General features: G+C 36.7%; 1 protein-coding gene across 3 annotated transcripts; it reads right to left on the bottom strand.

Moving 5' to 3' along the window:
* Positions 1-61,125: 61,125 nt before the first annotated feature.
* On the bottom strand, positions 61,126-123,255 carry LOC145690975 (uncharacterized). 3 transcript variants are annotated; one of them, XR_014132310.1, is made up of 3 exons: positions 122,731-123,255; positions 62,911-63,015; positions 61,126-61,213 (listed from the first exon to the last, which is right to left on the bottom strand). XR_014132310.1 is itself a non-coding variant. In XM_081766447.1 (2 exons), exons 1-2 carry the CDS (start codon positions 123,093-123,095, stop codon positions 92,095-92,097), a joined length of 948 nt encoding a protein of 315 aa, XP_081622573.1. In that variant the 5' UTR covers positions 123,096-123,255; the 3' UTR covers positions 90,983-92,094. The 3 variants fall into 3 exon arrangements, 2 of the variants coding, with proteins under 2 accessions (XP_081622573.1, XP_081622574.1); XM_081766447.1 differs by lacking the exons at positions 61,126-61,213; positions 62,911-63,015 and adding an exon at positions 90,983-92,677; XM_081766448.1 differs by lacking the exons at positions 61,126-61,213; positions 62,911-63,015 and adding an exon at positions 101,551-103,412.
* Between the last annotated feature and the right edge of the window lie 20,924 nt (positions 123,256-144,179).

The following is a 144,179-nucleotide window of genomic DNA, read 5'->3' as shown; positions in this document are numbered from 1 at the left end:
CATGTGGTGGAAGTTGTATATGTGTGAAATTTTAACACAAGTTAAGAAATACCTGTATTTTGTGTGAACCAAATTTGGTTTTAGGTATTTGAAATAAGCCCCTCCAAAAATCTCAATGTGTCTTTTGCCTTTTAACGAGCTTCTGAAATAATGATATAGGCTATTTGATACGGTATAACTTCTATTACAATTATTCCATACAGTAGCCTAAAATCGTGGTCACCCGAAGGGCGGCAGGCCCCCCTGGCTCATAAAAATGTATATGTAATTAGCAAACCACGTATATTAAATACCAGACTAATATAGCAACCACGGAATGGTCCCCCCTAGAAAATTTTCTTTGGCCACCCCTGCCTACAATTATAGCAAAAAATATCAGTCGCCTTATCTACTAATCATCAGTATTGTACAATATATCAATGTTTACTGAAATTCTTGGATAAGTCGTTAATTTTATTAACAATCTCATGTGACACACAACGTGATCTTCCACTAGCTATGATAGAAATATGATCTGTATCGTCAATAAGAATGTGATCGGCTGGCACCCATATGATATCGTCGGTTCCAGGCCAGTGGAAGTGGGCCCTGCAGGGTGCAAGAACTTTGTGTTGTAGTCCTGATATTCCTCAGAATGTTCCAGCACCATTCCAATCCACTATTTGCAGTGATAGACACACGCTACAAATTTTCCTGGATCCAAGACTTTTAATTCGGATGTCTTCTGTTTTTGTTTTTTGTCTACCCAAACTGTGTGTAGATGTTCCATTGATATAGAGGAAATTCGTCCAATTTTTAAATTTATTTCACTATTAGGAATGAAAGCATGATTATTTCTTGTTTCAGGTATTGTTTTCACAGATAAACCATTTTTTCTTTTAGTCCGGCGATGCTGCTGAATATTTTCAGTTGATAAAAAAAAATATCTAATGAATATGATATTGTCCATGGCCAATATCCTGTCATGAGGGAGGTGACTGGGGCGACGGTCCTGGGCTCCGAAGTAAGACGGCGCAAAATTTGGGAGGAAAATAGAAAATATATATATAAAATGGAAGGAAAAAGTAAAAAAGGAAGCGCTCAAAATCAAGGAAAAGCAGGATTTATTTTTGAAAATTTTCTGCCGCTTCGTGTCAACCATGGCACTTTGTAGCTGGTCTGCCGACCATATTCATATGTACAGGTGGGGACGCCGTCGTATACTCTCACCCCGGGCGCTGATTTTCCACAGGACGGCATTGTCAACAGCCCATTTACAAAACTGCTGTACATTTAATATTTGTTTCGCAGTTGTCTTCTGTAAACTCGCACGAGTAACTATTCGCTTGTTCCACCTACGCCATCGCAAACATTTTTACCATGTGAAGTACCAAAGAAATGCCATTCACATGTAAGACCAAAATCTGATTTGTGCATTCAAATGTTCTTGAAATTTTTACATTTTTTATATTGAGCCGCAGAGATGGAGTGCGTCAGTGGGTCAAGTTTTCTGAGTGGGTCGTGGGTCAATAGCATGTGACCCACAACGACCCACCACCCACCATAACCCACTGACTCACTCTGACCTACCGACCCACTCTACTCACTCCATTATAGGCAGCATCTTCTCAACACTGGTGAATTTGTCTACGTTTTACTTTCAAGGCCTCCATTTCCTTTCCTTTTTCATTTGTTTCTGTTTAATTACCTGAGATGAGTGTATGTAAGTGAGAAAAGAACTTCAGGCATTTATGGACATTGATATTTGTAATGTAATAATAGGAATAGGACTTATACTACTACTTGGCTTTCGAGCACACAGTCTGAGTTTTCAGAGGAGCTCACTACTGGACAAAATACGTTTTTGAATCACTGTAATGGGTCGTTCAAGGTTGATCGTGATTTTCGTACGTAAATAATCGATGAATAGCTCGATCATGATGAAACTTACGGGTGACGTAATGTATTTCTTCTCGAGTAACTAGCGCAGTTACAGCGAACATGACGGCAAGCAGTGTGTCTGTGGTTGTGGAGCAGCGTTGTCTAATCAAATTTCTTGTGAAGGAGAAAGTTAAACCAGTTGAGATTTTCAGAAGATTGCAAGCACAGTAATGGTGAACAAACGATGTCACGGACATGAGTATACGAATGGTGTGAACACTTTCGCGAAGGACGGGAGCTGCAAAATCATGTGGACATGAAAGGTGTTATGCATGTGGATTTTCTGGACAAAGGGAGCACAATCAATGCCTAGTATTACTCCATATTGTTGAGTTGCGCTGTACGAAAGTCCATTGACATCATTTCTACAATACGCCACCATCTCCTGCAGATCGTACTCCTCGCCAGCTGCAGCACGTTCTTGGTATCAGGCGATAGGCTACTGTCTGTCTTCCGTGCTTCGCGAGTCGGTCAAGATATTTAAAATCGGGAACCGGACCTACATAATTTTGATTTTCTAAAGTGTTAAATAAATATGGGAAATCTCCCTTCTTCAAATTTCCAGACAGGCCTAAAGTCCTGTGGAGTTTTGACATCCTAACTCCATATAAATACGTGTTACGGAAGTAAATCTTTTGTCTTAAACGCAGTTCGACAATTTTTGCCTTGACACTATTACTTCAGGTGTATGATGATGGGTCATTATCAAAGTTTTAGCACAGATCTGTATATCATAATTACTCCCATTATGTGAAAGTACATGATGTTTTTAAACATTGGTCAACTTATTAATTCATGATTAGCAAATCCATCAATGTTTTGGAAATCAAACGAACGGAACCCATTTTTATCTCCGCATACAATGCAAGGATCATGTATCTTCGTGTTCTTAAACTTGTAGCAGGCATGAATACAATTCACGAAATTCACGTGATGTTGTTCTCCCCGTTCATTTTTAGGGACCAACATCGCTTCTACATCAAAGATGATGTACAAAAAAGTACCTACATGCTGCACCGTAGCAGCCTGGAAAAATCAAATGTGGCCATCGTTCACATGAATATAACACGTTTTACAATAAGATTCACCACATTCGTGTTCACACTTACGGCCACGCATGTCAACAATATCACCACATTAGACACAGATTCTTCTTGTTTCGCATAAACCCTTCCCGCGAACAATCACCGTTTTATGATTGGCAAAATATTCCTCTGAAGAAAACAATCTGTGACAATCACCGCACTCGTGTTTAGTACCATCATCATCAGAAACCTCGTGATAGTTCTCGCATATCGCGCATTTGAAGTTGCTTTTACGGTTTTCTATATGACAATACCATTCCAAACAATACTGACAATACCCATGTTTGTTAAATAGTTCTAATGTTTGTAATTAATTCGTAGTGTCCTTTAGTATACAAAATCAAAATTTTCTTTGATGCATGTATTCCCGGATATATTACATTGTAGTCTCAAATCAATCGGTTCTTCTCGTAGATAATAATTTGGTAATGAGGCGTTAGCTTATTCTGGAGCTTTATCGTAACCTCATTAGTACACTTATCAAAGATTTCAATGTCAAATTTAGCCCTGACACACTAATCATTTGCTTGTTTTAACAATCGTTTAGGATGATTTTTCAATTCGTACATTTGCGCACGTCGGCGATCAGCTCTAGCCTTCCCAAGGACAATACTCTTGAGAAGACAATACACATCCATTTCCACTGGAATAGTAAAGTGTTCCATGTGTGTCACAAGACTGCTATATTTTGCTGAGCCAATGGTTCGTCCCTTATATTTACGTGAATCGGCAATGTGAATTTTGAAAGTTACACTGTCCCCAAAAAATAATTTTTATTACTATTTAAAACATTTTCAATATTTGAAACCGAACCTTGGGGCTCAATTGTGACTGGTTTCTTAATCGTGGATACAAAACTTTCCATTTTGATGCTAACATACATGTGATTGTCGACGTCGTTTAACGTATGCTCCCTTACAAATTCAAATAAGGAATAAATATATTGTCCGGGTTATCAACTCCATTTGCGGGAATACGTTCAATGGTAACATTTTTCCAGTTAGTCCAAAATAAGTATAATGGTAGGTTGTACTATTAACATTACGAAAATATCATCTGTTCCAGTACCATACATGACAGGTTCTGGTGCAGAACAAGTGCTAGGCTCCGGAAGAATACCAACGAACTCATTCGACTCATCTGCAGTTAAACCGGCAGTTTTCTCTGCAGACACAAGTTTCATAAACTTTGCACAGACTAAATTTCTCATATTCTCTTTTTTCAAAAGAAGCCTACATGATATAAATTAGTAATATCTTTTGCAGACTTACAATTCTTCAAAACATGAGAATTACAACCAAAATGCAAGAACACCGCATGTAATAGCTTGAAATAAGCTTCATTGCTTACCTTCACATTTGTAGCATTACATTGCGTCAGCACTTCCCATGTAAATAAAACTTCATTAGGATTACCGTATCCGCGGGCTTTGTGAGCAGCCAGCACGGTACAAATCACCGTACGTCCTTCCATTGTATCAAATAAATTAAACGAATAAAAATGTCAGCAAATAAAAAAGCATACATAATTAAAATATAAAAACAAGGAAAATACTGTACACGGAAAAAACTTATCTAAGCAAAATAACAGCAGAAAATAAAAGAAAGAAAATAGCAAAGCGTACCAAGAACATATAAAAAGAAAGAAGTTTAAACAAAAAAATAAAGAAAGAAAACGGTTAACTTAGCTTCGATGGTTTAGAACAGAGAAATTCAACACAAAAAAAATAACAAATAAATAAAAAAATTAGCTTAAGTTCGTTAGTTTAGAACAGAAATTTGACATAAAAATATCAAATGAGTTAAAAGGGGTTAGCTTAGGCTCGTTAGTTTCCAACAGAGAAATTAAGCACAGAAAAATTAAAGAAAGAAAATAGAATAACTTTGTTTATTTAGTTAAAATATAAAATGCAAGAAAAGATTTAACATACGAAGTAGTATACAAAGCATTAAATAATAAACAAATTAATGTGCCCGGTTTAAAATACCATTATAAAGGAACTGATTTTTTTCCTAATTGTTAATGCATAATTTATTTATTACTAATTTTTTTCATTTTTAATGCTAGTTTCTCTTCATTCAGTAACAGTTAAAGATATTTTATTTTAATAACAATAAATTTGTTTCTAGTTAAATACATTTGATTGTCATTTATGGTTTGACTCTTAAAGTTTATTACTGCAAAATACTAAAGTAATGTGCTACTAAAAAGTTTAAGTGTCATGTATTACTAAAAACCCTTCTCATATTTGTAATTTTCTTATAACAGTACTTTGAAATTTGAACTCGAATTTTGGCTCGACTCGTGCTCATCCCTATTCGTATTTGTATTTTGTTTCCACTTTAACAATTTCTACTCTTTTTTCTCCGTTTACCTGCTGTTTCTGGATTTCTCTTTCGGTGTCGAATTTTTCCAAATTCCGGAATGTTAACGAAATCAGAAATTTCTGATTCCGAATTCCGGATTGGACGAATTCCGGAATTATTCCAAAATCGGTATTTTCCGAATTCCGGAATTTGTCCGGTTTTACTTTCGGGAGTACGGAAAGTAATAATTCCGGAATTGGCTATCCCTAGTTTATACACAATCTTTCAGAACACTAAGCTAGTAGCTGTCTACAAACAAACAAGTAATGCAAAGCATTTTGTATCCTGCAATACGTCATGTATTAAAATCCGACAGGAGTTTCAGTATCTAACCAGAAATTGCATGTATCTAGCTACTGGAAGCTAAAGTATGAAGAATTGTATTGTGTCTCATCATTTTGTGTCTTATACAACCCTGAAAACCACTGAATATCTAAACGGCTTTCGTTAAATCCAAGTTGTAGTACTCACAACTACATCCATTTGTGTCTATGTGATCGTGTTAATAAAGCTTACTATATGATAGCGTTAGTTAGTAAGTCTTTCTCTGCTATCCCGTAAAGTTGTGATACAATCTACTACAGGAAAACAGAACCAATTATCAATTTAACCAAGTAGTTGTATTACTACACATCTGCTTCCGCCTCTGTCAACTCTGGTCTATCTCGTTGACGCGACATATTTGCTTTTTTATACCCCTTTCTTCGTTTACTGAACTAAACAGTAACTATTCTGAAATATACTACTACGCATGCCCCGTAGATAAATATTTCTGATGCCAATAGTTTCCGTTTTGTCCAAGGAATGTTCTTTTTCTTATTCCCAGCATGGCCCTTTTATTACATTATATGAAGAGCATGTAGGTCTAAATACCTCATGTATTACATAGAATGTAGGTTTAACTCTTCCAGCAAAGAAGGAACATGTGATCATAGTATACAACCCACAGAAGTGATAGCTGGTAATACAGTGGCCGTAATCCCTAACAACAGAGGTGGTGAGCGTTGCCCTCCCCGCTGGTCTAGTGGCTAGCACGTGCGAATTTGGTGTATGGTGTCCCGGGTTCGATTCTCGGCGGGAAAGTATTTATGATTTTTAACTGTCCTTGATGTTTCTGTGTTCGTGTCCCGTTCGTTATAAGTTATTAGAAAAAGCAAGTTAAAGCACAAGCAAGTAAAATTAGCAATAAGTAAGTTACTGAAACACGTTTGGTGAGTCAGTTAAAAAAAAATAGTGGACAAAGCACTGGCTTTTCGCGCCGTCCATGCGAGTTTGAATCTATCTCGCCTTGATTTTTTATCCATTTGAAAGAAAGTATTGTTTCTTTTCGCTACAGGTCTTTTCGCTACACTCTTTTCGTATTTTTCGCCGTCCTTCACAGTTAAAGTAACTGGCTATTCTTATTCTTTTTACGAATGATGGATCTTCTCTTTGGTTTCATGTCAAACATGCACACGTAATGAAAAGACGCTGTTGATAATAATAATAATAATAATAATAATAATAATAATAATAATAATAATAATAATAATAATAATAATATGAAATATTACTAGCTAACTCGCGTGTGTATTTGGACAATATAATTTTATATTATTATGTAAAAATAAGTCAGGCTGGCTGGCACCCCCCCCCTAATATTTTCGATGCGCCTTATGAATGCACGGTGTCCAACGTTGGTCCCATCCTACGATCACCTCCTGTTCTCTCGATATAAGTTATCGACATTTTTCCTAAGGAGGGCTCTGCCGTGACCCCATGACTCCCCTTGACAATGACTCTTCGTCCATTTTGCATTGAAATCGATTATTTTTCTGAGTACTATGAGTGCATACTGTCCAACGTTGCTCCCATCACTCCACAATTTCCCGTTCTCTCGATATAAATTGCTAATATTTTGTTTGTAAGGGAGACATGGCGTTACAATCATTACGTTTGAAGAAGAATTGAGGAAGATATTGCCTTGCCACAAACAGCGCCTATTATTATTATTATTATTATTATTATTATTATTATTATTATTATTATTATTATTATTATTATTATTATTGTTTTACTTACCATTAATGTTGCTTACCTTTATTTGCAATGCTATGTGTTACTAAAAAGCAAATCAAATAACACTCCTCGCCATTCACGCTCCCGAACGCGAAATACATGATTTACAGTTCTCTGTGTTAGGGGAAAGCACATTTATTATATTATTCTTTCAAATAACACGTTTCACTAGCTACTTCACTTTCAATGTGTAATTTCATATCATCACTAACAATCATCTTCTTCCGATACGAAAATAATCCTCCTCCTGCAAAAAAAAAAAAAGCCTGACCGTAGCGAAAGGGCGTGAACCTTTTTTAGGCGATTAGTCAGGTCCAATATTTCAATGAAAGAGGATAAGTCCCTGCAGACAAATATTTCAGTAAAAGAGGAAAAGTTACTCAAACTTTCTGAATACCTATTTATGGGCGAAATTTGGTTCCCTTGGAACTTTTCAAGAGTTTGAAGTGCCGCCATTTTGAACATTTTCATCTGATTATTCTGGTTAACAAATTCATCAACATATTTCAACAATAATGTTTGTGCCAAGTTTCGTCTCAATCCGCTGAAAATTAGGGTGGTTATGGCATTCACAAATAGCGTTATATATACAGATAGATAGATAAATAGACACACAGAGGGAGAGAGAGAAGGTGTTTTGCTGCCTTCTCGCACCTGTGCTGCGTCAGAACTAAACCGGGCCTCTTTGCAAAATGTATTGACCAGCCTAACCTAAACACAAGCCTTTTACTTGCTAACGTAGAAACGTGGTCGAGAAGTGTAAGACATGTAGAAATTGTATTTTAATAACCATGAGTATGGATTCGAACCCCTCCAGTTCCATGTTTTTTCTTTTTACTTTTTACAGCTACGTTGAAACGTTCAATTTTTATTCTTCACTAATTGCAAATGGCGTTTACATTCAAAATAAGAGGACTTTTGGTGGCATTTGTTCGGATATTCTTCTCTTTGGAAATGAAGAAAAGAATAAAAGCAATACGCAAAGACAAAAAATATTATCAGTACTAAACATTACCAATAATAATTTCCACGAAAGACTAAATACAAGCTCTTTTACTACCTCTCATGAGCTGTATGTATTATTGAGAAAAAAAAAATTAGAAACTACCTTGCCGGAGATTTGAACTGGCGTCGTTTGCATTTGTGAGCCAGAACCTTAACCACCAAGATCAGGACGTGGTGAAATTTTAGTTGCCGGCGTATTTATTGTATTTGTGTTTTATGTTCCCACTTCGACAATTCTTTCTCTTTTTTCTGCGTTAAACAGCTGATTCTGGCTTTCTCTTTCGGTGTCGTACTTTATTTACACTATGCACTATTCGTATTCACAGCTTGTGACTCTGCAATGTCTTATTCAGATTAAACTTTTCTCTTTGCCCCTCTGTAAACATTTGATTGATTTAATTCTCATACTCTCCACGGATGAAGCGCAGGAATGCCAGAATCGAAAAATAGGTGTACATTTACTTTCCTGACAGATAATACATTTCAGCCAGAAGCAGATGCTGCAGGACAAGCTGTCAGAAAAATTGTACCTAATTTGCTAATAAAATAATAAATTAGTATAAACACTTTTCCTTCTTAAATGAATAAATAAGGCACTGGATCGTCATTACTGTGGTGAAATGTCACCCATTTTATTTATGTATAATTTTAGTTGTTTCTCTCTTTTTCTTTCTTTTCTTCCTTTCTTCTTTATTTTGCAATTAGGGGATTAAGATTTTCATTTTATTTCTTTCTTCAGTACACAGAGTTATAAAATAAAGATGTTTTGATTATTTCTAACAAAAATAATATGACTACTTTTATAACTTCGCTGATACAAATAAATATTAGAATGTGGTAATTAGAAAAATTAAATGTACTGATGCTTAAACACAAATATTATGTCATGTGAAAAACAAGAACATATTAACCATTGGAAAATATATCAAGCAAACATAATATGTTTCATACATATAAAATATATTCACATTCATTTATAAAAACATAAGTTTCTGGAGCACATTGCCTGAAGAACCGGAACCTGAAGTCTGTTCCATTTCGTTCTTTAATTCGTTCTTACTCATAACTTCCATTTTAAGGTTATGGTCTTGCACGATTTCTCTTTGTCTTTCAATTAACAACATTTTTGTATTATATTCCGCTCGTATTAAACACATTTTTAACGAATGAAGCTCGTCTGCTTTTTCCAACAACTTGCTGTTCTTCACTACAACCGCATGTTCTCTGCCTTTTTTCATGGGTACTTCTGATAATCTTCAGCTCCCAATAGGAAACGAAATGCACGTGTCAGCAGTGGGCAGAAATGGCTTACTTCTTTAGTAAAAAGGCGTTACTACTTTAGTTAGAACTGAAGAAGTAAATAGAAATTGAGCTCGCCAACAGTTACTAAAATAGTATATTACTTCGGAAGTAATTTAATAAAGTAGTCCAGACTAAAGAAGTAAGAGTTACTACAAGAGTAATTTACACTAGTTTGGTGCTCGCCACCCTAAGAATGCCAAGTGTTCTAAATAAAAGAAAAAAATGAAACGAAATATTTGAGTTTTTAACGTCCCACGGTTATGCCGGTTAGGCTAAAGGAGATGGTGATGATGAGTAATGAATGAAATGGTGGAATGAAGAAAGTGTGATGAAACGGGAGAACCCCGAGAAAACCCACACACACGGTGTTTGTCCACCACAAAGTTCACTTGGCGGGGGCTGGGATCGAACCCGGGACCCCAAGCACCAGAGGTGAACGCGCTCTACCACTGAGCCACCACGGCAGTGTAAATAAAAGAAGTGTTCACCCATAATAATGATATACATCTTTACACAAACTAAAAAAAATCATATTTTTATGTCCAGGGGTGTGTGTAAGGAAATTTGGGGGAGTATTGGGTGTGTTGGATGTGTGCAAAATACTCCCCCGACATAATAGGCCTATCTATTTTTACAACAGAAGTTGTAGACGTATAAAAATTAAAAAAAATCTACTGCAGCATTAAATTCAGAAAATATTTACTTATTCCCGGGACCTTAATACAAACTATTCATTTACTTGTTAGGGGGAGCCCATACCCTCCCTTGTGGAGTCCATGGATGTACCTGTATTGCAACACGTTGTTGTGTGTACTTGACAACCGAGAGTAGCAGAGTCATCTTAACGGTACCATAGCCACTTGGTCGAGAACCATACGAGCAGAATGGCATGTATTAATTACATGTTTTAGGAGCAAAATTTAGTCATAGAGACCACAACACACTTGTTTGCTCTGGAGTTAATATACTGTTGAAACGGCACTATAGAAGATTATACTGGATAGCAGAGTAGACAGCATTAGCGCGGGGCCCCCTTAGGCACGGGGCCCGACTGAGAGCAATCGGTCCAATCGTCTTAAGGCCGGCCTTGCCGCCGTGACTGTTCATAAGAATATTAGTTGTCGCACACCTTTCCCACATTTTTCTGTTCCTCCTGGCCTTTCTGTTTACTAAAATTTTCATTTGGCACCCTTTTTAATTGGCCCCTGTCTGATCTGCGATCGCCGCCTAGCCACCTGGGCCAGTCCGGGCCTGAGAGGTACGTGTTCTTCCGACTTTGTCATGGAGGCGATACAGAGTACCTAGCTTGTAGAGCAGAATTGGCGTGGGTCAATGAAATCTTGACCCACGACCCACTGACCCACAACCCACCGTGACCCACCACCAACCGTGACTCACTCTGACCCACCACCCACAATGATCCAATGTGACAAACCATGACCCACTGTGACCCACCACCCACCTTGAACCACTCTCATCCACTGTGACCTATTCTGACTCACCAAAATCCATCGTTATCAACTCTGAACACGGTCCACGACCCCTTCTGTACTGACTAAAGAGTTTACACTTGTAATATAACAAGACTGTGTAATTGTCACTAATCGGAGTTTGAATTTCTAGGCAATCGCTCAAGCACCAACCACTCTGTTACAATAACAGTGGATCTGACCTTTACAATATCAAATGGTAAAGTTTTTATCAGTGAAGAAATTACAGGACTTCGAGGCGGGGCAAATTAGTGTGTGCCTAAAATATACTTGTACTAAGAGAGTATTTTTGCAAGTGCTCATTTCTAAACGCATTCCAAAAGAAACTTCTATTTGCAGGAAAATACCACTGTACAATATGGAAAAGATTATGGTTTCTTAAATTTAATTTTTGTAATTTCACATGAAGGTTTGATGTCATTACCAAGTTCCCTCCGCCGTCTAGAAAGCGAAAGGGAACGAGGTTCCTGGAAAGTGTTCAGAGATGAATGGGAATTTCCCTCCTTCTTCCCCTTCAATTACCACACTGCTGTTTGCCATGGGCCACATTACGATGAATTTAAATTAAATTATCATAGTATAATTATTTCCTTGTTGAATTATCAATACTTTTCAGTGGAAGAAGGATGAAATTTAAAAGTTCCAAATCAAGGTAAGTAGACCAATGTAAAGGGGAAAAAAGTGTAAAATTTTCCACGTAATTATGCGTACAATCCAAATTTAAAATTTTCGTGTAATTAAGCTTACAGTACAAATTTGATGCCTATTTTAGTCACAAGTTTTTGGGTTGATTGCCCTGTGCTGTATGCGCTCCATATAATAAACATAAGATTCAGCAATTATTATAGTAGAAAGCAATGGATATATATAGCCAAGCATTGTATTTTTTGTTTCTGATTTTTTTTCTTAAATAACATCGATCGTTTTCGATCATTTTTACAAACCAACTAACTACCAATTTTCCATATATAGAAAGTGCACCCCCCCCCACACACATAAAGGAGTATTATAAAAAAATGCTAGGACACATTCTGTTTATTTTCAATAAAGAGTTAATACACTTAATTTCACTGCCATAAGTTTAACAGCTTGCGAGATAATATTTTGTTTTTGCAAATATTCGGATCCTCACTACCTCCTTAGGATATTATGCATTATAATAAAAGCAATATAACATCCCAGTTTGGATAAAAGCCTAACTATATACCAAACGTCATTTCATTTGGCTTTGCAATTTGACCGTGATTATCAGGTACACATAGTTACATCCAACTTTTTATATAATAATTTATATATTACAGTGATTCATCTTTCAGGTCGATAGTAATATCGACATCATCAGCTGTGACGTACCAAACGTCAGAACGGCTGTTTTTTGTATTCCTGTCCTCGATCCTGGGACTTGCTCGACAGATATTCGCTGAGCAACAGCTATCAGACTTATCTCAGCCAAGGGTAGCTCGTTGCGACACGTTTAGACTGGGGCATTTCCTCACCTAGACCACTATCCCAATGGGTGGTCTTCAACCTACAACCTGATACCCATATTAGTTGTATCATCTTTGTGTTTTCACTAGCATTCGCTATGTCTTCCACAGGACGAACCTCTGTTGATGCAGACAATTCTGTTGTATCCACTAAGGTGGATAAACGAAAAGAACGTCGTTCTAAACCAAGTCCTGAACGCTCACGATCGCCTCATTCTAAAGAGGACCCCCAGTCGCATTCACCACGAGCTAAACGACATCACACACTCAGTGAATCATCTTCATCAACTACTTCTGGTCATTTCAACATGGATACAGACTTCCCATCACTACCTGTTCCGCAAAATCGACCTCCAGTCACAAATCTACAGGCTTCAGCAACTACTTCATTCTTACTCACAAATTACGACCCAAAATATCAAGATCTTAAGCAGCTCTACTTTCGCCTTACCAAGTACGTTCCTCGCTCACAGATCACCCAAATCGTCTCGACTCGTCAGGGTATCATCATTAAGTCTTCTGATTCCAATCTGGCTTCTTCACTTCTTAACACCCACTCATATGAGGTTTTTGGCAGAAACGCAAATCTTTCTAAGCTGGCTCCCTCTCGCACGAAACAACCACCACCACCTCGACGTTCACCAGCACTCTCTGTCGTTATTAGAGGAGTTCCCCCTGACTACACAGATGACGAGATTACAGAAGAACTCAAACTCGACGGGCACTCTATTCTTAAATGCATCCGCATCAAAAACGCTTCTGGTAACACCTACATGGTCCGTGTGCTTACTAACTCATCAACAACTATCGACAATCTTCTCTCGCACGGAGCCTATATTTATCGCAAAAGACACAGAGTTGAACCATCTAAATCTCCGGCGCCACTCCCTGTCAGATGCGAAACCTGTCAAACGTACAACTCGCACCATACTTCTCAATGCCCGAACACACCTAAGTGCGGTTTCTGCTCCGGACCTCATACTACCAAAACCTGCACGAATCTTCAGCAACCTCCGCTCTGTAGTACCTGTGGTTCTCATGAACATCCCACATACAGCTACAAATGCAAAGCCAGACCCACAGCCGAACCTTTCATGCCAGAACTCGTTGTCCCTCTATGACCTCACGGGACTCAGGATACTACTGTTCCTCCGCCATCATCTGTATACCAACCGATCACTATTAATCAATTCCTGTCTTTCATTACAGTTACTCTTCAGAATATCCACCCTTTCCTTCGACATCACATCTTACAACAGGTTCAACAAACAGCTAAAGCCATCCTTAACGTCGACTTCCAAGCAACCTATTCCGGTCCAACTGTATATTTTCATTCTGATGTGCTCCAGACAGCAGTGTAACCATTTTACGTATCCCCACCAGAAATTCAAATTTCTCATTGCCTTTATCATGGAATTGAACTTTCTATTTTTGAATATTCGTCCCTTGTGCCAACACCAACCTCTCTTTGAACAACTGCTCAGAGAAGAACATGTTAGTACGTTTCTCCTCAACGAAACTTATCTGACTCCACGTCTCCATCCCCTCATCTCTGGCTATCAGATAGTTCGCCATGATAATGCACTCCCGGCACGCCGTGCAAATGGTGGGGTTGCCATTGGCTTTCCTCCCAGCATTCCTTTCCGACAACATACTTGTGCTGTTGCCAATCTCCCTGAGCATCTCATTCTCACTCTCTATTTTAGAAATATATCTGTCACTGTTGCTACTCTCTATGTTCGCCCTGGCCATCCCATTCCGCACGACTTTTTTCACTTCATCTCTGGAAATTTCCGCTCTTTCATAATTATGGCCGATATCAACTTTCATAGCCGCTCAGCCCAACAACAGCAGGATTTTCGAACTTATATTACCACTCATACTACTGGGTTTATTCATACTCTTCCGAAACCAACTCGCCCTGTCAGTAATACCACACCTGACGTGGTGATCACATCATCCAATCTCTCTCACCGTTGTACGATCTCAGTCTTAGATCCGCTTGGAAGCGATCATGTTCCCATTAAACTGTCTCTGCTCCTGCAACGCACTCCTGTCAATTATCAATCTCTTCCCGCTCGCACCACCCGTCGTTTCGACAAGGCCGATTGGGTTAGTTACCGCTCCCACATTGATATAGCTCTCGAACCTCTTCTGCCCCCGACAACCAAAACTGAACTTTATACAACTCTTGACACTATCACCGACACCATTCATCTTGCATCTACGAAATACATACCTCAGTCTACCATTCATCCACACAAACCGCCCCTCCCGCCTCAATACCTTCCTTTAATCAGGCGTTCTAGACAACTCTATCGTGATTTCACCCGTACCTTCAATCCCGAATCCCTTAGGCTCCATCGTCAATACCAACGTACTGTCCATAATTACCTAGTAGCTTACAAACGCCGAAATTGGATCAAAACTTGCAATTCTCTCTCTGATAACTCCCACCCCACCAAATTCTGGAAGCGTTTTCATAAGCTTACCGGCAAATCCACACGTACTTCCTATCCACTCCTAGATGATGCACTACCTCTTCCCGACGATACTGCTAAAGCCAACGCTTTTGCCACCTACCTCCAGGATATATTCACTCCTTCTGCACCAGATCCAGTATTTCGCCGACATCCCACAGACACTTTAGATCTTTCGTCACCCAACCTTCAACCTTACCCCGATCATCCATTACCTCTCCACAATCCACTTACAGCTCCTATTACTGTTTCTGATATCCAGCAGACCATCTCCCGAAAGAAGAACACTGCTCCTGGCATAGACAAAATCACCTACCGCCACATCAAGGAAGGTCCATATGTCTTGCTTTACCTTCTCTCTATCATTTTTACTTTCATTCTTCGCACTGGCTTCTATCCTCTACCTTGGAAAACTTCTACTACCTTAATGTTTCTCAAACCTGGCAAACCCCCACAATCTGTCTCTTCATACCGCCCTATCCAACTCACCCTTGTGTTTAGCAAGATTCTCGAACGTATCCTCGTCACTCGCCTTCACACCCATCTTTCAGCATATAATTTACTCCCTCTCCATCAAGCAGGTTTTCGTCCTTCATTTAGCATTTCCGATCAACTCCTCCGCCTTACTACTTTCATCACTAATCAGTTTAACACATCCAAACCTTCCTGCCTCATCTTATTTGACCTCGAGAAAGCTTTTGATAAAGTCTGGCATCTTGGCCTCCTCTATAAACTTTTCTCCTTTCACCTGCCCTACTGTTATATTCGCCTCATCTATCAATTTCTCTCCTGCAGACTTAGCTATATATCAATTAATAATCACCTTTCCTATCCTATCTTCCTTCATTCCGGAGTCCCCCAAGGATCAGCCCTATCCCCCCTGCTCTACCTTCTATATGTCGCAGACTTTCCCACACTCCCCCCGAACGTTACCCTCTTTCAATATGCAGACGACACTGCCTTTTTAGCCACAGGGAATACGATTCAACGCATTAATTCTTCTCTCCAACCTGCCATAGATTCATTTCTTTCTTGGTGTCAGCAGTGGCGTCTTACCATCAATGCCGCTAAAACGCAAGCGATTATTTTCTTACCACCTGGAAAGCGCTCCCGTGTTCATCGCAATCCTACCAATCTCCATCTCCGTATATCCCATACTCCTGTCACTATCAGCAAAACAGTCACGTATTTAGGCATTATTTTCGACCAACTTCTTAAATGGACTCCATACCTCAAGTACATCTGTACCAAGGCTTGCTCACGCCTTAACCTTCTTCGCCGCCTTACGGGCACTACTTGGGGTCTTTCTGCTGTCACTCTTCTTAATACTTATAAATCCTTCCTCCGACCAGTCCTTACCTACGGCTTTACAGCTTGGATCGACGCTCCCTCTTCTTTCTATAAACGCCTTCAAATTCTAGAACGCCACGCAGTCCGACTTGCCTTTCGTATCCGTCTTCCCAGCCCTACTCGAGATCTGTATGACCGTACTCCATTTCCACATATTCTCTACCACCTTGAAACACTCCGCCTACGCTATATTTCTCAACGCTTCCAGAACCACCACCCCTTACTTTTTGACACCATGCACGCCGACGCCACTTTCCCAAAACGAGAACTCCTTCGTCATACACCGTTGTCTCTGCTTTTCTCACTGTATCATTATCCACTGCCACCTGACAGCATTGATCTTCCTCTCGTTTCCGATTTCATCACTAATCTCGACTCACCTTACATTTTCCCATCTACTGCACAGTAGTCCTACTGTCTCAACAGGCCTCCCACTGTCTTCATCACGATCCAGAGTAGCCCTGGATCAGAAGATAATCAGCATTTGTCCAACTAACCAAATACCTTGTGTTGTGACGTCTTCTGCACTTCATCCTCATCTCATCATCACCTAATAGTATGATCATGGTTAAAGGCCATGATGTCCTGCAGCTCCTCCAGTCAGTAGCAGAGCTGAAAATTGATGCTTCCCCCCTAATGTTATTATGATTTTGAAATAAAATAAAGATTTAATAAATAAATTAAACCTCACTTAACCAATCCATCTTTCTCCTCACCCGAGATTTCCTTAATTCCTCATCCCCTAATAAAGGGTATGACCCTTTGGGCGGGGCTAGTCGTGCGCGTCTAGCAAAAAAAAAGGGATTCAAAAATGTATTTTTTCCACTAATTAGCTTCTCTAAAAACTCACAGGTCTCGAAAGCCAAATAGTAGTAAAAGTACTATTGCTATTACTACAATTGAAAATATCAATAACCAAAAGGGCCTGAAGTTCTTTTTTCACTTGGTTAGATATACTTACCTCAGGTAAGTAGACAGAAACAAGTGGAAAAGAAAGGGAAATGAAGGACTTGGAAGTAAAACGAAGACAAATTTACCAGTCTTCAGAAGATACTGTCTACAATGCAGTGAGCAGAGAGGATCGGTAGATCATACTGAGTCAGTGGGTCGCAGTGTGTCACGGTGGGTGGTGGGTCACAGTGGGTCACATGCTGTTGATCCACGACCCACTGACCCACTCAGAAAACTTGACCCACTTGACCCACCGACCCACTGACCCACTCCATCTCTGTTGTAGAGGAATAAATCCTTGAGGTCTTTTTAATTTGACTATAAGAGTGCTTCTTTAACTGTGTATATTCAGTGATAAGGGCTTGGGATCAGATAAAATGCGTTCCCTATGTAATCTATTACAAAATGACGCGCGTCTATTTACTTTATTTCATAGTTCACCCATATTCACTTTCTAATGATCGACGACAGTTGCCATCTAAATTCTTACAATTATACGCACTCATCTCAAGATTTTTCACTTCATGATGTAGAGGCAGGGGTTACTCTTGACTCCCGCAGGTCACTTTAAGAACAATTCGTCAGGAAAACATAATATATAATAATAACCACATGCACATGACTGGTGATAATTCGTGTTGGTGTGTTCGCGATTCGCCGCGACGAATCGAAGGAGCGCGGACCAAAATAGTCCTCGCTGCTACGCGCTGGTAACTTCAACACCTCGTCTCTAGATATCCGTTTCGACTCGACAAAATCCTGCTACCAGTGGCACACTAACGGCAATCTTTCTACGCGTCGCTATATTGATGATCGACATTTACCACCAAGTGGGCCATTAGGTGTTGGCGACGTTTACGGTATAGGGAGTACTCAAAATGATGTCAGCAAATTCGATTCCCGCTAGACTTTCCGCTAGAAACTACATGCATACTTAAAAGTTTTTTTTCCGGATATATATGGTTAGGAAATGCTCTTCAAAGATCGATTTCCGGCATAAGAACGTTCGATTGAGATTCTACTTTGAAAAATGGGTCTAAGTTTCGTTGCTAAAAGCAATAAGCCAATGAATTACATATATATAAATATATATATATATATATATATATATATATATATATATATATATATATATATATATATATATATATTTTAGAAGTAGGAAATCGAACGAATGCATGCTTAAATTTTAATATATCATGAAAACATTATCATATCCCTATTTTACTTCTCAATATGTAATATACATATACAAGACAAGCCATTCAGCATGATTTAGTTTCTTTTTAATCAAAAGATCCAATATAACCTATTTCAACCAAAAATTTTCTTGTAGCTCTTATATTTGGAGAATAGCCAAACACAAATTATCATTTAGGCTTAACTCAGTATGATGTGCTTGTTCTATAAAAGAAAAAAAAAACAAACACGAAAACTAGATTGAGGGGTCGTTCCAAAATTTTATGGCCCCTGATCCTAAAGCTAATTATTAGCCAAGATCGCAACTTTTCATGCATTTTTAGATCACTCCTAAAGTTCTTGTTATCTATTTGAAATCCCATTTTTAATAAATATATGGGTTATGTTCAGTTACGTATTTAGGGAGGGGCTTCCGGGCTTAAGCTCGCCTCCCGAAATCTTACTTACTATAGTAAAGTATATGAAATATCTTGCAGAATTTTCACATTTTCAGGCAAAGCCCCCGAAAGTTAGCAAAGCCTCCCGAAACAAAATCGTAAATACGCCACTGGTTAAAGCGTATGATAACGAAGAATTGTAATGTGTATATACGAAAGTTTAGTGCTTTAGCTGTACCACTTAAGTGTACAAGGAAAGGAGGGACTAATCAACTTTTTCAATCCTTTCAGGGGAAGCAATTGAAAATGTTGATGTTCCCTGCCTTTCTATGTATGGCTTCTTTTCTCTGCAACGAGTCTTGTTTTTTTCTTCACAATATTCATAGTGCGTTTAGAAGTACAAACTAGCGTCAACAGGTGGTGCGAAATCGGCTTTTTCGCAGAAATTAATATAGACCTCTTTTTTTTCGTATAGGCGTAGCCTTCGTTTAATATACGATTAGTCCTGCGTATCACCTAAAATTATCAAACAACTATCGAATATGGGGTTGTATAAATTAAAGCTACATTTAAAAACTGCCGAGCGTATATCTAACAAATTTTTAGCTTTTCATCAATGTGTGTATCCCAACAATGGAGAAATTCAAATTACACAAGATGTTAAACAGTTTACGTAATATCAATTATTTTCCACTTCTGGAATACAGTAAGTTAACAAGTTTTTAAAATGAAATTCAATTATTCCGTATGTAAGACGAGTAGTAGATAAATGGAATTGAATTATTATGTAAGACAAATAGTAGATATAATATTGTTATATAGAATGCATTGTGATGAAAAGGGCCATAGGGCCGCAAGGAGGGGCCCAAATCCTCTGCTGCTGGTGGTGTCTTCCTTTCCTTTTGCAATAGAGCTCTGCATTTGACACTGGTCTCACAAGATGCACAACAAATTCGAAGAGGAAAGATGCCACAAAATGATGACAAATACAATAGTATAGATAACAATGACAGATGGCAGCACATACACACAGACATTGCTTGGAAAGATTTATCAGTGATTGTAAAACAGTTTATATATAAGTGAAGCAAATAGTTTACAGCTAATATTAATTCCGGGACCTGTCAAAAAATATTAAGTGTTTACACCTATTTCATTGTAAGAAATTGAATAATGACAATAGTCAATGGTTCTACCTTTCCTTTCAGGTACATGTACGTGCGTGAGAGGAACACAGCGCATATCTTACCAAGAAACCTAGCCTATCTTGTGTTTGTTATTGTGTCAGCGAGGACCAGGTATTGCATCACGTACCTGTGAGCACAACACAAATACTACACTTAGAGGATTGACGGAAGTTATCACTTTCGAAGGGTTCCTTGTTTTTTGAATCTCATCTAATCATCTTTTCATCTCCTTTCATATTCGTTTGGGCTTTGGCCCTGGTACTCTTCATCTTTATGGCGGACTCAGGCAATGATCACGGACAATCGAGTCTTGTTCATACATCTCCGTTAAATATTGGTCCACATGGTCGGCAAAAAACACAACCACGAATTGTTACTGGTACTACACGTCTAGTACAAGCTACCACAACTGTTCCTACAAGTTTTGCATCATGTGTAACTAACGGACAACGAATTCGTTCTAGATCTCTTTCCGATGGTGAGCAAACATTAGACCCTAAGAAACAACGCCTTACACCCATCACAGATCCTATTGCTGCTAATAGTGTCATCACTAATATGGATTGGGCATGCACCTCGGCTGACTATCAATCAAAGTCACATCAAGAAACAGTTTATAACTTCTTGTTAACCGATTATGATACAAAATACGACTCAGTACGTGCTCATCAAGACACGTCGAGGCATCATCCTGAAATCGACCAATCCAAACTTCGCCACACACGTCCGGAACAAAGCCACTTACGAAATTTTTGGAGTAAAAGCAAAAATATCAAATTTAAGTTCGAGCGGACGGAAAACTCCACCTCCACCACGGCGTCCTAGAATATTATCTGTCGTCATTCGTGGCGTGGAACCTGACTTCACCGATGAAGAAATTTACTCGGAATTGCATCAAGAAGGACTACCTGTCAAAGTTGTATACGTATTAAGAACAACCAGGGTCCAACATACTTAGTCCGTGTTCTTACTGATCAACAACAGTTGATCGACCAACTTCTTCTCAACGGTGCATATCTATACCGGCGTCGTTACAAGGTCGAACCATCTCGCACACCAGCACCTTTACCTGTTAGATGCGAGAAATGTCAGCAATACAATTCTCATCCGACATCTGAGTGTCCAAATACCATCAAATGTGGCTACTGTTCACTTGAAAATTCTACAAAAAGTTGTCCAAATCTTAAGGAACCACCACATTGTGACCGATGTTCTGAAAGACATCCTACTTATAGTTACAAGTGTAAAGCTAAGCCTAAACCCGACCCCGCTAAGCCAGAGCTTGTTGTACCGATACGTTCCGTTGACACACCAACCCCGTCAGCAAATTCTTTACGCCATCCAATAACCGTTGAAGACTTATTACGCTTCCTTACTATTTCTTTACAAAATATTCATCCTTTTGATCTCAACCACATCCTGAACCAGATCATATACGCAGCCAAATTACTGTTTAACTTACAACTTCATGCTACCTATTCCGGACCTACAGTTCACTTTCAAATTCAACCAATAGAAGTCTACGTTTAACATGGGTATTGCTACAAACACTTATATACTACATATAATTATGGCTTATAGCTTACTTTTTCTTAACATTCGATCAGTCTTAACACACCACGTGCTCTTTACACAGCTTCTTCAAGAAGAACAAATTGCAGCCTTTGCACTTAACGAAACGTACCTCGCACCAAATCTCAACTGTTACTTTCCGAAATATCACTTACTCCGACATGATGCTACATCTGGTCCACGAATCTATGGAGGAACAGCTATAGGTGTTAGCCAACGCCTTCCTTATCGGGAAGTCACGGTTCCATTAACGCTCACACTGCACCTACCTGAGCATAATGTCACGACTATTTATTTTCGAGGACGCACTGTCACCTTTGTTACCATATATTTTCGTCCAGGTAAAGCACTCAACTACGACTTCTTTCGATATATCGATTCTACCTTTAGGCACTATCTTATCATGGCAGATCTAAATTTTCATAGCCGGTCACAGCGTGACAAAAATAACTTTCTCGACCTTCTGCAAACTGAAACAGTTGCTGAGTTCCATGTTCTACCGAAGCCTACACGCCCCGTCAGCAATACTACTCCTGATGTTGTCATCACATCAACATCTCTCTCACAGAGTATTCATATCGATGTGCTTGATTCAATTGGTAGTGATCATGTGCCTATCAAACTTACACTTCACTGCTCTCCTCGCTCTCAATCTCAACTACCTCCTCAGAAGGTATTCTGCTACAAACGCGCTAATTGGGAACAATATCGCTCCGATCTGGACACTGCTGTTAATAAATTGCTCATGCCTACAACACAATACGATCTTGATCACACAATTGCTAATCTTACTGAATCTATTCAAGAAGCAGCACAACGCTCTATTCCTACAACAGAAATACAATTGCATAAACCAAAATTGCCTCCTCATTATTTACCTTTCATATCCGCTTCTCGTAGAGGACATCGCGAGTATCTCACTACAGGAAATCTTGAAGCGCTTCGGCTTCATCGCCAATATCTTCGGATTACACATAACTATATTGTTGCATATAAGAAGCGCCACTGGATTCAAACTTGTAACACACTTGCAAGTGAATCACACCCTAGTAAATATTGGCGCAAATTCCATCAACTCACAGAGACAGTTTCCCGCACACCATACCCCATTGTTCAAAATAATCAGGCAGTCACCACTGATATGGATAAAGCTAATACGTTTGCTTCATTCTTTCAAGATATTTTTACACCTCTCTCAGGTTGGCATACACCGCAACGCCTACAAAAGTCAATAAACCGACTTACAGATCCATCTTCTGCTTTTCTGCGCCCATCTATCAACCACTCTTTGGAACCCAATAATCCACTTACCACTCCGATTCAACCAGACGATATTCGCCAAACATTATTCCGTAAACGCAACACTGCCCCAGGATTTGATTCTGTTACGTATGTTCTCATCAGGCAAGCTTCACCTTCTTTTCTTCTGTTTCTCAGCACCATATATACCTTCATCCTCCGAACTGGATTTTTTCCAATCGACTGGAAATACTCAAAATTTCTTCTGTTTCCGAAACCTAAGAAACCTCCGTCAGACGTCCAGTCTTATCGCCCTATTCACCTCACCAGTTGCCTCTGTAAAATTTTGGAGCGAATTCTAGTCCGCCGCATGCACGCTTACCTTGCAACTCATAACCTACTTCCTATTCACCAAGCCGGTTTTCGACCTCATTTTAGTACCCTGGATCAACTATTAAGACTATCCACGGCTATTTATAATCAATACAACACAGGTTTTCCTTCTTGTCTGGTAGCCTTTGATCTAGAGAAAGCTTTCGACAAAGTTTGGCATCCTGGTTTACTTTACAAACTCCATAACTATCTACTACCATCTTCATATATCAGGTTCATACATTCCTTCTTATTAGGGAGGCTAGCATATATCTCTATTAACGGAACACTTTCTCATCCGATTTTTCTACAATCTGGTGTTCCTCAAGGTTTGTCACTGTCTCCTCTCTTATACTTACTGTATGTTGCCGACCTTGTTGTCCCACAGAACATAAGCATATACCAGTTTGCTGATGACACCGCCTTTTTCACGACGGCCCGCACAGTGCAATCAATCAGTAAAAACATGCAAACGGCAATTGACGCATTCGTTCACTGGTGTAATATATGGCGATTAAGTATTAATTCTACGAAAACTCAGGCTATTGTTTTCCTGCCACGTAGACGCCGTTCACGAATATACCGAAATCCAAGTCGATTAAACATTCAAGTAGATCATACACCTGTCGTGGCGTCAAATACACTGACTTATCTTGGTGTCATATTTGACTCCAAACTTACCTGGAATCCACACCTCACCAAGATCGTACGCCAAGCACAAAATCGGCTCAACCTACTCAAGCGCTTAGTCGGTACAACCTGGGGGCTAAAACCATTAACAGTACTTAATACCTACAAAGCCTTTATGCGCAGTACATTAACATATGGACACACTGCCTGGACATCCGCACCGCCAAAATTCTATCAGAAATTGGCTATCCTAGAGCGTCATGCTCTACGTCTAGCACATCGAATCAGCTTACCGCATCCGACACGGTTACTTTACGAGATGATTGATTTTCCACCTTTATTGCATCATCTCGAACAGCTTCGTACTCGGTACGTTTGCAAGCGAATTGACCAGCAGCATCCCATGTTACTTGATATCCTACGGTACGATCGGGATCACGACGCACCTTCAACTTACGTCGATACTCCTCTCCAGCACTTCATGACCTTCTATCATTTACAACTAGATGATGCTGTAGTGGATCCCGAAATCTTTCACATCTATGAACCACGTGAACTTTCATCATTCATCTACCCATCATATGCACCGTAACTACCTATTAACATGGGCTTCCTCTGTCTTCATCAGTTCCTGAATCGCCCCAGGAACAGAAGATAACTTGCATTTGTCAGTACTAACAAAACCCTGTGATGTGGCGTCCAGAGCACTGCATTCCATCTTCATCTACTTCTCCGCCCACTGCACCCTGCACTACAATTATTCAGTTTCGCATTCACCATCATTCATCACGTCATGCTAATACTGTATTTTTTTAAATATTATTGTGGCACCCTTGGCCTCCCATCATATTATGTTTGATCCTCATTATATATTTTTCACCTTTCAATAACCTCTCTGTGTGTATGTGTACTCAATAAATGAATAAATATTAAATATGTATACCTCTTAGACCATCCACATTAAAGTGCAATCAACTCTTCTATATATGCAGCACTTACCCGAAGAAAGGGCAAAACCCTTTAAACGGGACGACGGACAAAAAAAAAAAAAACACAGCGCTCCCTAGCTTTCACCATATCACTTATAAATTCATAAAGGCCTCTCCTCCCGTCTTATATACACTTCTTGCAGCCATATACAACTTCATTCTCCGCACCTGCTTTTATCCATCGCAATGGAAAATCTCAAAAACTCTGCTTTTAGCCAAAACCAATAAATCACCTACAGAACTCTCATCATACCGTCCTATACAATTGACATCAGTACTCAGCAAAATCTTTGAACGCATTCTTGTCACTCGCCTTCATACCCATCTTTCTGAACGAAACTTCATTCCTCTTCATCAAGCTGGTTTTCGCCCAAACATCAGTATTTCGGATCAACTCTTACGCCTCACGACCGCCATAACTAATCATTACAATACCTCCAAACCTTCTGCCTGTTATTGTTTGATCTAGAAAAGGCTTTTGACAAAATTTGACATGCCGGCCTCATAGCAAAACTTCACTCTTTTCATCTCCCTTTCTCCTACATTAGATGTATCCATTCTTTCCTGTCAAATCGTATGACTTACATTACCATCAACCACTCACTTTCACATCCGATCATTCTTCACTGTGGTGTTTCTCAAGGCTCTGTTCTTTCACGTCTTCTTTATATATTATACGTAACAGACATGCCCCCTCTACCACAAAAAGTCTCATTATATCAATATACCGACGACACAGCTTTTTCACGACAGCCAACCCTGTTCAACACATAAATCGAACACTCCAACAAGCAGTTGATGCCTTCACTTCTTGGTGTGACAAGTGGCGCCTAACCATAAATCCCCTTAAAACACAGGCTATCATTTTTCTTCCACCTCGCTGCCGATCACGAATTTATCGAAACCCTGCTCTTCTTCATATTCACGTCAATGGCACTTTCATACGTCCATCATCACAAGTAACATACCTCGGAATCATCTTTGACTCAAGACTCAGCTGGAAACCTCACTTACAGAAATTCCGATCACAGGCTATAAATCGATTAAACCTTCTCCGGCGGCTAGTGGGCACCACTTGGGGCTTACATGCTGACACTGTTATTAAGACTTCTAAGGTTTTCCTTCGACTTGCTCTCACTCATGGCCATATATGCTGGATCTCCGCCCCTGACGCACTATATACTAGACTTGCAATATCCGAACGTCATGCTCTCCGCCGTGCTTATCGCATAACACTACCAGCACCAACTGCCGATCTCTATCGCCGTATCAACTTTCCCACCATCTTACAACACTTGGAAACACTCCGCACAAAATACATAACAAAAGTCACTGTCGAAGGTAATCCGCTCTTCCGCGTTTCCACCTTTCACCAGGACATCATTCATGATACCCCTCCTCAACATCAAGCCACACCTCTTCAACATATTCTTACTCTTTACCATACCACTTTAGACGATAATGACCCCCATAAGGCCGATTTTGCTATATACCGTCCACCTCACCTTAGTCCATGCATTTATCCATCTCTGCACCAGTGTTTCATCAATGTTGTTAGCAGCGGGCTTCATCTGTCATCATCAGCCCTGTGACGCCCCAGGGCAGAAGATAACCATTCATTTGTCTACACTAACCATATCCCTGTGTTTGTTGTGGCGTCTATCAGCACTTCACCTCATCTCTCATTTCCCAACCATAGTCCGGCCTCCTTAATGCAATAGTGAATAATAAACGTACTCTACGTATACTGATGCCTTTTCTTATAGGACTGATGCCTCCAAAGCCATATTGAAGAAAGAAAAAAAATGATGACCACATAAAGAATAAAATAAATTAATGTTCCTCAAACTCTCAATGCCCAACTATCAATAAAAGTAAAACCCTATACCTAGATTTCCTCCTACCGAAGAAAGGGCGTAACCCTTTGATCGGGTTAACCAAAAAAAAAGCGCTCGATCGGCTTTGCATACGGCAAAAATATTTTTTTTTGGAGCAGCACAATTTTTTTTTATGCCCGTGCTGTATACCTACTTTTGATTATTATGAGATTGTGAAACAAGTTCCGTGATTTTAAAGGAACAGTGAAGCCATTTGGTGCTACATGTGGCATAATGCACACACATAACGATTTCATCATTTTCTTTGGATAACAAAAAGAAAAATCCAACATTTGCATGATAGTGATGGTTGGAGTAATAAATCCAATCCATATTTCCACTATGTTGTGTTGTTGAATTCACAGAAATGTTTTGAAATAAATTCAAGTAGAAATGAGCTTAGAAATAATATGCACTAACCCACTATTTTTATCATAATCAATCAGGGGTAAAAGTGAGGGGACATCGTCCTCTCGCTTCCAAAAAAAATCTTTGGCGTACCTCCATTTCCTAAAAAAAAAAAAAAAACACACAATGGGGAAAGATATGCACGGAGAACAGTATTGTATTGTATTGTATTTATTTCTTTTGTATGAACTTACAAGTACGAGGAATGTCCTCAAGTAAGTGTAACATGACAGTGTGACATCATGCGTCCCCCTACCTTTTCAGATGCACTTTTAACACTGTCATCAGTTGAATCCTGTGTGTGTGGTTAAGTTAAATGTGACTGTCCCTTTCCTCTTTATAACCGGAGTTGCAGTGGCGCAACCAGCTATGAGTTCAGGGGGACCAGGCCCTACCCGAAACTAACATGGTCTATTTTATACAGCAGCGCTGAAGAGAAATTTTCCTGAAATTTCCAAAAAAAAAAAATCATTACTGCATGTCATTTGTCCAGTATCTTAAAAATATGTAAACTGACACACACAGACAATGCACCGTGCGTGGAAAGTGCATTTATATCTGGATAGAGGCATGAGATATCACGTTCGAAATATTGTCTTGAGATTGTTTAATGCTGTCCTTGAGATTTTTTCGAATAATTGCTTCACCTCTCTAGCCAACAACTCTCCACAGACAAAAGACAATGTTTTCTTGTTTCTGACTTTCTGAATATTTTTCTGAATGGCAACTGGTTTTGTGCCATGATCCGTCCTTGCACTCTAGGTGTAGTTAGGCAAGTTGTAGGCAGTCAGGGACAAAAGTTCTTTTCGTTTGGTTAAATTTAGTTTCGGAACAACGGTGGTATGGTTGGAACGTACAGAGAATTACATAATTAATCTTTCTCACATAATTTTGTGAAGTTTTGTACAAGAACAGTAATTAAAATGGATAGCCTATACGTTGTTCATAATGTCGCAGCATTTAGGGTCTAACTGTATTTTCATAGCTATTTAAGTGTTTGACCTTGGAAAACACCTGCACCTGTATCATAGGGTTTCAAAATGTCAATTAGTTCACGACTACATTTATAAGTCCCTCGTTATAAATTATAAACTATATGTCTTGTACATTTTACTCAATAGTATTGCAATGCTTGTAATATAACAATAAATAATGCAGATCAATGTATAAGTCAAAGCACTGTACAAAAGAAAAAAAAACAAGTGAAAATCCTAAATTAACTTCTTAGAGTAATAAACGTTAGGAAAGAGTGCGTAATTATATGTAAAACTAAAGATGTAGGAAAAAAAATAACTTTATTTTCAGTTTCAAAACTTGTAATCGTTAATAGTAGGGAATTTGTTAATTCGAATTTTTATTTTAAGGTCTTTTAACCTGTTAATAGTGGCTATAATTAATTTTTTTTTAATGGGCACAATGCAAACTTTCAATTTTGTCAATATCAGATGGTGCAGCACGTCGTTTGCATACTAGTGTACTAAGTAGTATTGGCCCCTTCCGAAATATAAACCTGGCTGCGCCACTGCGGACGTGCGAGGAAGAGACGGAAGGTCAGACCAGAATTTAAAACCCTAGTAGCAGAGACAGCTTGCAAACTGCTTAATGTAAGCTTGAATTGCAAGTCGGCCAAGCTTGCATCCAGCTTGATTGGAAAACGTGCAACTATGCAGCAAGCGAGATTCCAGTAACAAAGTTACATGGGGGCAACCTTACATTTAGTGTTCCATTCAAACTTGACGCAAGCGTTTTACAAGTTAAGTGAACTGAATAGCCAATGAACGGCAAGTGGTGCTATGATGCTCTGCAAAGGGTCTGGAGCATTGCTTGAAAATACAACAAAAGGCAGACTGTATGAAAGCATGCGTTTCAAGTTCAAGCGTAGAAAGCCAAAAGCCAAGCCTAAACCAAACAGCCGAAAGCTTTTTTGCTATTAGAGAATATACTGCTAAAAGAAATTCTTAAATGCTGTTCAACTATTATAGACCTAAGCCTACGTATTGCTTACAATGCTATCTATTCATAAACTATGTATCCCCTCCTTTGTTTCCTTTTTTCAGTACAGAGAAACAACCCTTTTGCTCAAGGAAGACCCTGAAAGAGAAGTAAAACATTTGTGTCTTAAATTTTCTCTGAAGCTGAGTATTTAATATTTGTAGTCACTCCCAAGTCAGTCCTTATATCAATATGAAGAGAACGCAAGCTCAAACACACACACACACACACTCAAAAATATGCGGGAAATCGGGGCTGAAACCAGCTACATCTCCTCTAACACCATTACACATACATGGATACTCACAGAGTGGTTCTGGCCTGTTAAAGATAGTTTTATAAAAGCACACTGCTTTGTGTGAAGCAAGGAGTGAATGCTAAACGAAGTGGGAGCGACAAACGTAGTGAAACTGAAAGACACAAAATAATCCTCGATCTTCCAGAAGAAGCTAAGGATGGCCACAAAGTTCCGGTTCCGACGGAGGAACCGGTTCTTGGATATCCGGGTTACAGAACCGGTTCTAGATCTGGATCCGAAAACCCGGTTTCAGAAACGGATCTTAGGAACCGGTACCAGACCTGGATCCGAAAAACCGGTCGGTTCCAGAACCAGATTTTAGCAACTAGTTCCAGACCTAGATAAAAAAAGACCCGTAAAAGAGGCACAAAGTACACCTTCAAAACACTGAAAAGAGAACCACGCGCTTGTGTACTCCCCACCCAGACCCGCTTGTGCACCCCAGAAAAAGATTTGTAGTCCACCAGTGGATGTTTAACCAAATGAGTTTGCCAGTTACCCAGTTTATTTAGCCAAATGAGACAAGCGGCCGCTGCCTGGGCGCCTGTGTATCGCTTCCACCATTTGATTTAGAAACTGAAAGACACAAAATAATCCTCGATCTTCCAGAATAAGCTAATGATAGCCACAAAGTTCCGGTTCCGGCGGAAGAACCGGTTCTTGGATATCCGGGTTCTAGAACCGGTTCCAGACCTGGATCCGAGAAATCTGGTTCCTGAACCGAATCTTCTAGAACCGGATCCGTGCAGAGCCGAAAACCGGTTCCAAAAGGAACAGGTTCCGGCCATCCATAGAAGAAGCTCAATGGACTTTGAAAGTCATATGCAGTGGTGCTATTCAGCATATTCCTATCAGTTCCGTAGAACCGATTGTTAAAACATTTCCCAGAACTTTTGTTATACTCAGACGTAAACACACGTACGCATACGCATGACCTAGCCAAAGTGAAAGAAAGAAGCCAAACAAACTTGTGAAAGCACCTTTGAACTTTTCCTCGCTCGCTTGTATTGTGAAAACAAGCAACTTTCAATTGTTTCAATTCAATGGGAAGACAGAAATCTGACTGAGCAAATATAAATTTGAACATGAATTCCAGAATACTGGAATCTGTGAGTTTAATGTGGTACATATCTAATGCCTATTACGTGTGCTAGCTACTGTTTTTGAATGACTGCGATGTCTTCTTTAGTTTTGGAGATATGTGCCCTCCAAGCAATGTGTACATAATAAAGTAGCCTTTTCATCTATATCTCGACCACTTGCTTCTCATGATTCATACTATCATTCCAAAAAATATGGCACTTTCCTGATGGAATCATAGATGTTCATTTTACTCCGACCTCACTCACCCTCGCCCTCACAGTGGCAGTTGGCCCTCGCCCTCTTTCAGGAAACTTGTCCTCGCCCTCGCGAAGGGAGTTGTCCGTCACCCTCTCGAAGGGAGTTGTCCATCACCCTTGCGCACCCTCGTCCTTGCAGTGAAAGTTGGCCCTCGCCTTAGTTCACCCTCGCCCACGTGATACGAGTTGTCCATCGTCCTCGTTTGCCCTCGGACTCGTCCTGGAAACTTTTCTCGCCCTCATTCACCCTCACTCTCAGGAAGGGAGTTGTCCATCGCCTTCGCAAGCCCTCGCCCTTACACCATTGAGGGTAAGGAAGCCCTCGCGAAAGCCCCCTTGCGAGGATCAGATCCTCAATTTTATAGCCTATTTGCGGAATTATTTCCTTAACGTTAGTGATGAGCGCAAGGGTCTTGGTCTTGCAGTTTGTGCAAGAGTCTTGCATGCAAGACCAAGACCAAGGGGTGCAAGACCAAGATTCTTGCGCAAGATTCTTGCACAAAGAGCAACACAGTGGAATAGCGTTCACTTATGGTGCATGGGGTCCCTGGTTCGATCCCAGGTTGCGAGATGTCAGATTTTTGGTGGACAAACACCCTGTGAGTGGGCTTTCTCGGGGTTTTCCCGTTACCTCCTACTTTCTATTCAACCCAGCTAATTTTCTCCTTTTCTCTCCATGCCAACGTTTCGAAAGCCCACGTCCACAGCAATTTTTCCCACGCAATTTGTTTCATTGCTTTTGCGTACTGTCCATGTTTCTGGCCCATAGAGTACATATTGGAATCAGTAAAAGAAAATCTAAATATTTAGACTTAATTGAAAGTTTGTTCAATACAAAGATTAGCTAGTCGTGGTTGAAAAGGAAAAATCTGACGCCTTTAGATTGTAAAAATAATTTTGCAATTTATGGTATTTCAGTAATCTGTGCCGCCATGACTTTATTTCATGCGTCTCAGGAGTAGCCTCCCCAGTTTGGAAATCTGTGGAGTATCGGATCAGTTGTATATATATATATATATATATATATATATATATATATATATATATATATATATATATATATACTGTGGCGGATCCAGGATATGATCAAGGGAGGGGCTAAACCATAGTTTGCAGTTCTATCCAGTGTAAAGCAGGACTGAAGCCCATTTTATCCAGTGTAAACTTGAACGTCAAGGGGGTGGCTACAGCCTCTATAGCCCTCCCCTTGGATCCGCCACTGTATATATATATTAGGGTAGTCCTTATTTATATGGGCATAAATAAATTTAATAATTTCCTTGGACTCACCCCCTAAAATGGTTCCATGTGGGACAAAATTAAGCCAGGAGAAAAATTAGATCCATTGAATAATTTTAAATGGTGCTCCAAACGACCTAAAATTTTGAATGCGTTTACAATACATAGTATATGGGGAAAAGCTGGAATAAACTCTTGTAATTTACAAACGGCTTAAGGGAATGGAAAGATATCTTGGATAATGGAACTAGAGGTAAGGACCAACCTAATTTTGTATAGCATTATTATGGCGACCATCTTGAAGTCCGCCATCTTGAATTCAGGTCAAAATTTTCAAATAGGAAGCGGGGTCATGTTACATATCATTTTGAGGTAGCGTTTTCCCAGAAGCACAAATCTCGAATTATTTTCAAGCTACCAATAATCTTGTAAGAAATAGTACGTTTGAAAAACGAAATGCTTCGATGTAATGTTATTTTATTGTAGTTATGGACCACAGATTTGTATGAATTTTGGAAGTATTTTACATAAACTGGAAACAAACTGCTAGAGAAAGTTAAATCTGTGTTTCCCCATGAACTACCAATGAGTTTTTCCATCAAGATGATTCATAAACCATTATGAGGAAAAAGAAAAAATATAACATGAAAGAAATTGAAATATCCCTTATTTATATAGTACTGTAGCTTTGGGGTAAGTTTTCAATAGGTTTTTAATCTTATATACTACACAGTTCACTTTTGTCACATCTAGGAAAAGATTATCTATGAGAATTCACTATGTGCAAAATAAACTTTTTCTGATACTCATTTTTCGTAAAAACGATGATGTAATCTTCTGTTAGTTTCACTCCCCTTTCTGCTGCATCGTTTATTACGGAGATGAATTTAACTATTGTCTTTCCTTGAAGATAGTCATTGTTATTTGACCACCAAATCGGATCACACTCAGGAAACCCTTTGGGTATTCTAAATCTCACGAGAAAAAAATTGTTTGTTGTATTAAAATCACTGTTTCTCTTTTCGCAAGAATTTTTATGATATTATCTTTGCGTCAAGCCTCTTTGCTGCTTCACGGTCTCTCCTTAAAGTTTTAATTCTTTCAACCAATTTTTGTTTTTCCACTAAGTTAACTTCATCATCGAAAAACTCGAATGCTACGTATTCCTCCTCCAAGTACCAGAGATGCCGAGAAAATTTAGAAAGAGTCACTTCAGATAATTCATTGTCTATTTGCCTATAACTGTACAAAGCTTTCAAAAATTGCAGGTCTTGTAATGATGAATGGGATACTTGATCACATTTAAATGAAGCTTGGACATATAGTCGTATCAGAAAAATTCATGCTCTCCGAAGACCCGTTTCTATTTGATTCGTTAAACGAAAATGTTGGCGAAAGAGAAATATTTTTAAACAGTATATTGCTTTTCCCATCTACCTTGCATGATGAATTGCTCCAGGCAAACGAAAGAAAACTCTTCGAGGAGGTATGCCATCCAAGAATGTCAGTTCTAAAATTTTACTGTCATCTTCTCTGCGGTGTCCTGCTTCTACAAGTTTGATAGCAAAATTCAATACTTTATTTCTTACATCTGAAATGTTGTTCCTTACGTCATTATCATCATCAATTCTGGAATAAAGTTAGTACAATCTATTTTAGACCAATCGTTCTGAAAATGCTTAAATAGGGGAACGTCCGGTCCAGATGCAAACGAAACACAACACTTGTCAAATAGACATTTTAAAATCAATTCATAAATGTAGAGTCTACAAGGAAGGTATAGAAAATAATTTTGGAGCATCTGCTCTAGCAGAATGAAAGCACCGTTCACATGACACATATTGCAGGAAATAATGTGACAACAAACTGCCTGCACGAACTTTACCAAGTTCCATTCTTCAACCTAATGAACTGTAGTAGAAATAATTTGTTCGTTCTCCTCTTCATGATGACAAACTGAGAACACCAATAAGCCTTTCATAAGCATCTCCTGTAATAAATATTGATAACCCGTCGATAGTCTCTCTACCAGTCAAATTCGGCAGTAGTTTTCCGTCTCATTGCACAACTAACGCACTTGATGTACTCCAAAATGGTTTTTGTGGTCTTATGCAACTTCGCTACGGATTTTCTGTCAGCATCGATGCATATTTATTACTAGTTCCTTTATATTATGGCCTAATGTTTCTGCCGTCGCTGTCAGAATGTGTATTCTCGTTCTATCAGTGGACTTGTATCGATCAAGAGCAGCAACCTGTCTTGGAGTTTTAAAACTAGTTTTTCCCCTTTTACATCTCTTGCAGGATCCGGACGCACACAGGCACATATTTACATTTTATCTTACATACTCAACTGGGTTTTCCTCTTCATTTCTTGAAATGCTTACCTACGTGTATTTTTGTGTAAAATTCACACAAATCATTTTCAGAAGTGCATTTTTCTTTCGCGTTCCTCTTTCTAATGAAGCCGCGCATATCCCTCTTGTTCTTTTCGAGCCAAACTCATGTCTTTACATTTAGATGTGTAAGAGTTATTACTTGTAAAAGAGAAATAATTTCACAGGTAATAATTCTTAGACGACTAAAGCTATCTTTAAAATAGTGTCAGACTCGTGTTTGTGGTGAAACGCCACCTCAAAACGATATGTCACGTGACCCTCTTCCTATTTGAAAATTTTTATCTGAATCCAAGATGGCGGACTTCAAGGTGGCTGCTGTGACAATACCGTACATTAGGTGTGTTTCTTCCTCTAGTTCCATTATCCAGGATATTTTTGCGTTCCCTTAAGCCGTTTCTTAATTACAAGATTTTATTCCAGATTTTTCAAATATATTATATACTGTAATCGGATTCAAAATTTTAGGTCGCTTGGAGCACCATTTAATATTATTCAATAAAGTTAATATTTCTCCTTCCTTAATTTAGTCCCATATGGAACCATTTTAGGGGGTGAGTCCAAAGAAATTAGGAAATCAAAAATTAAGGACCACCCTAATATATATATATATATATATATATATATATATATATATATATATATATATGTGTGTGTGTGTGTGTGTAAAAATTACGAAACGTTGTGATTTATCTCATAAGTAGTGAAGCTTGCGCACCCATTGAAAACATAAAAAAAAGTCATCGCCTATGTTTTACACTATCATCATACTTAAGCGAAGATAAACTATATTACATTTAGAAATATACATTAAATTTCCATTACTATTGACACATTGTAGATTTTGTTATCCCTTATATCGAAAGTAAATTTTACCTATGAAAAGCATAAAATTTTTTAAAAGCAAAACTTGCAAGACTCTTGCAAGCAAGACCAAGACCAAGACAAAGACCAAGGGTTTCAGTGAAAGACCAAGACCAAGAGCACCCGGGTGTTGGTCTTGCATTTGCTCATCACTACTTAACATACGTCTTAAACAAGGAAAACTAAACATACCATGGTATAACTTACTTCGGATCACCTAAAATGGACGAGACGAGATGAGACGAGCAATAAGGTTTATGATATCGTCTCCTACGTCTCGTCTCAATTTTCGGAAACTTCTTTATTGTCTCGATTCTCGAGGACTCACTTCTCGTCACTTTCTGTAAATTTACGTACAAAATGTATTTCTTTATCTAGAAGTTCTCAGAATCCTTCTGTGTCACGAGAGGTGTAAGAAGGGTATAATCTAAGAACATTTAAACCATATTTATTATTGGAATATATTGTGATTTGAGTATCTTTTAACGTTCATAAATGCTCTTCATTATGAGGTTTTTCAAACGGATCATTTAGAGCTAAAATAGAGTTTGAGACATAAGATTTGGGTGAACTAGTGTAGCCCACAAGACTCGAAAAAATTCTCGTCTTGTCTCGTAGTGTAAATTATAAGAGTGATAACGGTGATGAGATTTAAAAAGTGTTGTTTTCAATATATAGTTTCTCTAATTACACTATGCAACACTTTTAAAAAAAGTTTTGTCCTTAGGTTGCTATTGTTGATTCCTTAGTCATATTCATAAAACATTTACGAAAATGTGCATAATTCTCATGAAACTTCGATTTTGTAAGTTGAACATCGATTTGTTAAAAAAAACTCTATGAAATATATTAGACATTGCATTTAAATTGATTAAAGAAGTTTGGTAGTAAGTTTCTCTACACCCCTATTATAACATCAAAAGAATAGGCTACTTAAACTATAACTTGGGTACACAGATATCAGGGGCACCCGAAGAATTTTTTTAATGGAGCGATCTCCATGGCTGTTATATTACATTTGATATTTCTGGTATATAATATGCAAGGTTTGCTATATTACGTATACATTGTCGTGAGTCAGGAGGACCCTGTCTGCCCCCTTCATGCAACCACGATAGATATCCATGTGTACCTGTGTATACCTTAGAAATGTCTTTTTCCTACATTTTCGTTTATGCGTATCATGATTTTCATGAATTAGCCCGCAGATGTAGTTCCTCATCATGTTCTCGTTATATTGTCCTTGGTAACCGCGTTCGAAAGTCATAATGTCTTGGCAAAATCGCTCACCGTTTCCCCTGTATCCATATTTTCCTCAAAACTATCCAATGAGAGGCAAGAACATGTAACTTAAGTGACATCCTATAACCCGTTTCGCCATAGTATGTCACAATGTTATTAAGTTCCACATAATTTTCAGCTCTGTAATTTCCTAAGAAACACTGAACGACTGCCGCACAGTTGCTCCAGGCTTCTTTTTCAGTCTCAGTTAGCAACATGGAGACCTCAGTGGACTGGATTACTATCATTACTTGCGGTCCTACAAACACTCCAGCCTCCATCTTGGCACGAGATAGCTGCAGAAACATGTCTTGTAAAAACTGGAATGTGTTAGAATCTCTATCCAAAGCTTTCAGAAATTGCTTGATAATGAAATTGAAGTTTTATGTGTAAAGGTGGTAACAATACCATTTTAGGGTCGTATTTTACATTATGTATCCTCACAGTGTATTCCTCCCGTTGTGGCCAGTACTTCCTCCGGCAGTGGGCCTCGGCGTCACTACTGTCTCACAAACAAAGGTAAGACGAGAATTTGGTGAAACCGCCTTGCAAACCCATGAGTAAGGCAATAATTTCCAAGTTCCCTATTACTTACAACCCATATTTTGTATATTCTAAATTGTCCAATAAGGTCTTCAGCTGTTAGTCTTCCTTTGTAGAGACGGAAAGAATCACAGGAATAGACAGGTGCTTATTCCCATTGTGCAGATACACACCCTTGAGACTTCTAAATGAGTTGTCTATAAACAAACGCCACTCTTTCAGAATGCAGGGTATCTGTAAAGCATAAACACTTATAAGCACAATCCAGCTTTCATACAAAAAATTTGGAAAACTGTTCGTGGCGTCTCCTTTGAGCAGTTGCGTTTACTGATTTATCAACTATGTTCTATTATTTTACCTATCATATTTCCTCAGACTTAGATTTCGAATAAGATAATTCAAAACATTTTGGTTGGGATGGTAGGGTTGTCTATTAGTAGTTCATATCTGCAATGTTTAATAAGAAAGGTATGCTGTGACACAATTGTAGTATAACAGGATATTCTAGGGTTATAAATACACAAGGTGGCTCAAAAGTAGGTATATAGTACCGTAGTGATCAGCTCTTGCATTTTATATAATTTCTTATTGTTATCCATCAGGTAGACTTAGTTTCTTTATTGTTCTTAATTTGCTTTTACTTACATCTTAAGCTCGGAACAGCCTAAGAAAATACACCCATAAACTAGAATGTTATACTTGATCAGTGCAATACATATTTTTGGGCATAATGTATATATACATACCTTTAAATCCTTACAAATAGCCTTTAAAAAAAACTGCCCAATGCATGTTGATTCTATCCCGAATCTCTTAATGTTGCCAGGTTCTTCAATCGAATTTAAATGCAACTTAACGCATCAAACATTTTAGGATGTGCATATAAATTAATTAATATAGCACAAATTCCATATATAACATCCTTTGTAATATGTGGTATATATTTCTTATGCCCAAAAAGCATTGATCCATTTTTTAACGTTACTTTGGGGTGTGTAGAAGTTAGTTTCTATTTTTACTAAGGTGATGAGGAAGACACCTCTACTAAATTCAAAGAAATCTCTGCATCAGTACAGCACGAAGTGATGTTTGCACCTCCCCCCAGCGGCAGTTTCAGATCACCAGAGAAATCTTTCACTGTCCCTCTCTCCACTCCTAGAAGCCCCGTCGTGAATCCAGGCCCGGATTCCAGTCCTAGATTACCTGTAGGCGTTATAGCTGCAGATAAAGTTTTCTTCTGGTACCGTATATTGAAGGTTCGTTTTGACGACTTTTCCAAGAAATGCATACTGATTCGTGAGTACATAATATTGTCTATTGTCTAATAATAATAGGAAAGATAAAAATAATGTGTCCGACCAAAATTTATTATTACTGCATAAGAACTAGTTAAGAAACTATCATAATTAATGTATTTTTAGCAGGGCGATATGTCTTCAAACGCATAATTAAAAGTAGTGGCAGTTCCTGAGGGAAGTCATATAGTTAAAAAAATTAAAGCTTTTTCTCTTCAAAGTAAAGGATAAAAAGATACGGAAATCTAATAATTAGAAGGTTCAGGGCCCGATTGGGAACACTATTCATATAGATATTGCATATACTATATTGCCCCAAGACACACACACACACACACAAACACACACACACACACACACACATATATATATATATATATATATATATATATATACAGTGGCGGATCCAGGATATGATCAAGGTAAGGGCTAAACCATAGTTTGCAACTTTATTCAGTGTAAAACAGGATTTTAGTCCATTTTATCCAGTGTATACCTGAGGGTTAAGGGGGGCTATAGCCCCTATAGCCCCACCTTGGATCTGACTTTGTATATATATATATATATATATTTGTGTGTGTGTGTGTGTGTGTGTCTGTCTGTCTGTTTTTGAGCAAATAAAACTTGGTTTTTGGTGGGAGAAGAGAACAAACATACAAATAAATCTCACGGGTTATACCATTCGGGTGTTCATGGACGTAAGTAGGGAGGGGACATTATGGGGTGTTTTTTGCGCAAAGAAGCCACGCACCATTCACGCTGATTGGCTGGCACCGGTCACGTGACCCCGCCCACTGGTCACGCCTACTTGGCTCCGCCCGCGTTTTGCCACGCCCCCAGGACTCACGTACTCCTTCTCTTTTATGACCTACAGCGCAAAGGCTCTTCCTATATGGGGGTTTTCGAACGTGCCACACTTATTTTACCTCGGTCTTATATATGACACTTAAAACCCGATCACTCGTCAACGAAGCCGCATATTGAGGTGGTGTTTCCACACACACCAACAACTACATGTTCCAAAAATACCGACCATCGATGTTAAAGGTCAAAATACTTAAAACTCAATAACTCGAAAACGGAGCCACATATTGAGGTGATGTTTTGATCATCAACCACCACATGGCCCAAAGGTCAAAGGTCAAAATACTTAAAACCTAATAACTCGAAAACGGAGTTACATATTGAGCATACGCGGTGAGAAAGGGCGGGATCCACATGTCTGTGGGGAAGTATTCTGCACAGGGTGTAATAATATGACGCCGTCAGGGCATTTATGTTACATTCAACCGTGCTGAACTGGCTATTAGTGTTTTATGACATTGAGTGCCGCCAGGATAAAGAAGTAGCCGGTGGTATTCTTGAGCATGAGCCCAACCTGTTAGTAAACCAACAGATATGTTATTATTGTAGAAACAGTGCGAGTGAACGGTGTGGTGTATGCGGTATTAGAAAACGTGTATTTTATGGGGACAAATGCATTGTAGAGTTTCTAGATTATTTAGCACAAAGGCGTTCTGGAATAAACAAAATAGTCGCTGTAGTTCATAACGGAAAGGGGTATGACGCCCATTTTGTTTTACTCGCGATGATGATTGATAAAGAGTGGACGCCGCGAATAATTATGCGTGGGTGCAAAATTTTAGCGATGGAATATTTATATTTAAAATTTATTGATAGTATAAATTTCTTACCAATGCCATTGTCCAAATTAAGCGAGGCGTTCGATTTGTCCGTCTCGAAGGGTCATTTCCCTCATTTATTCAACACAAAGGCTAATCAGGAGTATAGGGATCCTTTACCAAGCATTGAGTATTACGATGTGGAGGCTTAAAAAAGAAACAGAAAGAGAAGTTTTGGCGTTGGTATAATGACCAAAAAGAAATACTTGGAGATACGGGCTTCATTTTAAAAGAACAGCTAATTAAATACTGTGTAAACGATGTGAACGTGCTGCGCAATGCGCGCATAAAATTTATGAACGAATTTGAAGTTATATTGGGTGTCAACCCGTTCCTAGAAATTATAAGCATTGCCAGCGCGTGCAATTTAATGTATAGAAAAAAGTTCTTGCGAACAGACACCATTGGTATTATCCCACATAGTGGGTACAGATGGCGTGATAATCAAGCTGTCGGTGCCGTGCAGTGGCTCGTGTACGAGGCCGACCGATTAAAAACACAAATCCAACATTCTGGTAACGGACGAGAGGTTGTGGTGCGTGGTGGGTATAAAGTGGATGGTTATGCGCGATATAATGGCGCAGAACATGTTTGGAAGTATCAGGGTTGTCTATTCCACGGGTGTCAGGCGTGTTACCCCAAGGTCGTGATAACACCATATATAACGATGCATACACTACTTTTAATATGCATTATGAGAAAACTGTAAACAAAATTAATAGATTAAAAGAACTGGGGTATATAGTGCATGAAATGTGGGAATGCCAGTGGCGCGAGTTTCTGAAAGAACACCCGACAGTGAATATATTTGTAAAAAACCACCGCATGGCTAAGAAATGCCCAATTCATCCGCGGGATGCCCTGTATGGTGGCAGGGTCGACGCCATGAAACTTTACAAAAAGGTGAAAGAGGGAGAACGTATCATTTACACCGATATAGTTTCCCTTTATCCTTATTGTTGTAAGGTGAAACAATATCCTGTGGGTCACCCGAAAACTTATGTGGGAAATGACGAGTGTCCTGATATTTCGGAGGGAATAATAAAGTGCACGGTATTAGCCCCGGACAATCTCTACCAGCCAATGCTACCAGTTATTATTCCCCTTATGCCGAATATGCGCGGACACCCTAATGAAGAAGAATGCACGCATTCGGATGAGGAGAGAGCTTTGACTGGAATATGGGTTGTAGACGAAATGCGGGTAGCTGTTGAGAAAGGATACAGAGTGCTCGAAAAACATAAGATATGGAGCTATGAGGTTGTAATGTATGACGCTGAAAAGAAAGAGGGCGGTATTTTCAAGGACTACATTAACCTGTTTATGAGGATCAAGACTGAATGTAACGGTTGGCCAGCAGGATGCGTCACTGAACAACCAAAAGACCAGTTCATACACGAGTATTATGAGAAAGAGGGTATCCAATTAGACCGAGAAAAGATTATGCGCAACAAACCTAAGAAACGAATTTCAAAGCTAGGGGTAAACAGCCTGTGGGGTAAGTTTGCACAAAGAGAAAACATGGAGCAAATCGCTATCATTAAAACTCCCGAGGAGTATTTCGATAAATTAACAAATCTGTATATTGAAGTTAAATCATTTATTCTAATCGGCGACAAAATCCGTGTGCTCAACTGGAGTGTTAATGAGAGCGTTATTGCTCCTGCTGTGATAATGGCCGCATACACCACAACACACGCACGCCTCGAGTTATTTCGTTATTTGGATTTACTTGGCGAGCGTGTGTTATATTATGATACCGACAGTGTTATTTAAACCCAATTGTCTGGTGAGCTACAGTTAAAAATGGGAGTGTATTTAGGGGAATAGAAGAATGAGTTAGCAGAATATGGTCCGGATGCATATATCGAAGAATTTTGTGCTGGTGGTCCCAAATATTACGGCTATACCGTTGTTAACACTCTTAATGGTAAAACAAAGACAATATATAAAATCAAGGGAATCACACTGAATAATAAAACATTAAAATATGTTAACTTTGAACAGATGAAAGATATGATTTTAAATAATTCACCATCTATTAGCGTTCCTCTCGGTCAACAAATTGTACGTACTAAGGATTATAAATTGATTACTAAGCCGGAGGCGCAGGTTACTGCTAGTTACTGCTAAAATCTATCAGGTCACTGCTAATAAAAGAAAACGAATAGAAAATTTTGACACACTTCCATACGGGTATAAAAGAAAACGAATAGGGTAAATACAGTATTAGTAGAAACGAAAGTTTTTTAATTAAGTAGAGAGAGAGGGTGGTGACTAAAAAAATGGATAATCAAATTTTAAAATCATTATTATTATTTTAATGAAATCGAGGTATGTGTTGGTCTAGCATACGATGATGGAAGAGAATTTCCTGTTATTATACTTTACATAATTACTATGATCGTTATCCACCTGATTTACAAAAATCGCTACCTACACTTATGTATATTTACAGTGATATTATAGAACCACAAATGTTAGGCGATACTATAGCTCCATTGTTACGTATTATATATACAAATATTACAGAGTATGGTATTAACAATGTACATATTCTTGACAATCCTCATTATGTCCCCGTGGAATGTAAACAATTTGATCAAATTATTATTGATTTAAGAGATAGTACAGGTAATCCACTACCTTTCCAATATGGCAGTGTATGTGTAAAATTACATTTTCTCAAACGTAATACGGTATTGTAAATTTTAACTTGTGTGAATATTAATAGTAAGGAAAAGAGAAAAAAATAAAAAATGCAGTGTGAGTGTATGAAATCAGAATTAGATTTATTTGCTGGTTTACCTACTCAAACTAGTATTATAAGTAATAAAATAGTTCCATATAAGCCTGTGGCTTCAATATCTGATAATGCACCAATAGAGTTTGTTGTCTCCGGTCATGGGGATGACTATATGGACTTACCGCACACAATGTTATATAATAAAGGTAAAATTAGTAAATCAGATGGTTCTAATTTAACTTCTGCCGATAAGAAAATTGGTCCTGTAAATGATTTTCTCAATGCAATGTTCAGTGTAGTGCAATTATATTTGAATAATCAACTTATTTCCTACTCTTCACATACATATCCATATCGATCGTATATTGAAAAACTACTCAATTACAATGCTAATGCTAAATCAACGCATCTTCAAACATCAATGTGGTTTAAAGATACTGCAGGGCATATGGACAGTGTGGCCGATGCTAATGTAGGATTTAAACAACGTTTTCTTCTCACTGCTTTAAGTCAGTCATTTGAATTATTGGGTTATATTCATGCTGATATTGTCAATCAGGAGAAATTTTTACTGAATGGTGTACAACTGCGTATTAAACTAATTCCAGCTAAACCTGCATTTTGTTTAATGGGAGACACAAATGCTCATGGAAAAGTTGTAATTACAGATGCAACATTGCTTGTGAAAAAGGTTGATGTATCACCAGCACTTAAAATAGCAAAAAATAAAGTATTACAAAATCCTAAATTTAGAATAAAATATCATATAACAAGAGCGCAAGTGAAGACAGAAACTCTGCCACAAGGAATTATTGATAGTACACTTCCAGATCTGTTTTCCGGCATAGTGCCTAAACGTATTATTATTGGGTTTGTTACTAATACTGCTTTCAATGGTACTTTTCAGACAAATCCGTTCAATTTTCAACATTTTAGTATGTCATTGTTTACCTTGTATGTTGATGGAACGCATGTACCATTAAAACCACTACAACCTGATTTTGATAATAAGCTATATATACAGGCATATTCCACGTTATTTACAGGTTCAGGTGTTTATTATTCTAATCAAGGTAATGATATTCTACTTGCCGAATATCCTAATGGTTATACTCTACTGGTGTTCGATTTAAACCCCGATTCTAGTGCTAGTGCTGCATTTCATACTAGTCCACAACGGCAAGTAAGTGTACATTTAGAGGTTCATTTTAAAGAAGCGCTGCCATCTCCTGTAACAGCAATTATTTATGGTGAATTCTCCTCAGAATTAGAAATTGATTTCCAGATAAAAATATATATTAATTAATTAAAAAATGTTAAATACAATTGAACTTTATGAGGCACTACAACAAAATCTGCCTAAAAATCATTTTATTGGTGTATATGCTGCATATGGGTTACCTCTGTTTATTCATACATTTTGAGCAGCCATAATAAATACTGATTCTAGTGATAAGCCTGGTGAACATTGGGTTGCTGTTTATATATCTAATATACGTGTGGGAGAGTATTTCGTTAGCTATGGTATACCTCCCTATATACAACATCATATAAGGTTTTTAAAACGAAACTGTCTGTATTATACATGGAATAATAGACGTATTCAAGGTGATTTATCTCAATTTTGTGGACACTACTGTTTTCTATATCTAGCATGTCGTGCATCTGGGTATTCACTGCACGATTTCTTAAACAAATTCTCACTCACCACTACTGATGCTAACGATATTATGCTTTATTCATTTATGAGAGTATGGTGATGATAATGGTCACTGGCGCGAGATTAAGTTCTCCGTAAACCATGTATGTGTGTGTGTGTATAACCAGACATGTTAAATGGTGTTTTATTTTTTAAAAAACTCTGCTAAAAAGGCTAATATTTAACTGCGCCATTGCCGAACCAAGAGTGTTGGGGTAGCTACCACCGTAAAAGAAAATAATATCTATTGTGTGTGTGTGTGTGTGTGTGTATTCTATGCTATGTTAAAATAGGAGTAGAAAAAGAGAACGACTGTGCTATGTTAAATAGTCCATACTCTTTACTAAATGTGGAAACAGCACCGTAGAAACAGCACCTCAATACGTGGCTCCGTTTTCGAGAAATTTTTCACCTTTGGCCTCGATGATCAAATACTTAAAACCCAATCACTCGTAAATGGAGCAACATATTGAGGTGAAGTTTCCACATTTAGTCAGTAGTTGATGACCAATGACTAAATGTGGAAACAACACCTCAATACGTGGCTCCGTTTTCGAGTTATTAGGTTTTAAGTATCTTGACCTTTGACCTCGATGGTCAGTAATTGATGAGCAATTACTAAATGTGGAAATGGCACCTCAATATGTGGCTGCGCTTCGAGTTATTAGGTTTTAAGTATTTTGTCCTTTGACCTTGATGGTCAGTAGTTGATGGTCAAAACACCACCTCAATACGTGGCTCCGTTTTCGAGTTATTAGGTTTTAAGTATTTTGACCTTTGACCTTTGGGACATGTGGTAGTTGATGATCAAAACACCACCTCAATATGTGGCTCCGTTTTCGAGTTATTGGGTTTTAAGTATTTTGACATTTGACCTCGATGGTCGGTATTTTTGGAACATGTAGTTGTTGGTGTGTGTGGAAACACCACCTCAATATGCGGCTTCGTTGACGAGTGATTGGGTTTTAAGTGTCATATATAAGACCGAGGTAAAATAAGTGTGGCATGTTCGAAAACCCCCATATAGGAAGGGCCTTTGCGCAGTAGATAATAAAAGAGAACGATTACGTGAGTCCAGTGGGCGTGGCCAAACGTGGGTGGGGCCAAGTGGGCGTGGTCAGGAGGCGAGGTCAAGTGACCGGTGCCAGCCAATCAGCGTGGAGGGGGCGTGGCTTGTTTGCGCATGCGCAGTAGGAAAAAACACCCCAAGGTGTCCCCTCCCTACTGACGTATCATATTACTTAATATTTATTTTTCAACAGAATTGGAAACAAAGAAATAAACTACTGCTCAATCAACTTCAGAACATTTTGGTTGTTTCCAGAAACTTAATACACACTATTCAATTAACAATTAAGCACAAGCGAGCGTGAACCGAACTGAGACCGAGCGCGAGCCCAGTTGAGAAAAGTTAACGCGAACCCGAGCGAGCCCAGTGCAAAATAGTCATACGTCATTCCATCAAGTGTTTTTCCATGTGATCTTGTCCATTCTGTTGGTTCTCTCAACGTCATTCCATCAAGTGTTTTTCCATCTGATCTTGTGCATTCTGTTGGTTCTCTCAACGTCATTCCATCAAGTGTTTTTTCATCTGATCTTGTGCATTCTGTTGGTTCTCTCAACGTCATTCCATCAAGTGTTTTTCCATCTGATCTTGTGCATTCTGTTGGTTCTCTCAACGTCATTCCCTTAAGTGTTTTTCCATCTGATCTTGTGCATTCTGTTGGTTCTCTCAACGTTATTCCATCAAGTGTTTTTCCATCTGATCTTGTGCATTCTGTTGGTTCTCTCAACGTCATTCCATCAAGTGTTTTTCCATTTGATCTTGTGCATTCTGTTGGTTCTCTCAACGTCATTCCATCAAGTGTTGTTCCATGTGATCTTGTGCATTCTGTTGGTTCTCTCAACGTCATTCCATCAAGTGTTCTTCAATCTGATCTTGTGTATTCTGTTGGTTCTCTCAACGTCATTCCATCAAGTGTTTTTCCATCTGATCTTGTGCATTCTGTTGGTTCTCTTAACGTCATTCCATTAAGTGTTTTTCCATCTGATCTTGTGCATTCTGTTGGTTCTCTCAACGTCATTCCATCAAGTGTTTTTCCATTTGATCTTGTGCATTCTGTTGGTTCTCTCAACGTCATTCCATCAAGTGTTTTTCCATGTGATCTTGTGCATTCTGTTGGTTCTCTCAACGTCATTCCATCAAGTGTTCTTCAATCTGAACTTGTGTATTCTGTTGGTTCTCTCAACGTCATTCCATCAAGTGTTTTTCCATCTGATCTTGTGCATTCTGTTGGTTCTCTTAACGTCATTCCATTAAGTGTTTTTCCATCTGATCTTGTGCATTCTGTTGGTTCTCTCAACGTCATTCCATCAAGTGTTTTTCCATCTGATCTTGTGCATTCTGTTGGTTCTCTCAGCGTCACTCCATCAAGTGTTTTTCCATCTGATCTTGTGCATTCTGTTGGTTCTCTCAACGTCATTCCATCAAGTGTTTTTCCATCTGATCTTGTATATTCTGTTGGTTCTCTCAACGTCTATCCATCAAGTGTTTTTTCATCTGATCTTGTGCATTCTGTTGGTTCTCTTAACGTAATTCCATCAAGTGTTTTTCCATCTGATCTTGTGCATTCTGTTGGTTCTCTCAACGTCATTCCATCAAGTGTTTTTCCATCTGATCTTGTGCATTCTGTTGGTTCTCTCAACGCCATTCCATCAAGTGTTTTTCCATCTGACCTTGTGCATTCTGTTGGTTCTGTCAACGTCATTTCATCAAGTGTTCTTCAATCTGATCTTGTGTATTCTGTTGGTTCTCTCAACGTCATTCCATCAAGTGTTTTTCCATCTGATCTTGTGCATTCTGTTGGTTCTCTCAACGTCATTCCATCAAGTGTTTTTCCATCTGATCTTGTGCATTCTGTTGGTACTCTCAACGTCATTTTATCAAGTGTTTTTCCATCTGATCTTGTGCATTCTGTTGGTTCTCTCAACGTCATTCCATCAAGTGTTTTTCCATCTGATCTTGTGCATTCTGTTGGTTCTCCCAACGTTATTCCATCAAGTGTTTTTCCATCTGATCTTGTGCATTCTGTTGGTTCTCTCAACGTCATTCCATCAAGTGTTTTTCCATCTGATCTTGTGCATTCTGTTGGTTCTCTCAACGTCATTCTGGGGTGAGGGTGAACATCTCTGGATGTGATACACCCTATACACATGGGTGCCCGAAGGCAAGGGCAGGATGGGGCCCGAGCTTCCCCCTGCTTCACGAAAACTTATTAATTTCTGAAAATTTTCTTAATACAAATAAAAAATACTAAACTAGTATAGCAATCAGGGATTTGAGGCCCACACCCTAGAAAATTTTCTTCGGTCGCCCATTCCAACACCTATATATAGAACCGGTTGTTAAAAAATTAGGATAGCACCACTGTCTATATCAATGTGTAATCTTAATTTATCTTAGCTCAGGGGTGTCGATTGAGAAGTGAGGGGGAATTCCTTGAAGAAACACTGTTAGAAAACAAATGGAAACATTAAACGAATTTGGTGGATAAATTCAAAACGTAATCTTGGTAAGTCATTATTTTTAATAACAGTAATTATAGTATTCAATTAGAGTTTAGTGTGCCTCTCAGCAGCAAAGCTATATGATACATGGATCTTCAGCTTAACATGAGTTATACCACATTAGCTTCCACCGGGAATCAAATCCGGCTCTTCTGAATCAAAGAAGCGTACATAACCATATAGCCATAAGAGACAAGGGCGCCCATCAGGGGGGAGAGGTGGGGCGCTCGTCCCCCCTAGAGGAAATTGTACTTGGGAATATCGAAAACCCAATCTATTTTTTACATTAATTACAGCAAAATTTGAAACTATGTTTGAAACGTCGCTTATACTTGCCCACCCTTGGGAACCACAGCATGGCCGCCCTTGATAAGAGAGCTCAATATTTAGTAATAGGGCTATTCTATCTCAAATCAACCAAAGATAAAAGCTTTTTAAAAATTTGTGGTCTCAGATTTTGATAATATTTTGTACATTGAAAGACATGTTTGAGAATAGTTATTTCCCAAAATAAAACTTTCCAGCCCTTATAAATTAGTAATTAATTACGCAATCAGCATCAAGGTAACGACTCAAAAACGTTTCACTTGCATTTTATTGTTTAGGTATTTCAATAACCATAATAGCTATGAAGCTAAAAATTTGCATGCGCTGTAATTTTAAATCTGCAATCAAGCTAATGAATATTGTATAGGTGTAGAGTTATAGCAGCATTTATGGACCAAAGTTTAGGCCACGGAATGAGCATGTGGTGGAAGTTGTACATGTGTGAAATTTTAACACAAGTTAAGAAATACCTATATTTTGTGTGAACCAAATTTGGTTTTGAGTATTTGAAATAAGCCCCTGCAAAAATCTGAATGTGTCTTTTGCCTCTTAACGAGCTTCTGAAATAATGATATAGGCTATTTGATACGGTATAACTTTTATTACAACTATTCCACACAGTAGCCTAAAATCGTGGTAACCCGAAGGGGGGCAGGCCCCCCTGGCTCATAAAAATGTATATGTAATTAGCAAACCACGTATATTAAATACCAGACTAATATAGCAACCATGGAACGGTCCCCCCTAGAAAATATTCTTTGGGCACCCCTGCCTACAATTATAGCAAAAAAAAAAAAAACAGTCGCCTTATCTACTAATCATCAGTATTGTACAATGTATCAATGTTTACTGAAATTCTTGGATAAGTCGTTAATTTTATTAACAATCTCATGTGACACACAACGTGATCTTCCACTAGCTATGATAGAAATGTGATCTGTTTCGTCAATAAGAATGCGATCGGCTGGCACCCATATGATATCGTCGGTTCCAGGCCAGTGGAAGTGGGCCCTGCAGGGTGTAAGAACTTTGTGTTGTAATCCTGATATTCCTCAGAATGTTCCAGCACCATCCCAATCCACTATTTGCAGTGATAGACACACGCTACAAATTTTCCTGGATCCAAGACTTTTAATTCGGATGTCTTCCATTTTTGCTTTTTATCTATCCAAACTGTGTCTAGATGTTCCATTGATATAGAGGAAATTCGTCCGATTTTTAAACTTATTTCACTATCAGGAATGAAAGCATGATTACTTCTTGTTCCAGGTGTTGTTTTCACAGAGATAAACCTATTTCTTTGAGTCGTGCGATGCTGCTGAACATTTTCAGTTGATACCAAAAATATCTAATGAATATGATATTGTCCACAGCCAATATCGTGCCATGAAGGGGGTGACTGGAGTGACGGTCCCGGACTCCGAAATAAGACGGCACAAAATTCGCGAGGAAAATAGAAAAGATATATATAAAATGGAAGAAAAAAGTAATAAAAAGTGATTTTCCACAGGACGGCACTGTCAACAGCCCATTTATAAAATTGCTGTACATTTAATATTTGTTTCGAAGTTGTCTTCTGTAAACTCGCACGAGTAACTATTCTTGTTCCACCTACGCCTTCGCAAACATTTTTACCATGTGAAGTACCAAAGAAATGCCATTCACACGTAAGACCAAAATCTGATTTGTGCATACATATGTTCTTGAATTTTTTACATTTTTTATATTGAGCCGCATAGATGGAGTGGGTCAAGTTTCTGAGTGGGTCGTGAGTCAATAGCATGTGACCCACTACGACCCACCACCCACCATAACCCACTGACTCACTCTGACCTACCGACCCACTCTACTCACTCCATTATAGGCAGCATCTTCTCAACACTGGTGAATTTGTCTACGTTTTACTTTCAAGGCCTCCAATTCCTTTCCTTTTTCATTTGTTTCTGTTTACTTACCTGAGATGAGTGTATGTAAGTGAAAAAAGAACTTCAGGCATTTTTGGACATTGATATTTGTAATGTAATAATAGGAATAGGACTTATACTACTACTTGGCTTTCGAGCACACAGTCTGTGAGTTTTCAGAGGAGCTCACTACTGGACAAAATACGTTTTTGAATCACTGTAATGAGTCGTTCAAGGTTGATCGTGATTTTCGTACGTAAATAATCGATGAATAGCTCGATCATGATGAAACTTACGGGTGACGTAATGTATTCCTTCTCGAGTAACTAGCGCAGTTACAGCGAACATGGCGGCAAGCAGTGTGTCTGTGGTTGTGGAGCAGCGTTGTGTAATCAAATTTCTTGTGAAGGAGAAAGTTAAACCAGTTGAGATTTTCAGAAGATTGCAAGCACAGTAATGGTGAACAAACGAGGTCACGGACAAGAGTATACGAATGGTGTGAACACTTTCGCGAAGAACGGGAGCTGCAAAAATCATGTTATGCATGTGGATTTTCTGGACAAAGGAAGCACAATCAATGCCTAGTATTACTCCATATTGTTGAGTTGCGCTGTACGAAAGTCCATTCGTAAGAAAAGACCTGGGATGTTGTCTGGAATGTTATTCTTTTCCATGACAAATCTCGCCCTCACACGGCCAATGTGACAACAACTCTGGCCGAAATGCGCTGGGAAGTTGTCTCATCCCCCCTACAGTCCAAATTTAGCCCCAGTGATTATGCATCCCTTAAAGACCATCTGGGAGAGAATAAATTCACGACAGATGAAGCGCTGCTGAACGATGTCCTCCAGTGGCTACGACAACAACCAAGTTCTTTTTACGCCAATGGAATCAGGGAGCTGCCACAACGATGGCAACGGTGCCTCGACGCGCACGGAGAATATTTTGAAAAGCTAAAATAGTTTGGTGCTTCTTGTGCTATCTTCGTCCTCTGAAGAAATAAAATTCCCGGTCAATTTTGAACGACCCTTGTATAAATTATTTCATAAAAAGTTGAATGTAACTATGTGTGCCTGGTCATCACGGCCAAATTGCAAAGTCAAATGAAAAGACCTTTGGTATATAGTTAAGCTTTAATCCAAACTGGGATGTTATCATTATCGCTTTCATTATGATACATATCCTAAGGGGGTAGCGGAGATCCAAGTTTTTGCGAAAAAAATTGAATATCTCGCAAGCCGTTAAACTTACGGAGCTGAAGTTCAGTATATTAACTCTATTGAAAATGAACAGAACGTGTCCTATCCTTTTTATATGCCTACCGTCCTTTTAGAAGCACACTCTGCAATACTGAATTTAAGGGGCTTTCGTCTATGCTCTATCAATTCAATGTGCTTTCTACTGGCTTTTATGTATACGAGAATGCTCAAGTAATCACTTGCGCGCTGTTGTTTTGTTTTGTTTTAAATATAGGTGTCGTGGTGGTCACGTATTCTCACATGTGGTTACAAAAATGGCAAGGAAGGACAGATGTCTTTCTGAAAGGTAAGATTTTATAAATACTATTGAATTTATTTCATTGTTGAGGGCTTGCGCTGCTTGAATAAAGATGAGGTATAATGTCCGTAGTGATATTTATTTACTTTTGCTTTTAACGTTCTTGTATTTCAATTAGAATTGTCAGTGTCCTTTAAAAAGGACAGTAGGAACATAGTCAATAAATTACGAAAATCAAATGTATTATGCTTCTTGTTTTCATACAATTTTCATTTCAGCTACTATATTTACATAACATTTAACTGCATAATGTGCAATATGAAATAAATTTTTATCAAAATAAGTGGATTAGTGTTCTCTTCAGCAGTCATGATCATATTTTGAAGTACAAGGGCTGAATATTATTCAATTATATTCCTCAAAAAATAATTCACTCTTTATCAGCTTTATTCTTTAGCAAACTATCACAACTTTTCCTAAGAAATTTTAATTGTGAATAGGGATGGTACAGGGACCGAGACTAGTCTCGGTCTCGGCCTCGTCTCGAATTACCGAGACGAACTTTTATATACCGAGACGGACATTTAAATGCCGAGACGAGACCGAGGCCGAGCTCTATAAATCGAGACAAGACTTAGGTCAGTCTCGAAAGTCTCGAATATTGATATTGATATATACCAAAATTACCTTCACTCAAAATTTGTTTCGTTGCTGTGTTAGGTAATACGAGAACTTTTGACTGATGTACAGTGGCGCATTTAGGGGTTAATTATCAGGCTCAAACCCCTCCCGAAATAAATTTGTGATCATTTTTTGCATTGCACGTATAACGCAAATGTTTCTTACTCGTTCCTCAAGCCTCTTCCGAAACAAAATCCACTGCTGATGCAAATAGAATCCTCTATCTATCTATCTATCTATCTATCTATCTATCTATCTATATATATATATATATATATATATATATATATATATATATATATATATATATATATATATATTGTATGATCCGTAAACACACGACGCAGTATATGTATTCTTCCTTATTCTTATACAAAATACACACACTTAATATGATACCCAATAATTGTTGTATACAGATATAGGAATAAAACATCTAATTGAAATTTATCTTAATTGTTTATTAGCATTAATTCTTGTTCTATGATTTTACAATATTTACATTATTTACAATATCTACAATAACACTATTTAGAATATACTACTTACATATCTATAATATGTAGTTGATATTTACAATATTTACATATTTACATTATATACACGTCGGGGAAGTGCCAACCTACGGATGTGAAAGATCGTGAAAATATTTATGAAATTCGCCAGTGTAATGTATCCGAGAACACCAGTATGTTAGGACCCCCGAGGAATGATTGCAACAATGTTTCCTTCCACATTCACACCTTCGTTATTTACATAATATAAACAAATATTTACAACACACTCATACAAGTAATGCCAATCATTCAGCAAACTTAATATTTTGAGAGCCGTATGGCAATGTCCTAAAGTCAATCAAATTGTCAGGATCAAGTCGTCATCTTTTATTGGCAACCTTTTGGTATGTCTTAGTTTCGAGCCTAGACACAATGACAAACTCCAGCTGTCGAACAATCCACCCTGGGTTGTTCAACTGTTTTTGTGAACTTTATCCCGAACTAGATGATAAAAATGATCAAAATTAATTTCCTGGCACGTCCATGATTTAAAGTTGTTCCCCTAATTTTAAACACATAATCTTCTTTCTCTGTTTCAATTTCTTTCAAACAGGATGCATAATTCTTCGGTCTAATCCCATAAATGAATTAATTTCCCACCCTCCGGAACTTCGTTAGTTAGTTCACCCAGGTAGGAACCCAAAGAATGCGCAGGTTCCTCATTACGCGGCTGTATAAACATAATACTATCAGTGTCGCAGTACAGCACGCGGTCAGGGCCTACTCTTTTCAATAATTCTTAAAATTGTAGATGTGCCCACGAAGTGATGGATTCGGCAAAGACAATATTCGAGAACTTCTACGGGTTGTTTTTGTTCTCGATGATTTTATACGTTACAACGAGATGCCTCTCTCCCATGGGCAATTTGCATCTCGTATTGCGATGCCCAGATATCCGTTCGCTATCCCTATTTTCCATACAACGAATTGAGGAATATTTTAGAAATATAGCTCAATCCCCGGTTCAATTCAATGTTTTCTTCTGTTAACTGTATGATTTGATGGGCATAATAATCTTCACTGTACGTTTTTCTGTCTTCTTCGCTTTTGCAAAAAGCAGGTACTCCTGAAGATTCCTGCTTCAATTGTAGAAAGAAATTCACATAGTCTTTAAACAGACCATCTGGATCCCCTTCTTTAGGATCCACAAGTTCAAATTCCCAAATCTCAATCACTTGCAGAATTTTATATCCATGCTATAAAGCCACATCAAGTTCAATAGTACAGTACGTGTCCGTTAAGACACGCTCAAAATTGTCAATACTTCCCTATATACACGTACGACACAACCCAAACATAGGTCGGCCATTGCATGTATACGGTAAGACCAGAAAATAAAGATATTTCGGGGGCAAAATAGTACAGTTTACTAACCCTTCAATACTTTCCACTTCTGGAAAGTCCGGCCCTTATATAATTTTGGCTTACGTACAGGCATAAGTTTACGTGCCATCACCCAAGCATATGACGATGTTACATCATAATATGCCACGGTCTCTTCGCCGGTACATTAGTACAAAGCATTAAAACATTCGGTACGTCCATCATGAAAACTATCCTTGGGTCAATGGTCAACAAGATCCATACACAGAGTTTCAGTAAACTTCTGCGAAGTCTTATCAGACTGTACCCAATGGTCCCATTCGCATTCCCACATCTCAATGACATTAAGATTTAATTTTTTCAGGAATTTTATTTTCGTGGTGGTTCTTTCATACCGGTCTTATAGGGATGTACCGTAGAGATGGAATTCAATTACAAGGGTCGAAGTGCAGGATAGCAGTTCAGGCTTCCGTGGAAATAACACCTATGAAATTCGAAAACTGTATCCGTTCGGGGTTGAAACCCATCGACCGTATACCTCCTAAATAGTTCTTCAAATCTATTCCCGGAATGGCGAATTCTATTACCCCTGGTACGTTCTAAATACCGTAAGCAGTACAATGCCTTCAGGTTTTCTTGATTACGGTGGTCAAACCAATAGGGTGGAATAATTGGAGTAATTTCTTTGGGTAAATGTAGGGTACGATAGATCAGTATAACCAAACTAGAAATATTGGGCGCGACGATAAAACATTAGGGACCATTCGTTTTTCCTTCAATTAAGTTTGAAAAGTTAATTACAGCTTCTGCCAAAATTTTGACATCATTTCTACAATACGACACCATCTCCTGCAGATCGTACTCCTCGCCAGCTGCAGCACGTTCTTGATATCAGGCGATAGGCTACTGTCTGTCTTCCGTGCTTCGCGAGTCGGTCAAGATATTTAAAATCGGGAACCGGACCTACATGATTTTGATTTTCTAAAGTGTTAAATAAATATGGGAAATCTCCCTTCTTCAAATTTCCAGACAGGCCTAAAGTCCTCTGGAGTTTTGACAGCCTAACTCCATATAAATACGTGTTACGGAAGTAAATATTTTGTCTTAAACGCAGTTCGACAATTTTTTGTCTTGATATTATTAATTGAGGTGTATGAAGATGGGTCATTATCAAAGTTTTAGCACAGAACTGTATATAATTACTCCCATTATGGGAAAGTACATGATGTTTTTAAACATTGGTCAACTTATTAATTCATGATTAACAAATCCATCAATGTCTTGGAAATCAAACGAACGGAACCCATTTTTATCTCCGCATACAAAGCAAGGATCATCCATCTTCGTGTTCTTAAACTTGTAGCAGGCATGAATACAATTCACGAAATTCACGCGATGTTGTTCTCCCCGTTCACTTTTAGGGACCAACATCGCTTCTACATCAAAGATAATGTACAAAAAAGTATCAACATGCTGCACCGTAGCAGCCTGATAAAAACAAATGTGGTCATCGTTCACATGAATATAACACGTTTTACAATAAGATTCACCACCTTCGTGTTTACACTTACGGCCACGCTTGTCAACAATATCACCACATTAGACACAGATTCTTCTTGTTTCGCATAAACTCTTCCCGCGAACAATCACCGTTTTATGATTGGCAAAACATTCCTCTGAAGAAAACAATCTGTGACAATCACCGCACTCGTGTTTAGTATCATGATCATCAGAAACCTCGTGATAGTTCTCGCATATCGCGCATTTGAAGTTGCTTTTAGGTTTTCTACATGACAATACCATTCCAAACAATACTGACAATACCCATGTTTGTTAAATAGTTCTAATTTTGGTAATTAATTCGTAGTGTCCTTTAGTATACAAAATCAAAATTTTCTTTGATGCATGTATTCCCCGATATATTACATTGTAGTCTCAAATCAATCGGTTCTTCTCGTAGATAATAATTTGGTAATGAGGCGTTAGCTTATTCTGGAGCTTTTTCGTATCCTCATTAGTACACTCATCCAGATTTCAATGTCAAATTTAGCCCTGACACACTAATCCTTTGCTTGTTTTAACAATCGTTTAGGATGATTTTTCAATTCGTACACTTGCGCACGTCGGCGATCAGCTCTAGCCTCCCCAAGGACAATACTCTTGAGAAGACAATACACATCCATTTCCACTGGGATAGTACAGTGTTCCATGTGTGTCACAAGACTGCTATATTTTGCTGAGCCAATGGTTCGTCCCTTATATTTACGTGAATCGGCAATGTGAATTTTGAAAGTTACACTGTCCCCAAATAAATAATTTTTATTACTATTTAAAACATTTTCAATACTTTGAAACCGAACCTTGGGGCTCAATTGTGACTTTGGTTTCTTAATCGTGGATACAAAACTTTCCATTTTGATGCTAACATGCATGTGATTGTCGACGTCGTTTAACGTATGCTGCCTTACAAATTCAAATAAGGAATAAATATATTGTCCGGGTTATCAATTCCATTTGCGGGAATACGTTCAATGGTAACTTTTTTCCAGTTAGTCCAAAATAAGTATAATGGTAGGTTGTACTATTAACACTACGAAAATATCATCTGTTCCAGTACCATACATGACACGTTCTGGTGCAGAACAAATGCTAGGCTCCGGAAGAATACCAACGAACTCATTCGACTCATCTGCAGTTAAACCGGCAGTTTTCTCTGCAGACACAAGTTTCATAAACTTTGCACAGACTAAATTTCTCATATTCTCTTTGCAAAAGAAGCCTACATGATATAAATTAGTAATATCTTTTGCAGACTTCCAATTCTTCAAAACATGAGAATTACAACCAAAATGCAAGAACACCGCATGTAATAGCTTGAAATAAGCTTCATTGCTTACCTTCACATTTGTAGCATTACATTGCGTCAGCACTTCCCATGTAAATAAAACTTCATTAGGATTACCGTATCCGCGGGCTTTGTGAGCAGCCAGCACGGTACAAATCACCGTACGTCCTTCCATTGTATCAAATAAATTAAACGAATAAAAATGTCAGCAAATAAAAAAGCATACATAATTAAAATATAAAAACAAGGAAAATACTGTACACGGAAAAAAACTTATCAAAGCAAAATAACAACAGAAAATAAAAGAAAGAAAATAGCAAAGCGTAGCAAGAACATATAAAAAGAAAGAAGTTTAAACAAAAAAATAAAGAAAGAAAACGGTTAACTTAGCTTCGATGGTTTAGAACAGAGAAATTCAACACAAAAAATAACAAATAAACAAAAAAGATTAGCTTAAGTTCGTTAGTTTAGAACAGAAATTTGACATAAAAATATCAAATGAATTAAAAGGGGTTAGCTTAGGCTCGTTAGTTTCCAACAGAGAAATTAAGCACAGAAAAATTAAAGAAAGAAAATAGAATAACTTTGTTTATTTAGTTAAAATATAAAATGCAAGAAAAGATTTAACATACGAAGTAGTATACAAAGCATTAAATAATAAACAAATTAATGTGCCCGGTTTAAAATACCATTATAAAGGAACTGATTTTTTTCCTAATTGTTAATGCATAATTTATTTATTACTATTTCTTTCATTTTTAATGCTAGTTTCTCTTCATTCAGTAACAGTTAAAGATATTTTATTTTAATAACAATAAATTTGTTTCTAGTTAAATACATTTGATTGTCATTTAGGGTTTGACTCTTAAAGTTTATTACTGCAAAATACTAAAGTAATGTGCTACTAAAAAGTTTAAGTGTCATCTATTACTAAAAACCCTTCTCATATTTGTAATTTTCTTATAACAGTACTTTGAAATTTTTATGTTATACAAAAACTAAAATGTAAGTTGCAATTTTTTTGTATGAATTTTCCAAAACATGAAAATCATTTATTTGAAATGTAAAATGAAATATGCAAGTTTCAAAATTAAAAATGCATGTTGCAAAGCCGAAAATGTAATTTTCAAAACTAAAAATGCAATTTGCAATTCTTAATATGTTTCTTTCATTACATGTAGCTCGTTATTTCTAAATTGCAATTCTTAATAGTATCGTTAGACATTAATTACAATTCTTCATTCTTATATTTCGTAAAATGAAAATCATTCATTATAATTCTTCGAATGCTATTAACTGTACCAGCCCCCGCCAAGTAAACTTTGTGGTGGACAAACACCGTGTTCGTGGGTTTTCTCGGGGTTCTCCCGTTTCCCCCCACTTTTGTTCATTCCACCATTTTATTCCTTACTCATCATCACCGTCTCCTTTAGCCTTACAGGCATAAACGTGGGACGTAACCTCAAAGATTTCATTTCATTTTTTTGCTATTAACTGTGTTAAATTCGTGCAGTGTTAATCTATAATTCTTGAAATTGTAAGTTTCAAAAGAAAATGTAAACTTTTATAATTTAATTACAATTGTTTAACTAAAGAAGTTTTGAAAGTATCAAATATAATTTGTATTAAGCAAATGTAAACGTTAACACTTACCACCGCTGGTCATACCTAGCAAATTTGACTGTTGCTTTCACAGTTGAGTTATAATTGGGGATAAAACACTTGGACCTTTAATAATAAAGAAAAACAATATTTACATGAAAATTATATTTCAGTATACAAATTTTGCAAAAATGTGTATTAAGTGAAATTGTATGTTCCTAAACTATATGTTTGGAAATTAAATTGCATGTAACGAAAGTATTTGCAAACATTAAATGCATGCTGTCAAAAATTTTGGTATGTTTAACTTAAACGTGACATGTAATGAAAGTATATGGTGCGAAGAAAAATGTTTTTGAGGGATCGCTTCTTTAAGAAGCTAAAAAGAACTGCTATGCTGTGATCCTATAGATAATTTGTTTCCTTGGAAACTCGTTGTTAAAGTTGTTGTGAAGTTAAAAAAATCGTATTATTTACAATAACAGGGTGTCTAGCAAATTCCTCTAAGCAATTTCCTGACATTTTCCCGACCATTTCCATATTTTTCCCGACCTAAGAAAAAATCGCAAAATTTAAGAAAGGTCAAAATGTAATGAAAAAGCGTACAAAATCTTACGTAATCAAAAACTTTCTCCTTATTCATGTATAGAATGATGTAATCTAATCACGCAACTTCTTCTTTTCTTCTATAGTAGCGACTTCTGACAACTGATTCACGATTCTGTTTCTTTGCTTCAAGTTACTTTAATCTCAGCTGTGCTCTTTTTTCAGCGGCTCTGTGATTTTTTTCTGACATCACTTTCCTATGATGATTATTATAGACAGATGTTATATTTTACGAATGGAAATTATGTTTAATAAAACAAACTTACCTGCCTTTTACATCATACACACAGCCCCTTTCAATCTAACGTATACTACAAACAAATGACTGACGAGTTGCGTTCTAAACAAAAGAATGGCGAAATGCGATTTTGTGAATGATTACATTGGAATTTTCAAATCTAAATGCGGTGACACAAAGTCTTCACCTCAAGCAAATAAGCACAATAATTGTCAAAACTTAAATTCAAATTTACCGACTTTTTTCGTGAATTCCCGACAAATCCCCGATTTCCCTACCAATTTTTTAATTTAAGACGAATTCCCGACTTTCCCGATTTTCCCGACTGCTAGACACCCTGAATAATCTTGTATGGTACTAAAATATAATTGAAAGTGTCTAATATGTAACAAAATTATTAGCTGATATAAACATTAAATGTATGCAGTAAAACAAAAATTATTTGTAAAAAAATTAAGTGTATGCAAGGACGAAATAATATTTTTCTCTCGTATTATTAACAATAATATTCGTCGTTTAAAAATTAACTGTGAATTACAAGTACTTGCATGTAAGTTAGAAGTATTCTCTATATAAAAATTATAACTGAAACAAAACAAATCTGTATGTCTGCGTCTGCTGAAAAAGTATCTTGAATGCAACAATCATTTAACATTGTACTAAAAGTTTTGTATATGCTGGAACTATATAAAAGTAACGTACATATAACAGAAAAATTTACAATTGCATGTTCGTAGAAGAAATAATTGTAGGTTATATCTATTTGCATGTAAGTTTAAAAATTTCAAGAAAAACCTCAGAACATGGAGTGTGATCCATTAAATTAATTGTTTTGCAAACTCAGTTGAACAATTTAGGATTGTGAATGGATAAAAATGTGAACTAACAAAATCACTGCATGCTTCAAAAACACACGTATATTGTATACAAAAATAAATTCAAAACAAAAAAATATGCAAGAAAAAACAAGCACGAACACAAATTGCATGGCCTGAGAAAGAACTGTGTATGTTGTAAATGAAAACATAATACAAAGAACTTGTTACGCAAAAGAATATGCATGCTCTTAAAAATAAATGATGTCAATAAAATTAATTCTTTGAAAAGTAATCTGCATGCTACAATCTTTTGTGTTACAAAAATACATGTGAAAATAAACTTTTTTAGATACTATAAAGTAAATGTGTGCTATGAAAAAATTTTCTTAAGCAAAACTTTCTCACGTTCGTCGTCAGTGTTGCTTACTTTACTTCTGTGAACTTGTATACTTTGGAATTCTGAAGTCCGTTGTAACTTCCACTTCGTAGTTTTTCAATCAAGGGTATCTCCAATTATTGCAATGCAGTCCTAAAACAAAAGAAACTTTACTAAGTAACACTTGTAATTTATTTTCGTATTTTTCTAATAATGTTTATGCATCGCTTGCATAGGAAGCTGAAAGCAATCTTTGATTGCGAACTTAAAAAAATAATTTGTTATACAAACTCAAAGCAACAACGTTGCTAAAATACTAAAAATTGTGAACTTGTAAATAATTTGTTTTAAGTAATGTGTGGTTTTCGAACGAATTTTTCTTATATGTGAATATTAAAATGTTTTCTCAATCAAGCTAACTTAACCTAAATTATGCTAACCTTTCTATTTTACTATCTATTTTTCCTTTCATAAATATTTCTCCTTTTGTTCTTTCGTATTTTACTTCTGACGTATTAAATGTTATGGATCGCTTCTGTAGCAATTTTTGTTCCTTTTTAGAACGTAAACTTTTAAGAGCGGCTACACTGTGAATCTAGAAATAATTCGTGTTATTCGTAATAACACTCACTACTCCCTGTTAAATTTATTTCAATCGATTCCTGGTGGAATCTCTGCTTACTTTTCTTAACATAACACTATAAGTGTGAAGAAACTGATTTTTTTGGAAACTCATTTTTTTAAATTCGGTTGTGAAAATAAAAATGTGCAAACTGCTAAATATTTTTTCAATCAAACTAATTCAACCTAACTGAAACTAACCTTTCTTTTTACTTGCTACTTTTCCTTTCTTAAATGTTCTCTTTAATTCTTTCCTTTGATACGCAAACTCTGCTTATTTACTCTCTTGTTTCCTTTTGAAACTCGTTGCTAAAAAGCTGTAAACTGTTAGTTAAATTGTTAAATTTCTACTTGCTACTTTTTTCTTTCTTAAATGTTTGTCTATTTCTACTTGGTCTTTAAATGTTCCGTTCCTATCTCTTACGTATCGTTTGCTCTGCAAACTCTTAAGAGCAGCGATGCTACGAATATTTACCAATTACGCTTCCTGCGGAAGCTCATAAAAACAGGTATGCTTTGAACTTACAAAAAATATTTTTCTTTCCCATCTTTTACGTTTCGTTTGCTGTGCAAACCCTTAAACGCAGCTATGTTGCCAATTTTTTATTCGCTTGTTCTAGAAGGTCTTAAGAGCAGTTGCAAACATACAAATATTAGTTATTTGTAGAAAGTCATACGAACACTTAAAGTTTGATCCTAGTAAGAAAGCTCGTTGTTAATTATTTAAATACTCCTAATGATTACTCGAACACTGTCTTTTACCGTCTCCTTTCTTGTAGAAAGTGGGAAGAGTAAATTCCATTTGCGAATTTGTATATAATTCGCTTTCTCCTGAAGTTGTTCTTATTCATTGCTTCGCATGAATAGCAAGCTCCTAAGAGCAATAATAAATATGTGAGTAATAATTTCGATTATTTCTTTGGATCGTTTTCGTAGAAAACTCATCCTGTTTCTCCTAATATTATTTATTATACAGTTCTGGAAGAACTTAATTGTTAAAATTGAGTGTGATTATTTATTCGTTCTCTTCTTGCACAAGCTGTGCTTATTTTGTGGATCGTATGTTAAGCATACTCGTTGAAATTGGTTGTGATTATTTTAATTAGATCATTTGCAAGGAAAATTCATAGCAATCTGTGAGTGCGATCCTACTAATAAAGCTCGTAATAATTTACTCGATGAACAATGTAAGATTGTGATTCTACTAAAAGAAATGCTAAGGAACATACCTTTGGTAACAGTAGCACCAGGTATAATAATAATAGTAGAAGTAATACTAGTTGTTGTTGTTGTACAATACTACTCATGTAGTTCTCCTAGAAGACCAGGATAATCTGAAATAGAAAATAAGTATATATACTAATTGTCCATATATCTATTCAAGGATGAAATAATTTCCGAGTTCATAAAAAAGTATATCGTAGAAAAATGTAAGAATGTCAATACCATAGTAAATATTCTTTAAGTAAAATATAGCTCGAGGACCAGCGTTAATATACTAGTACACTAAGTTTGGTTTGACAAGGTATAGTGACAGATTAAATAAAAGCAGAACCAATAGTTATAGACTAAAAACAAAGATAAGAGAAGCAAGCACACATACAGAAAAGGCAATGGCACAAACTTTTTAAAATTTCTTCATAGTATTATTCACAAAGATAGGATTCTATTACGAGGCATAAATAATATACAGAAAAAAGAAATCATAAAAATAGAAATACATTAAGGAGAAAAAGAGTAGTCATACATAAAAGATAATAACGATCAATAGTAAATAAAGTAGCTTAGCTTATCATGTGTGAACAAGATAAACTTTCAAGAAACCATAGTTCATTAAGGATACAAATAAACAAGATAACCATAGTAAAGTAAAAGAAGAAAACTTCAGTTGCACACTACTAGGATCCATAGTAAGACATAAGTTAGCTTATTGGTATTAATACAAGAATAAAGAAAGTATCAACAACAGACAACAAAGTACCATATAACATAACTTTAGGTTAGGTAAGGCTAGGTTAGCTCGCATAAGTTTTAATAAGTTCATATTACTTTATCAGTAATCAAGAAGTAACAAACAATATAAAGTTTTATTTACAAGAGAAAGCGAACAGAAGGAGGAGCAAAAAATAAATTATTTAGCAAGCAGAAATAAGAGTAATAGGTTAGGATATTTATGTTAAGAAGTATGAAGCGTACAGTCAAATACACGCCTATTAAAGAAGTGGAAACTTAATTAGGGTAAACATATTACAAAGTTTAAATTAATTCAAAATAAATTATTCAGATTATCTGGATACTTAGGTTAGATTAGAGTGGCAGAAGTTAGTTCATACCGAAAGGCATCAAATACGAGTCAAAGAATACGACATGAGTTCAAGTACTACTAACAACAGTAAGGAAAACAATCAGAAAGATAAAACTATCAAGAATCACGAATGAGGAGAGACATAAATAATAGTAAGCAGAGAAATAAGTTAGAGCATCAAGCCAATTTAAAGACATAATACTAACAAAGAAGATAAACAAAAATAAGTTAGCTAAAAGCTTGGTTAGGAGAACAGACAAAGATACAAAATATCAAGACGTAACTCAGATGAAGTTTACTTAGAAGTCAGAGTTAATACCATGAAGATTAGAGTAACACACAAATTAAATTGAAATTATGGTTAAGTCTGGTTAAATTAAGAAGAATGAAGCAAACATAAACCATACTACAAACAAAAGAAGAAAAGCAAAATAAGTTAGCTAAAAGTTTAGTTTAGTTTAGGTTAGGTTAGCAGACAGGTAATCAGTTAAAGGAGATACCTAAACAAAAGGAAGAAATTTAAATTGATAAAGTACAAAAGTGAATGACAGATACACAAAGTGAATCACTACTAGTGAGTTGAGCCTGAAGTACAAATAATAGAGAAACACTAGAATGCCTACCGCAAATTAATTCCAAGGAAACTTAATTGATGACACTACAAATAAAGGTAGGTAGCGTATCATTTTAGTTTGTCTGGCGGATTCATATAATAAGTATATTCTACCGTATACAATAGGAAAAAACAAAAAGAAGAATAAAGAAAAAACAAGAAGAACCAGAAAACAAACAAAAAATGAAAAAAAAATCATTAATACGCAATCTCTCAAACAAAACTCAAACCCACAACCAACTGAAAGTACTGGGAAAGGACTTTCCACTTGTTAACACACGAAACAATTCAAATTGTTCTGAAAAGGACTCCTAGAAACTCACACAGAAACTGAAACATAATTCTACCAAATAGCAATAAAAGACACAACAAATACTCCTCAGAGAATACTGACAGCTCAGAGAAATAAACCCCACAGACCTCCTATAACCACAGACACCAAAATTCTACAACCAAGCGTGAAAAGAAAAAAAGAATAGCACTCGCACCAAACCATCACACCTCGAGATATGCTGGACAAAAAAAACAATACGAGGGAGAAATTCTGTAACCACCAGCCTCATTACTAGACAGGAGAGGGCTGGATAGTCTTATGTATATTATTACATTAGACTTGGTGACAAACATTTCTCCTGCGTAAACATACAGCCACAGGGAGACCGGTTGTCGAATACCCATGCGAACAACTACGTTCACATAGAGCTAATTCAGACAGAAACGGGCCCTAAGAAACTCTTATACGAAAACAGAACTGAAACCCATCCTAGGCACAAAACAAAGACTTGAAACAGAAAAACCTGCCAAAAACATAGGTGTGTGGGAACTCACCATGGAAACAAACCAAACCCGATCAAACTACCTGGATGTAACAAGATAAAAGACAATGCTGTCTCCTAGACAAAAATACACCACAAGCTTAGAAATAAACAAGAAACTCTGGGAGATGAATCAAAAAAGGACAAATGAAAAAGGAGAAACAATAAACAAAAGAAGGAAAATCAGGAGAAGTAAATAGAAAAAGGAAAATTCCAAACGAAGGGATAAACAGAAACCTATCCAACCAAGGAAACTGGAAACACAGAAAATAAAAAATGGAGCTAAAATCCATGAGGAAAGAAGAAAACAACCAAAACTATCAAACATCCCAACCAGAAACCAGAGAAGAGAGATCGAAAACAAACCACACACACACACACACAAAATGGCTTTAATGCAGACCGAAAGATCGGACCAAAAATCAAAGAAACAAGAATTAAAAGCAAGTGAAACAACAATAACAACAGAAAAAATACCGAGACACGAAAGACGAGACATAATAAAGAAAACGGAAAGAAGAACAAAATAACGAAAGAACATAAAAAAACACATTTACAGTGAAACAACCACACTTGTGGCAACATCGACAAAAACCAAACTATTCAACGAATAACAATAACAACAATAATAATAATAACAGTAATAATAACACCCAGATAGCACGAATACTTGCGACAAATTTTTGCTTCGTTTAGTGGAGCAAACAATCTGAAAGTTTGCGAAAGCAAAAATTCTTAATATTTATTAAAAGCTTTCAATATGATCTGCAAATTTTCGCTGATTTGTAAAAATAAATTCACCACTGCAATTAACTTGCTTCTTTTTTGAAAATATGGCGTTGAAAGTTTGCCGTCGCAGTTTGCAACTCTGTATAAAACTTGTTTCAAAAAACTTGCTGAAAACAAATATGTGATGATATTACCGAGTGCGCGCGCATTGTACCCAGAATTCACTGCGCTACATGAACTGTGACAAAACAAGCGGAAAATGAGAATCGAAAAAAAACCAATACACCAGAGGACTCCAGAATAAACTCACTGGTCTCTTATCAGATGTTTCTATTGACCCAGGCAGCCTGACGTTATTTTGTGAATGTGTGTGAGAGTAAGTACAGGGATATGATCGTTGAGTAAGTAGATAAATTGCGATACCCTTTGTGCGTTTATCGTTCGTAAGTTTCTTATCTTTGGCAATTAGCTAAAGACGTTTCATGCTTGCCACTAAGAAAAGACGGACCCACATTATAAAAATTTTGATGTTTCATAAAGTTAGATTTCACTTCATAAATTTGCAGCAACCATTACCTGATACATTTGCAGCAAACATGATCTTGCGATCGTGAAAACTCTTTCTGTAATGTTGCTGCAAACATTTTAATATTTTCACGAAATTTATCAGCTCATTTTCGGAAATTTTGTCAAAGAAAATTTGCACAAAATATTTGCAGCAAAGTCCTGGCAAACTTTCTTGCTGTGCAGTCGCACACATTTCGTTTGTATTGGCAGATGTTTTCATTTTTGAGGCAACTTTGCTGCAAATTCAGCCAGCGTCAACTTCGTTATTTGCCTTGAACTTTCGGCAAATTTTCTCATTTGAAAAGGCAAGTTTTTTGCAAACTTTTTGGTTTTCCTTTGCAAATTTTTAAACATTTAAACGTTTTTTTTAAAATTTTTCTGTGCTATCTGGGCAATAATAACGAAAAACAGAAGGACAAAGGGAAAGAAAAAAGGACGATATACAGGGGAAAACTAGAGCCCCCCTCTGATTTTATATACATCACACACATATATATGCATATATAAATCTTTCCACACAAACGCTGGTATAAAGGAGAAACCAAGCTCTATGGAGCAAAGGAAAAAGGATGCTAGGTGAAAATGGAGGAACCCGGCTCTATGCCCCGCCTGCACACTTGGATATAAAGATTATAATTGGTGTAATTCACCGTCACCGCTCCTTGTTTCTGATGAGAGTTAGTTTTTAGTAAGATAAGAAGCAGACTTCAATACTTCATTTATAATTCAATGTCCACCAAACTGGAAGATTCTTCATGATCCAAGAATTCTTTCAACTAAAAGATTTTCCTCCTCTTAAAGGGCAACTTTTAAACACCTTACGATTCTAAGTGAGTACCGATGGACTATGGTCTTTGATCTAATTCTGGATTTCTTCTTCATACCCACATTTGCAATATGTTCGTTTCATGAATTAATATACGTTTCCCTCCGCGACGCTATGTGAACAGCTAAAATTGAAAAGCAGGGAAATTGAGACTCCCTTAGTTTGATCTAATTTCTCTACACCCGTTCGTTTGCGATATGCGCACCGAAAAAATGACAATCACAGTCTTCCTCTACTCTCCACACCCACATTTGAAAGGTTTGCCTTACATCCGAGGATTACTGTGTACCTTCTTTCACTCCACTAGAAGAACGCATAAATCTGACAATCATTACATTAGATCTTAACCTAATTTCTGAATTCCTACATTTTTAAATCGAGTACTATCGCTCACAGAAATCAATTACTTCCCAAACATAGGCAACCTTTCTCTTCAAAGCTACAGGGTTATCCCCGTAAAATGCCATTAACACCGTGGTAACGCGTGTTTCCGTCTCATACAAGTGAGAACTCTGTTGATTCCCTACTCATACAATTACTTAATAGTTTAGGTAGCGTTTTGGTGCGAACGATACCAGGTTCGCGGATCTCTAAGGGATTCCTAAATATTACCAAATTTCTAACGTGAACCGCAGAACAAATAATGATTGCCGATTGCAATACTAAATTGATTTCCATTGCCAACAAGTGTGCGTTTCTGTTCCAAATCAGTTCCAAAGAAAGAATATTCTCTTCTCTTTCTTAGTATCGCCTAAAAGGAGTATATAAGAACATTACTTTCCAATAATGACTTGTTTATTCGCACACAAGAAAATAACAAATTTGTGGTAGACGCAACACATAAATCATCTCTTTCCAATTTGTGTTCACGCTCCTGCCTTTTGATACACTCGAAAGTACAAGTACTATTCAAGGCAGACTTCCTAAATTTCTTTCACATTAATATATATAATTATTCAAATTAGTTCAGCTTAATTAGTAAAGAGAATGCATTAGTACGAAAACTTTCATCTAAATACCATTCGTTCTAGGTTTCCTGTAGGCTAAATCTGATTATTTCCTCCCGATTATAAAATCTTCCAAAGAAAAATGTACTGAAATTGAGATTTTATTACACTGATTAGTCGTCAAATAAACCACGTCTCGAAAGAAATTCATTTATTATTCAGGATTTAAAGAAGTAGTGGTTAATGTGCAAATAACAACACTTTCTTCCTAAATTTATGCAACCACATTAATCAAGTAAGACAACTTGTCATTCCTGTAATTCCTGATCCTGTTAAAAATTATCTTTCTTCTCCATACAATAAACAAAGAAGGATCCCTCCCTTAAAAAAATTCTACGAAAACAAATATTACTCGTGTGAAAGGGCGCCCATCAGGGGGGGCAAGGTGGGGCGCTCGAATCACCCTAGAGGAAATTGTACTTCGGAATATCGAAAACCCAATAGAATTTTTAGAATTGTTACATCAAAATTTGAAACTATATTTGAAATGTCGCTTTAACTTTCAATGCCAGCGTCAGTATCTCTTCTAAATCAAGTAGCCAAACTATACAGAATGTTGCACATATAAATAACGTAGGCAACAGCAATAGAAACAATATTATTTTTTAAAGCAACTAAGTCACACAAGTGCGGCTCCCCAAAAAGTATAACATTAAAACTGTCTTTTGTGTCTGCAATGCAGCGTTGTGCTGTCGGAGTAACACAATACGTAACCTGAAACACAATCTCACGTATATTACCTAAAAAGAAAAATATTTCACGTAAGTACCATAAAGCGCTTTCCTACCAAATCATTACTGTCACATTAAAATGGAAACAATACTAAATATTACCAATAAGTTTCTCTCTCTCTTCATCTCTTTCTGTTTCTGCATCTCTTTGCCTTTCTGTTTCCATTTGTCTTTATTTATATCTCTTTGGTCTCTATTTCTACATCAGTCATTGTAGGCAGGGGGACGGATTAAGATTTTGGGGGGTTCTGGAAGCTGGCTATTTCAAGGGGGTCCAATGTTACGAATAATTCCAGCGCATAAAATTTCTTTCCTGCCTCATATGCTTATCCAAATACCGAAAACTATGCGGTAATATTTTAATATGCTCCAAGTTTACAATAATTAGTTTAATTACATTCATTATTAACAGTTAAATGTTCATATACTGTAGTGTAACACGCAAATGACAAATAAAAGTCGAATGGTCAACCTCACAAAAAGTATCGTGAAGACGCTGGTGGAAGAAGACTTAACTGTAGTAATACCACCAGCGAGAAAAAATATCTGAATATTATGGGTCTGAAGCGTATAATAAGTTGATAGCTTTATTTTAGTAATCAAGAAAGGGATTTGGGGGGGGGGCGGAGCCTGGGCTGCATTGGCTCGACCCTTAATCCGCTCCTGCCCTAACAAAACAATTACGTAGCAGGCATATGCCTATGATGTTTCTTCAAGTACATGGGAATGTGCCCAGTATGTGCCTTATGTACCTATCAGAGAGAAATCACATGGATGGCAAGTAGTAGTGACAGTTTATATCTGGCATGTACAGTCAGAAACTTTAATAAGTGGAGGTTAGATATATAAGAAATGATAGCTTTTACCAGTAGCAGAATAGGTTCATTGTATGTCTGATAGTTGGACAACCAACATGACAGCAAATACATGCAAGAAAACATAACATGCCAGGATATCCCTTCACTTTGAGGGAAAAGTATTTCTATCTGAGAGCATCACTTAGAGAAACAACACAAGATAAATCTGCAGAAATTCTATTCACGTTAAGTTCAGAGAGATAGGAATTAATGCAAAGGAAACGAAAAGAATAATACGCATCATGCAGACAGAAAAAGTATGGAAAGCTAAACAAAATGTGAAAAGAAGGAAAGAGGGAAAGGAAACAGCAAAAGACATGGGAATAAATTAAACTTTAACACTTAAGGATAAACAGTCTCCGTCTTTCCTCTTTTCCCCTGTACTGTCTTGTTTTTTCTCCCTTCATAGGATAAATCTCTTTCAGTATCAAACGCGAACATCATTTATAGTGTTTAATTCCTTGAAAAAATGTAACTCAGTCTGAGCTGAGACTCGACCACAGAATCCTTAGAATGACAGTCACACACAGTACCCACTTATCTACACAGGCTCTGTCAAGTATGTTTATTAGTCAACCATTACACGCGCTGTTATCAAAGGTCTTAAATCAGCTATTGTCGGTGAGTTACCCCAGTTACACTTGAAGTTTGAATTTTATTTACGGCCTTTAGCCATCTACGGCAACAGGCAGGTAAAATGTAGGATCAATCGTCAAGAAGAACTGCAAGTTGTGGTCTTACAAGGAGAAGGCACACTTTGGTAAGTGAACTTCAGGGCCATTTTTGCGAGGTGGTAGTGCACATTTAAAGAGTTAATACTACAAACTGGGAGAGCGCAATGGGCAAAAATGATGGAGAAAAACCGTCTTAAAGTTTCCTACTCGCCTCATTTATCGTACGACGCCCAAACTTATGAAGTGACGACGTGGCGGAGTTGAGTTCACCGGTGGTCGTCGAAAGGTGTGAAAGTGCTTTCGACCTGCTCCTGTGGTGTTACGATAAGTGACTAACGCTTGTGTGCTTTACAAGCCTTTTTTTGTTTTTTTTTAGTGTGGATTGTGATTATTTAAAAAAAAAACATGCTTTCAATTCGTAAAAATACCGAGAAGTTTGAATTCGACCGCTCTATGCAATATATAAAACATAGTCCATGTGACATACATATTTGGTTATCTGAGAACTTATGAACCAAGCAGTCACTTTACAGCTGCATAATGAGGACTTTGCATTGTATGTGAAATTTGAAAATTACATTGTATTTAATGAAGTGTTGACTCAGTTACCTGAAACTGTTCCCTATGTTCATTCAAATGGGGTACGCAGCACTGTTCGTATTTCGAATGCTGAACTCAATTACATCAAAGTTCGGGTATTTGATTTGCCTCTTGAAGTAGACAATAGTTTTCTTCATGATGTGTTGAGTGAATATTGTGAAATCAAGGAAATTATTAACAAAAAGTGGAGTGCAACTTATAAATATGCCATTTTGAATGGGATTCGCTTTGTATATATGATTCAAAAAGAAAACAATTCCTTCAAAACTTAAAGTGATGTTATACTTTGCATACGTTGCTTACTCTAATCAACCTAAAACGTATTTCCGATGTCTGGCGACTGATCATGTATTCTCTCAGTGTAAAGTACACTCCCGTGCTTCATATCGACCAGCTTCTAGACCGAGTGCCTTACAAATGACTGATTTATCCACTGGCGGATTACCAACACAACGAAAAATAGAAACGCATGCTTTCGGGGATTCTTCTAACCATTTTTCTCCCTCTACATCTACCAATCATGACTCTCATAGTATTCTGCCTGCAATTGCCGATCTTAATGCCTTTCCTGTTCTCAAACCGCCGTCATGTGAAGAAACTGCCCCAGAACCTCTGTTGCCGGCTTCGAACCCAGACCCTTTAGTGCATATATCAGATATTGAACCGAAGGCTGCCATATCACTTAGTGAAAATACATATGCCATGTCACTCCAACATACGAAGAAGTAAAAATCTTCTTCGGCTTCCCTTGATATTAATGATATCTCCCCTCGTTCCGAAAAACAATCGAAGCTGAGTTCTATTCAGCCACCTACACGTTATTTAAGGATGAAGAGGAAAGTGTTGTCCAAGGACAGCCATACAGTTATAGACAGTGGAAGTGAAATCGAGTCATTGCCTCAGAAAAGCGACGTTGAACCCAGTTTGGAAAACAACAAGACTTTGTCAGGCGATACACAACACGTCCAAGCAACGAAGCAGTCTGTTTCTTAACCAGCTTTGGAGTGTTTCCCTCCCATTTTTGTGCGTGTCTGTTAGAGGTGTTTTGCTCCCATCCTTTGGTTTACAACCATGGAATGCATTCCTGTGAGGCAGTGTTTTCTTTCTATCTTGTATTTACTATTATTGTTTTTTCTGTTATGTCGATTTGGAGGGAATTACGTTTCGATAATGTCAATTATGATGTTCTACCGAAGTTTACATCCGATATAAGGTTCCTCAGTTCAATCCTGCTGTGATGTCAGACCCTCCCCCTTTCCTTCGCACAAATGCAAGAAAATTTTGTTCTTTAAATGTAAATGGTATAAAGTCTGACCGTTATAAGCAGAACGTTAAACTATTTATTCAACAGCATAATTTTGAATACATTTTACTACAAGATGTCAGTTTTTCTGACTTCAGTTTTCTTCCCACATACAGTGCGATTGTAAATGTAAGCACCAATGCCCGTGGAACTGCGATCCTAGTGAAAGATTGTATTGACTACTCTCAGGTGAAAAGAATTCCATCGGGACGTGGTATCAGTGTTTACACTGATGGCATCTATGTGTTAAATCTGTATGGTCCATCAGGCAATAACAAACGTGCTGAACGTGAACGTTTTTATAATGAAGACATATTGTCCCTATTACTGGCAGATTCTATTTCCGTTCTTGTGGGTGGTGACCTAAACACGTTGGAACAACAACGGGAGACGACTTCTCACTTCCGTCCTAGCATGGCATTTCAGAATTTTGTTAAATCTTTATCGCATCGAGATGTATGGTGGTTCCATTGGCAGTTTCCTAAATTCACGTACAAAAATTCGGAAATGATGTCCTGGCTTGATAGGTTCTATACCACGGATACACACATGTACTGTATAAGGTCATCGAAATTGATATTCTTCTTCCACCGTTCAGTGATCATGCTGTCCTTTATTGTACTATAAAATTTCAGAAGTATATTAGACCAACATACGGATCAAGCTTTTGGAAATTAAATACTACCCTTTTACAACATAGTGATGTGCGCACAAACTTTCATGTGCGCTGCACATATTGGCAAAATCAAAGAAAATATTTTTCAAATATCATCCAATGGTGAAATCGTAATGTTAAACCGAAAGTAGGTGGTTATTTCAGGTCTAAAGGTCGTGAAGGAAAGCAGGACATACACAATACACTGGAATATTATTATCGTGTTTTAAATGACTTCTGGAATCATCCTAGTTGCCCTACCAATCATCAACAGATCAATCATATTAAAGCACGCATTCTTAGTGTACAATCACAATTACTTCAGAAATATTATGGCACAATGGACACAAACGATGTCATTCCCAATGATCAACCGTCCCTTTACCATTATGTGCGTCACCAAAAACAACGACTTTCTCAATATGTGAACTCTCTTCGGACAGAAGATGGTAAGCTTTTCACAGACACTCATCGTATTCACCAGACTATTTTTAATCATTTTAGTGACATGTATGGAACAATTACCAAGGATCAGCGCACTATTAGTGAACATTTCCAAGTGTCGCTCCCTCAAGTACCTGCACATTTATGTAATACCCTTATGGCACGTATACAGAAAGAAGAGATTTATTGTGTGCTTCAAACTTGCGAAGATCGCAAATGCGCAGGGCCTAATGACATCCTTTATGAACTTTACAAGCAATATTGGGGGATTTTACAGCATATTTTATGCGAATTATTTAATGAAATGCCCCGTCAACGTAACATACACGATAATCCAGGAATAATAATACTAATTCCAAAGAAAGGGAAAGCAGTTACTATTCATGATTATCGTCCCATCACGCTACTTAACACAGATATCAAAATATTCCAAAAAGTTCTTGATAATCGCCTTAAAGCGATCTACCCTTTGCTTATTAGTGACTACCAAGCCGAATTAAATCCGAAGTATAATGTTTTGCAGCGCTTTGTAAAATTCATGATCTCTCAGCATATTATAAGTTTAAACAGAATCCTGCTTTTCTCTTATCCGTTGATTTTAAACAATACATGTAACAATAAAAAATACATATGAAAATACGTACATATTGATAAAAATACATGGGGCCCACACGAACTTGGGGCGACGGGCCTTCCAGCCCCCCATGGTCGGATCCCCTTGACGGCAGTCGTTATGTAATAAATGTTTTTGACGCTTTGTGTCTACATCTGTTGACAGTGTACGATTTACAAAGGAGTTGAGGGGGAAATCCTCTTTGCTAATACTGGATATTGCTATAACCAAAGCAGATTTCCCCTCATTCCGGTTGTAATCCTCACACTGTCAACAGATGTAGACACGAAGCTTCGAGAACATTTTTTACACAACGACTGCAGTAACAATAATACTTACGGAAGATATTAAATTTTGTTATTAGTTAACATGGAACATCAAAAGAATTTAGAAGTGATTGAAAATTTCTATTGTTTTATTTATTATAAACATATGTTGAATTAATATTTTACTTAAAGTTACAAATGCCTACTTTATTGGTTGAAGCAAAAACAAGAAAAAAGGTTTGACTCAAACGAGAATCGAACCCGGGAACCTCTGCATTTGAGTCGCTGATTCTTCTCACTCTGCCACGCCGTCACTTAATAAGTTTGGGCGTCGTACGATATATCCGGCGAGTGAAAAACTTTAAGACGGTTTTTCTCCGTCATTTTTGCCCATTGCGCTCTCCCAGTTTGTAATATTAACTCTTTAAAATGTGCACTAAACTCGCACAAAATGTCCCTCAAAAATTCACTTACCAAAGTGTGCCTTCTCCTTGTTAGTCTGTTTTTGATGCTCTGGACTCTATCGCCTAGCACGCCCGTCTACACCATGACTCACACGTCTATCATTCAGTGCAGGCACGTATTTAAGTTCTCTTTTCGGAAGGGGCAAAACACGAATCCTCGTAAGCACGTAATTCTAATGTTTCAAAATTATCGATATGTAATAATAATAATAATAGTTGTAGTAGTAAGGGGTTACCTGAGGACACTTTTGGCTCCTGGGTCCCTGGCCCGGGGTCAATGACCTAGGGATACCTTGGCCCACCCCCTAAATTTTGGCAGGGGTACATAGGACCACCCCTCTTAAATTTTGGAAATTGCCAAATCTAAAAATTGGGCATGATAGCCTAGGACCATAGTATTTATCTCTAGTAGTATTTGGGGTCTATGTTGTTCCCTTTCATGGGTAAAAATTGCCAAAAATTTAAATTTCGGAGGTTTCTGACCTAATTTATCGCCTTTGATGAGGTGTTATTGCCCCATAGGGTTATATGTAGTGATGGATAAATTCCCGGAAAGATATTTTTCGGGAATGTTCCCGGGAAGATTCCCAAAAATGGGAATTTATGTACAATCACAAAGAAAATTGCTTTCTATTACTATATTATAATTTCAAAGTTGAATTCGTTTTTATATCACAGTATATTATTACTGTTGTCCCCAGAGGAGTCTTTAGAATGTATATTCTGAACGATGTTATGTAAACTTATTATTTTATTATATTTAGAGAGTACGCATAAATGTATATTTATTTACAATATGTTCTATGAAAGTAAATATGTTTCAAAAATGGTATAGTAAGTCCACATACTTTTAAACCGCTAAACAGTTTAATTTTTAATGTAAGTGGATTTTCTGAACTTGACTCTACTACTGATATTAAAAAAATATTAAATTTTTAAATGTTATAAACAAATTAGTTTGGGTAACTGCCAGAAGACACATGCCCCACCGTTTTATCTACATTTGTATAAATATGTATGTTCACAGTATTTGCAACATACTTCCCTATCTTTATAATTTTGCATGTAACATTGCCACACACGACCTTTCTTCCTGCTCATTTCTCGAAATTTCATGCGTTAATTCACATGTAAAAGAAGTTCGAGTACCTCTTCAGAAATTCGAGTCAGAGAGAGGAGACAGACCGACGTCTATTACTAACCGTGGTTTAGGTTACATTAATATCAGTTCATCTAGTTTTCTACATAATTCTAGATTACCTTACAAAATGGATCCTTTCCATCGTTTGTAAATTAGTGCTTTGCTACTTTTGCCTATTGTTTAGATTTGGGGGCCAGATTTTGCACCTACTTTTTTGCGATATTCTATTCCGATGGGGTTATTTTATGATTTCAAACGTTAAATTACGTTACCAGCTTTAAATTTAGACAGCATTGCCGAGCGAACGTTAGCGAGTGAATGCGAGTTAGAGCCCCGCAGGGCACGTTGTTTTCTATCTTCGCTAGCAACAATTCACTTTCTTTTGTGACATAAATCACTTCTACCTAGCTGTACGGTTTGTACAAATTCCATACTGTCGTAAAAATGTGTTCGATACTTTCTTGACTACTTGACCACCACTATCAACTCATTTCTTCCATAAATCATCCCACTTTTTTCTAGTTTTGGGCCCCCAACACTAGACAATTACCCTACTTTTTAGTGCAAATGGAAACGGAACTTAAAAATCATATTATTAGTTTTATAAATTAGAGTCAAAGAACTTTAAATTTTTAAACCTCCAAATTCTCTAAAGCCTAGAAGTAAATCATAGTATATTAAAATAAAGTAATTAGTCATATGGTTCTTATAATTTAGAAGATAAAGTAAAGAAATGGAAATAAATTTCTTCCCGGGAATTTATAGGTCAGAGAAAATACCCGGGAATATTCCCATTTTTTAAATTCCTTCCCACCGGGAATATTCCCACTGCCCATCACTACTCCCAACCCCAGAAGCCAGCAATGCAACTCAAAAAGGAAGTTTGTACCTGACGAAAGGATCTACTTTTGGGTAAAATTTTTAAAGTACAACAGGTATTACAGTGGACACTTTTACTAGATGGAACAATAGACGAGGCACTGGATTCTTTCGCTCATGTTTTTAATGCAACAATATATACTTTGTACTGTTCAAAAAAGTAAAAAGAATGAAATTTCCAATAAGGCACGGCGAACAGAGTCGCCACACATTACCAAATAAAAAAAAACTTTGGGAACTGTGGTGTGCATTTCCAAATGAATACATATCTTAAAGCGAATATCTGATGTAGGACTTAATATAAAAAAGCTATTGAGATGCAGCAAATATCTAGACTATATTTGTAAAAAATCAGACAGCAGCATCAACAACACTAAACAATTTTGGTATCTTATCAGAACTACGTCTAAAACTTCTAGCATACCTCTTGTATAGTACAATGATGTATCAGGTGCACAAGTTGAAGGATGAACATTAAATTTTAATTAATTCTTTTGTAATAAGTTTTCAACTACATAATCAACGTACTTCCCTGTTCAATCCGTTCACTCGTCTACTATATCTCATTTATCAATTACTCCTTCAGAGAATGAGTTACTCTTATTTTCTCTCCGGCCTGAGAGTCTCTGGCCAGGACAATATAAGCTAGACCTTTCTGCGTTCGACATCATCTATTATTTCTTTTCCACTTTCGCCCATTTTTAATAGATGTTTCAGGAAAACCTGTTTTCCCTGCTTTTGGAAAACAGCCCGTTTCCCTGCCATTTATAAATGTGGATTAGAGAGTTCTGTATCATCCTAAAGCAATGGCTTGCTACTCTGAAACATATCAATCCTCTGCGAGAAAATTATCAAAGACATTACTTCCTATTCAGTAGAATCCCAAAGTTGGCAGTGGAGAGTGGACGGCCATTCTGCCCACAGAGCGAGCCAAAACGTGATTTTTTTCCTTCGCCTTTACATAAAAATGTAAATAAAATCTTCATTATTTTTCGGTCGCTGTTTCATTTTTAACTGCCCTAACATCAAAAATAATACAAGAAGACCATATCTGCACTAGAACTAATAAATGAAAACCTGAAAGCTCCTCCTAAAATATCAACTTTGCAAAAAAATTGGTGGTGTGCTTGGCACAATACAGAAAACAAACTAGCGATGATGAACTAGTCTAACCAATCCGAGGAGATATTTGCTACATCTGCGGGTCAAGGGAAAACAACAGAACTCGCCTTGAATGTAATGATTGTGGAAAAAACGTGTTCAGAAAGCAGTCAACAATTATCACTACTTGCAATACATGCCAGCAATGACAGAAAGAGGGCAGTGACGTGGATGTTGATTAAATTTGAACCCGCCTTTAGTCTACATATTGTGGAAAAACATATGCAAAAAACACTCAATCATTAGTGCTCCCTGCAATAAATATCAGCATTATCACAAGCTCAGTGACATGGATGTTGATTAGGTTAGATTCTGTTCTTTTGTGATTTGTTGAGTGTGTTCAACCATATTTAGCAGTATGGTAATTTAATTTAAACGTATATTTTTGGTCAACAATGATTTGTCTTAATTTACTAAACCCAAATGATTCAAAACATAAACTTTGCGTCATGCACAATGCTGAAAAATGTGAATAATCGATCACGGCCGAATTGTCATCGTCGCGAGCGGAAACGTGAATAGGCAGTACGTGAGATTGATACGAGATATTGAACGAATTACTTCGCACTTTTGACAACTAAGATGTTTAGTATTCGTATATTTTATCACGTGTGTAACTTGAATATAACTTTCTATGAACAAAGATGATTTTTCAGTAACTAGTTTCACACATCTTACAATGTCTTTCCACTAACAAAATATGGACTTCATGTAAACGCTTTTCACAATTATGTACAGCCATTTTTTACGTGTATGAGATAGTGTTTCCCCAAAATTGAACTTCGAATATACCATTTTTCATAGTCTTGACACGTGCAGTTCTTCTCCATTTGTATTAATACACCTCTTGCGAAATATAAACCTTAATCAAGTCCTTTGTACGCACTTGGAACGCTTTTCTTTGTTCCTTAGTATTTAATGATATGTTTTCTCCTGTGTGTTTTAACATGTGCGTTGTAAAACGTGAGCTCTATATAAATCATCTTTTCACCTGTGTGTTGTCATGCGTGTGAGAGTTTCATCTGTGTATTAAAATGTCTTGCCAAACTTGAACATAGATCAAATACTTTTCCACATTCGTCGTAGGTGTGAAGTTTTCCACTTGTGTATAATAAAATTTGTCTTGCCAAGCTTGAACGCGAATCAAATGACGCACTAGAATCAGAAGATGCTAACTCATTATTGCTAGATTTTACAGGATCGCGTTTTAAATTTTACAGAAATATGTTGAAATACCGACATATTAATACAGTGGTCTAAAATTTTGTATGCTGGTTCGTTTCGACAGGTGTGACGTTGTCTTAAAGAACCAGATACTTATAACGTAAACAGAAAGTTTTTGAATAAATCTTAAAACCTGATTTAACAACTTTTCTGATAAAACGAGTGAAAAGTTGGTAAGTCAGTATGCTCAACAACTTCTGAGTACACAGCAAAAAGTAGGTAATAAATACGAAAGATAAGCTAGAACCTTATTTTTAACAACCCACATGCACATTCACTTTACATCATCATCCCGAGCTTCAGAAACGACTGTGAGCGAGAAAGAATAGAAGATACTGTGTGACGAACTTTGGTACACTCCCTCTTTTCGAACATACAGCACGAATTCCGGTAAAGTCATTAACACTTTGGATAAGAGTGCCATTAATGTCGCTTTGAAATCAAGGACGTCAACAACTGGAGTGCAATTATGTTCCCTATTATTAGTGAGTCATTTTTTAACACATACAACCTTAATACGATTTTAACCTAAAGTTTGTCTGATCAGTTTACCTAATTTGGAACGGACGGACTTGACTTTTTCATCGCTTTTTATCTTCAATTGGTCCAAAGTTTCTGTCAATGAGAATGAAAGAATGTGCTGGAAACAGGAAATATAAATATATGCAGTGAAAAGGGGACTGTGCAACCATGTATCGGCCAGCAAGATGCAGCGAAAACGCAGATGGTCCACAAAGTCCTAGTGTTGGAATAGACATGCAACATGTTTTTATGCTGGATTTACACTTGTAGCTGATGAGGAGGGTGCGCCCTTATTATCGGTGTCCCTAACTCTCTTACATATAAGCAGTCTTAAAGGGTTATATTTGGAGTTTTTATCTTTAGATAAACATTCACTTGTGAAATCGTCACTTGAATCTTCCTGGGCATTTACCATCTTTTCACTATGCAGCAATCTCTGTGGCGGCAAAGCAGAAGCGCCGTTCGTAGAGTAGATGCGGAATCAATTTCATAGAGTAGATGCGTAGCATATGCCCCCAAAATACGGACTTAACAACTTGTCTTCCAAAGCTCACATTCCATTACAAAGGGCAGGTAGAACATTTCAAGGGCTTATGTGGTTTGATTCCTTTAACATTTAATTCTATTGTAGACCTCTTTAGCAGGGTATTTATCGTGCACTTAACATTTCTTATAAAAAATGGCTTAACAAATTGTGAGTGCGTCAAATTCTTTTCCATATGCTATGTCTAGTTACGTGTGTTGCCAAAGCTGATTCCAAACTAAATCCTATTGAACACCCTTCGCTTGGTGTTTGGTTATTGAACTGTGTTTTGCGAAATGTGAACTGCCGGTAAATGTCTTCCTACACTCTCCGCGCGTACGAAATTTTCGTCATGTGTGAATTAACATTTGCTATTTGTGAACCTTGAGTAAATGTCATGCTACGCTCTTTGCATCTCTTTGCTTTTTCACTTGTGAATTGAAATGCTTTGCAAGGTTTGAGCGTAGACAATATCCTTTTCCACATCTTTCAAGTGTGATGTTTTGGTCCTGAGTGGCTCAACAAGTACGAACGTTGAATAAATTCCATTCCAGGATCTTTGCGCGTGTGAGATTTTGCTCCTGTGTGGATTAGCATGTGTCTAGTCACACATGAACGTCGATTAAATGCCCTACCGCACTCTTGGCATGCGTGATGTTTTTCTCCTGTATGGATTAACAAGTGTGTAACCAAATTTGAACGTTGTAACGTACCGTTACACTTTTCAAAAAAAAGTAATATTCTTTGTTGCTGTTTGAATTATGTATTTAAAACACTAAGGAAATTAACTACTGTTAATTTACATTATCAAGACTTACAAGGAAAAAAAAATAAAATGTAAAAAGATTTCCTTTCTCCCGTGCGACCTTACGGTCGAGGTTTTTTTCTCCCGTGCGACCTTACGGTCGAGTTAGGATTACTAGTGGTGACCTTTGTTTCTTTGCGCATGACCGCAGCTGACTTCTCCAAGCTCCCACCTTTGTGTGGTAACTTGGAAGGAAGCTGCCCTGTGGATCGGATCATGACTAGGGATTGCTGTGTTCGTTACGAATTTGTACTTGTTGGATTGCTTGTGACCTCGCTTTGTGTGCTTGCATGTTTCCATGTGGTCTCGCTTTCCATGCTTGTCAAAATGGAGTGGCAGTGAAATAGGAATCCAGTCAGTTGATAAAGATTATTGGATTTTTCGACGAAATATTATTATTATTTGAAGAGCAGTGCAAAACAAGAATAATTTGTGCTATGAGGAGTGAAGTGTTGTTCGAGTTAATATATTACGTATTGGAATTCTGAGAAGTATGCAATTTTTCGTGTGCTTCTGTTAATTGCTGTTGGTTTGTTATAGCAGCTGTTGCCTTAGAGTGGTTTGACGAAATATTTTTTTTTTTGTTTTTTTGCGAGTGATGTGTAAAAATATTTTTTTTAAAATTAGTAATGGAACTGTATGCATGAGAGGTATCATTTTCTTTTCCCTCTTGGGATATTAAGTGGATCTGATTTCGGACTCCGGTGGTCCCCAGGCCCGGTGATTTCTCTTTATGCTATTTTCTCCTCATAAAATGAAAATTATTCTTGTTTGCATGGAGTGGTCCAAAGTCAATTGAAGCCAGGAATTATTCCAGAGAGGTAATATATTACTAAGGAAAAAATGAGGTGAGTGTTAAAACTTTGTACTAAGTTAGTTCCTGTTTAAGTCCAATGTTTGTGACGTCTTGTGTGGGTTGTGTAATTGCCTCCAAAATAGAGAGTAATTGGCTTGCTTAATTCTCAAAGAATAAGGATTCATTACGGTTGTCCCTGTTCCAACTGAAAATCCAGGGGAAGCGAGGTGGAGGGTTTGGACCCAAAACCTCAGTTATATGAATGTTGTCTTTTTCAGGTTTGGTCACCAGAATCTGCGATTTCAAAAATTATTTTCTTGGAATTATTACGCGTGAAGTTAAATAATATTTTTTGATTAAAAATAATTAGAGAGGAAATAACTTGCTTGGAAATTAATATCCGAGTCTCAGGCATCGGAATAATAAGTAATATAATTATTGAAAAGGATATTTTTTCTGGATTTAAGGAAGTTATTAATTTATTTGTTGGATTATTAGCTGCTTTAATAATTTCTTGACTAGATCAGAGAGTACAAACACAGGAAGGAAATCTTTACTAAAAAATGGTAGAAATAAATTAAACTTGATAGTTCGGAAGCTTTAATAGGTAAAAATTAGGTCTGAAGAAGGTGAGGTCTTGGACTGGCCTCAAACGTTAGTGGATAATCTGAATTTGTTGCATTTAATGGAAGAGGTCCTGGACTGGCCTCCGACGACTGTAAACTGAATCTGGAATTTTGTACCTTTAATGAGAGAGGTCCTGGATTGGCCTTTGTGTGCATTGTATCCAATGATAATTGAAATTTCATCCAAGAAGGAATTGACATAATTATTTCAATACAATTAATTTTTTTAAAATTAATATTTTTTTTTTGACTACCAGGAAGAAGAAGATTTTTTTTGAAATCTGTATTATTAATTGTAAATAAAATTATAAATCTGATTTGTTGTGTTTCTTATTGAATTTATACTGCTTTTTTTGTGATTTTGCCATATTGCCAAACCTCTGGATTTTCATTCCACCAGTAATTCTTGAGCATGTATCTGGTCCGCGCAAAGCCCTTTCTGTTGGCTAGATCGTTCGACGTATTTCCCGCGTTGCAGTGATTGGGCCTGGATAGGGGCGTTACATCTGTGGCTTCCTTCCAAGTTCCAAAACAACTTTTGTGTTGTTCCAAATTCTCAAAACAACTTTTGTGTTGTTCTGGGTTCGAAAATAACTGTTTGTGGTGTTCAAGTCTGGTAATGTGAATATAGAGTTTAATTATATTACGCGTCTAATTTGTGGTTAATATAGTTATTAGCGTTGTCATAATAAATTTGAATTTAATATTAACTTTTTTCGATATATGAAAAATTTTTTAATGTGTTATTGAGTATCTTTCGTCATCAGTTGAAAAAAAAAAAGAAGCTTGTAATAAATTTTCATTATTAGCAAAGGTAAGCAAGGAAGGTGTTTGTTAGGTTGATTCCATTTGATCTTATGTTTGGTTCGACTGTAGTGTTAGTAGTTAGTGGGTACATTTGTGATGATAATTGGTTGTTAAATGTTTGAAGTGATATTTATTTATTTATTATTGAATATCATGTGTAGCCCAAGGGATTATGTATCTATTGACATTCCTGAACAGAATTCAGAATTTGTAACCCTCGACCGTACCGGTTTTATGGACCTTGAGACTAGGTCTGACTGTGGTCAGGTGAATATGTCTTTGACTCCACCCATTTTTGATAGCTTTGGTAGAAGACGCTCATCAACCTTGAATGTTGATTTAGAATCTGGAGTGAGCCCTCAGAATTTTGCTAATAATTTTAGTAGATTAGCTAATGTCGGCAGTGTAAATGAAACTGCTCGTGATCACAGACAGGTAAATTTTAGTGAGCCCTTTGATAATTCAGGACAATTAGGTCGTTGTGTTCCATCTGAATTTAGATCGTCAGAGGCTAATAGATTATCATCGCCATCTGGTTATCTAAATTTAAGAGATTATTATAAGCGAGTTTCTTTGATGAGAAATTTAACACCTAGGTTAAGTCATAATAATAGGCATTTATATTACACTAGAGAACCTCCGTTACGGGGTGATGTAAATGCAGGGTTGCCAAATCTTGGTAATATTAATGAAGACTCGCATTTCGAACATAATCTTTTGTTGAAATATACCTTTAAGAGAACGAACGACTTTCTTGAATGTAAATTTAAGGATGTCAAGTTAACCGATGGTAGCGATAGCGTACTTGTATTTGACATTTTGTCCAAAATTGAAGAGACTTTACTAGACACTAGTTACTCTCTTAATATGATTCTGTCATTGTTAATTGGAAAGTGTCAAGGAGCTTTTTTGAAAGAAATATTATTTGCCTTAAATAATCAAATGAGTTGGAGTGAATTAAGAGGCAGGCTTGTGGGTCTGTTTATTACCCCAGTTTGTTTACATCAATTTATTTCTGAGAAAATATATAGGCGTCAGCGATTGTCAGAATCGGTTTATCAGTATGTCAAATCAGTATTTATTGCTATGAATATTTTGCAATTCGGGGTAAATGAGTACGACATGGTTAATGTAATGATTAGTGGGATGAACCCAAATCATAAATTTAAAATGTTAAATAATTATGTTCCAGTGTCTAGGTTAGAGTTATTGGAAATTGCTGAAAGGCATGATTTAGAATTTAGAAATCAGACGGAATATAATAAGGAGATGGGCATTTCTGGAAGGAAATCGAATTTAGTAATGTTTAACCAAAATCCTGATGTTAGTTATTCCAAAAATTTTGAAAAATCTGGAAAACATAATACTAATGTACATTTGGATCAACCTAATTCATTTGATGTTCAGAGTCAGATGAAAGTTAAGTCTCAGGCTCGAGGAATATACAAGGATCGTTTTGAAAAGTCTGATTATTCAAAGAAAATTAAAAATTCAGCAGTAACCATTCCATGTGAGATGTCTGACACTGTGGCTTCTTTTGTAGTTGGGAGGATTCATGGTCGCTTGTCCGATATTTGTATTGATGGTGGCTCAAGCTTTAATATAATACGTTTAGACTTGGTTCAAGCTTGTGGGTTGGAGAGATTTATTAAATCTACTCCAGAGAAGTTGGTTAATGCACCATCAGGACTTAATTTTTATACGAACATGGAAATTCTAGTGAGCGTAAATCTCTCAGGTCATTTTGAGAGGGTATGGTTTAAGGTGGTTAAAGAGTTACCCTGTTCGTGTTTACTGGGTACACCGTTTTTGAGATCGACGAATTCGGTTATTGACTACTTTAGGAATTGCTTGAATTTGCGTGGTGGACTAAAAAGATTGAAGTTAAACTACAGGAGATTGGTTCAACCAAACGGTAAGTTAAAAGATATAAAAAACGTTGAGGACCAAAAATCTTTTGGGGATTCACCTGCTGAAAAGGCGGATTTAGGAGTTTTATCTGGATTCATGGCGTCATTATTTATATGCGAGGACGGGTTTGTTTCTAGGTATAGTCATGCAGCGGTTCAATGTGAATTGGACTATCGGGACATTGAATTAAGGATGCTTGAAATAAGTGCACCGAGTGTAATGCAGTTAAAGGAACTTAGATCTTTGATTGATACTGAAGTCAAGGCTGATCTACCTGAGAATTCAATTGAGGTGAGATGTGAAGGAGCTCTTCGAAGTAGTGGTGATCAAAGGCTATCTATTAAGACAGATGACTTAGGAGTTCAAGAACCAAGATGTTCGGAAACTGATGGACTAATCCGAAGAATAGATTGTGGATCAGTAATTGATAATTCAGGAAATTATGGAGGTGGTGCAATTGAAATGTCCTTGGAAGGTGTCAACAAGAAACAAACAAAATTAAAGACAATGAAACCATCCAAGGTTAAGGAGTCCAGTGCGACAGACAGAGTGAATCTACCATGTGTGGTTGGACTGACATCATCTAATAGTTTAGCTATTGACAACAAGGAAGGATCTTTGGGTTGCGGCAACAACTTAAATTCTAAGGAGAAGATTGAAGATGGAAAGACTGTTGAAGATGCAAATAAACCTAAATCAAGAAAGAAGCATCGGAAGACACGTGATTCCCGGAAGAAGGTCATTAATGTATCGGAAATCAAATTGGTGAATTGTGCAGAAGATCTTAAGAGGAGTGATGGATTAGCCGCTAGTACAAAACAACGTTGTGCATCCAAGAGTGAAAGTGATTCAGTGGCGTCGGATATCGACCTGGATCAAGCTGAGAACTTCCATAAACTTATTAAACGAAACAAGAAGTACATTGATGAAGATATTAGACAATCTAGTGAAGGAAAGGATCAGACCCCTGTACAGGTGAAAGACCATAAACATATACAGGTGAAAAACCAAATTATTGAAAATGATTCTTGGAAATTCACCGAGCCGGAGATCATGGCTTTCATTGATTCTTTGAAGGAGAGGTATAAGGATGTAATAACTGACAAAGTTGGGTGTATTAAGAATTTTGTTGCTAGATTATATTTGAAAGAACACAAGCCATTTAAAGATACACCTTTTCCGATACCAAAGGGCAAAGAACGAATTTTCTATGAACAAATTCAGGAGTTACTAGACGAGGGTATAATTGAGGAAGTTGATCATTCAAATTTCGCTAGTAGTTGTTTTTTGGTGCGAAACAAGAATAATACGCATAGAATTGTAGGAAATTACATTAGGGCGAATTCACTTATTGTTAATGATGTTTTTCCTTCACCTAATTTAGAGGAATGTCTCACGGGGCTTGCAGATAAGACCGTATACACTAAAATTGACTTGCGCCGAGCATATTTCCAGTGCTTACTGGATAAAGAGTCAAGGGATATAACTACCATAGTTACTCCTAAAGGCTGTTATCGTTATACGCGGTTACCAGTCGGGATAAAGACAGGTAGTAATATTTTGTCTCGGGCTATGGAGAAGGTACTTGGTGACATGATAAATGATGGTGTAAAATTATTTTTTGATGATGTTTTAATAGCGTCACGTAGTTTATCAGAACACATGATTCTAGTGGAAAAGGTATTACAAAGATTTAAAGAATTCAACATTACGGTGTCACCTGATAAATGTCATTTCTTTTGTAAAAAGATAAACTATTTGGGTTATCTAATTGAGGGAGATCAAATGGAAATCGACCCCAGTAGAGTTTCTGCGATTCGTAACATCCCTCCGCCAAGAAATAGAAGAGGGTTGATGAAAATTTTAGGTTTATTCAATTACTATTCTAAATTCGCGTCCGAATTCCAGGAGTTGATGGGGCCATTAAGTGCATTGAAATCACCAAAGGTAAAATTTGAATGGAAACAAGAACATCAGCAAATTCTTGATAAATTGAAGAACATCTTGATAGAAAATGTTGTTTTAAAAATTCCGGACTTAAACAAGCGCTTTGTTGTTAATGTCGACGGATCAGGGAAAAGTGTAGCTGGATGAGTGTCACAAGAAAACGATAAAGGGAACTTGGTACCTGTCGCCTATTTCAGTAAACGCCTGTCAGAGGCTGACAGGCATAGAAGCATTTACGAAATCGAGTTCATCAGTCTTGTGAAAACGATATCCAGGTACAAGCATTATCTTGTAAATGAATTTGAAGTCCTGACCGATAACAAAGCTTTGACATGGATCCTGGGAAATAGTAAGAGACTGTTGAAATACGGACCTTTGGTTGAAACCTTATGCCAATTTTCATTTAAAGTCAAACATGTTAGATCAGCCGACAATACCGTAGCAGATTTCTTAACGAGGATGTATGATCCATTCGAATTCAATATTATTGATGGACCTGTTGGCCTGGCTGTGTTCAAAGGAAATATGAGAGCTGCGAACCAGTGGAAATTACCAATAGTGGAGAATTCGTTGGACGAACTACAAAGGGAGGATGAAGAACTGAAGATGATTATTGAGAAGATTGAAAAAGGAGAACAAGTAGTAGGGTATCATTTGAATAATAAGATTCTTATGAAAAGGACAAAATCTGCCCTTAATCCATTTAAAATAGTAATTCCCAAAAGATTACGAAGAGTTCTCATAGAATATCACCACAATGATAATCTGGTGGGTGGACATTCTGGAACATACAGAACGTTAAGAAAACTGATGCGAAAATTCACGTGGGAGAAGATGAAGGAAGAAGTTAAAGAGTTTGTTTCAACATGTGACGTTTGCCAGAAGATGAAGGAATCAAACAGGCGTAAGATGGGTTATTTAGCTTCTGAATATAGTAATCGTGTAAATGCACACTGGATGTATGATATAGTAGGAGCTCTTCCCAATTCAAATGGTTTCAGGTACATATTAATTGGTGTAGACAATGCTAGTAGATATGTTGTAATTGAAAAATTACGAAATATCTCTTCAAATTTGGTAGCCAATAAATTGATGGACATATTCAGCCGAATTGGGGTTCCGGAAGCCATTTCGACTGATAACGCATCCATTTTTGTATCTGAGACCTTCAAGAGATTTTTATTTGGTCTAGGAATCAAACACATTCGTTTGAGCCCGTATCACCCTGGGGGAAATGTAGCGGAGCGCTTCATCAAAACCTTGAAGGCTGCGTTACGCTCTTATATATCTGGAAACCAAAAACTCTGGTCAAATTTCATTCCACGATTGCAATTCACCCTAAACATCAGTGAGCATGAAGGATTGAAGATGTCGCCATTCGAAATATTTTATGGACGTCCGTACACAACACCGTTAGAAAATCGATGGGACATTATAGATTCTGATTTTGGTTGTAGAAGTTCAGCAGAAATGTGGAAACAGGCAATGGAAAATTTAGAGAAGAGTTGGCAAAAACGTCGAATGCTAATGATGCGTCGGAGAAATCCAGTCACGTTGAATGTTGGAGACAAGGTTCTGGTGAAGTCCCATGCGAAATCATCTCTAAAAGATAAATTTACAAAATCTCTGGCTGAAAAATGGGTAGGTCCCTTTGTTATTAGAAGATTTTTGACTCCCAATACCATTTTGTTATCGGATGAAACAGATGCAGCAGAAACCTACCGTAGATCTCACGTTTCGGAAATTAAGATCTATAGATCTCGAAGATCTTAAAAAGAGATTTTAGATTAAATTGTCTAGGTTGACTCCTTGCTTATCCTTTGAAGAAAATAGATATTGATAGTCTTAATCAGATATTTGTTATTTGTAAATTTTCCATGTTTGCAAAATGTTATTTTGTCATATTCTATTGTTACTAAGTGTCAATTGTAAATATATTTGATTAAATTATTATTTTAATTACTATGGCCATAGTAATCAAAATTTTATTTATTTAGTGAAGTGATAGTCATTCATATTAATCAAATTATATATGTTAGTTATAGCTAGTTATTCCTATTCAGAAAGTCAGATTTAATATTAATTTAATATTGATAAATTAATTGAATAATAAATTGTGTATGATTAAAACTTGAATGAGTTATATATTTTAAGATATGTATGTCAATATGTAAATATGTATAACTATAATGTCTCTTTTATGTTTCGTAGCTTGCCAGAGGAGGAGTGATTTGACGAAAAATTCCGGAGTCAGAATTTTTCTTTTTCCTGGCCGCCGAGTTTGTAACGTACCGTTACACTTTTCAAAAAAAAGTAATATTCTTTGTTGCTGTTTGAATTATGTATTTAAAACACTAAGGAAATTAACTACTGTTAATTTACATTATCAAGACTTACAAGGAAAAAAAAATAAAATGTAAAAAGATTTCCTTTCTCCCGTGCGACCTTACGGTCGAGGTTTTTTTCTCCCGTGCGACCTTACGGTCGAGTTAGGATTACTAGTGGTGACCTTTGTTTCTTTGCGCATGACCGCAGCTGACTTCTCCAAGCTCCCACCTTTGTGTGGTAACTTGGAAGGAAGCTGCCCTGTGGATCGGATCATGACTAGGGATTGCTGTGTTCGTTACGAATTTGTACTTGTTGGATTGCTTGTGACCTCGCTTTGTGTGCTTGCATGTTTCCATGTGGTCTCGCTTTCCATGCTTGTCAAAATGGAGTGGCAGTGAAATAGGAATCCAGTCAGTTGATAAAGATTATTGGATTTTTCGACGAAATATTATTATTATTTGAAGAGCAGTGCAAAACAAGAATAATTTGTGCTATGAGGAGTGAAGTGTTGTTCGAGTTAATATATTACGTATTGGAATTCTGAGAAGTATGCAATTTTTCGTGTGCTTCTGTTAATTGCTGTTGGTTTGTTATAGCAGCTGTTGCCTTAGAGTGGTTTGACGAAATATTTTTTTTTGTTTTTTTGCGAGTGATGTGTAAAAATATTTTTTTTAAAATTAGTAATGGAACTGTATGCATGAGAGGTATCATTTTCTTTTCCCTCTTGGGATATTAAGTGGATCTGATTTCGGACTCCGGTGGTCCCCAGGCCCGGTGATTTCTCTTTATGCTATTTTCTCCTCATAAAATGAAAATTATTCTTGTTTGCATGGAGTGGTCCAAAGTCAATTGAAGCCAGGAATTATTCCAGAGAGGTAATATATTACTAAGGAAAAAATGAGGTGAGTGTTAAAACTTTGTACTAAGTTAGTTCCTGTTTAAGTCCAATGTTTGTGACGTCTTGTGTGGGTTGTGTAATTGCCTCCAAAATAGAGAGTAATTGGCTTGCTTAATTCTCAAAGAATAAGGATTCATTACGGTTGTCCCTGTTCCAACTGAAAATCCAGGGGAAGCGAGGTGGAGGGTTTGGACCCAAAACCTCAGTTATATGAATGTTGTCTTTTTCAGGTTTGGTCACCAGAATCTGCGATTTCAAAAATTATTTTCTTGGAATTATTACGCGTGAAGTTAAATAATATTTTTTGATTAAAAATAATTAGAGAGGAAATAACTTGCTTGGAAATTAATATCCGAGTCTCAGGCATCGGAATAATAAGTAATATAATTATTGAAAAGGATATTTTTTCTGGATTTAAGGAAGTTATTAATTTATTTGTTGGATTATTAGCTGCTTTAATAATTTCTTGACTAGATCAGAGAGTACAAACACAGGAAGGAAATCTTTACTAAAAAATGGTAGAAATAAATTAAACTTGATAGTTCGGAAGCTTTAATAGGTAAAAATTAGGTCTGAAGAAGGTGAGGTCTTGGACTGGCCTCAAACGTTAGTGGATAATCTGAATTTGTTGCATTTAATGGAAGAGGTCCTGGACTGGCCTCCGACGACTGTAAACTGAATCTGGAATTTTGTACCTTTAATGAGAGAGGTCCTGGATTGGCCTTTGTGTGCATTGTATCCAATGATAATTGAAATTTCATCCAAGAAGGAATTGACATAATTATTTCAATACAATTAATTTTTTTAAAATTAATATTTTTTTTTGACTACCAGGAAGAAGAAGATTTTTTTTGAAATCTGTATTATTAATTGTAAATAAAATTATAAATCTGATTTGTTGTGTTTCTTATTGAATTTATACTGCTTTTTTTGTGATTTTGCCATATTGCCAAACCTCTGGATTTTCATTCCACCAGTAATTCTTGAGCATGTATCTGGTCCGCGCAAAGCCCTTTCTGTTGGCTAGATCGTTCGACGTATTTCCCGCGTTGCAGTGATTGGGCCTGGATAGGGGCGTTACAACGTCGACTAAATGCCTTACCACACTCTTGGCATGTGTGAGTTTTTTCTCCTATGTGGAATAAAATGTGTGTAACCAAACTTGATCGATATTTAAATTCTCGCCCACACTCTTGGCATTTGTAACCTTTTTCTCCTGTGTGGACTGTCATGTGTCTATTCAAATACGAACGTCGATTAAATGCCTTACCACACTCATGGCACGTGTGAGCTTTTTCTCCTGTGTGGATTAACGTGTGTCTAGCCAAACTTGAACGATATTTAAATCCGTAACCACACTCTTGGCATGTGTGAGTTTATTCTCCTTTGTGGATTAACATGTTTGTAGGCATATTTGAATGTAGACTAAATCCTTTACCACACTCTCGGCATGTATTAGGTTTCTCTCCTGAGTGGATTAATGCGTGTCTAGTCAAACTTGAACGCCGATCAAATACCTTACCACACTCTTGGCACGTGTGAGCTTTTTCTCCTGTGTGGATTAACATGTGTGTAGCCAAACGTGAAGGTCGATTAAATTCCCGACCACACTCTTGGCATGTGTATTGTTTTCCTCCTGTATGTATTAAGATGTGCGTAGCCAAACTTGAACATCCACTAAATTCCAATCCACAGACTCCGCAAATGTGGGATTTCTCACCTGCATGAACTAACTTACCGCTTGACAAAGTGTAACTTTTACTAAAACGTTTATCACTCTTTTGGTATGTATGGCGCTTTTCACTTTCCTGTGTCAGCATATGTCTTGACACACGTGATCGATGAAATCCTTTGCCAAACTGGAGGGAAGTATGAGATTCCTCATAAGAATGAGAAACGGCTTTCTCTAATGTAATAAACGTATCTTCTTCTGCGTGAAAAGTTAATACGTTATCGCGCCTGTAACAGATTCAACAAAAAAGGAAATGTGAATGGAGATAATGATTAAGTAGCAACAAAAAATGTAATCATTCGCTATATTTCATAATAAAATTACGCTTAATTTATTACATGAAATATTGTAGAAATATGAAGTGGAGTACCACAGAGAAGTCTCCATATCTGTCTATTCTCAAAATAAGAGGCTATGGTTTGTTTCACTATGTCAAATTGAACCATCATTTATGTTGTAGCGGACATAGGTTTTTGACTAAGTAATGGCGGCTGCTTTGAAACAAATGCACGGTATGTGAATTAAATATGTCTTATCTGTAGTTTCGGGTGGAGAAAAAACAAACTTGTGATCCAAAGTTTTAAGAACAACTCAGCTTATTAATATAAACTGTACCGAATATCATTCACTTATATCATTATAAGAGGAACACGAAAGGCTTTTTGAAACCAAAAAAAAAAAAAAATAACATACAACTTTCCAAGCTGAGGCAGAGAAACTTAACGTAACCAGACTAAAGACGAATCATTTACAGCGCAGTGATCGTGGTTCAGTGGTCTAGGCGCTTGACAGTAATCTGGAGGTTCTTCGATCGAATACGCGTCGAGCAATTTTCTTTTTTACTTTAGGAATTTTGATGGCGATTAATCGGCGATAACACACCTTATTACATTCAAATATATGAATGCTCGTTTGTTTCAACACTTGAACTATCCAATTTTAAGAACTAATACTAGTAATAATAATCTCGAAGCATATTTAAAAATTAATAACTTATTTTCGCTCAGGTCATACCATCACAAGCAGAAACGTGATATTAGGCAAAAAATAATTCGGTTTTGTTTAATGTTGCCCATGAAAAGACGATTTCTTCATCTAGACTCTAAAACAAATCAAGCGAATTCCGGATTAGACTTAACATTTTAATGCTACCCGGGACAAGTTTAACTCACACTATCGTCATGTTTTGGAGATGAGAATCGAGACGAGACAAAAAGTATCGTAAACATTTATCGTCTTATCTCGATTCTCGAAATAGTGTATGCCACTCTTTAAGCAACAATTGCTCTGTAGACGGAATCTTATACATTTCAGAGCTCACTGAATTATGGTCTGTGTATATATTTTTGTAGCAAAGCTTTTATAATTACATCTGCAAACTCTACAAGTTAGTTTATTACAAGCTTTAGTGTTCAATTATATTCAGTTCCTTTTATTACAGTTATTTTCCTGAAAACGTACAGTAGAATATTTTCTACACGAAATATTAGCGGAAAGCTTTCGTTGAATTTGAGAGGTGTCTCATGAAGGTACGGAACCCCTTGCCCGAAACCCCTACGTTTAAGTAAGTTTTGCCAAATTTTAAGGCAAGTTTAAAACTTTTAATAGCATTATTACATTATTAATATTATTATTTCTGAAGTGTTGTAAATTTAATAGTACAAACTATTCCACCCAACTACCGCCTAGTGGGGATTGTGCTGAACAAACGTGTTCACATATTTTCTCCGTGTTCTGCTTTCTCCCACTTTCTTTATTCCAATATTTCTTTCATTCTCATCATCGACGTCTTCTGTAGCTTAGCCGGCATAACCATTACTTGAAAAGGAATTTTGTTACGGCTCTTGAGAGTTCAAAATCCCTAGTTTCTACATCAAATTCGCCTCGAAACATTTCGTTATAACATTTAACTAGTTGTAGGGAAACTTTCCGTTATAACATTTAGCTAATTGTAGAGAAACTTTCCGTTATAACATTTAGCTAATTGTAGAGAAACTTTCCGTTATAACATTTAGCTAATTGTAGAGAAACTTTCCGTTATAACATTTAGCTAGTTGAAGGAACATATGGAGAGGGCATGTGCTGTTAGTCCTGACACTTCTCTCCAATACCGATTATTTTGTAACTTCTGGCTTACGCTACGGGCGATTTAACAGGCTTTAATACAATGTGTCCTCAAACGGAATTTATTATTATTATTATTATTATTATTATTATTACTGAATATTTGAGACCTCAATGTTACGTCCTACTGCAATGCAAATAAACATACAGAAGTTACGAAAATGAAAATAAATTGTTTGGACCCTATATAAGAATGAATTGAGTTATGAGAGATACTTTGCAAAGAAAAGATAGGAAAAAGGTGTCAGCTACTGGATAATGTGAAAATCGAAAATTCGGATGCCTTAAAAGAAGCTAAGTAGGATTTGTCATCATCACAATACCCTTTCTTTGGATAAAAAACATTGGACTATGTATTCGTTATATTGAAATATTCTCAAAATATAAAAAATAATAGTTATTATTTATCAATTTTTTTTGAACGAATATATGGAACTTGTAAATGCCGAACGAAAACACTATTATTATTTCTAATAAGAGTGGAAGAGCACTTAGTAACAATTCCACAATCACGTTTCAGGCAAATTTATGACTCATACTAGGCCTGAAGAATGACCCGTTTGTATTAATGAATTGTTTGTGAAACAAGGGAAGTTTTCAGACAGTAGAAATCGAGATTGTAGACTATGAAGTCATGTAATTACTTTTTGAAGGAAGTCGTTTCAACTCTAACTTGTAAGAACGAGAGAAATTGATATTTTTTCATGTTATTATACATCAGAAATATGAAAATTCTAAATTATAATTTTTTTCTGAATATCCTCGGAGGATCGAACCGCGGACCCCTAACACACGAAGCGAATGCTTAAGCCACTACCCGCTCTTTTAAGTAAGAGTCAAGAATCACTCGTCTATACACGAAGTTCCAAACGCTTACGATTTCAATGTTTTATTAACCATGAATCATTGATTTTGGTTATGATAAAATAGTGCTGTCTAGAGAATTCAAGATTAAATTTTAAAAAGACAAAAAATATCTCTGTAACTTATCTCTATTATATTCGGTTATTCTAGTTTTACAGGTAATTTCAATAACCTTGAACGACAGGGACACGAACACAAATACAACGAGGGCTTTTTAAATCTCAAAGACTTTCTCATCGGGAATCGAAAGTGAGACCTCGCCTACTAAACAATCTGATGGGTGGGGTGCCTGGTTCGTTCCCAAGGCAAGTAAGGTTGAGACGGCCAACATAGTGCTCGTGGGGTTTCTTGGGACACGCCCAATTCATCATTCCACCAATTCGTCTATCGTAATTCACTTGCTTAAATCATAGTTTTCCTTAACCTAACAGACATAATCGTTGGACATTAAGCGATTTCATTTTCAAGCTGTTAACCCAGACCAATCCGAATCGAAAAACAGTTGTATTTTCTTTTGCTCATTAACGTTTTCTCACAAAAACAATACGTAGAAAAAGTCACGGCGAATCGTAATTGCATTCAAAAATGAAACAGCAGACTAGCAATACTTTAACCTAAAATGAAACCATTACATACCGTTTGGAACTTTTCCAAAATCTGTACGGATATTCTGAAAAGTGCCACAATTGGAGTTAGTCATCGAGTCGGTGGGTCAGTCGATCGTCGGCCAACAGTACGCGACCCACTGCGACCGACCACCACAATGACCCAGAAGTATATATTTTCTGCACACGAAACTACATATATAACAGATTTAATTCTCATACTTTGAATTTGTTTCAAAGCAGTCGCCATTACCTGGTCCGTCACGATACATACGATATCAGAGTTAACTTAGGTACATACAAAAATACTCATATTGTGCTATGTGTAATAAACATTTCATTATTATAAGTGAAAATAGAGACCCCTTGTCACTAACATTATTTATATATGAATACTTTTAGTGTCAGAAAATTTAAAAATCGGAAGAGGTTTTTGCAATTGCAGCTACAAGAATCAGTCACTATGATTAAAAGAAACAAAGGGACGATATAACAACTTCCAAAATTTTGCACAAGATACGTGATTTCATGAAGCATACCAATTTATAGTTGCGTTTTTATATAATCTGATACCTTGAGATAGTAAAATTTGCGTATATTGATATGTAGCTACGTAGTTACATCTGATACATTCTAATAAAATAAATACTCTTGAGAAGCATAGAGTTTTCAATTTCTTGTACTCTTTATGTACTTATTTGAAATACATGATATAATGATTCCAGAATTTCACGTTAAGATAATATGAACGAGAATTAGCACCTTCGTTACTCTTATATTATTACTAGTGCTTTTATGTTTGTGCTCTCAACATAGAATTTATCATAACCTGTTGTAATGCTATTCGCAGAAATCGAAATATTTACTAGGTTTGGAATCCTGCTTTACAGGATTTTTGCAAACAATGTCCCTCGAGTGTTATTAGCATCGTGAAACACTCTAGTCACTATTGTTTTTTTACGCTAAAGTAAAAAGGACGTGCGAAGATAAATGCTACACTGTGAATACCGAAAAACTGAAGAAATATGTTATGCATCACATTATAAAATACAGGGAGCTGAACTGTTTGAAATGTATAATTTAATATGCTGAGCGTGTTCATTTAAGTGGCATTTCATTACGTTACGTTCATTCAAATGGGTATCATAAAGACGGGAAGAGGATTAAAATTGTACGTCGAATATTATAATCTGAGTGGTCTCTCTTGTTAGAGAAAGGACAGCTGGCATACTAGCTTTTTTACTTTTAAAAAAGTATTGCGTGCAGTAGAGTTTTCGGAAATGAACATTCAAGAGAGAAAAGACGAACAATCTGCATACTATACCTCAGTACAAAGATTTGACATCAATCTAATCTGGTATTAGTTACAGAAATGGCTGAATCGATTGATATTATATTTTACATGTCTGCAGGTAGCCAGACATGTAACTCATTTAGAAAACATTTTATCTTTTCTTACGTTACTGTCACTAGAATGAAGATCCTACGAGTAAAAGAACATATTTAAGTTTTACGCTAAAAGTTGTGAGTGGATTATGCTTAGGAGGTGTCTTTACGCTATACCAGAGAGCAAGTGATCTACTACTTACGAGATGAAAACGGGCAATTTCCGCAGATTTCATAATACATAAATTTACCATATGATATAAAATTAATATGCAATGTACAGAACTTCGTCACGCATTGCCTGATGCACTCAAGTGATCACAGTTTTGCTAGCATAAAAATAATTATAGAGAAATTACGTTTTCAAGGGTATATTGTGAAATTAAGCTGTAAACTTCAAATCAACTTACAGACTTCTTTAGCTGTTTTAACAAGTGCTACGTCAAAAACAGCAAAAAGGCTTGTAGTATACGACTTAAAAAATTATTTACTGGGAAACAAAGTATTTTCATCATTTCTCTTTCAAACAACGCCTTTATCCTTTACGAACGTGCTTCTTTAGTTATATGAAAGAATCTACTTATATGGAGAAGTATATCTACGCACTTCTTGGGAAAAAATATCGAAGAATCACTATTTCTTCCTCCGTAATTCACATTAATATTACCTGTTTCATTCCCGCGTTACTACAATACAATACTCACGGAAGAATACGTACGGACACTCTTCACTAAGTATATCCACGTACCTTTAACGGCGTCATACATAATATGCCATCTTTAAACACAAACTTGGATGAATAAAATCACGTAATACTATATGTTTAATGTTGTAATGAACACTGGACACTTATAAACACTTACAACGAAAAAACTACAAAATAATAATAATTAACATTTGAAATAAATTTTCAATGAAATTTTTTTTCCAGATTTTACCATCGCATTTCGAAGAAAGTATACATTTTATTTATACTATTTCAGACAAAGTGTATTTTCTTCGCGCAAATGCGTCTTGAAGTTAAGCTTTGGTTTTCTGCACATTCTTTTGCAGAGGTAGGACCGTCGTGATCAGATGTTTGTTTCGCTGGTTACTAGGAAGTACAACATACTGAGCATACGTTCGCGAAATTGTGAATAAAGGCCGAAAGAATCAATTAATTGCAACAAACGTGACCTTCATTTGAAGTTTTCATTGTAATTTTCACTGTGTAATTTTAGCAGTAAATATTAAAAGCTTAAAAAGTAAAATATATACTTCACTTTAAACTTAAGTATACATTCAAGAATATACGAAACTCATTCACCCAGTGATTAACAAAACCCGAAGTCCCACACCTCATAAATTTAACTTCTCAACTGGATATCATCCTACACTAAACCATGGCAACTTGGATTATTAAAGCCTATTCTTAGAGTATCGTATTTTATAATATTATCTTATCGCTTTCACAAAAGTTTTACAGTTCAACAGCATATTACTGACGCAAGTGACGTGACCCGCCTATTCTAAACATATCAATTTCATTATTTGTGTAAAAATATGTGATGTCTTCCTACTGTAAATGTTAACTATATATATATAGCACGTAAACTTTCTTTCGTTCATCTGATGCTAAGTAAGTTATTCAAAATTTAACGTCTCTTTCCTGATTGTTAATATGCATTTTTTACCCTTTCAGCCATGACTTGTAAAATTGTGCAGGTAGATAGAATCACCAATATATAAAAAACCGGTTGAACATGCACAATTGTGGAGGTTAATTTTTCCGGCGGCTAATAGTTAAAAAAAATTAAATCATGTTTATGAGGATTAGTAGATCAAACTAGATTATGGAAACCACAATTCTTCCTTTCTATTTTTTGAGATAAAAGAGATGATCATCCTTTTCTCAATCTGGTCTTTCTGTAGAATTGTTCAGAGTTCAGATGAGGTTTTGTAAGGCCGGTCAACAGATATTTTCTCCTTCCTGATCGATTGCAAGTAAAACTGTAGCTTCGTGATACGTCTATTCTAACAACTAAATTTATTCCAGTGACTAAAGCAACAGCCAGCAATTACAATAATTATTATACATCCAAAGCAAATTTCTCCTGCAAAGTGATGTTACTGGTATTAACCTTTAGACTTTTACAAACTAGTAAACTTTGGGGACACACATATCAACTGAAGTCTGCTGAACCGGACGAAACTTTACTTACATAATTTTTTATGCACTAACGTATATATCATTATATACAAAAAAATTGACTTAAACGGGAATCAAACTCATGAACTTAAGGTTTTTTTTGTAAGTCCTGGGTTTTACCAGAGAGCTAATATCTTGAGCTTTTATTTATATGCTAGTTAGTAGTGGGAAAGAAGCGGGATAATATTGCATAAAAATGGAAAAAGGGAATAAAGAAGTGTTTAAAAATCTCTCAGAAATATTTTTACACTAAATATTAAATAGCTGGATTACTAATCACTTACTAAACAACAGCTGCTACATACCTGTTACCATTTTCGTTTTGTAGCGATAAATGTTGAAACCGGAGACGGATAATTTTAAACACGTCCAGTCTGAATAGAATTTCAACGCAAAAAATAAACATACTATTTGAATACAGAATCGATTACAGGGAAGTGCAACGTGATAGATTTTAGCTTTCTACCTCTAAGAAAATAAGTATTGAAATTGGATGTAGTAGTAAATTTGAAGTACTTCTGGATTTGACAGTGTCGTGAATAGTCATTATATATTATATTCAGACGCTCAATCGCTTGCAGAAAACTAATTCTGGTTATCTGCTTGTTCTATGGAAAGAAACTTGAAAACTACATCGAATCGGATGTAACAGTAAATTTCAAACCGGTCTTTTTTGGAAGAGCTCTGTGGTAATCACGATATGTCCAATTTAAGAATTGAAACTATTCCAGAAAGCCGCACTTCGCTGTCTGTTACCTTCTCAGTTCTATAGGGTTAAATGCTGAAATCCGAAATGGCTAATTTCAAAAGCTGACGGTTTCAATAGAGGGTGGACGGAGGAGATGGACCTATTCTTGAGAAGCTGAATCGATTGTACGAAACCGTATGTTGATATCTGTAATCGTCCTTACTCTACAGAAATCAGTATTGTAATTACCAGTTTAGAAAATTTCAATAACTTCCGATTTCGTAACGTACTGTTGGTTATGATGTGTCCACTACAGACCCTCAATGTCCTACGATGACAAATATTAACACCACAAATTGTTAATTTAAATCGCCCCGCTTTGAATAGGGTTTAGTGGAAAATGTGGAACCTTATCTTAGAACGCTCAGCTGATTGTAGAAACGCAGCTCTATGTCTTACCGCGATTGTCATATAGAAATAATTATTGAAACCTAAATTAATATTGAATTTGAGCCACTTCTTCTCTTGGTAGAGTGTTGTAGTCAATTTATTTCCGAAGCCCAATTGTTTTTTCAAAGACGTCTCCTTGCTATGTTTCCGTACTCTGGTAATAAAAGTTCAAATTGGAAGTGGCTAGTATAACCTAGTTTGATTTGATTAAGATTTCAACACAGAAGATGGAACCTATGCTTGCGATACTTCATCCTATGCAAAAAGTAGCTTCCTGATAGCTGTTACAGTGTTCTTTCAACGGAGATCAATTTTGAAACCAGTAGTACTAGTAATATCCAGGATAGTAGCGATATGTTGTTTTGAGACGCAGAATTCTTTGCAGCAAATCGCTTCTCCTTTCCTGTTACCGTCTTCGTACTACAGCAATAAACGATGAAACCGGTACTGAAACTGGCAACAATACAGAATTTGGAAAAGAGCCCATTTTGGCAGAGCGTCTACCCAGTCATTATGTGTTGTGTATAGACACAGGATCATTTGGAAGAATCACTTCTCGTTATCGTTTACCGTTCCGTTCTACGGTTTCATTAGCTAAGTCTGAAACTAATAGCTAGTCTGAAGAAATTTCGGTTTGAGTATACGGTTAACCGAGGAAATTGAATTTACTCGAGGGACGCTGAAATATTTATAAGAAACACCTTCATGAAAGCTTTTACCGTTTATTCTACACAAAAATTACTTTTGAAATTAGAAGCAACAGTAAATTTGAACCATATTCGTTTTTGGTAAGGTACATTGGATAGTATGAAATTGTGTTAAGACGCTGAATCGTTTGCAAACAAATACTCCTCGCTATATTACAATATTCGCTGTACAGCGATAAACGTTGAAATTTTAAATGGTTAAAAAGAACAAATTCAGGTTTGAATAGATAGTTAAGGAAGAATGGACCTATTACCATATAGTTAAAAAATAGTCGTGATATAACGCTAGACTCGACACCAGTTTTGGAATAAAAGATAATGTAAAAATGTGTGCTAGTCCAAATAAAACCAATACAAGTTTAACACAGATACTTTCTATATTTTATCAGAATAATAATCCATACGTCATTTTTGAAGAAAAAGAACTATTTGACAATGCGTGTACGTCCTTAAAACTGATGCCACCGGCACAAACAGTGAAGTGAGTGGAAGGTTTAGCTGCATAGCACACACTCGCAGTAACTTTCGGAATAAAGGAAAAATAACGCATTGATGTAAAAAAAAATGTGCTTTGGCATCGTTCTATATTTTCTGAAAACATAGCCTTACCTAATCACCGCTAACCTATGAACACTAAAATTGAAACATATAAATAATTATTAACAATTGTGAACATACAGAAATCCATTTTGAAGAAAAGATAGGAAACTGTATGTATATATAACGAAATCCGGTTTAAACTACCCTAATCCATGAACACATGACCTAAGGTAACATACGTGAAATGCAAGAAAAGAAATATTAATAATATATGTGAGCATATAGAAACATATTTAGGATGAAAAATGGTAAAACTGCTGTCATGCTGTGTGTAATACATTAGAATGAAAAATGTATTCCAGACATCAACGCGCTAAAAATCTAACCACCGTTTTATTTACTGTCCAAAAATGCAAAATTAAATCAAGATGTAAATTGTTTCGTGCAAACATTAAGTACTATACACAGCATAACCCCTTAAAGACAACGTTTCGGTTATTACCGACCTGAGGCTCGTTTTTTTGGAGCTTAAAGGAAATAGGACAATTTTAATTTTAAACTTTATTAAATAAGCGTCTTGTATGAAGAAACAATCTTGAATCTTTCTCCAGCAGTTTGGTATTTTGTACATTTGTGGTAGTAAGCATAGCTCCGGTCTTACGGCTATATATGGTCAACAAACAGGAACCCTGATCACCTGAGTCCTACATTTCTGGTGACTGATTCTTTATATCTGACTTTCGGGACAATCATCCTCCACTTACGCACTGTTATAACTAAAAGATAATTGGACGATAATTCTGGTCCCGATGCTACGGGTGAAAATCGGGATTTTCCCGGCTGACCATATACAAGCTTTGATTTGCTAAAAGAACCTTCAGCGCTTTTCACGAACGCCTGGTTGTTACTCGGAAAAGGCGCCCACGAAGGCGAGTGGAGTGCATTGTTCTAAAGTAAACACACGTTATAATCTTATGAGTGCTCCAATTGTACAGATTGAGCTTCGCAAACTAAATCGCCGTTTGCATACATGAGAACCATTTTTTTAAGTTTTTCATCAGTGATTGTATTATATTTCCATACGACTCCGTGTAAAATATTTTTTTCTAATATTGTCCAGAAATCAGCAATGAAGTGACTAGTACATATGAGTTAACATCCTAACATTCCTTTGTAATCTCAGATTTGTGTGACGAACTCTGGCTCCAAATCATTGAAGAGGAAGGAATAATTGTGCCGACTTGGACGATCGCTTATTACTATCAGCAGATGACTCCAACAGACCCTTGGAATTATCCGACGTGGAACGTCTGAGATCCTTATAACTGCAACGCACCTGAAGGAGTTGACCGGTCGAAGATTATTGTGAGTAGGTGAAATCTTAATTTATCAATTGTGCCACACAGCCACCTGCATTAAAAGAAAATAAAATCAGATAAAGAGAGAAATAAAAGAAGTCAAAACGGCCCTAAACATATACAGTAAAGGCTGCTTGTTCATTTGTAATTTTTGATGTTCTTTTAATTTGTATGAATTACATTCAGTATTATTACATTTTCTGTACAGTTTAACCAATTTGATTTCCACCGCAAGATAATTTTAGTTTGTTAATATATGATCTTAATTTGATCATTTGCTCACTTTTCCGTTTTTACGGTATCTATGTTTTGTCTACCGTTCTCCCCAGCTTCGGTTTTGACAAAACGTAGGTATGGATGAAATCGTGATTTGCCGTAGCAAAGCTGGGATAAACGCAATAAACAAGTGGCAGAGAGAGAGAGAGAGAGAGAGAGAGAGAGAGAGAGAGAGATATGTAAAATTTTGGGAAAAAGACGAAAATCAATTTGAAGGTTACGATTATACTTACAAGATTCTACCAACTACCAAAAAACACGATTTCAACCACATGGCGACCGTTTTCCGGATTAAATTATAGTAATCTTCCTACAACTGCTTTTACAATACAATTAGTTATACAGATAACGTGTTGAGTTTTGAATCTGATTAGCCTAGTGTCGACAGCCAATTACCATCAGCACATGCGCGAACACAATTAATTAAAAATAAAGAACACGGATAAATAAACACAAAAAGTGAGTAATGAACATTTTTCATGTAAGTTAAGTATATAGGTTTTGACTTTGAGAGCGAGAGAGAGATTAATGTAGCTTATAAAATTTTTTCTTGTTGATTTTTAATGCTATGTAGATGTGAGTGGATAGCAAACAGCTGATTGAGAATACACACACAAATACATTTTTTACACTATGCATCTTCATACGCATTTATGATTAAGAGAAAATGTTTTGTATATGGTACTAGTTTATATCTGGGTTAATTTTATATTGAAGCACTTCGCAAAGTGAAACCTGAAGTGTGAAAAGATGGATTGGTTGTTAATGGTCGTAATATCAAAATTGTTTGTTTCATGTTATAAGTGCATATTTTTTATTTTCGTATTAAACTCAGACATTTATATTTTTGTACTTGGAATTAGTTGCTTGTTATTCATATCAAAATGGATGCTAGTGTTTTAGAACTCTTTCAAGCAATGTTGAGAGAGGAGTTAGAGAAACAATTAGAAACCATTACTCAGAAAATGAAAATGAATATTGGACGTCTAGGACAATAGATGAATTAGTAGGTGATATCCAGCAGTCTGTAACAGAAGCGATTTGGGAGCGTAGGAAAGAGTGAATTGAATGCCAAAGCTGGCAGTTTACGTAATAATATCAAAGTAGCCAATAACTCCTTAACTGAGGTACGCTCTGAATTAGTTAACACGGCCAATCATGTTGATTCAGTAACTGCCCCGTTTAAAAATAGTGTAGTAGAATGAAAGAAAGGTCTCACTGGGTCCTATGAATGCATGCGAACGGCACAGGTTGAGTGTAGGCAAGCCAACAAAATACAACAGTGCAAGGAAGTGCAAGGCGTAAAAAAACCGTAAATACTCTTGAATTTGAGCCGGCCCACGTTCTGGAAGATATGTGCCAAATAAACCACAAAGTCGATTACAGTCAGGAAAAGGAAATATGCAGTGTAGAGATAGCGAAAAAGGAAGAATCCTTACGTGTATCTGTAGACAATTATGTTTCTAATGTAATTGTTTTGCCGGCAAGGGATGCCGATGTTTTACACATGGTAAGCGGTAGGGTTGAGGTTGCGCGTATTCGCCCTCTCGAAGAAGCCAGGGAAGGCTTGAGAGTTGGTTGTTGGTTTTGTATGATAACGAAGTTACAGTGTTGTCGGTTTTGTGTAGCAGGCAAATGATTTTACGCGACTTAACAAATTCAAATTTGTCTTTGTAACCGTGTATATCTAACGTGAGTTGCTTTTTATTGCTGCAAATCAATTCCGTCTTTATCAGCTTTGAGTATTGTAGAAGGAAACGAATTCAAATTCACAGTTGAGAGTGTAAACCCGCCAAGCGAATTGTGTTTTACGTAGTGAATGTCTCGTACATAATCAATCGGTCGGAAATGTTCACCCTAAACAAGCGTAGAAGTAACACATCCACTAAAGCACACGCATTCGAAAGTATATTTACATTATAGAGCCGAAATGTAACACCAAGGTTAAAAAGAAAAATAAGATAGCCAATGATACCCAGTTGAGTTTTCGTAATACATTAGTTAACGTAAACTCGATTTCGAGAAGCATAATCAGCAGAATTAAAATGAGCAGACGTGATCATAATACCAGTGTGAACTTTCAAGCTAGTACTCCACTATTGCGAAATTGTAAAGAGCGAAAATTTAAGTGTAGGGCTACTCAGCATGCAGAACAGTTGATTGCTCGTGATGATAACAATGTTCGTCGACCTCCACGTACAGCGTACTCTCAGAGCGCACAACCACGCATTAGGCGTGCCGTAGGAGATAAGTTGAGAATAAAAGAAAAGTGCTTTGGCAAGCATAATTCGGAACGAACTAAACTCGGTCGAAGACGAACTACATGCAAATTAAAGTCGAACTGTAGGCTAGCTTATTTCGAGTCAAACATGCGGAAAAAGTATACACCGACTACAAAGAGTACTAAAAAGCTTAAGCGAAAACACGTACCAACATTGTATAGTAAACTACATGGAAAATACAGTAATAGGAAGCGCAAACATAAAAAGAAATTTGACATGTATCGCAATGCAGCGTAAATCCAATCGTCGTAAACGAAGGCGTGTCATTATGTGGAAATTTACTAAATGCACTGTAAAGAGAAGAAAGGTTCCTTAAATTAAAGAAGCTAACTGGAAAAGTACACGGAAACGTGCTAAATTACAGCTTACAACCGTAACTAGCACAGATGGAAAATTAAAATCTTAGCGCATAATAGCGTGAACTTTACCTGAACTCGGACTAAGCCCCGGAGGAGACGAGAAATCAAAAATACCGAATTTGAAAAAATGAAATGAAATCTTTAAGTTTTACGTCCCACGGTTATGCCGGTTAGGCTAAAGGAGACGGTGATGATGAATAATGAATGAAATGGTGGAATGAAGAAAGTGGGAGGAAACGGGAGAACCCCGAGAAAACCCACGCACACGGAGTTTGTCCACCACAAAGTTCACTTGGCGGGGGCTGGGATCGAACCCGGGACCCCAAGCACCAGAGGTGAACGCTCTACCACTGAGCCACCGCGGCCCCAAATACCGAATTTGACTTTTTAAGCTTTTAGAGAATGTAAAAAAGGATTATTGTTTATTTATTTGATTACTCCCTCGAATTTCGAAGGTTACTTTTCATATTTAAATGTGAGCCCACAACACTGACGCGCCAGTCCAAGGAACCATCAATATCGCTCTACAATCAGGTACGTTTACTTAGATGTCATATTTTGTGATCTCACAGCTTTTGGATATGAAAGATGAATGTGGAAAGCTTAGGAAGGACAGCATTGGAAATTTTAACTTTTTCAAGTTTTTTCGGTCGTTTTTGACCGATATTGTAGTGTCTTAAAGATTTGATTAAAAGAGAACTAAGAATGCTATTTAGTTCCGTTTTTTTTAATTTTCCAAGAGAGGAGGCATTCAACAAAGCCTTGGAAGGATCTACACGCTTCAGAGCGTCAGAACATAAAGGGGTATGACGTAATTTTACAAAATTCCCTTTTTTTTACTGAGGTCTAACTTCAACATTTTTTGGTGAGCTTCTCTTTAATCCTAGAATCCTAACATTTTTCCTAAACAATCAGTGGACCAATTAGTTTTTATGATATTTTTTTCGGATCTCTTCGTCAACATAGAAGGGGGGTTCAGAGGGACAAAATGGTAAAAAAGGGATTATTTTGACCTGAAATCCCACTTTCGTGATTCTTGCTCCGCTCGGCTACATGATAGGGACATTTCAATAGTACGTTTTGAGAGCCTACTCGATTCTGAAGAGAACGACGTATCATTCATCATCCTACGATAATTAGGGACGTGTCAGGAAATTTCTGAAGTTTGTATAGTATCCTTGGGAAATTTCGGAAATATTCGCAGAAGAGGAAAATATTTTTCCGCCCTTAGTATTGAAAATAGGAGATTAGTATTTGACACAAGTAATTAGTACTATAAGTAATACTTTTGAAAGTGATTTCCAGATATCTATGTTAACCCTGGGCCGCGCAAGAGGACCCCAAAACGGGGAAAAGGGATCTTTTCTGCAAAAAATCCCTATTTTCTTCACTTGTAAACTCCTTAGAAACGTCCTAGGGACATGCGGGTGATACCATCTAAAAGCCTACTTCATTCTAAAGAGAACGACGTATGTATCATCATCCTACGATAATTAGGGACGTGTCAGGAAATTTTTCAAGTTTGTATAGTATCCTTGGGAAATTTCGGAAATATTCGCAGAAGCGGGAAATATTTTTTCCCGTCGCGTCCTTAGTATTGAAGATAGGAAATTGGTGTTTGGCACAAGTAATTAGTACACTACGTAGTATATTTGAAAGCAATTTCCAGATCTCTATGTTTACCCAGGGCCGCACCAGAGGGTCCCAAAACGGGAAAAGGGGATTTTTCAGCAAATATCCTTATTTACTCATTTTTTCTGTCCTTAGAGACGTCCGAGGGACATGAGGGTAATACAATCTGGAACCCTGCTCTATTCTGAAGATAATGGTGTATAAATCGTGATCCTACGATAATTAGGGACGTGTCTGGAAATTTTTGAAATTTATATAGGGTATTCTGGGACATTCTGGGAATATTCAAAGAAGAGGAAAATATTTTTCCCGTCCTTAGTGTTGAAGATACGAGATTGGTATTTGGCACAAGCAATTACTACACTACGTAGTATTTTTGAAAGTGATTTCTGGATCTCTATGTTTACCCAGGGCCGCGTCACAGGGCTCCAAACCGGAAAAAAGGGATTTTTCAGCAAAAATCCAAATTTTCCTCAATTTTTCCCGTCTTAGGGATATCCGAGGGACATGCGGGTGATACCATCTGAAAGGCTACTCTATTCTGAACCATAATTTTACGATTATTAGGGGCGTGTCAGAATTTTTTTTAACATTTGTAGGGTGCATGTTAGGGAAATTTTGGGCGTTTTTTTGATGCTCTCTCAACATGGGTAAAAAAACATGGATGGATAGGTCCCATTGTTCATGTTGAGGGAGTAAGGCATGAGCCAACTAGGCACGTGAAAAATGATAACGTTCAACAAGCGAACAAAATGATTGCGTATAAAGTATTTTAGATCTGTGTATGTTTCAGTTCAAGTAAACGGCAATTGAGAATTATAAATGATTTAGGGCTATTTTCAAGATGCCGAAAGGCTGTTGTAGAGCGGCATCCTTACATGAATTTACTGTTATAGTGTATGCGTATTTTAACGTGATGCCAAATGCACATTTTCTATTACTGTTCAGTAATTAAGTATTTTTAGGTTAATGACTACCTGTATATTCATTTAGTTTCAACTGTTTACTATGATTTCAAATATGTTATATGTTCAGTGAAAATGATTGGAAAATCAATTGAAACATCTATTCATTGTGAGAAACACATAGTTGAAAAATAAATAAATAAATAAGTGAATGAAAGAAAAGGACTTATAAACTGCAAATTTAAATGAATGAAAAATATGAACATTTTTATTAATGGTGGCTTAAATGAGGGATTATAAATATAACAGATGGCTTTGACAACAGGTGGCTTATTTTCATAGAGGTTGAATAACCTTATTGTTAACAAGTGAAAAGTGATTTATTATGTACAGTGAAGTCCAAATATACCGATTTCCATGGTGAACTTGAGCTCCTTCGTGGCTAAGCGGTTAGTGTACGCGCCTTTGGCGTGGGAGACCCGGGTTCGAATCCCGGCGGGAGCTCATGTGGTTCGGATTCCACGTTAATCAGTAGGTCCACGTCTCATATAGCCTCGCTGCTGAACGGGACGTTAAACTCAAAATCAACTCAACTCCATGGTGAACTTCCAATGAATTGAACGTATATACAAGATTTTCCACAATATTGTGTTTTTTTCAGTGATACTTAACCAAAACCACTAACCCTATGACGCCCACGATTCTCTTCACAATTGAATCAATTTCTTCGCTCCCTTGTTCGGGAACAATAGGATATTACCGACCTCGGGCTCACTTTTTGGAATTTTAAAGAAATAGGACAATTTAAATTTTAAACTTTAGTAACCAAGGCTCGTATATGGAGAAGCAATCTTGAATCTTTCTCCAGTAGTTTCGTATTTTGTACATTTGTGGTAGTAAGCCTAGTTCCAGTCTTACGGCCACATACCGATAAGAAACAGGAACCTTGATCACGTGTGTCCTGCATTTCTGGTGACTATTTCTTTATATCTGACTTTCGGGACAATCATCCTCCACTTACACACTGTTATAACTAAAAGATAACTGGACGATAATTCTGGTCCCCATGCTACGGGTGAAAATCGGGATTTTCCCGGCTGACCATATACAAGCTTTGATTTGCTAAATAACCTTCAGTGCTTTGCACGAACGCCTGGGCGTCATTCGGAAGGGCACCTACGTAGGCAAGTGGGGTGCAATGTTCTAAAGTAAACACACGTTATACTCTTATGAGAGCTCCAATTGTATGGATTGAGCTTCGCAAACTAAATCGCCGTTTGCATACATGAAAGCCATTTTTTTTTCAGTTTATCATCAGTGATTGTACTATATTTCGATACGCCTTCGTGTAAAATAATTTTTTCTAATATTGTCCAGAAATCAGTGGTGAATTGACAAGTACATATGTGTTAGCATCCTAACATTCGTTTGTAATCTCAGTTTTGTGTGACAAACTCTGGCTCCAAATCATTGAAGAGGAAGGAATAATTGTGCCGGCTTGGACAATCGCTTATTACTATCAGCAGAGGACTCCAGCGGACCCTTGGGATTATCCGACGTGAAACGCTTGAGATCTTTATAACTGCAACGCCCCTAAAGGAGTTGACCGGCCTAAGATTATTGTAAGTGAAATCTTAATTTATCAATTGTGCCACACAGTACAGTAATAAAATAAAATAAAATAAGATAAATGGGGAAATAAAAGAAGTTAAAAGGGCCGAAAATATATTCAGTAAAAGTTACTTGTTCATTTGTAATATTTTGATTTTCTTTTAATTTTTATGAAATACTTTCAGTATTATCACATTTTCTGTACAGCTTAACCAGGTTTTGTGATTTGCACCGCAAGATAATTTAATATTTGTTAACGTTTGTTAATATTTGATTTTAATCTGATCATTTCCTCACATTTCCACCTTTACGGTATCTTTGTTTTGTCATGGCCACAGAAACCCACGCAGTCAAAAGAAAGAAATAGTGTAAAGATATCACTAGCCTCCACTAACCACTGGCCAATAAAATTTAAGATATCTACAAGAAATGCCGAAAACAAATTATTATTATCAAAATCATATGTTTTGAGAGTATATAGCTCGTACCACCCGATACTTAATCGTGGGTTATTTCAAAAAAATAACACGATCTAGTTTCGACGTATTCATGCGAGAGCGTGCAAATATTATTTTCGATGTTTTAGTTAGGCTGCCCGAACATTACTTAACAGTGCTAAGAAATTTCATTCCCGCACGGATTATTGGTGGGTACACCTCCTACACGAGGTAGAACTGGCTTCGCTGATTTATGAAATCAACTTTCTAATCATCCTTAAAGAACTAGTGTGAATATAGTAAAATTGGGAAATCACTGTTTAAATCCTCGATTCCTTCCTGTTCACCCCAACCATAGGTAGGTGGCCAACATGGAAATTTGGAAACTCTTCTCTACCTTGGGAGATCAGTTTTAAAACTTGATAACGTCTCTTCTTCGTAACTGTCTATATATTGTATCGTTGGTCTTCTTTTTCCTGGTATTCCTATTGCATTTCCCGCTATCAGCATGGTGATCCAATTGGAGTGCCGAATAAGATGGCAAAGCATCGTTTCTTTTTTTTCCTATTATTTTCATGATCTGTGGTCCTTCATTAGCGTCCGTTAGTCCTTGTTCATTTCTTTTTCTTTCGGTCCATGATATACGCAACGTTGTACGCCAATACCACATTCAAAGTGCTTCTAGCTTGTATATTTTAGCTTTTCTGAATGGAAATCCTCGATTAATCCTACATATATGTAGACGCAACAGTAAGTTCTGAAGATTGTGGATTAACTTTTGCGTGAGGTTGATCTAAAAATCCATTTTTTTTATTTTTATTTTTTTATTACATTTTTATTTTATTTTATTTTATTTTATTTATTTTTTTTTTTTTGAAGCCAGGTGTTAACTCATAAACATCTAAAAGCCGAAAACAAAATTAAAAATTGAAAAGGATCCGGGGGCAACTATATGGCAGTGCGGAGTTTTATGGCTGATTTGAAAATACGCCTTAGATTGTGCAGGTACTTAGACTCCTTCTAAATATTCTCCGTTCGATTCGCAGCCTGGAACTACAGTTTGTTTTTTAGGGAATTGAGCATTGTAAATTATGTTCGCTATTGCAGCTAAAAGCGGTCTATTCCTTAAAGAAAAAATAAAAACCAAAAATAGAAAGATGGGACAGGAGGGAAATGCAGACTTTCTATGCTTAAGAGTTAAAATTTCGTTGTCCTGTCCATGCTTTCTCTGTCTCAGCATGATGCATATTATTATATTCATTTTGTTTGCATTAATTTTTATCTCAGAATTTAACGTGAATGTAATTTACCAAATCTATCTAGTGCATCTCTAAGTGATGGCGAAATATTCATTCTTTTTTGCTCCAATTAGAGAAATATACTGTCATGTCATATCTCGGGGCATGCGTGTTGCCATGTTCGGTGTCCAGTTATCAGACATAAACTGACAAAATTCAATTGGAGGAAGGAGTTACTATTTCTTAGAACGCCAGTCTCCTTAAATGTTAGTGGTTAGCTGACTAGGACAAGTAATAAAAAATTGGTTTAAAGAGAAATAAGTGAACATTTAAGAAATATTTGGAAAAATTCCGAGTATGTAGCTAAACGCAATCATCAAAAGGAAATGCATATCATGGTAAAAATTAACCATAAAGAACAAATTGGAAGAAAATATACCGGCTATTACAATTAGGAAAGGGAAAAATGAATTAAACAAAGAAATGATGGAAATGTTTACAGGTCATGGTTCCCGTAATTCTTATACTAGAAGATTAAATACCGAATATGATGAAACATGTTACTGCATGGTATACCAAACGCCGGAAGAAATCAGCGTCGGACTAACATACCGGCCAACAGTTTACGCTTCCTACCAGCAACGGCTTTTGTGTCAAATATAGTGAAAAGCCATATGATCGTTTTTTCTGAAGTTTGAATCCAGGAGATAAAATAATCAATCTATCTGACTACTCTAACTTTGAATTGTATTATATTCAACTTTTCAATTTGGATTTCAGGGCAAAATTTGTACATGTTTAAATATTTTGTTCTCTAGCTACATTTTGCACATTTAAGTTGGTAGCATTGTTATCACTGCTGTATAGGCCTGAATCAGAAATATTCGATTAAACTTTTCTTTACAAATGTAAAAGTTATAAAATGGCCTTCTGGCAATTTTGATGACTCACTACGGTACCTATTTTCGAGCACGTGTCTTTCCAATCCTAGTAAATTATTATGGAATAGCTATTATTTCGCTGCGTTTTGTTTTGGAAGAATAAGTTAAGATGAATACTGTGTAGAAGCTGTACCGTATACTGTATGAATACTGTATAGAAGTTGTACCGTACAAAAAATGTAAAGAGTGTTTACCAAACTTCTCTCTCAAGACTTCTGTGTTTCTAGGATTCCTGAAGGCAATGGTTTTATCGTAAATTCAAGGTCAAAACATAATAGCGTCTGGAGAAAGGTAAGATCATTACGTCGTTTCATTAAGTTTCTGATTTCAAGTTTAATAAAGTTGAGTTCTGCGCTTCAATACAATTACTACCCTCTGGACATTCCTGACTGGGTATATACTATTTATTTCACTCCGCTTGCTTGTTTGGAAATAGTTCCACAGGTGTGAGTTTGTTTTGCTAATGATTACACTAGGAAAGTAGTACCCGAATCATGTGCTGCCATATCACGATATTATTGCATACAGTTTTGATATTTCGTGACTTTTCTCGTCACACTCAGTTAAAATATAAATTAATTGTTTAACAAATTCTTCATTACCATAAACAAGTATTAAAAATTTCATTTAAATTACCTTGACGATTTTCATAGTGCTTGGATACAAAATTGAAAATATGTATGTTGCATCCGTTGTTGTATAGTGCGCTCCACTTCTGAAACTGAGTTGTTGACCACGCAGAATTTCCTTATGGGTCATCTCACACCAGGTGTTGACAATAAGGTAACACTGGTATAGCAAAAAGAATGTCGTTGTAAGCCACAAGGAGTGTAAGAGATTGGGCGTCGCGCGTAGCGGGAAGTTGTAGGGTAGTAGAGAGTTGGGAAGGGGTAGGTGCCGAGGAAACCAGGAGTGGGGATGCGTTTTGCTATGATCAAATCATATAAACTGTGCCTACCTATCCCTGCGATAGTGTAAAACTTTACTTTCTATAGAATGTAATCGTTCGATTGTAACGTTATAATTAAATTTAACGTATTTTTCATCACATTAGCCCAGTTCGACTACTAAGATAAGTCACCACTATCAGGCACCCTTAATTTTTACTTACATTTGCAATAACTAGTGATTGCATAACTTTCAAATTAGACACATCACATTCACCACAACTACTTTCTATTCTGTAATCTCCATTAATAATTACCAGTTGCCATAGCAAACCGAAAAAAATTGTATGTTATTACTGTAACCACAATTACAGATTATCTATCTAAAATCCACTGTAATTGTGGTTACAGTAATAACATACAATTTTTTTATAGGATCTATATAGGATCCTATATCTATATAGGATTTCTAAATACACTGCAAGTAATAATTACTAAGTTTATTTTTAACAATGATGTCATGTAAAATGTATAGTGTAATAAGTAAGGCTTAATTACTAACCTAGTGTATGTAATTTTCACTATTATTGTTTCCTTTACTTTTGTATTCATATATAAATGACGTATCCGCTTCATATGCATTGTATTACAGTGCTAAATGTATGAAAAAAGGACGAAATAAATACAATACAATTAATATTATATTTTTTCTTCTTGTTCTTAACAACAGATGTGCAGTTTTAAGTAGCACCTTTGCCCAAAATAGCTATAAGAAAAATGGAAGTAATTCACAAATATATATCATCGTTGCATGATCTGAATTGGCATGTTATGAAATGAGGGGATACAGAACAGAAAAGTTTCAGAATGTGTGATTTCAGTGGTGTCCTTAAAAAAATCAAAGTGTCACTAACCGGGTTTCGAAACACGAAAACCGTTTCCACGACTTGGTGTGGTTCGATCCTAGGCGGATTTCTGATTTAAAAGATGAACTACCCTAAAATGAAATGAACAAAATCTGTGGCATAGATAAAGGGAAAACTGTCGAAAAACTAAAATTTTATGCAGATATTTAGTCCAAGTCATCGCAAGATGTTGTGATTGAATATGATATTGAATATATAATTAGTGAGTATGAAGAGGAAGCAGGGTGATGCGATATTGAACCAGGGATGTTGGAAATCAAAGTAAGCTTGCAAGTCTTGCCTCACGTGTGGGTTCAAAATTATATATGAATATCACATGTATGCCTTATGTTATACATACGTCTTTAAAATGTATAAGTTCCTCCTTACTATCCCTCTTACACAAGTAAAAGAGTTATAAACGAGCGTTTTTGAAACTCAGCATTATTAAATAAAGATTATGGGCGAACCTCGGGCAAGACAACATTGAATCGTTTATGTTAATACAGTATAAAAGGATATACTAAATAAAGTGAATAAAGATGTCTTAATTAATAAACTATGTCATGATAATGCAGAATTGAAAAGATTTCTGATATAAGGTAAAAATGTCCTTGCTTCTTGTCATGTAACCAGATCAAAGTAATAAAAGTTAATATATATATATATGATGCACTGCCACATTATATATATAGTGTAGCAGTGCATCAATTGTAATTAAGCTGTCTGAATCCAAAGTGAACTATCATAACTTCCTTTTGTTAATGTTCGTTATAATACGTGTTTGAAATTCCAGATGTTCTACAGCAATAGACCATATGGAAAAGAGAAACAAACCATAACAAAATGATATTCGGAAGAATTGAAAAGAAAGCCAAAAACAACAAACTTTCAGATGATACCCCTGTTGATTGCCAGCAGTTTCTTCTTGTTTTAATTAAATTTTACTCGCGCTTTATAGTATCGATTTTAAGACAATACTAATGAGAAGTAATCGCGAAGGATTCAGCCAAATAGTAACATTATATTTAAGAGAAGACAAAGAACAGAAAGCAGTTTTTTGATTCACTCCCAGCTCTTTTAGGATTTCCATTTTTGTAAGGTATATCCTACTAGAGTAATTTTTAAATTCGGAAATTATTTTAAAGAATAGAAGGAAACGAAGGAGAAAGGGATTGAGTTTAAACTTCCGAGACGATGCAACATTTAAAATGGATAATCGTAACCTACTGAGTTATAACTACCCATAAAAGAGAGGCAACGGAAATAGAACATTACAAAGAAGAAAACGGCAAAAGGCAAGTGCCCTAGATAAAACTGTAAGTAGTCGACAAAGAAAGGGAGAATGCAGGCTATAATCTTAAAAGAAAACAATAGTACAAATTAAAGAAATCCAGGTTTGATAATGGAAATTCTTGTAAAGGGTGATGCATAAGTTTAAAAACGATACCCAAGCCTGTATCTTATGGACTTTGAGCAATTAGCAAGTGCTAATCAAACTAACATCAATTTCATTTGAAACGTAAAATCTAACTTTAATTTTTAAGGCTTAACTCGTGAACTTCCTGATTTTATATGGAATAGCTCAGCGTTTGAAGCTTCAAGTGCAAAAATATGGACCTGTCCAAAAAGGCAGTATGAAATATGGGAAAAGCTATCAATACACAAAAGTACTGACAAAATTATACAAATTTCATATCTTGGTAGAATTCAATCGAAAAAAGTGCGAAAAATATTTAAAATTGAGAAAAGGTGCAAATTAAACAAAAGAAAAAATATATGGAAACCCAAAATATATCAAAAAACTGATACACAACTATAAACCATTAGCTCCATAACCTTCTCGTCAGTCTTGGTTTTTTGTACTCTCACGTTCCTGCACTTTCGATTGGATCATAGAACATATTCCCCGGTGTAAGAAATATAACAAAACTGGACAATAGTTTTCCTTAAAGCAGTTTATATCTTCCTCTCATAAAACCTTGGATTCATAGCCATTATCATACTTTCCTAATGGAAACTTGCATTCAAGAATGAAATGCAGCTTAGATGGCGTAGTTTTCTATGCTACTAACAAATGTTGTTCGAAAGGCGGGATGTACTTAATAATATCGTATTTAAGATAATATTCTTAATCTGGACTGTACAGGGCTAATTTATATACAAATAAATAACGCTTCATTGGCATTTTATGAGTACATCTCATGAGTACATCACCATTAACCCACAATGAAATTTGAATTACATCGGTCTGAAATGAATTATGAATAATAATGATGATTTCAGCCTACAGAAGTTATATACAGAAGAACGAAAATCCTTTATAAAATACCGTTTTCGCAGGTACAACGAGAAAATTATCTGACAAAATGCTACTGCACCATAACAAAAATCGAAACTAACGTTACTTAGAAATCGATTTGTAGTTATAATGACCATCCCCCTTTAAAAGAAACCCAAGAAGAAGAAACCGATATTATTTTTTAAAGATATTAAGACTATTTTGTAAAAAAAAAAAAAGATACTTTGCATAGTAATTTTGTATTGATAAATTTATTCTTAATTTTCTATTCCAAAGCTTTTCTTAAATAAAAAATACAAAATCCTGCGGGACTTGTATCTATGGTCATTCTCACTTCTGTCTAAAATCTAAAAGCAGAGTAACAAAATTCATTTCGCTCACCTAATAAGAAAGACGTGATCTCAAATTACAATCTCTGCAGTTAGAAGCAAAATAACTGGCAATAGCTGTTAAAGTTCGAAACGTGTTTCAAATAGAATGGCCGGGAAACATTTTTATGGTTTGTACCTGGGATATTCTTACATTTCTTTATATTCTGAAATAAGGTTTCAATTCATTTCACTCACCTAAAAGAAATGAAATGATCTCAAATTATACCATCCGCAGAGTAGGAGCCGTTCTGATCACCAAGTTTCAAACAATTTTAATGCTACGATCAAAATTTCTTTCATTGTTTGCCAGTACGGACATTAAAACTTTTTTCTTCATTAAAAAAAATACTCCCGGGTTAGTTGCCTCTTCTACAAGGAATAGCAAGATGTCAAATCTACTTCTACGATACGCTCAGAGCAGCGCAAACAAAAATTTGAATTGGAAAGCCCTTGAAATAGAACGAATTGAAACTTTCTTTGTAGTTTCCAGCTAGGGATATTCTTACATATTTCTAAATTGTAGAAAGCCAAACTCCTAATTTGTTAAACTTAACTACTAAAAATGAAAAGAAAGAAATTATTTATTCCGTAAAGTTGCTTGAGAATAGTTGTAAGTAAAAGGTACAAATCCGAAACAAGTTAGGAAAATATTTCCAATCCTTATTCTTGAAATATTATCAAACTTGTGGTTGGTAATAACAGTTTTTCCGCTTTTCAACTCAAAGGATATAATTTGAAATTGTCTTATCCGTAATAACTGAGGGAAACACATTTGTTGCTATATGATACAATATAAAAGATACAAGTATGTCCGTAGATAACAGAAACTAAAATTATCCATTTCTTCTATTTCTTACCTGCTATAAATTTTTGCCTTTCATTTACGCGCTCTGAAAAACTGAGGTGAAATTGTTTTCCTTCAGATCACGTTATCGCTATCCGATGAGTCAAATAATTAATTATTTTCTACAATCTAGGAAAGGATAAGAACATCCTAGATAAGAACTATAAAAGTATGCCCAATCGTTTTATTTGTAACCTGTTTTGAATTTGGATGTATTAATGGCGTGCGATCAGCTTTTCACCATAGGAGTTATAATTTCAAATCACACCAATTAAAAGACAAGTTAAATGACTTAAAATTTTCGAGGATCTTACAGAACGAATGGGCCTAGATATGAATCACAAACAATTTCTTACTTCTTTTTATTTATTTGAGACGTGTTTCCAAACAGTTGTGATTATTGATGCCATTTTCGATTTCGAGTGGTGAATATTTTAAAGATTGTTATAAATATTTTTATACATAACTGGAATAATTATGTATTGCCCCCGATTACTCAATAGGTTATGATTATTAATATATATTTTTCGGTTATATCTTTTGTATGCTATGTTAAACAAATGATAAACAATACGAATTTCTTGCGCAGTATTAGGTAAAAATTCTTATTATAATACTGTACAAACTTGTATTTTACCAGATGCCAGGCAAAATAGCACTAGCTTCAGGAAAAAATAGATATACAAAGAATTTTGAAATAAGATGTTGACAATAAATAAAAATACACATTCTTGCGACTTCCATGTCTACTCCCGGTACTTTTGCAACTCCTTATCATAATAAATATTATTATTATAAAAATTAAGCAAAAAAATCCAATGAGCAACACCTACTGCCCCAGAAGAGTATGGATTCGATACTGATAGCGGCACTATTTGATTATTTTCTCATCTTTACTCTTCCTAATATTTTGGGGTCTTTCGCATCTATAGTACCCTTCTTCATATTGTTAGTTATAAGTGTATATTAACTTGCTGTTATAAATTAGTACACGAATCGAGTTTTATACTCCTAACGTGATGACAGAGAGAGAGAAAGAGTAAATTAATAACATCTTCTTAGCACTTCCTCTTCCCCAGTTAAGGTTAACCAAATAATGAGATATAACCTACTGTTTATTCAAAGCTATGATCTATTGCATAAAAGTACTTTGAAGTACCATAAGACAGGGTTACTTTGCATATCGGGCGTTACTTTGCACAAAAATTCAAAACAGTTTCACAGTTTCCTGTCGGAAAACCACGAGCAGTAAAAAGGAATTTTCAACTGCCACCGTAAGATAGAACATGTAACTGTATTTTGGCTATAATGTTGGCGGTTAATTGCAGTTCCAATTACCGGGAGAGTCTCTTCTTGTAGAGGTATTGTAAGCAGTCACGGTAAAGGCTGATAAAATTTGAAAGATATCATCTATAAGAATTTGCGTCAAAGCTAAATTAGTTTCGTAGAATATTACCGTGTATAGTGGGACTTTGAGGCAGTAGTGTAACGTTGAAATTGAAATGTGTAACGTTTTAAAATCATAAAAAACGTAAAACTATGAGAAGACGTTTCAGTCTCTACTCGCGGTTACTTTGCACCGGTCCCAAATAACGCTTAGATTGGAAATTATTACCACTGGAGCCTCCTATTTTGAATTTAGGTAAATTTCCTATTTACGTAGACGACGGAATGAATTTCTTGTTAGAAAACAAATTATGAACAGTGGCGTATCCACAAAAGTAGTTTGACAGGGAACTGATTCAGAAACTTTTTTTTTTTATCACTAGACTTTGGGAGTGGGCTTGCAGCTTATACACGTAGGAATCACTAACAATATATATTTAGCCAAATCTTTATTTTCAGTCAAACAGTAACTGCAACCGATTCATCTGATTCGGCTACCGGAGCAGTTTACGAATCATTCCTAAACTGCTTCCGGAACCAGAACACTCATGAATAACGAACTCATAATTGATGATTCACGAAACAATAAGACAGCAAGAAAACACGCGCAATATGCAAGTTCACTTTGCCGAAAAATGTTCTTTTCCGCACAGACGTCGATTTGTTAAAGCGAGTATACTTGTTATTATCACAAACAAGACTAACCAGTGAACGCCCACTTTTACCATACGTCGGAAATATCTTCAGCCTTCGACCACAACCATGACACTCTCTAACTCAATTAAACCACACTGTGCTGCAAAGTGATATGATTTATTATCCGAATCTAATACAAACTTAATTAAAAACGACAAATACCAATTCTTTGTATTAAATTCATTTTACGGTTTCTCAATCGCACTTGCTACCTCGATCGTCGCCATGAAACGAAAATTCAATTACCCGCTCACTCCATTCCACACATACAAGCAGACAGAACATGTGACGTCAGAGTAACAAACTACTATATGACTGTAGACACCTAGTGAGAAAAATATGAACTATCATCAACTTTTCAAAAAGGACGTCACATAAGGCACGAACAGTTCCAACAAGCGACTCACTCAGAAACAGTTCCAGGAAGTGACTGAACCGATTAAAGTCACTGTTTGAGTCTAATTAAGTACTTGCGTTAAAAAAAAATGCAATTTTGGGTGGGCTTCAGCCTGAAAGTTACAAACCCCGTAAATCTTCCACTGATTACGGTTCGAATGATAACCTTGGACAAAAGGAATAGCCAAGTCAAATCAGTTCATGAGGATCAATTTTTCTGTTCGTGAGTTGGCACTTTTGTGGGACATATGCTAAACTATTAGAGCGTGGTTCCTGAGTCGGTGCCAGAGAATACGTAATTTTCTTTACAAACATCGAGAATTCAAACTAAGTACTGATACGGTACCATCATTCTAATATCAATATTAATAAAATGCATGCAGTTTTCTGTAGAAAGTAAAATATTTAAATACTGAAGGGAAAACATTGCACAGAAACGTATATTCAACATACTTTTTTGTATGTTGTGCAAAGTAACCCTACCTATGGACTGTTTCTCATTTCAATTTCGAGAATTACATCAAAGTCCCATTATGCACACTAGTATTCTACGAAACTGACTTAATATTGACAGAATTTTTTTTAGAAGTTGGCTGTATTTACAATGACTGCTTTCCATACCAGTAAAACAACAAATCCTCCCGGTAATTAGAACTGATGCTGACTGCCCGACACTAACGCCAAAATAGATACATGTTCTACCGTACAGGGTAGTTGAAACTTTGTGTTTACAGTTCATGGTTTTACCGACACAGTAATGTGAAACTCTTTTCATATCTTGTGGGAGGTAATGCCCCATGTGCAAAGTAACCCCTTGTTACGGTAGCTAGTAACCACTGTAAGCGAAATGAAGTATCAAAATTTAATGTGGCAGATCTTAACACGGAACTAGTAAAATGTTTGGGAATGAAGGAATCCATATAATTAAGAAGTTACGTCCCTAATATATTTTCTTACTTGGCAACACAAATATACAAGCAAACAAAGCATTTCAGAATGTTACATATAAAATACTTAGGAACGTACAAAAACACATTCAACACATAACACATATAAGTTATCCTAAATACAGAATTTTGAGCTATCCTCGTTTACCCACATTCGGCGTAATGCCCTAATCTGCATAGCAAACTTATTTTTACCGGCCATCTAGCACATGCTTGTTAGCGTTGTTTTTAAAATAATTCATATATAATGTACGTTCACTAAGCCCCTAAAGTGATCTTATATTGAGAAATAGAGGTCCATACCCTAGGAATGATTCCTGGGAATGCAAAAAGTCGACTCCCTTGAAAGAAATGAGTGCAGCTATGAAACGGATTAATGTATGGACCTCTAAAATTAATGAAAATCTACTGTTGGTTAAAATATTCTTTATCTTGTATTTTGTTTATGTCTTTCGAAGCCCTGCGAAAAAATGAGGCTAGACCCATTTGAGCTAAATCCTAAGTAAAAACACAAACGTCCATGGTTTTTGTTCCAATGTAATAATTCCACGTTTAAATTTGAAAAATTTTAGAATAATTACCATTCTCACGATTTGTTATTTTACATAAGTCTCTATATAAGTAAAACAATATCGTCGAGCACCCATATTTTAAATATGTGCAACAATTAGTGAGAAATGTGTAATCAATAATAAAGAAATAATTACTTTATCAAGATATGAACTACATAAGATTTGTATGAGTGGTATCGATCTTATTATTATTTTTATTTGGTATACAGCTACTCTATGTGTGCCATGCCATTTCCAAATTGTAGGTTACAAAGTTACGTTCGAGATATCTCCCATACCTAAAAGTTTCTCGTGAAGTATTGCTTTTAACCAACAAAAGTTCTGAACGCATGTAACTGTATTATCAAACTGAGCCAATTAGTATATGTAAAATTTAACATTACCTTTCTGGCCGAACTGAATTTAAACTTTTTGTTGTTAATTGTTGGGAGTCATTAGAGTACGACGCGCAAGCCTCCTGAGCCACTATTTTTCTTAGCGTTTCTATATTCCTTTCAAATGCAGGACCTTCTTCTACTGCTAATTTTGATTTCACCCTACCAACGTTTAGTTTCACATCCAAAGAACACATAGATGTATCCTTGTCCATTGTTTCCTCTCCTTCCGTTGTAGATAATATTAACTCTTTATTGTCAGTCATCAGTTCGTACGTCCAACCTTTCCCTTCGAGTGGATCTTCCTGAGGTAACTCATAAGCAATTTCTTCTTTGAACATCAATTCCAACTTAACAGACGCCTCACCAGCCATTGTGAATTCAAATGTAATAAGAATTTAGCACTTGTTATACTTCCCTTATATTTTATGTTGCCAGTGTTAATGAACGATTTACAAGAACGTTCACAAAAGCAACCTTATATTTCCAATCTTCTGCAGTTGCTTATTTCCTTTGTCTTTGTCTTATGACTATTATCAGCCAAATAGGTAGGTGCACCAGCTTACCAGGCATTTGTGCTACAATTACTAAATTGTCAAATGTGTACCTCAAATAGAGGATTTATGATTGAAAAACAAAATAGAATAATATACAGAACACAATCGGGAAAAAGTGACACAAATCAGGAAAAGAGTCAAAGTCAGGAAAAGGTCAAAATCGGAAAAGAAGTTCGGACAAGGAAAGGGCAAAAAAGCCAAGATGAACATGGCAAAAAATGAAGGGTAAGTGGGAAAATGAAAGAGGAAAACGTATAAAAAAAAGGGAATGTATGTACGTGAAAACGTAACAGAAAGTGTAAGTGTAGTGTAGGTGTATAGTAAGTCCCACTTAACCTTTTTCCTCACGGAGCACCACCAGACGCGAAGCACCCACTACAACAGCCACTGCCGAACTCCACTCTCGCTTTTCTAACAGGGTCGTTACTCGCTTATTTCCTTAGCCACGACGCTTGTTTGTTTGTAGTAAGCATAACCAGTGTGACCACCCAGCAAAAATATTTCGTACTAACCTTTGCAGAAAAACGTACTAGATCTGGGGGAAAAGTACTAAACTTTCATTTGCTCCCGTTTGGCCCTATTTATGATATTTTACGTTATTAGTATCTTACTAGAAGGTTTCCTGCAGCTCCTCTACCCTGTGGATGGGGGAATGATCTCCCATATTCTTGAGAGAACTCCAACTTTAATTTCAAGTCAAATTTTATACAAACCGTGCTTACCATTTACATCTTACCGATTTTGGCTTTATACTAACAGTAGTAGGGACCCCCGTTGGCCCGAATGAGTCACCCCTCTCCCTACCTCACTCTCTCTTATGGCCGGGGTTTTGAAATGAAATGAAATGAAAAGTCGTCGGTTTTCCTCCCTGTTGTGGCAGGGGAAGGATGGAAGTAGAATACAGGGCGTATAGATGGCCGAGTCAGCGAAATTTGATCTTGTTTTCCTAGAAATCGATATCATTTCCTGGAATTGTTAGGCAAGTTTCGACAAGCCTTTAGTTGCTATGTTCATAGCCTTTTACGGCTACCACAGAAGCCCGTGGGAAAATTTTGGTTTATTTGAACCCCCGTCACCCCCTACTGCTCCTGGAAAACCAAAGAGCATAAGCGATTTAGCCCCTTGGTCCTATTCCCACGAAATGTCTGTGGATTATGAACTGCAAGCATGATATTCAAATGATCGAAGCTTCTCAGCAGATTGTATGAAATTGGTCTTAGTTGATAAGGTAAATATTATATTTCATGATTTTTTTTAAAACGTAGGATTAAACACAATATATGAGTCTCATAACGAAACACATACCCATGCAAAATCGTGTTGCTTAGCCCCCATTGGTTCTATTCCCACAAAGTGTCTGTAGATTATGAACCGAAGACGTGATATTCAAATGATCAAAGCTTCTCACGAAATTGACTTAGTTGCTAAGGTAAATATTGTATTTCACGATTTTTTTAAGACGTGAGACAAGAAACAATATATGAGTCCCATAACGAAACACACACCTATACATTCCTCCCCCAGACCTCCTGCGAATGGATTCCAATGATTGAGGATATTCTAATAGCGGAAGCTTCTCATAGCATATCATATTGTTTAAAAACGTAGGATGTGAAATGTGTTATATAAATATTCACATGATGTCTGTTATGACAAGTAAATCGATATTATTTCCTGGAATTGGGAGGCAAGTTTCGACAAGCCTTGTTCATAGCCTAGTTGTTATGTTCATAGCCTTTTACGGCTATACCACAGGAGCGCGTGGGAAAATGTTGATTTGTGAGAACAGCCTGTTGCTAGAAATAGCCTGTTGCTAGAAACAAGATGAAACATGCCTTTTTCGGCCTTTTAGGGTTACCATCAGCTATAGGTTCATGAAAAAACATGCCTTTTCTATTCGTCTTGTATTGGTTAGCTAATTTGGATTCCCAAGCCCCGCCCCTCCCGCACAGACTCTTGGACGGCTACCGGATCTTCATCAGTCTCCTTTCAGTTATCACGATTGGAGCCTACCAATTGATTGTGTTTTCAGCGTAAAACTGTAGTGTGTGTTTTGTGCTTTCAGTTATCACGATTGACGCCTACCAATTGATTGCGTTTTCCGCCTAAAACTGTAGTGTGTGTTTTGTGATACCGGTCGTTCTTATTAAAATAGGTAAGTAAATAAATAAATAAATAAATAAATATATATATATATATATATATATATATATATATATATATATATATATATATATATATTTGGTCTAGGAATTAATTCGTGCGGTTGGTACGCACACATTGAAGCTGTAGTACAAACACAAAATACATAACTACCTTAAGAAAAATATTGTCCATCGCTAGCCACCACTTTCGCCCATCTGTCAGGCAATGTACGGATTCCGTGGCGAAAGAAGTCCTCATCCTTGGAAGCGATCCAGTCAGAGACCCATGTTTCGATATCTTCTGAAGAAGTAAACCGCTGTCCAATCAAATCGTTGTTCATGCAATCGAACAAGTAGTAGTCCGAAGGATCAACGTCTGGTGAATACGGCGGGTGGGGTAAAACTTCCCATCCGACATTTTCTAAATAGGTTTTGACCGGTTTTGCGACATGTGGGCGAGCGTTATCATGTTGAACAATAAGTCTATCATGTTTGTTCTCCCATTCTGGTCGTGTTCTGGCCAGAGCTTGCTTCAAACGCATTAATTGTCGTCGATAACGTTCTCCATTCATAGTTTCACCCGGTTGCAGCAGCTCATAGTACATCACACCTTTCATATCCCACCATATGCACAGCATAACCTTTGCACAGTGAATATCTCGTTTTGGTTGTGATGGACCTGGTTCACCTGGTTTCACCCAGGCTTTTTTTTCGTTTAGGGTTCTCGTAATGGATCCACTTCTCATCACCCGTAATAATTCGATGCAGAAACCCCTTTCTGCTCTGTCGTTGAAGCAGCAATTCGCAAATGGTCTTTCAATTCATGTGGAACGCAATGTGACATCTTTTGAATCATTCCCATGGCTTTCAAGCGTTTCGAGACTGTTGTTTGATCAACGCCTAATGCTGCTGCAAGTTGTTCCTGCGTTTGACACGAATCCTGCTCGAGCAATGCTGTCAATTCTTCGTCTTGAAATTTTTTTGGCTGTCCAGCTCGCTCTTGGACTGCCAAGCCGAAATCACCACTTCCAAACTGTGCAAACCACTTCTGACACGTTCGCTCAGCTGGAGCATGGTCACCATACACTTCCACCAAAATACGATGACTTTCAGTCGCACTTTTCTGCATGTTAAAGTAATGCAGCAGGACACCCCGCAAAAACACTTTATCAGGCACAAATTGCGCCATGTTCACTTAACTACAAACTGGTGTTGTTGACGCTTTAATCCACTGCCCTATACTACGAACGATACGCGATGACAGGGGTTTGCAACACATGTGTGGATACACGGAACTGTGGGACGCTCCGTTCGTTGCGGCATCTCTTGTCCACCCGCACGAATTAATTCCCAGACCATATATATAAACAATTGTTCTTTCAACTGCCTTTATAACTAAATGAAGAAAGAACACACACACACACACACACACACATATATATATATATATATATATATATATATATATATATATATATATATATATATATATATATGTGTGTGTGTGTGTGTGTTCTTTCTTCATTTAGTTATAAAGGCAGTTGAAAGAACAATTGTTTTTATTCATAGTTCCGTTCAGGTTCGAACATTAAAAAAAACACAGACACATACATACATATATGGGAATGTCTGTTTTGCTAGTCTCTTTCTTTCTCTGTTTGCTAGCACATTGAACTCCATCTTAAAATGGTTTAGTTTCAAGAGCAACAGATAAGATAACATTGTCAAATGTTTTGATGATTCGTATTGCAACTAGTTAAGAGACTGACCTACAGCCCTGCTAAACGAATGATAAAAGGTACAGTACATTTAATTGTATGTTAAATCATATTATGTCTTAAAATGTTATATGTGTCTGTAGTGTGTGCTTGGGGGGAGCCCCCCTGGAACATCGAACCATTTCACCTTTAAGTAATGATAATAGAATAAAAAATGTGGAACGGGAGAAAAAAAGAAATGAAATCTCTATGAGTTTTAGTCCTATAGTTGACTAATAGACTAGTGGAGAGGGAAAGTGATGATGAGAAATGATGAAGTGAAGAAAGTGGGAGGAAACGAGAGAACTCCCAAGGAAATCCATTCATACGGTGTTTGTCCACCATAAAGTTCATTTGTTTGGAGCAGATTTTGAACACGGTGCCTCACGCATCACAGGTGAACGCTCCGGGAGAACCCAGAGGAAATCCACGTACACTGTGTTTGTCCATCATAAAGTTCATGTGTTGGGAACAGGATATTGAACCTGGGACCCCCCATGCACCAGAAGTGAACGCTTTATCAGTGAGTCACCGAGGACCCTGATGAAAAAAAAGTATAAAAATATGGTAAGAAACACGTTCACCGAGCTAGGATGCACTCCAAACAGTGTATTTACTCTGCGTTTCCGTGTTTCATAGAGATGAAATTCTAACGTTAAAAACACATACATATAAGCGAGTTTGTATGATGCTTCTGTTCGCTGTACGTTGATTTCTAAGAAAATGATAAGATGGAATTCTTGAATGTTTTTTGACTCGCATTGCAATTATATATCAGCTGACGCAAGAAGTGTCTGTAGACTTGGTGTTTTAATTTTGATAATATGATGCATACCTGTCTGTCTTTCTGTCTGTAAATGAAATCTTTGTACAATGAAGATTTTTACGTCCCACAATAAATCCAACAAGATCTGTCTGTCTTTCTGTCTGTAAATGAAATCTTTGAACATTGAAATGAAATCATTGAGTTTTACGTCCTACGATTATGCCAACAAAGTTAATGGGAAATCTTTGAGTTTTACGTTCCACGGTTGGAAATCTTTAAGTTTTACGTCCCACAGTTATGTCGGCTATGCTAATGGAGACGGTGGTGATGAGTTGTTGAGTTGAGTTGATTTTAGTTTAGCGTCCCTTTCAGCAGCGAGGCTATATGAGACGTGGACCTACTGATTAACGTGGAATCCGAACCACATAAGCTAGCGCCGGGACGGTGGTGATGAAAAATGAATGAAATGTTGGAAAGTAGATAGTTGGATTAAATTCACGTACACGGTGTTTGCCCACCACAAAGTTCATTCTGATTGGAACAGGATTTTGAACCTACGACCTTTCATGTATACGGTGTTTGTCCACCACAAAGTTCACTTGATGGGAACAGGATATTGAACCTGTGACCCCATACACCAGAGGTGAACGCTCTACCAGTGAACCACCGTCACCCCCAAACCCCCCTGAGCTGAGATCTAACGAGAGAAACAATGAAATGAAATCTGAGTTTTACGTCCCACTCTTATGACGATTAGGCTAATGGGAAATCTTTAAGTTTTACTTCCCACAGTTATGTCGGCTATGCTAATGGAGACGGTGGTGATGAGTTGTTGAGTTGAGTTGATTTTAGTTTAGCGTCCCTTTTAGCAGCGAGGCTATATGAGACGTGGACCTACTGATTAACGTGGAATCCAAACCACATGAGCTCCCGCCGGGATGGTGGTGATGAGAAATGAATGAAATGTTGGAAAGGAGATAGTTGGATTAAATTCACGTACACGGTGTTTGTCCATCACAAATTCATTCTGATTGGAACAGGATTTTGAATCTACGAAATTTCATGTATACGGTGTTTGTCCACCACAAAGTTCACTTAATGGGAACAGGATATTGAACCTGTGGCCCCATACACCAGAGATGAACGCTCCGAAGTTCATCTGGCGTATCCTGTTCTAAATCAATAAACAAATATCCATATGGTAACTTTGTTGCATCGTTGAAACTTTCTTGAAGAAATTTTGGATTCTCAGGAGTTAGTTGATGACACAAATGTTTTATTTGTGGTTTATCTCTTGGATTTTTAAATAATACGAGATAAGAACAATTCCAGCTCATATCTCTGCTTCCTTTTACCTGATGAAATAAGTTTTTTTTGTAATAAATAGTACACTAAGATTTCTATGATGAGAACCCTTTGTAAAGAAATCAACTATATTGCGGTTCACTTCACACAATTGATCATCAATAATAATAAGATGTGGTCCAGTTTCAGGTAAAAAGTCTTTTGTTCGAGGTAATCCTTCAATAAATTGTACTTTTGTCGAAATTTCTCTGTATGCATTTTGCCATTCTGCATAGTACCATAAAATATGACGAAACGATGTATTCACCATACGTGATAAATTGGACAGGAATCGTATTAAAAAGGAAGTTTTTCCACATCCACTTGGTCCGGCAACAATACATGAAAAGGGATGTTTCCACGTCGTGTACATGTTAAAGAGTATGATCATTCTTTCTTCATACGTATATTTATAAAGGGCCTTATTACATTTCTCTTCTTCTTTTGTTGGAAGTAGTGTAGCCATATGGAAGAGTATCATATGAATTTGGTATTCTGCGTCGTTTAATATAATTTATCTTATAAATTTTGGTTTCGGGCATGCTGACAATAGTATGGTCTTTCCTGCGGCATTTTTTTCTCATTGGTAATTTTGACTTCCGTGGGACGAGATTCTTCTTCTTCTTCAGTCTTCTCTTCATTATCTACTATCATTTTCTTCATTACATCAAAATTTAGGTGTTTTCAAGATTCATAGTTTAATGAAAAGCCCCGTATCTTGCATACTTGAAACTCCTTCTTCGTACTGGGATCAAAAATACGTAATCCATAGTTCTTGGGTCCAGCCGAGACGTATTCTGAAATATAGGCCTCTTTACCATACTCGAGTACTTCATTTGTTAAATCGCCTAAAAAGTCAGCAGTTGGGATTACAGTTTCACCAGGTTTTTGCGCATAAATGACTGAATCTGTATCAAAATATAATACTCTTTCTTGCAGTTGATCTAAATACTTGTACAATTCTTATCTTGCTTGTGTTGTTGTGTACGCGGCTATGACGACATTTACTGTTGGTAGTGAAACAGGAACTTCATCTGTGAATTGCCAATATACATATATCATATCATCATTTATTAGAAATATTTGATGAACGTCTATTTCATGAGATGTTAATTTCTCATATAATTCCTTTCGGTCATTAATAATGGTTACATGACCCATGTTCTCACGTTGTCCAAATTTTCCCCAAAATGAATTTAGCATTAATTTAGCTAAACGTCTAAATGCTGGATTATGATGAATTTTATTTTTATCGAGACGTATTCCTTCCTTTTCATAAAATTGCTGAATGTACTTCTGCTTTAGCTCATCTGTTTCACACCATGCTGGCCATCCACTAGCTTCCGTTTTTGCATTCAGGAAGGTGTTTATGTACTCTGCAAATAAGCCGCCACTTTTTGTTTCTTCATCATATTGAACAACATCATATGCCCAAATTTCATGAATATCTTTTTATCCTTTTTCTAATGCTTTTCTTACTTCATCTGCTACCCATGTACCATGTAGAACTCGGTCTTCATCGCTGTGATTACAAGATGACTGGTTAATTCATCACAACATGTACGACAAAGTGGAAACATCAATCTATCATTTGACTTGTAAGGAAGAACTGGGTGTAAGAGATTTTTTGGAGGTAGAATACTTAGTTTAACTAATCCCTCAACGTCTTCAATGGTGGGAATATTTGAATCTCCAGGCAGATAGATAGTAGGATGACAAATTGGAAACTTCTTAGTCTTAGAGATAAATGGATAAAGCGAAATAACATCTTTGTATTGTATGGTTTCTCCTTCAGATTCTTGTGCTTTATGATACAAACGTATGGCATTCACACGTCCTCCATAAAAAACGTCACGAGGATTTAATGGTGATTTCTTTGTATACGGATGATTACTAACATACTTCTTCATTTCTTCATTTCCTGCCAATTGTTTTTTAAATTGACAGCCCCATATTTCATGCACTTCACAGCTAAAATCTTTTAATTTTTGGATTTTCTTCTTTGTTGCTTCATATCGAAATTCCATGGTATCTGTAGCATTATTATAGATGGGTTTATCTCTGTCGTTAGAGTAACAGTAGATACAGCCATGTGTGAAATCGCCTTGATATTCCCACACGTGTATTCTTCCAGTATTGGGATCTGTCCATACACCATCTACTTTCATTGATGCAATTCGTTTTTCCTTACTACGTGCAGCATTGGTAATTTGTATGTTTCTTGTTTTTTCTTCCCAAGCTATCCATTGTACTGCTTCAATTGACTGGACATCTCTCCATCGATACCCGTTCTTTAATATACCAATCGTTTTTTCCTTTAAGAAATTTCCACGATACACCAAATTACATGCACTGGCGATTGTAATGCATTCAAGTAAGGGATTTACATTTGTTTCAGATTCAAATGTATTCATAAAGGAAATACATGCTTGACGTAATACTTCAACATCCTGTACACAATATTTGATGAGTTCTTCTTTCATTTTAAAGGTATCGTTTTGATGTTCAGTATACCATTGGAGAAACTTACGTCTTTCGTATATTTTCATGGTATCTGCTCCATAATATACGTGGATTCTCACGTGGATTGAAAAAGTGTGGGAAATATCCTTTGCACGATTGAAGACCAAATGCACCACTTAATTTACTTAAGGGCAAAGGAAGAAAGCTTAGTGAATCAATGAATGTTACGTTCCCTATTTAAAGAGATAGAATTTTCGCTCCAATCATGATTACTTCTGGAGTCCAATTCCTCTTCTCAACCATGGTCTTAATGATGATATGTGCATTATAGCCCTTAGAATTATGGGCTACACCTGTTACTGATTTAATGTTTGGACGACGTTGCTGAAGATGTTTTAGAAAGTCTTCTATTACATTTTCTCCGTCAAATATATTTTCTCGTTTTCCACAAACGATACAATTATTTTTGATGTCGTTGTCTTCATAACATCTGTAACATGTATGCTGACTAACCAAGACATTAAGTATATGCTCATATATGTTTGCGTTCTCATCTTCTATTTTCGTATCTTGTGTGCATTCAATATCATAAAACGCAATCATAGCTTTCTTCTCCATGATAATTTTTTCATTGACTTTTTTAATTTTCTTCTTTCATTCACTTTCATGTAACATTCATGATTGGGTGGTACTTTATCATAGCAAATGTTGCAATAAGTTTCTCCACATACGTGAGAACGTTTTTCTTTCACTACATAAATTTTCAAACACTGGGCATATTTCACAATAGAACATAAAGGTTTTCCATTTTAATACGGCGCTGACTTGTGATAGTCATAGCATGACTGGCCATAAAATTCTCGATTACAATCATTGCAAGTAATATGGGTTTCTTTAAAGTCACATGGTGGCTTCTGATGACAACGATAACATACAGTTGTACAATGTATTAAATGTTCATGTTTGTTTTCATATTTCTTATGACAGCTTTCGCAATAATAACTACAGCTAAAACATGTTGTCAAGCTTTCAATGACGTTGTAATGGTTATCTACGAAGAGTAAATTTAAAGCAGTTCTCTCGTTATCACTTAGTGGTGCTTCAAACATAACATCACTTCCTGAAAACCCCCTATACACTGTATTTTTATAATCCTTTAAATATTCCTGAAATTTGCGTATTTCAGGAATTCCACCACCATGACTAAGATCTGCATCAGCAGCTTCACACAGTTCTTCTGCTTTTTTTCTATGATATATTTACTTTGATTTTTTACATATCTAATGAATTCAGTTTGATTTCTTCCCTTGTATTCTTTCAGTCCTATGGCAACTACGATTGCATGTGCTAAACATCTTGTGCCTTTATTCTTAATTCTGATAATACCACGTTTTGCCTTTACATATTCTTCAGTATTCATAACATATTGTTTCAAAGATCCTTGTCCTCTAGGCATGCGTACATGATGAAAATTCACGATGCAATCTTCATTTATAAGAAAAGCCGCATTACTTTGCAGTACTTTCTCATAACTTCTGCTGAGAGATTTCTTGCTTCTCTGAACGATAACCAAAAAGGGCGGTGTCCTTCTCTCTCATTTGTGATTGTTATTCCTACGTAATCATGCTGGTCCACATCATGTACCAAATAATCTATTAAAGCATGTAGACTTGTTTCAATTGCAGTAAAAGGATATTCACCTGCACGCACGGGGACTAAACGGAATCTTAGCATTGTACCAGCCATATTGCATCTTCTGTATTGTCTTCTACGTTCTTCTATTATATGAAATATATTGTTTTCATCATTACGGCTGTTATTTCCAAATCCTACTTCTACATTTGAGTTTCGTTCTGCTTCAAATACGGATAGCAACTCGTCCATTCTTTTTTCTATTTCGTCTAATTCAATTTCTATTTCTGTATGTTCTGTATTAGCCTCAGCTAATATTTCCATAATTGATGGATATATTACTTCTTGCTGATGTTCTTCTTCTTTTTCAGTATTGGGAAATAAATTGGTAATCCATTTTTCTAGCTCAGTTTCGTAGAACTCATCTTCTTCTGTCTTCTTCTTCTCTTCCTCATTGTAAATCTCTCCTATCATTTGGGAGAACCTTAGATTTAGCAATTCTTCTATTTCTTCTTCTTCTTTTGTCCTTTCTTCGATGTCTTCTTCTCTTTTGCTCCTTCTTGTAACCATTTTTTCTTTGGGCAATACGTTCGGATGCTTCCTCTTCTCCTTCTTCTGTTATCATTCTATTACCTGCACTTTCCAATATTTCTAATAGTTGTTCTTCTTCTTCTTTTTTCTGCAAATTGAATTTCACTAGCTGCATCTCTTTCTTCGGTATTGATGATCATCTCTTCTTCTTTTTCTTCTTCTTCTTCTTCTATTAGTTCTTCCTCCTTTTGTGTACCTTTCTTCATTTCATCATCTTCTTCCTTCCTTCACTGATGATCTACTTCTTCCTCTTCTATTCTAATTACGGCATCTATTTCCCTTAGAAGAACTTGCGTCTCTAAATTTATTTCGATTACCTCTTCTTCTTCTTCTTCTATGTCATTAATGCGGTAATCTCTTTTAATAACTTGCGTACACTTGTTTCCCATTTTTACTCCCCGGATGTATATACGTAATGCAAAACAAAAATTTTCCAATATGTATATGTAAATAGTGGATATATAAGTATTATTTCAAATAGAATATAAATAAAAGCGCTTTAAAAGAATATATGAATAAATAAAAAAAGGCTATATATATAAGTTATTAACAATGCAATAATAATATCGGTACGGATAAGGAAAGTCTGATGCACTTATCTTTATTTATATTCAACCTAAAATAAAAAAGAAATGAACTGGTTACTTATAATCATATTCCAAATAAATATATACAGTATATATACACATAAATTTCAATTCGTTGTACGGAAAATGCAGAAGTTTCAAGGGAAAAAATAGCATACCTTTTAAGTAGTTAAAATGAATTGTAACTTTTTTCGTATTCTCTGGGAGTGAAACAAATGTATGTTCAGCGTTTGCTTCAAGTGTATTATCTAACGTATAAACGATCTGTAATTGAATTTTATACTTATTCTCCTGGAGACCCCCCAACTTTAACCCCCTTAGATGATGTGTTATTGAGTTCAGAGTATCATCATTGAACACAGAGACTCCGAAAACTATGTATTTGACACTAGTATCGTTCATTTTAAATTATTTTTACGTGTCTTGATATCAACCCTGGAGACTCCCCCACAACTTTAACCCTCTTAGATGATGTGTTATTGAGTTCAGAGTATCATCATTGAACACATCGACTCCGAAAACTATGTATTTGACACTAGTATACTTCATTTTAAATTATTTCTACGTGTCTCGATATCAACCCCGGAGACCCCCACAACTTTAACACCTTAGATGATATGTTATTGAGTTCAGAGTATCATCATTGAACACAGCGACCCCGAAAACTATGTATTTCACACTAGTATCGTTCATTTTAAATTATTTTTACGTGTCTCTATATCAACCCTGAAGACCACTCCCTCAACATCAACCCCCTTAGATGATGTGTTATTCAGTTCAGAGTATTATTATTCAACACAGCGACCCCGAAAACTATGGGGACAAACATCGTGTACGTGAATTTCCTCCCACTATCTCCTTTCCAACATTTCATTCATTTCTCATTATCACCGTCTCCATTAGCATAGCCGACATAACTATGGGACGTAAAACTTAAAGATTTCCCATTAGCCTAATCGTCATAAGAGTGGGACGTAAAACTCAAATTTCATTTCATTGTTTCTCTCGTTAGATCTTAGCTCAGGGGGGTTTGGGGGTGACGGTGGTTCACTGGTAGAGCGTTCACCTCTGGTGTATGGGGTCGTAGGTTCAAATCCTGTTCCAATCAGAATGAACTTTGTGGTGGACAAACACCGTGTACGTGAATTTAATTCAACTATCTCCTTTCCAACATTTCATTCATTTCTCATCACCACCGTCCCGGCGGGAGCTCATGCGGTTTGGATTCCACGTTAATCAGTAGGTCAACGTGTCATATAGCCTCGCTGCTGAAAGGGACGCTAAACTAAAATCAACTCAACTCAACAACTCAACACCACCGTCTCCATTAGCATAGCCGACATAACTGTGGGACGTAAAACTTAAAGATTTCCAACCGTGGAACGTAAAACTCAAAGATTTCCCATTAACCTTGTTGGCATAATCGTAGGACGTAAAACTCAAAGATTTCATTTCAATGTTCAAATATTTCATTTACAGACAGAAAGACAGACAGACCTTGCTGGCTTAATTGTGAGACGAAAAACTCTTCATTGTTCAAAGATTTCATTTACAGACAGAAAGACAGACAGGTATGCATCATATTATCAAAATTAAAACACCAAGTCTACAGACACTTCTTGCGTCAGCTGATATATAATTGCAATGCGAGTCAGAAAACATTCAAGAATTCCATCTTATCATTTTCTTAGAAATCAACGTACAGCGAACACAAGCATCAAACAAACTCGCTTATATGTATGTGTTTTTAACGTTAGAATTTCATCTCTATGAAACACGGAAACGCAGAGTAAATACACTGTCTGGAGTGCATCTTAGCTCGGTGCACGTGTTTCTTACCATATTTTTATACCTTTTTTCATCAGGGTCCTCGGTGACTCACTGATAAAGCGTTCACTTCTGGTGCATGGGGGGTCCCAGGTTCAATATCCTGTTCCCAACAGATGAACTTTATGATGGACAAACACAGTGTACGTGGATTTCCTCTGGGTTCTCCCGGAGCGTTCACCTGTGATGCGTGAGGCACAGTGGTCAAAATCTGCTCCGGACAAATGAACTTTATGGCGGACAAACACCGTATGAATGGATTTCCTTGGGAGTTCTCCCGTTTCCTCCCACTTTCTTCACTTCATCATTTCTCATCATCATTTTCCCTCTCCACTAGTCCATTAGTCAACTATAGGACTAAAACTCATAGAGATTTCATTTCTTTTTTTCTCCCGTTCCACATTTTTTATTCTATTATCATTACTTAAAGTTGAAGTGGTTCGATGTTCCAGGGGGCTCCCCCCAAGCACACACTACAGACACATATAACATTTTAAGACATAATATGATTTAACATACAATTAAATGTACTGTACCTTTTATCATTCGTTTAGCAGGGCTGTAGGTCAGTCTCTTAACTAGTTGCAATACGAATCATCAAAACATTTGACAATGTTATCTTATCTGTTGCTCTTGAAACTAAACCATTTTAAGATGGAGTTCAATGTGCTAGCAAACAGAGAAAGAAAGAGACTAGCAAAACAGACATTCACATATATGTATGTATGTGTCTGTGTTTTTTTAATGTTCGAACCTGAACGGAACTATGAATAAATACAATTGTTCTCTCAACTGCCTTTATAACTAAATGAAGAAAGAACATATATATATATATATATTACTTACCTATTTTAATAAGAACGACCGGTATCACAAAACACACACTACAGTTTTAGGCGGAAAACACAATCAATTGGTAGGCTTCAATCGTGATAACTGAAAGGAGACTGATGAAGATCCGGTAGCCGTCCAAGAGTCTGTGCGGGAGGGGCGGGGCTTGGGAATCCAAATTAGCTAACCAATACAAGACGAATAGAAAAGGCATGTTTTTTCATGAACCTATAGCTGATGGTACCCTAAAAGGCCGAAAAAGGCATGTTTCATCTTGTTTCTAGCAACAGGCTATTTCTAGCAACAGGCTGTTCTCACAAATCAATATTTTCACACGCGCTCCTGTGGTATACCCGTAAAAGGCTATGAACATAACAACTAAAGGCTTGTCGAAACTTGCCTCCCAATTCCAGGAAATGATATCGATTTACTTGTCATAACAGATATCATCATGTGAATATTCATATAACACATTTCACATCCTACGTTTTTAAACAATATGATATGCTATGAAAAGCTTCCGCTATTAGAATATGCTCAATCATTGGAATCCATTCGCTGGAGGTCTGGGGGAGGAGTGTTTAGGTGTGTGTTTCGTATGAGACTCATATATTGTTTCTTGTCTCACGTCTTAAAAAAATCGTGAAATACAATATTTACTTTAGCAACTAAGTCAATTTCGTGAGAAGCTTTGATCATTTGAATGTCACGTCTTCGGTTCATAATCTACAGACACTTTGTGGGAATAGGACCAATGGGGGCTAAGCAACACGATTTTGCATGGGTATGTGTCTTGTTATGAGATTCATTTATTGTGTTTAGTCTTACGTTTTTTTTTTAAAAATCATGAAATATAATATTTACCTTATCAACTAAGACCAATTTCATACAATCTGCTGAGAAGCTTCGATCATTTGGATATCATGCTTTCAGTTCATAATCTACAGACATTTCGTGGGAATAGGACCAAAGGGCTAAATCGCTTATGCTCTTTGGTTTTCCAGGAGGAGTAGGGGGTGACGGGGGTTCAAATAAACCAAAATTTTCCCACGGGCTTCTGTGGTAGCCGTAAAAGGCTATGAACATAGCAACTAAAGGCTTGTCGAAACTTGCCTCCCAATTCCAGGAGATGATATCGATTTCTTGGAAAACAAGATCAAATTTCGCTGACTCGGCCATCTATACGCCCTGTATTCTACTATGGACGTCTAGCCTACGGCTACTTTGTCCAGTGATTGTGTTTTTATTTTGTTCAGTGTGAGTGCTTAGGCATCTGACGCATGCAGCGAACGAAGGAGAGCTCATTGAGACGGAGTAGTGTGGAGTTCGAGGGTGTCAGCCAAAGTTTGACATGTCAGTAGACAGGGGCTTGTCTTGGTTTGGTCTGGGTGTTGAAGGAGTTGTTTGGATGTTTATTTTTGATTTTGGGTTTGTGGAGGTTCGAGAGTTAGGGTTCTTTCATTTATTTATTTATTTATTTATTTATGTAATTTTGTGGCATATTTAGTTTATTAGGTAATTTGGTTGTTTTAAAACTTTATTTATTTGTGTGGCTTGTTTGGGATTACTTGTTTATTTTTCTTTTTATGATTATTTTGGTTTTATTATTATTATTATTCTATTATTATTAATATTTTTATTAATATTATTGTTGTGTATTAACACATCTATGCATTTATGTTTCTCATGATGTTCTGAGTTTTTTTTGTGTGTGTGAGTGTTTGCGCATGTATGCGTTTGTTTCTAGTTTTGTTCTGAGTGCGGTGATTTTTTTGGTGTGTGTGTGTGTGTGTGTGTGTGTGTGTGTGTGTCTGTGTGGGTTGGTGTATTTACGTCTGGCTATGATGCAGGAGGTGTTGACGCCTTGTTTTTGGTAGTTCACCTGTGCCATGTCTTCTATTGTTTTTCTTGTAAGTTCTTAGAGTAGGTTTTGTTTAGCCTGGTAATGACGTCTTGGATATGTTCAAGTTTTGAGGATTAGTATAGTTCTTGTGCCGAGCTTCTGAAGTCTTGGTAGAGAATTCGCAGGAAGTAGCATTCTGTTTTGCGAAGAAGTTTTATGTTTGCTTCGTTGAACAGAGCGTGGCCATAAAGGAGAATTGGGCGCACCAACATTTTGTATAAATGTAGTTTTTTTGTTAAAATTAAGAGGTGTTCTGATTACAAGTGGCTTGAGCATGTGGATCGCTTTTACAGCTTTTTTCTTTACTTCTTTCACATGTGGTTACAGTGTGAGGAAGTGGTCAAGGGTGATTCCCAAATATTTGGCTTGTTGAGCTGGGTGAACTTTTTTGTTGTCTATTTGAGATGCTTGGTTTTATTTTTTCTACTGCCTACGCCGTTTAGGTGAAATATTATAAGTTGGGTCTTTGTGGCGTTTAGTGTGAGCATCCATTTATCACACCAGCGTTTGAATGCTGCTATTGGTTTTTCTAGTCGTTTTAGGATCAGGTGTGACGAGTTGCTGTGAGTCCAATATGCGGTGTCATCTGCGAAGAGGCCTATTTTCATGTTGAGATTTTGATTAACTGGTGTGTCGTTTACATATAATATATATAATAGTGGAGCGATCGTAGTTCCTTGTGGCACCCCCCTTTCTATATTTATGGGTTCTGAGTACTGGTTGTTGATTCGTATCCGGGTAGTTCCGTTGTGTAGGAAGTGATGTATCCACCGTATGATGGTTGTGGGTAGTTTCATTTCAGTTAGTTTGTAGATGAGGCCATCATGCCAGACGTTGTCATAAGCGGAGGAGAGGTACATGAAGGCTGCCCCTTCTCGGAGTTTTCTTCTGAGCGTGTTTTCCGTGTCATTTATGATTCTGATGGCCTGGTCGATATTGCTGAGGGGGTAGGAAGCCAGCCTAGTGCGGGGTGAGTAGATTTATTTCTGACAGGTATTGGTGCATTCTGTTTACTAGAATTTTTCCAGAATTTTGGACATAGTAGCTGTGAGGGAGATTGGCCTGTATTGTCTGTTTGTTTTCTGTCTTTTCCTGGCATGACTACTGTTGTGGAATTTTTCCATTCTGCTGGAATATATCCGGTTTTATAACTGGCAGCATACAGTAGGGCCAATGCATTGCATAGGCTATGAGGAGCTTTTTTTCAGGGCTTGGTTTGTTATTTTGTCCGGACTTGGAGCGGAGTCTCGCCGTTTCTTTATTACTCTTTCGACTTCCATGGCCGTGATATCTGCAAGCAAGGCCGCAGTGTTGCCCGGGTGTTGGTCTGCGAGGTCGGCGGCAGTAATATCGATGTGGTGCTGAATGAATTCTTTTATGAGATTTGCTCGGGTGGATATATCTTGTTGTTCTGTCGTTTGAACTGTGTGTGCTTGCCATTTCTTCTGGAGGGATGCTCGGAAAGTAATGAGTTTTTCTTCTGTTGTTATTGTTTGTATTTCATCAAGGATGTCTGCTATGGCGCCATTTTGTTTGTATCTTCTGGTGAGTTTTTGAATGGTCTTCCAAAAGGCTTTTTTTTTTTTTTTTTTTTTAGTTTCCCGGATGTCTCCATTAGTTTTTCTTCTCTGAATTCCTTTATGGCAGCTTTTATTTCATGTGTGATGGCGTTAATGGCAGTTTTGGTTTCCGGCCTGTGATACTTCTTGTATGTATTTTGTAATCTGCGTTTATGTCGTATTTTCTTTATGATTGGTCAAAGGGGGCGTTCTTCGTTGATATCTATTGTTTGAAGAGGGATGAATTGGTCGGCTGCGGTTTGTAGAATTTGTGTTATCTGTTTATTTGCTTCCTCTATGTCTTGCGGGTTGGAGTTTATTCTGATGTTTAGAAGATTGTTATTTATGTAAGTTTTGTACAATTCCCAGTTTGCTGCCTTGTAGTTAAGGATTTGTTTTAAGTTCCGTGTAATTTGTATGTTATTAAATTCCATGATTATTCCCAGATGATCTGATGGCAGGTCGTGGTTAAGTGAGATTTCATGTCGTGTTTTGTATAGAGGCGGCGTGATTAGGATTTTATCAGGGTTTGAGTCTTCTTCTCCTGGATGTCTGCCTGGTCTTGTTGGTCCTGGGAGTTTGATGCTGACATAACTGTTTTTGGTCAGATATTGCAGTAGTTTTTTACCATTGTTGTTCGTCATGACGTCTCCCAAGAAACGATGTTGGCTGTTGAGGTCTGCCATAAGGATGGGGTTGGGGAGGGTCGCGAGGAAATTCAGGAAGGGGAAACTTTGTTGGATATTGTCTCTATGTTTGTTGTATAGCGTAGCAATTGAAATTGGTTGGGGGGTGGGTATTTGTATTATAATGGGGTGATGACGTTATTTGAAGGGTGATTAGGCATAGGGATTTTCTTGTAGGGTAGGCTGTCGTGAATGAGAATGGGTGTGCCGCCGCAGGTAAAATGTCCTTCGGTGCTGTCGTTTCTTACGCGTTTATAGCCAGATATGAAGAATGGTGTTTTGGAGTTAAGTTTTGTCTCGTTTACGACGGTGACATCTATTTTATGATCTTGAAGGAAGATTTGAATGTCGATAGATTTATCTTTCATTCCTTGTATATTGATGAACAGGATCTTAATCTGCCTAGCGCTTCTTTTGTTTGAGGATCTTCTTTGTTCCCTATGGTCCATCTTGTCTTGCGTCCATGACGCAAAATTACTCTTTTTTTATTTAGTCGGGTGTCCTTGTTGCGTACTAATTCAGCATATGTCATATGTATACGGCCGTCGGTGGATATGATGGCGTTGATACGTTCCAGGAGAATGTCTAGGCTAGCCTTAGTGATTGCCATTTCTAGGTTTTGTTGCATGTTTGGGGGTAGTGCCATTTTCTGAACTACGGTGGTCCATTTCAGAATTTTATGAGTGGCTTTTTTAATGGCTGTCTCAATGGTTTCCGTTATGAGGGGGTCCAGTGTGTGGATTTGGGGATCAGCAGGATTGTTTTGTTCGTTGTCCGAATCCTCGGTCACTGTTTCTTGTGGTTGTGGTGAGGCGATTTCTTGGTAATTGCGTGTGATTGGTCTAGCTTCGTTTTTTCAGGGGCGTTGCGGGCATGTGCCGGCTCCAGTTCTATGGCCTTCCAGTCTGCATGTTGCGCAGAAATTTTTTGCGTTTACATCCGGGCATGAGTGAGATTTGGTTTTGTTTTCACCACATTTGAAGCATTTTCGTTCTTGTTTGCACTCCGTCAATGTGTGGCCATATGTAAAGCATTTAGGATATGGAAGGGGGCGTGCTACATTTCGGGAGGCATCTACGTGGTATCTCGCGCAATGGATGGTTATGCCGTTGGTGATCAGCTCATTTATCTGTTGCGGATCCTGAGAAAATAACCGAAGGATAGGGTGAGGTCCTTTGTCATTTCTCATCCGCGTAATGTTGGAGAAGTTGATTTTCTGCTCTCTTAGGTCTTCCTTTATGCCATCAATCGCTGTGGTTGTGTGCACTCCCTTAATGACACATGTAAATGTGGCGGTTTTTTCCGTTCTTCTGTGATATGGGCCTCTTGGTTAGATATTTTGGCATTTGGTCCGAAATAGCTGGATGTGAAGCGGTGGAGAAAGTGTTGTTTGTCGGCGTCACTATTGAAGGTTAATCGGAATCCTTGTATGGTCTTTTTGTAGAAGATTGTAAAGCTGAGGTTTGGCATCTTCTCTAGGATGTTTTTTTTTTATGTTAGCAGATCCAGAAATTTATTTTCCATTTTTGACACTAAGATGGAGTGAGTGGTGCGAGTGCCCTTTCCTCTGTATCTCTTCAGAGTCCGAGTCAGAGTCAGCGTTGGAGGAACAGGTTGATTGTTTTGTTTGTGCCGTCTTCTTCTTCTTCTGTCTTTTCTTTTTATTCATCATCTCGAGGAAGTCCTCTTCGGCACTGCAATGGTGAAAAAGGGGTCCATCCTTGTCGCTTGTAGATTTCTTATAACACATTGTTGAGAGTTTAACCGATTTTTTTAAACGCTCAGTAAGCGCTTCATTAATGGAAACAGTGTTGCTAGATTTTTCTTACCTAAACTGCTCCGATTCTTTTCGAAACGGTTTCGCAGAGTGCAAGAAATTTTAAACAAAATTTTTCGAACTAAAAAAATTTCAAAACTAAAAATTTTTCGAAGTAAAAAATGAAAAAATTTCGAAGTAAAAAATGAAAAAATTTCGAACTAAAAAAATTCAAAACAAATTTTTTTCGAACTAAAAAAATTGAAAAAAAATTTTCGAACCCAAAAAATATTTCAAACAAATTTTCGAACTAAACCAATTTTTAAAAACAAGTCTCGAACTAGAGCTGTAAACCACATTTAAAAATTTTTAAATCAAATTTTTTCGAACTAAAAATTAAAAACCCAATTCTGGACACTAGAACTTCTTTAATTAATTTTTCGAACAAAATATTTTCATACTAATTATTTAAACCAAATCTTGGATATATTTTCCACCTTAAATTTTCAAGATTACCATTATTTGAAAACAAGTGTTCAAGGTTTCAAGAAATAATACAACACATTTTTTTTCAACTTGTATTTTAACGATAGGTATGTGCTCTTCCCTTACAAGTTTATTAACATTATAAGTACAGGATCTAGTTAATGAATACTTTGAACGTGTCATCGTCTTCGAATCTTGTAGACGTATCCTGTAAAGAAAAAGAAGAAACAACGGACTACTTTATAAATTTCTTTTTTTTTTCTGAAACAATAAAAATTAGTAAATATTGATCAGAGAGAAATAAAACTTACTCGTAAATGATGGATCTGTTTATGCTCATCTTCCTCCCCGGATACGAGATGACAGCATTTCTACCACTGATGGTGGTGTTGGTGGTTTATGAACTCTTCTGGGTATTTTATTCTTTTCTTGGTTTTGCTGCTTCATGGTCAAGGAGAAAAAAAGGGAAAGAAAAGAAATGACGGCCTCATTGGGTATTTACAGTTTTTTCTTCATCTTCTTTTTCCAGTTCCAACTTCCGTTTCTTAACGTACCCGTACGGAACCGTA

The sequence above is a fragment of the Thermobia domestica genome, chromosome 7, assembly GCF_964235325.1.
Source record: "Thermobia domestica chromosome 7, izTheDome1.hap1.1, whole genome shotgun sequence".
Classification (NCBI taxonomy): Eukaryota; Metazoa; Arthropoda; class Insecta; order Zygentoma; family Lepismatidae; genus Thermobia; species Thermobia domestica.
This window is presented reverse-complemented; position numbering and strand designations above follow the sequence as displayed.

Bases quoted from the DNA above. Each gene is read 5' to 3' on its own strand.
- LOC145690975 (XM_081766447.1), bottom strand. From the start codon at position 123,095: ATGGCTGGTGAGGCGTCTGTTAAGTTGGAATTGATGTTCAAAGAAGAA. The intron at 92,678-122,730 runs GTAATGTTAAAT...AATCTGTTACAG, and splicing joins AATTCAGTTCGGCCAGAAAG to GCGCGATAACGTATTAACTT.